Genomic DNA, 138,448 nt, shown 5'->3' on the forward strand with positions numbered 1-138,448 from the left:
TAATCAATTGAATGTGAAGTTTATTAGAAACCTATCAATATCAAAACCTATCAATTACTGTAACGTTAGTTTTCAATTTGAGAAAATCAAGAGAAAACACTTGTAATGGTGATAGATAGAAAGTTAGATGATAATATCTATCGACGATAACTTTTAATTTGAAAAATTTAGGAAGGAAGGTCCAAAATAAATATAAAGAGTGGATGCACATACAATTATTTTAATAATTAAATTAAAAAATTTAAATAGTATGTCACTGGGCCGGGCCGAGTCTACTTTGGGCCTATTTATGATCCATCACTTTAAAAGGGGCGCGAAAAAGTTCAATTTAAATTTAGACTAGGCGTACGTTGGCGTGACGATTGGTAAGAAGAACCCGCAACCGTAAACCAGAGCCGAATGAGATGGACCGTCGTAGCCATCGTTTCTCCGTTCACGCCGTCGAATTCCGAAACGCAGAGAGTTAAGCAATGCTCCCCAATTGCAGGACGGACGTAAGTGACAGTTTTTGGCTCAGTTTCAGTTTCCGTTTATTTTGTTTGAAGGCAAAGGAAGAACTTTAACTCTAAATATAGCAGAAAGGCATTTCGAAGCGGAGAAAGTAGTTGTAGTTTCAGTCTGTTCTCTATGGAGAAGAGGTTGCGTTCTTCTCTTGAATCATCGGCGGAAGAATTCGTCTCCTCTGCCGTAAAACTAAGTCTCAAGTCGTCAAAGCACACGCTCAAAACCCTAATTCATGGCCTAAAAACTTCTTCTGCTCACTCCTTGTCTGTTCCTCTTGCCCTAGAAGTTTCTATTTCTCGCGCAATTGCAACTTTTAGGAATCTTACTGGCTCCGATTGCACTAACCCTAATCCACAATGCAACCCTAGCCCCTCCGAGTCTCCGCAGCCTCCTTCCACTAAACGTCTGCGGCGATCTTCGAGACATTGCAGAAGTCGGGAATTTGAAGGCTTAGAGAGTGATGAATCCAATTTGAACTTACGAAAAGAGAAAGTTTTGAGTGAGCTTGAAATTCTGTCGTACATTGTATTCTTATGCATTTCGCACCCGAAAAGAGTATTTTCTCTGACTGATTTACTGCCGTGTGCTCGGGACTTGCACGATAATTTGATTTTATTCGAGTCGGATTCAGTATTGTCTACGGAGATTGCAAATTTGTGCGAGGAATGGTGGAAGGAGGACTTGCCGGGGCGAGAATCACTGATCTCTCAGTCGCTCCCTTTCCTGCTCTCAAGGTCGTTGACGCTAAAGAAGAAGGTGGATGTGCACAAGGTTTATATGCTTCGGGAGGCATTTTCTTTGTTTGATTATGAAGACGAGAGTATTGAAGATTTGAAACTTTTGTTAGTTCGCTGCGTTATTGCTCCTTTGTATTTGAAAACTGAGGATGGTCGTCGGTTCGTTGCGTATACTTTTGGCTTAAGCCGACAGCTATTGAAGGAAGCACTGGCAGTTATTCGATCCCAAATTCCGTTTGGGAGAAAATCTATGTTGGAGGCGTATGGAGACATTGTGTTTCGTGCTTGGCGAAATTCTGAAGAAAATACACGAGCTGAAATCGAAAATGGATTTTTACAGGGTTTGGTGGAGGGTGCTATACATGCGAGAACAAGCGCGTTCGGTGCTTCAATTAGAAGGGTTTTAGGAGGGTTTATAAACCAGAGAACAGTAGAAGGTGTTGAGAAGCTTCTCTTCCGTCTAACTGAACCTGTTATATTTCGATCGCTGCAGGTATTTCTCTCATTTTTTTGTGTTCTTGTGAGCTGTAACATTCTGAAATTCCTTAGTCGACTCCACATTCATCATCTTGTTCTTAGTAAACAGTTTAGAAGATGAACTAAAATACTGAGTTTTAGAATAGACTGAACACTTGCATTTACTATTAAAAGGTTTTGGTTGTAAATTCGTAATAGTTTTTTAGGCTTTTTAGCAAGGTTTCAGTTGAAGCAGGTTTTAAGTTCATAGTCTGTTGTCCTATTTAATAGCTTAAACTCTTTAATCTATTCATGATTTAATGAAAGTGGGCTTTTCACCCAAAAAATGATTTAATATATTATCTTTCTCACAAGCTGAAATTAAAAATCATGCTGCCTTCTTTGAAATTTAAATGTTAAATTTTCATGGTTCTTGGAGGGACAAAAGATACATAAGCATGTAACCGTGCTTGTGAAACTTTGACGACAAGGAGTTAATATTGTAGTTTACTCGAGGGATTCTGCTTATAATTGGACGTATTTATGCATCAAGCTTTGGTTAATATAATAATACGTGGATCTTATCATACTGTTGAATTTTTGGCCAGGTTGCAAATTCAAATGTTCGTCAAAATTCATTGCATCTACTTTTGGATGTGTTTCCTCTTGAAAATCCTGATGCTACAAAAGAGCTGAAGGACACATTGCTTGATAGACAGTTCTTTTTAATAGAAAAACTTCTCATGGATGAAAGTCCAGATGTGAGAGTTGTAGCAGTTGAAGGTTGTTGTCGCATTCTTTATTTATTTTGGGAAATTATCCCTTCAATAACCATCACAAAGATCATTACCAAAATTTTTGATGAAATGTCACATGATACATCCAATGAAGTCAGGCTTTCAACACTGAATGGCGTAATCTATTTGTTTGGGAACCCCCAATCTCATGAGATTTTAAAAGTGATCTTGCCAAGGTTGGGACACCTGATGTTGGACAATGCTCTTTTGGTAAGAGTAGCTCTAGCAGATCTCCTCCTCCTTATCAGGGATGTTCGTGATTTCCAGTTTAATAAGGTATAGGTATCCTATAACTATTTTTCTAGTAAAAATGCTGCAAAGTTGTGTTTTTTCCTATAATGTATCCCTGAAAGGCTGAAACTCTCTGCAGGTGGTCAGTTTAGATGTATTGTTAACTGTACTTGCACACGATCAACCCATTATTAGTCAGAAAATTACTAGATTGCTGATGCCATCATATTTCCCCACCAAAGTATCAATTGAAGAGGCATGCAGTCGCTGCATAACTCTTATAAGAAGATCTCCCATGGCTGGAGCAAGATTTTGTGAATTTGCTGCATCACAAGGGGCATCTCTTAAGTCCATTGTGCAACTTGTTAGAACACTAATTGATTTAGTTTCGTCCTCTGCTAAGCTAGATGAAAGTTACATCGATGGTTTACTACTTTCTGCCAAATACCTTTGCAGCTGCATCTCGAAGGAGCCATGTTACAAGTTCGATCTCAAAGATCTGTTCACTGCTGAAAAATTGAAGTGCTTGCTCTCTGTAGCACAATCCAGGTGTGCTCGGTCTTCTTTATTCAACATTGTTTCCTCATTCTCTCCCGATGATTTTACGGATCTTCTTGAGGAGTGCATGCAATTAATTACAAACTGTCGTGGATTATCCGAAGACATAGAAAAGCAAGCTGAAGTGAGGTCATGCCACAGGTTTTTCCTGGCTTGTGATGCATTGGACATTATGTTTGAAGCCATGTCATTGATACTACAAAAATTTGCTTATCGTTGCCACATTAGATTTGGAACTGAGAAACCGAAACTCAGTGTTTCCTCTGCAAAGAGAAAGAAATGCAAATTATCAGGAAAAGTACTATCTAGACTGAAGAATTTTGGTGGAAAAAAGTGTGTAGCCTTTGAAGAAGACTACTTTGTTGCAGTAGGAGTGTTGTGGCAAGTTAAAGATTTGCTTTCAGATGAAAAGACAAAGAATGCTTTATTGAGTTGCCAAACTATAGAGACCATATTTCAAAGTTTAAAGGTCATCTGCGAAGTCAGTATTGTGCAATGCGTCAATTATGACTATATGGATGTATCTCCCGTTCTAGCATATGCATCTCTTGCTTTGCACATGTCTTTTCAGAGGGTCAGCCAAAACATTCCGAGTAATAGTGGAACAAAGAATAAAATTTCAAATTCTTGTAGTTCACAGGCAAGTGCTGATTTAGTGTTAGTCAATAAAACCATGTTTAAGTAGCATCTTCTTTTCTCTAGGATAATAGGATGAACTGTGTCTGGCGCCTTCTGATTCCTTAGATATATATTCCAATCCATATCTCTTTCCCTTCCACCTTAAATTGCTTAGCTGTTCAGTTAATCACTCAAAAGTTGTGATAATATAATATTATCAAATAACTCCTGTTTGACGAAAATTGCAAGTATTATGATATCTTATCCTAGATGAGGGAAGAGTTTAGTTTCTTTCTTATTACGTTGTTTCAGTAGTTTCAACTTTTGGAAATTATCGTACATGAATATGCATGAGAAGTTGAATGGGCGGGGGGCATTTCAATTGAACTATTTGATCCACTTTTAGCCTTATGATATAAATCTGTATTAACGGACTCCCAATTCCTATCAATCTTCTGCAGGAAAAGTTGGAGCAGACGCTCGATCACTTGCTTGACTGTGTTAAGAAAATGTACGTGTCAGATGACTCCCCTGATGAAGCTAAGCAAGGTAATGGAAAACGAACTCAACATGCAAATCGAAAGCTGAATGAATCTAGAAAAAATCAATCTCACTCCCTTCAGGGAGGTAAGCAATTCTCTTGTAAATTCTACTCTTGAGAGTGCAAGACTAGCTCAACTAATACTTCAAATCAAAATAATGCCTGAAGTCCGAAGTATTTGTTTTGTTAGCATTGAGTTGGCAGGTTGAGATGCCCTGATACTCCTTAATGTTATTTCACACAGTCCCAGTTATTACGATTCTTGTATTAATCCTAGTAATATCAGTTTGATTTTCAAAGGTTAATTGGTCATTAATTCAACCTGGGTTTTCAACAATCTTGGCTACTTTTAGTAACTTTGGTAATCACAGGTATAAACTCAATATATTAAGATCTTATAGGTTTCCCTATTCTTTAAGTTAGGTCTAATGACAATATCTACTTAGTTGTGGGGACGATGTAAAAGTTCCACGTGTCTAATTGTTTCGGGATTCAACTTTGAAGTAAAATCTTGGATTTTGGGCTATGTTTTTTAGCATATAGATTTTCTATAAACTTGAATGACAAATTGCTTTTGACGTTTGTGGTTATTCATGTAGGATGTGTTGATGCTTCAGAAAAGACACTGAAGCAGGTGAAGAACCTTACAGCAGTCCTCAAGTTCATTGCCGATGCTATTTCCATGGGGTTTCTTTCACAAAAGTATGAATTGTGCTTGAAATTCGTGTCAGAGTATATGCAATCCATCATGTCGATTTTATGTCAACAGATTTATAAAGATATTCAGTTCAATGTGGAAATGAAAGAAATCTTTCTTTGTCTAAAGAGCTCGTTGACCTATGCTGCCAAGTTATTGAATCAAGTACTAAGATGTGTGGAAGGTTCCGCTTTGACACAGACTTCAATTCTTAGCCATAATTTGATTGATATGATTGCCTTAATTGAAGTACACTTGGGGTCTGGTTATGCAGCACGTCTTGTTGCAGTGGCGAAGTCTTGGTTTCCTGATCTGATTTTAGCGTTGGGAGCCAGTTGCATAATGAGACCTGTTGAAGTAGAGGGGGCGCACATCAACCTCTTTGAGCAGACCAAACTCTATTTTCCCTCATGGTTATCAATCGTTGCAAAGATTGAACTTTCTAATACAAGTGAAGATTTTGCTGAGAAGGAGGAGGAGGAGGAGGAGGACGGGGATGGCTCTTTCGACAAACATAATTCTTCCACATTTAAGAAATTTCTGAAGATGATTGTCACATTTTTGAAAAGAGATCACCACATTTTGGATGCAGTTGGAGCAATTTTTATGGTTGGTTCAGAAGTTGGGTTGGAAAGAAAGGATTTTGGGCTGGTGCTTGGACTTCTACAGTTTGTGTGTCGAAGCCTATACAGTGCAGAGGACAGAGAGTGGGGTGATATGATGTTAGCTTCATTACAACATTGCTACCCTCAAATAGAGAGAGAAATAGAACAATGTAATGGAGATCGACGTCATCAATTAGACAAGGCAAAGACTTTGCTTGAACCTATATGGTTGTATCACGTTTTCGAAACTGGCAAGCTGTCAATGATGAATGAGTAGACAACGCTTACGCTACCCTTTAGTGGTGAAGCTGAGATTGGCTAAATCAGTTTGGTTAATTAGATTGAATTGAAGTTGAGGAAATTGGGACCAAAAAGGAAGCATAGCCTGCACAGCCCATGAAGAGACTCGTGCCGTTTGACAGACGACAGACTATTCAAATGGGTGGGGGTTATTCCACAGTTGATAACAAAAGTAGGAAAAGGAAAAGGAAACCGAGAGCCAGTTTTCAACGTGGTGGTGGTGGTGAAGGAGATTATTGGTTTCGGTCCCATGAAGTGAAAACTGAAAAGTAACAATTGGGGGCATATAATGGAAAGAGCAGCTTTAAGACCACGATATGGACCAGCCCACATCAACTTTTTATAGAATGTGTTGGAGGAGAAGATGCGACGTGAAGCGAAGACTTTTAAGTGTCAACGATGAAATAGAAGTTTTGCATGTAGCTTTCTGTGGCTGGCTGCTAATCCTCGCCTCACTCTTCATAACACGGCTAGTTCGAATGACAAAAGACTAGCCAGAGAAAGTGAGGCTCAGCCGCTCAGGTATATTATTATTATTATATATAAACGTAGTTTATCAAATACGCACTCATGATGGGCCAAAAGCACCATCAGCATCACTGGGGAAATAACTTTCTTTTTCTCCTTTAGTGGGGGCCATATTGTAAAACCAAGAAAACTGAGGGATTAAAAGAAAAGAAAAGAAAAGAAAAAAACAGCACAGCAGAAGACCCTCCTCCCTTCCTCTGTCAATTCCCAAATGAAAGATCCTAGACTTTTCGAAAGAGAATAGATATATATTGATAGAGAGGCAATTGAAAGACAGCATGAGGGCCACTACAACCCATTTGTGCCACTAATGGGGTGAACACCTTTGCAAGAGATTCCCCCAGAGACAGCTCAACTTAGCGGCCGTCCTAAGATTCCAAGCCTTCCTCCTCCTAAGCTCAAAGTTACCTATACCCCATACCTTCTTTTTCTTACTTTCCAATTTAATACCATTTAACAACTTGTTTCTTAATGCCATTTTGCTTCATGATATCATCTTTTATCATTTAATCCCTTCCTTGCTTCACCAACTCCACTTGTAACATTGGACCTCTCTTCTCTTCCTATCGTGGGGAAACTTTTCGTTTTAATTATGTTTCTATAAAAGTGGTCCATTTCCAATGCAGTCCAAGTATCTTACACTTTTTTTTATAACATATAAAAAGAAAATGTAACTTAGCCTCCTGGATAAGATATTATTTAAAATGATTTGATTTCTCATCTCCAACTTTTTTTTAATAGTCGAAATCAATTCAAGCACTCTTTTAAAATTGGAATTTCGAAATTCAGTCTCCCATTCCCCCATTTTTTAAAATTACTAAAAATTGATTAGTAATTAGATTTCTTCAAACAATAATTTGACATTTAAAATCATACGAAAATAGAGAATTTTTATTTCAATCTCCTTGAATATATTATTGTTTACATGCACCTGAATTGGAGTTTTGGATGCAATTATAAAGTCAGCTGCTTAAGGTTAGGGGTTAAGTAAGAATGGAAATGGATTGTTATTACCTTTTCATTTATCTTACGGTTTATGGAAGGAAAGAGTCATTCTCTAAAAATACTTGTGAAAAGAAATTAAATTCAAAAGCGATTTCTTTCAATTCTCAGGAAGCATGCAATAAGGATAAAATAACATGATTAAAATCAACACACATATTGGAATGATTAACAATTTCTTGAAGTTAATTTTCTTCGTACCAAAATATTCCTTTAACATTTCGCTCTTACCATTAACTTTACATATATCATTTAAAAAATCACCATCAATTTTTCCTTCTACACGATGCGTTGTACCCATGAAGATGCTTCTATAAGTTTGAAATGGTAATTATGTAAATAAAAAAAAAATCATAAAAGAGGGAAAATAATGACAAATCAAGAAATTAAATGTACCTTAATTCTATTAAAATCACTCAAATTAGATAATTAATTTTTTTATCTTCCCCAACAAACACGGCCAAACCGAGAAACTCCCCCATCCTTCAGACACGTGCAAAAAGTCATTGAAAATGAGCCGAACCGAACCGAACCGACCGAACCAAACCCCGACCATTTCCATTTTCATTTCCATGATCCAATTTCAAGTAGCGAAGGTCAAGGTCTCCATGCACTGGCCCACACCACCGGCTGCTCTTTCCACGTCAAGAATATTCCGGCGACGTCCGAGCTCTGTGTCATTGCCCATCCTTCCTTGTATCTCCTCAACAACGCCCTAACGTCGTCGCACACTTCGTCGCTGAACGTCACTGGACCAAATCCATTTCCATGCAGCCGCTGAGCCCACCGCGACGCCGTTTCCCGCCTCTCAACCGATTCCGCCGCCGAACAAGCCACTAGGTCCACGATTGCCCTACCGGCCGCTCTCTCGAGCATCAACCGCTCATTACTCGTCCTCGAGAAACTCTCGTCCAATGTCTCGAAGTAAACCCTAAACCACCGCAAACATTCTTGAAAACCTCTCATAAATTCAATTCCATCAACCCCAACGTCGAGATCCGCTTCCTCTTCAATCACCGTTATGATCCGCGGCCGTAAACTACGGAAAGACGAAATCAAGAAATCTCGACGGTTGTTAATCGCCGCCACAGAACGTAAAGCTCCGACGCAGTTAATCGCAAGTGCCTCGTCTTCTTTAATATCTAATTTCGCCATGTCCAATTCCGAAAGATCACCAGAATGGTAAAGCGCATTGAATTTAAAAGGTACGCCCATAAGCCTAGCGAACTTTTCCATTCTTGTACCAATTTCTTTCATTACTTTTTGAGAAGCCGCAGTTCCGGTTCCACCGCTCGGCTTGGTGGTAACCACCGTCGTGAGACGGAGGTGTGGCGTATCGTCGGTGCGAGTAGCTAGAGCTTCAAGCAAAGTAGGCCACTGCGTACAATAGGTATTGCTAATATCGATTATATGTAGCTTCGATTCGCCTTCTAAAGCTTCAATTAATGCGCCATTGCAAGAAACATGGCCAAAAGTGGTCCAAGGGCTAACCTCCTGGAACTTGAGCATCACTTTCCTAGTTGATTCGAATGAACACGTTTTCTCAGAAGCAGATGCCAAAGCGCGGTAATTACGGTCGCCGGAATCAGTCATACGGCTAAACAAGGCTTGCAGAAAATAGGCAGCTAGCTTTTGATCCGTATCTCCATAGGGAGAGCTGAGTTCGTTTAGCATCCACATGAGTTGCTGAACGCGAGCGCTGTTCCTGTCAGAAATAGCCCTGGCAGTTTCAAGGAGAATATCAGGGGCCCACCTACCGGAAAATTCGAAGTTGAAATCCGGTGAAGGTGAAAGGAATGAGAATTGATCGAGCGGAGGAGTTGGGGTAGTGGTAGAAGATGGATGAGGAGGATGGTATGGATTATTATTATAATATTGTCTAGAATTACTAGACGATGAGAAATCTTCGTCATCCATGAGAAGATTGTAGCATTCTTCGTCTTCTTGTTGATGGTAATGATGGTATTGGTTTTGTCTAGAAGATCTAGAACTGCTTGAATTAGTACTCCTACTGGAATTGTAAGATTGTTGATCAGATTGAAGATTAACAAGCCGAAACAAGGTATCCATTTAAGACCCACATCAAAAAACTCCGAATCTCTTTAGTTGTTTGGACATATAAAACAAAAAAAAAAAAAGAAAAAAAAAAGAAAAAAAAATCGTATAGAATGGACGGAAAGTAAAGAAGATATGTTTCTTCAAGGCTAGAAATTAAGGTATGGTGTGTGTGTGGATATATTATTAAGATGGGAGGAACGAGGAAGGAAGGAAGGAAGGAAGGAAGGTCTTGGGGTTTCTTTCTTCCTTTTTTTTTTTTTAATTTTGAAAAGCTCCTTTTGGTGTAATCGATGAAAGAAGAAGCTGAAAAATGTTTTTTTTTTTTTCCCAATCTCTCTCTCTCTCTCCCTCTTTCAAAGGTTCAAAGGCTATGGAAGGTGTATATGATATGATATTCTTTTTATGGGCTTAATCTCAAATAATAATGTGATAAATACTCTCAGATATTGACTAAAATTGTTGTTGTTGGGATGATTCTGTATTCTCTCTAGCTTGGGTTAGGCCTGTAGTAAAGTTAGAGAAAAAGGGGATTGGAGTAGTGGTTTTTTAGAAATAGAATTGTTTGGGTCTGACAAAAAGATGAAAAAGTTAACCACGTCTAGATCATTAATGGTGTTAGTGGAATTAGCTTTTGAGAGAGTTAATATTTACACCAAGTTGAGTGGAGGCAGGCGTGCCAATTGGAATTTGGGTATTGAAAGAAGAAAATAAAATTAAAAAAGAAAAGCTGCCGGCGTGCATCACCATCATCAAACCCACCATCATTTTACCAAAGCCACACTCACATTTCTCTGCCTCCTAATCCCTCTCCAAAACTCTGCCATTATTATTCTAACTTCTTCCACTTTTTTCTCTTTTTATCTCTTTTTCTTTTTACTATAATCATATATACATACTACTCTATTACCAATACATATATTCTCATGCCCCATATGCTTTTCCAATAACTTTATTCTTCCTCATCATCTCCATTTTTTAATATTATATTTTACCAATAATCCTTTCTTTGTTTTTTCTTTTTCAAATATCCCAAACTATATTACTAAATCTCTTCCAGTTATTACTCTAGACTCTTTCTCCAAATAGCCCCAACCATTCTTCTTCTTCTTTGTCTTCTTTGGTCCCAATATCCTAACTCCAATTCATTTTCTCCCCCATCTTCAACCCCCACCCCCATTTACCTAGAAATATTGTCTATCTCTCTTTCTCTCTCTCTCTCTCTCTCTCTCTCTCTCTCTCTCTAGGTTATATAGGACTTTTTATTTTATATATATATATATTGGAATCTCCATTTCCGTAGACATGAATTTGTATATTAGAGATTATTATTGTTGTTGTATGTGTTTGCGTGTGTATGTGATGGCTGAAAAAAATCTATGTGAGAATATGTATTGTTATTCTCTGCATGAATGATTAGGTCAACTCCATTTTTGGTATCTGTTGTCCTTCATTTTTAGAAATTTGTTCTTTTTTCCAGGAATTCATCATTGCTAAGCATAACCCATTTTCTATCTTCTTTCATACTCGCACAAAAAACAATCTTTATTCTCAATGCACTCATCTCATTTCTTTTCCTCTTTTCCATTATTATTCCTCTTCTTTTTGTAATTTTCTACTCTTTATATCAATTATATGTTGAATTTTATTTATTCCCACAAAGTTTTTTTGGTTGGATTTTTATCGTTTGAATTAGTACTTTAGTTATGTAATTATTTTGTTTGGGGCTAAAGAAGTGCCTTACTAAATTTTTTAAATTTATATGTTTTACTTGAATATTTTTACTAGAAAGGGCATATTTTTTCAATTAGAATTGCACAAAAGTACTCGAAAACTTTTACATGTTAGAAGCCATGTATGATAAAGACATGATTCCCAACTATATATCTATCAAACTTCTTCATATATAAGAGATGTTATTCACTTTTTAAAACATGGGTAGTTCTTGAAATTTTGACTTGGTTTCTATTTATCTCCCAATACTTCTAATTTTGTTTCTATTTTAGTTTCTAAAGTTTTGAAAACGACAAACTTGATGTTTGAATTTTGCATCTATTTGCTTCTAAAGTAGTGATATAATTAATTATAATAATTTGGTTCTTATCATTTAGGAAAAGAAAATGTGATATTGTAAACTAACATATGCATGTTGATTATTAACCCTTAGTTGCTGGTTGATAGGTCCATGGTTTGTTGTTATTAAATGAGTTGAAGATGGCGTAGAGGAGATAAGAGAAGTGGTTGATGGTGATGGCGTTTTCCTAAGCCATATATAAACACTCTTTCATTTCCTCTCCACTCTCAATTTTTTCTTTAATCACTTTAAATGTATTAAGGGGTAAAGACGTTGTTAAACTAAATATATCATCTTTAATTTCCTAATAGGAAAAAAAAAAAAAAATCAAACTACAACGACTAAAGTTATATAGGTTGGAAAATCAAGATTAATAATAATAAATGAAAAGATGATGGAGAATTAGTTTCTTTAACTTTAGTAATAATTAGTTTTTATATCTTTAAATTTGTAACATTTTAATCCGTTGAGTTCATAAATTTTATAATAATTTAGTTTTTATCTTTAAAACTAGTATTACGATTTAATAAAATTTCTTATTAAATTGATAAAGTGATTAATTAGAGGTTAAATTTGTTCCTAAAACTACTAAAGGTAAGTTATTGTAAAACCAAAAATGATAATTAAGTAAGTTTAATATATAAGACTTTTCATGAATTAAATTATAATATGTTGAAATTGAATAATTACACATCAAAATGTAAGGATTGTTTTGTTTGCAGACGAAAATGATATTTAACAAAATAATAATAATAATAATAATAATAATAATAATAATAATAATAATAATAATAATAATAATAATAATAATAATAATAATAATAATAATAATAATAATAATAATAATAATAATAATAATAATAATAATAATAATAATAATAATAATAATAATAATAATAATAATAATAATAATAATAATAATAATAATAATAATAATAATAATAATAATAATAATAATAATAATAATAATAATAATAATAATAATAATAATAATAATAATAATAATAATAATAATAATAATAATAATAATAATAATAATAATAATAATAATAATAATAATAATAATAATAATAATAATAATAATAATAATAATAATAATAATAATAATAATAATAATAATAATAATAATAATAATAATAATAATAATAATAATAATAATAATAATAATAATAATAATAATAATAATAATAATAATAATAATAATAATAATAATAATAATAATAATAATAATAATAATAATAATAATAATAATAATAATAATAATAATAATAATAATAATAATAATAATAATAATAATAATAATAATAATAATAATAATAATAATAATAATAATAATAATAATAATAATAATAATAATAATAATAATAATAATAATAATAATAATAATAATAATAATAATAATAATAATAATAATAATAATAATAATAATAATAATAATAATAATAATAATAATAATAATAATAATAATAATAATAATAATAATAATAATAATAATAATAATAATAATAATAATAATAATAATAATAATAATAATAATAATAATAATAATAATAATAATAATAATAATAATAATAATAATAATAATAATAATAATAATAATAATAATAATAATAATAATAATAATAATAATAATAATAATAATAATAATAATAATAATAATAATAATAATAATAATAATAATAATAATAATAATAATAATAATAATAATAATAATAATAATAATAATAATAATAATAATAATAATAATAATAATAATAATAATAATAATAATAATAATAGTGATAAGAGTAATTGTTTTAAAAAAATATATATTTGAAATATTTTAAAATATGGCAAATTATAAATGGATAAGAGATTATAGTTTACATCAAGCGGAGCTCAACTCATGCATGTAACCACTCGTGGATATGAGATTCTGATTTTAAACCCTCCGTCCCAAATTATTGCTATATTTGAAAGCAATCATTTGATGTATTATATATATATATATATATGATTTAAAAAAAATAAAGGTGAAGATATTTAAATTTGCGTAAAAAATTTGGGAGTTGAGCAAAAACAATAATTGTTTGTGAGAAAAACATGAAATTGCATTAGTTGAAGGGTAAATGGGCAAATGGGAAGACTCTCATGCTGACGACTGCTCTCTTCAACCAAAACATTATTTAAAAGTAAACCCAACAACTTTTCTTCACAAATTTAATTTGAAATAATGCTTTTGTGACCCAAAACATTTTTCATACTCATTGAAATAAAAAGAATTTATTAAACCACAATGAACAAACAAATCTCACTGCATCGCTCATGACAGAAACTTTGTCTTAATTAAGCATTACAATTTATTATCTTTATCAAAGTGGCGATCAACTCTTACCTCATCAACTTCCATATAATTTTAATTACATGATCATAAGATGTTAATGGTATCCTTATTTAAGTATGAAATTAGATGTTAAATTAAGATGAAATTATTGAATATCAACATGACAACTACAATATCATATGTAGCAGGCCAGTATTCTAGATATATATATATATATATACTTTATAATATTTAAATGAACTAGAGAAAGTCTTAATTACTCGTGTTTGTTAGAATAAACTCAATGTTATATAATATGTAGTATGAAAATGGTTCTATTAGCCAGTAAGATTTGAAGTTACTTTAATGAATTTTAGATGCTTTTTATTAAAAACATATATTTCCAATATATGAAATGGAAGAATCGATCTTTCAACACGTTTTATTCTTGGTATTTGATGGGCCAATAATTCCTTTAGTGGTCTCATTGTACACTTGAAATTATTAACCAAAGTTCATAATTTTCATAAAGAAATAACAATCTTTCAACGTTCTTCTTATAAACTATTGTGAATAAGTTAATAGGAAAAGAAATTAAAGGTTTGCTTGCTCCTCGAGCCATTTCCAAACCTAGCAAAAGCATTTAAAATATTTACAAAATACAATAAATTTTGAAATCCTATCAATGATAGACATCGATAAACTTTTATCGATATCTATCAATTATCATTTTTAGACACCGCTAGAAGTTAGCTTGTGTCTATCATCGATATAATATGAAACTTTGTTATATTTCGTAAATATTTTCAACAATTTTAAAATTTACAATAATTTTGTTATGTCTAAATATATGTATAAATACATTTTTTTCTTAAACGATAAAAATATGCGATTAATTTTAATAAAAAAATTAATATTTGATATTGTACGAGTGGAGATATCGATAAATACACATTTATCTATCTTCTTATCCTTTCTAAAATATGTAATGAGCTTCCACACTACTTTAACAACCTAGGAATGCCAAGTTGAAATAAAATATTAACAACCTAGGAATGCCAAGTTGAAATAAAATATTAACGTTTGTTTTTCACAGTTTTTCATCAAACACTATTTAACTGTAACTGTCTATGAAAACTAATGTCATACGTTAACTAATTATTTACAATTAAAAATGTAACATTAGAATAATTCTCAAAATTCCCAACAAGCATGGCAGAAAATTTTCAAATAAATTAAATAGAACATAATAAACCCATGAAATAAACTAAAAGAAAAAAAAAACCAAAGGAAAGGTTTGGTTGGTTTCATTCAATCATCAAATCCAAATCAGCTGGATTATATTTAATCAACAATTAATTAACATTTTGGTTACTCCATTAGTTGAACCAACTATCTTTTAACACATCATAATTTTGTCAGTTTCCAGTTATCATATTCCTAATTAATTTATAATATATATTGCAATTACGTGCATAAGCTACGTTTAACATTGGAGCTATTAGCTAAGTCAAAAGCTATTTTTATCATTTGCCTTCCTAAGTACAAATGTAATCTATAATACTAACATTATCACAGCGACAAACCCCCAAAAGAAGTCAAAAGTGACAAACATATTTCTCTTTTACTTTAACATTGCCTAAAAAAAACTGTTTTAAGGTTCTTTTTCTTGTTGTTTTTTTCCCTAAAAAAAGCTTTAAATTTGGCTAACCATTCATTTTATTCTATTGCTGCTTAGATTACCCTTACAATTTTACATTTTAAGTTCCTGCTTGGTCTTTTATGTTTAAGGATTTTACGTTTTAATTCTTGAATTTTCCTAATGTTTACTTTTAATCTTTCTCCACTATAAGTAAAATTTATAGTTTATTTATGTACATATAAAAAAGATAGAAGATTATAATTAATATATCAGATAATTTTTACATTGTTAAGGACTCCGATCATTATAACTGTTTGAAGAGGGAAGAATCTAAAATTTATGGGATTTAAAAAAAAAACAAAAAACAAAAAACATAATTTTCCAAAACATATCTCTCTCTACCATTAAATATATATTTTTGTGACTTAGATCGCACCTATTTATGAGATATACTACTTCAACCTAAATAGTCGTAATATGACAAAAAGACGTGGTCTAGATCATAGTAACTTATATAAATTGTGAAATCTTTAAACCTATATAACAAACTGAAACTAAACTCTGTCTGATGTAAAAGGTGTAACATTTTTAACTTAGAAACTAAAATAAACAAAACTTAAATCTTTTTGAAGCTTGGTAACTATATGAAAACTATAAAAATTACCAAAACTCAACAAAGAATTCGTCTCCTACAACCAGACAAGAACAGGGTATGAATTACCAAATGACTTCAAAATACGTCTTTCTGTGTGGACCAAAAAGAGTGGAATTAGGTTGGGACTTGAGAGCAATCAGCAACAGATGATGACCAAAGTAAGATTCCACGGAATCAACAGCAAAGTTGTGAACAAAATAATTTAGCAGTGTTGGGTACGGTGGAAATATAGATCTCTCTAGAAAAGTATTCATTCATCCAAACATGACTAATTGGAGAAGTTTTAAGTGCTCCTCCTTCACTAACTCACAACAGGCAGACTATTTTTTGACAGTTCTCTCTTTACTTCCAGACCCATACGTTGAACAGGAGAAAACAGCTTTGGAAAACAAATAATTTTGGAAGACGAGGAGCATTTCTTGCATCTGGCAGTTGATTTTTACAGCACTGTCGGATAAAGAGGACTCATATCTGAATTCTGCTTTAAATCCCTTTTTCTCTCTCCTTTCTCTTTGGGTTTTGGAGGAGTCCGGGGGTAGGGGGCATAATCTACAACTGAAGAGTTTGTGAAATGAACTTTTGTGGTCGGTAATGTATGGATTCCTCTACTCAAAAGGTCAAAAGGACCCTTTTTTACACTCCCCTTTTCAATAACTTGTATGATTTTAACACCAAAGAGAACAGTGACTCAAGGCCTAGATGAAAAATATACGCCCTTTTCTAAATTGGCAATCATGGGACTCTTACCACGAAGAGAAGTCTTTGAATTCTCCTGCAGCTGTCCTTTTCTTGGTTGAGGTATTTTGTTTTAGAGTAGCTTTCTTGGTTGAGGTATTTTGTTTTAGAGTAGCATCAACAGCAGGGGGCTTGGATTGGGCATTCCTTGCTTTCAAATATTTCCCTACACCGCCACCAGCAGCTCCGTCTTCAGCTACACCGGTGCCAGGGTTACTATACCATGACCCAACCTTATCCTGAAATGAAAACAAACATACTCATCAGAGCTCATCAAAAGAGTTTTTCACACAAAACGTAAATAATATAAGCCCCACTAAAAGTCATCAGGTTGTGACAAACGTTTTCTTCATCATCCACATTCTTTTCGTCTTTCTGCTTTTCTTCCTCTTCATCAGGTTCTGAATATGGATTCACAAAAACTGTGACGTTTGTTATCTTGATCTCTTCCTGCACAAGAAAGATGAGATGTGTTAGGTGGTGGGTTAATCATGGCAGGATATAACTTTGAATCATCTAGGGGATATTAATCCCCACACATTGGAAAGAAACAAACTAACTTTTTGCTATCACGCCATAGAGACATCGATGTATCCCTTAACATGCTCAATTGCTACCACACACACACATAACTGACTCAATTGAACTTTATATTGGAGGATCCTTAACTATTGTCCAGTGAAAATAGGTAAGGGGATATAATCACATCCAAAGACAGAGACAGGTACTGGAAATCTGATTGACACTAAAAAGGAAAAGTCTGGAATTGCAAGAATAATATTGAACTGACCAGGGGCCGATCGTTGTCATCAACGGGAACCTTTTCCATTGCTGCCAAAGCAGTCAACCCACCAACAACACTGCCAAATACAGTATGCTTGAAGTTTAAGTGATTGGCAGATTTGTAAAGAATAAAAAACTGGGAACCATTAGTGTGGGGACCACTATTTGCCATACTGACAACGCCCCGTCCAGAATGAACCAGCTTGGAGTTAAGCTCATCTTTGAAGGGCTTTCCCCATATAGATTCACCGCCTCTCCCAGTACCAGTTGGATCACCACCTTGAATCATAAAATTCCTACACCATCACATCTTCAACGTGTAAATATGCCAAATAATCAGATTATCATTATTAAACTGCAGTGGGCAGTACCATCTTACCTAATATTTCTATGGAAAGCAACTCCATTGTAGTAACCATTTTCACAAAGTGTAATGAAATTCTCACATGCCCTTGGTGCAATATCACAATGTAGTTCAATATTCAAATCTCCATGTGTTGTATGCAACTGTACATATCCTTTCTTCTTTGGATTTTTCTCGACCTTGATATATTCATGTTCATTCTTTGTAACAGGATCATAAGATGTAGATGTGAAGGACCGGGATGCAGCACCAGTAGTGTAACGACTCTTTACCTGTGTTAACATGTTAATAAATCATTTAGATGTGTTAACAACTTATGTTAATAAATCATTTAGATGCCAAAAATTATTATAAAAACTATTAAAAAGTGAGTACTGGCCTTGACTTCAATATTATAACTACAAGTACCTGAATTCTAATTTAATCGTATTTTTGGATAAAAGATCCAATTTGATCGTTGAAAAAGCATATAAAGAGTTACAAATATGAATGAATGGATCTAAAAATAAATTGAAGATAACAACTAACCATCTTAGCATTTACTGGTGCCCTCTCACCCGCCATGTGCATCGCAATTCGAGCAGCAGTTTTTTCACTTGGTGCAGCTTTTGCAGCAGCTGCACTTCTTCCATGCACTGAGGCAGATGCAGCATCCACAATACTAAATCCCTGCTTAGGTTTATCCTCTCCTTTTCCATTCTCTTTGGAATCCTCTTTAATGCGCGACCTAGCTGCTAAAATTGCAGCAAGTGCAGCCGCCCTTTCTTTTTGTGCTTTGCCACCACCTCCCCCATGAAGTGCAGTTTGCCTTCCTTTTTCGGTTCCAAGTTCCTGAAGCATCTGCTTGATGTCCCCCGACACATTTATGTTATATGTTGGATCTGATTTCATTTTCTGAAGTTCTGGAGAAAATGGAAGTTAGTAAAGTGAGTCAAGGAGAATACGCAGGATGGAATTAACACAAAAAACAAAAATGATTTGTGGCTCACCTTCATCATCAACTTTCAGGCTATTTTTCACGTGATCAAAATCCAGGAGAACCTTACTATCAAGCGCAGTAGGGTTCTGAAAATCAGCACTGAGTTTGAGAAAGTGCATAAAAATGAAATTTACTATCAGGTCTAGAAATAGTTGAAAATTTACAAACTCTGGAACCCTTTTACCTGAATGGTTATAATATCTTCCCTACAAAATGGTTCATCGGTGAGAAGTTCCTTCCAGTTTTTCGTTTTGATATTTAATTCTTTAACTGCCTATAAGGTGGAAATATCAGGAAAATCGAGTGTCAGCACCAAGTACTTCAAGAAGAAGAAGGAAAACTTCACTGAGAATGAGAGCACCACATAATATGACATACCTCATAGCAGAAGACATTTCCAGTGGTCTTTATAGCAACTATGTGAGTGAACTCCGTAAAAACTTTGTTTAGTACAGGACATTGAAACTCGCCTAGATCAAAGTGAGAATGCAGTAGGATTATCCACAACAAAAAAACGTGACCTTCCAAAGTATATAATTCCGAATTATAGAAATATTGAACTTTGAAACACATCATTCGACTCTAATCACATTGGTAAAAACCTATAACATAACCAAAACAAAGAATAATTTGAAAACCAGGAATCTTATTCATTCATATGATTTCTCCAGGCAACAAAATGGTTAAGTTTAAAAACTATACCAACCTTCAGAATTCTTATGGAAAGTCAGCGGAATTAGTTCCTCCTGCTTCAGGGCAGCTCCAGTAACAGGATTTTTCCCATACTTCCGTATATAAGGGATGATATTCCTGAATCCGAGTTCCAATATTGAATTCAAGAACAATGAAATTACTTATTTTCACACACACAAAGAAAAGAAAAGAAAAGAAAACCCAACACGGTAGATTACTGCGAATCTTAAAAGACTTACATAATCTCGAACACGCTGCCATCGGCAGTACATACAGGATCCTCAAAGGGTGTAAATGTAAGCCTGCCATTAAACTGCAACTGTTAGTTAATTCAGGAGAGATACATGGAAAACAAGTAAATAACAATTCTGAATAGGAAAAAGAATGATCAGTAAGTGGAAACTTAGAGAAAAATGAGGAATTACGCGCAGCAATAGAAAGGAAGCCGTTTGAAAGGGGTTTGAGAGCCCTTGGATTTGGCGCCACCCCATTCGGTGGCCCATTCAGTTTTCGTAATAAAAAGTCGGTCTTTACTGTGCTGTTTCTTCCCCATCTTCCTTTGGCCCTTTGAGCTTCTAACTCGGAAGCTGGCGAATCTCTGCAATTAGGGCTCCTCCTTCCGCACCAACTCAAAATCCATACGAGGTCACCGAATCTGCCTTTTTGTCGACATGTCGTCTTCTGAACTCTAATGTACGAGACCACGACCGCCGCGCCTGGTCCATATAATTCTACTCGACATGTCGGTTGATCTCTCAAGTATGGTATGTTAATTTTAACTTCTATGTTTATGTTCTTTTAGGCAAAAGGTTAAGTTAATTTGATTTCTAAATTTTTTAAATATGTTAAATAGTTCATGGATTTTTTTTTTTTTTTTTTGTCTAGCTGATATTTTATTTTGCACTTAATAAGTCCATGATATATTAACTTTTATTTTTAAAAAAATTTAGTTGATAATTGATTTATTTATATATAAAATTGACTTATATCTCTAATAAAACCATAAAAATTGAATTTTACGTGAGTGCAAATGTTGAATAATTCATTGACCTTCAAATACAAAACTGTACATTTTAAAGATTTATTATATCTAAAATTTAAAATTTAAAACTTAAATCGAAAAATTCAATCGATATAAAATCAAAAATTTAAGAATCTACTCAAAAATTTAAATACTTATCTAACGTAATATTAAAAGTATACAAAATGTTTGAAAAATGCTTAGGATTATTTATTAATGCTTAGAAATTAAGCTTACAATTTATTTTATATTATTTTAAATGTTGTTAATCAAATCGATATTGTTCTTTTCTTTTTCTAACTTAGAAATTATGCTTATTTATTAATGCTTATTGTATTCTTTCTTAAAGATAACTTTTTATTTGCCATTCTAGTTTGCAAAATTTTATTAAGTATTTTAAAAAATCAACTTTATATTATGTGTGAAAAAATTTAAAATTTAGCAAAAAGCTGCTAAAACACTACTAAAGTTTTCTACAAATATCAAATTTGTATTACTCAAGCATAAAACCTAATTAGCCTAATTCAATAACAACCGATCATAGAGTTTGAGTTAAAAGGTGAAGCTAATTACATATTCTCAATCATTCTTGACTCTAAACTTTCTTAATTCATACATGTGATTCTCAAATTTGATATTAGCATTTCTTTTCTTGAGCGTTAGTGATAAAAGCATATTATGATGTAAGCCAACAATGTGTTTTTCTCAAATAATAAAGTCAACTTTGTTAACAATCGCTACCACAACAGCAAGTTAAGAGTTATCTATCAATGGCTACATAAGTTTCCTCGTATCCTTATTGCTTCCAAAGTTGCAAGTCTGTACTTGAAAGGAACATATGGAACATTACAAGACTTCATGAAGACTACTAAAATAGGTCCACCATACTTTCTTTACCCAATGACTATTCCAAAACTACTGAAAGGGGCATCACTATCCCCAGTTACATTAAATTTAGAAGTTTCTTCAATAACTAATAGATGCAGTTTCGAAGTACTACTATATAGTTTCTCTTGCATGCCTCCAACATTGTAAAACTACCAGCTAACTGTGACAGCCTCCTTCAATGATTTTTCCTTAACAAAAGCATACAACATCTGACAAGGCAGAGTTTCAATAATTGCATGCACAACTCAATGCCTCAAATAAAAACTTTAGGAACAAAGAAAAGCTCCAATGCATCCACAAGGAAAAAGCTTTATCATCCATTTCAATTTGACTTTTCACCTTAGAAAATCAATCTAAGCATAATTTGTATAATAGATTACTGAAAAATAAATCAGTATCGTCAAATTGGACGGAAATACATGATACATGTTTGATTATCAAGACACTAGGAGTTGAATTTAAATAAGCCTAATATGAACTTGACAAAAATATTAAAAGTTACAAAGAACTTACAAGATAATAAGCACACGCATATCCTCTTTCTCATGCTTCTAACTTTATTGGTAAGAATTCTAAATGAACCAAGAATTGGAAAGCAGATACTGAAGGAAACGAGGTGTTTCCTAGCAGTGAGAAATAAGAGGTAGTAACTCATCTCCTCCTGCATTAAACAAACTGAGTTTCTGTTTGTTTCAAATCGATAACAAGAAAGTCCCACATTTCCACCTGTTAGGCTTGCAGGTGCCCTCTCTCTTCTAAATATGATATCACTCTTTCAGCCATGTCGTTAGGGGACGAGCAGATCCCTTCTTTGTATTGCAACACAATCTGCCAAAAAGAGAAGTGTTAATCAAACTTTTTCAGATAGTCTTAAAACACACACACACACAAAAATGAGCAAGGGAAAAATCAAAAAATTGTCTGACCAAACTAAGAAGAAACAGCAAATGAAATAACTAATTAAAATCAAGGGAACGGTTGAGCTTGACGGATTCAAACTGGAAGATAGTGATAGATTTGTTATCCAAACTGACAAGGAGCATTAGACAAAGCTTATGTTACTTTGGGTCAATGATAAATCACTTCACTAGTTTAAGTTGGAAGAACACAAAAGTCGATCCATTTCAGCAGTAGAACCAATGAATTGAAACCTTCAAAATAAGTGCTGGCATTGGAATATATGAAATCCTTTGACCCTATGAAATCAGAAAGGAAAAATGTGTGTCGTTCAAACTTTTAAGCACACACCTCGGAATTTAGTGGTTCTTCATATGGATCATCTATCCCTGTGAATCCTGAAAATAGAATACAAACATCAACTCAAAGTTGAGAAATGATATCAGCTGTGGAAATACACGAATGAAAAAATAGAAGCACAATAAATCTATAAATTGCAGAAACTTAAAGTTATAATACAGCAAAAGGGACAATCTGATCAATTAGATCCGTGAAAAATGGCAACTATAATTATTCCCGTCAAGTAGGTATTGAATCTTGACAAGTGATGATTGCTTTTCAATATCAATCACATTCTTGCAGACAAGTTCAGCAGAAAAATTTCATTAAAGATGGAGAAAAACAATTGGAATGTCAAATCTAAAAGGGTGAATCATGTGAAGCCAAATATTGGGAAAACCGAAGCAGTACCTTGTATCTTTCCTGCTCTAGACAGTTTATACAGACCCTTCGGGTCCCGAGCTTCACATACATTAAGTGGTACATCAAGGAAAACCTGTAAATGAATGACAGAAATATACTGTTAAAAATGAAGATAATGCCGTCCGTATATGTCAAACTCTATTGACCTGTCCTAGTTACGAATTCTGTGAGGAGAAATGAAACTAAGCCCTGATAACATGTACAACAGAAATTATAATAACATACCTCAATAAAATCACCTTCTGCCAGCAAAGCACGACAGGCATCTCTATCCTTCCGAAAAGGAGATATTAAGCTAGCAATACAAATAATCCCAGCATCTGCAAAGAGGCTTGCTACCTCACCTGTAGACCTTCTGGTTTAATCCACGAAATTTGGGTGACACAAAAAGCAACAATGAAAAATTTTCATCTGATAGAAATTGACACCCACCAATCCTCCGTATGTTTTCTGCACGGTCTTCAGGTTCAAAACTAAGATCACTGTTTAGACCATGCCTAATATTGTCACCATCAAGGATGTAGGTCAGTTTTCTTCTTGCATGTAAGCCTTGACTTAATGCACATGCCAGAGTGCTTTTTCCTATAATTAGAGCCCTAGGTGAGAGAGAGAGAGAGAGTAACTACAGTGAAAGGATCATCCTAAACATAAGCATTTTAAACAACAATCCTATTATTATACCAAACTACAGTACAATGTGAAAAACCAATTTCATGAAAGAAAAAAATCTGATTGATGATGAGCAAAAGTTAGTTAGGAACAATAAATTTACTCATACCTTATGGAATATAAACAATAAACATGTTTGATTGCTGACAAGCAGCTCAGCTTTTGTATTTCCTTTTTTCATATCCTAATTCTTTCCCTTTTTTGCTTGAATGATTAAAGTTGAAAAAACAGGAAAGTCAACTGGGTCTAGCCCATGGATCAATAATTTAGTGTCTTAATCAAGTACATGCTCGATGGAACATTATATATGAAACAAACAGCTAAGTCATGTAATTGTAAATAACTTGAAGACAACATGCATGAGGATAATATCAATCCAAAAATTGCCGAAAGCAATAAAAAAAAAAAAAAAACGGGTGATCTGCCCTGCAAATCTGGTCAGTGAAGTAGGTCTCACAGGCTTCTGACTAACAAAGAAAACAAAATAAGGATTGAAACGAAAAAGTTAAATCACTACTGAAAATATAAGTGAGTCGTTTGGGATAAAAAATTCTATAGCAAAATAAAGGTGAAAATATTGTAGAAAGAATACTATCCAATTATAATGGTAATGGTGATGATGGTCCTAAAAATGCAACAGTAAATAACATAAGTTACCTGTTGGGAAAACGAGAACTAACCTGAACCACTCAGACCAGTTATCCATATGACGCAGCCTTTCTGCTGAATCAACTTTTCTCTTTGAGGCTTCCCAACGGGACAATCATGCCATACAATATTTGTTGACTTCCCACCGGTTGAGGTCTCATGGCAACCTTTACCTATTTTTTTTAACGAAAAACAAGCTTTTCATTGATAGATGAAAAGAAGGAAACTCTTACCCCATTATTAGATAGTTGGAATTAACTAGAGATACTCAAGTAGTTTCGAAATTCAGTAAATTGCAAGGCTGGTGAATCATGGGTCATGACCTTACAAGATCAATCTCAGGACTATATTCGAAGCAATATACCAATAAATCTAATTTGGCACATCAGTCTTAGAAGTGTGCACAAAAAAATTGAAGAGAAAAAAACGCTAAGCATAAGCTAGAGCTATTTTCAATGTTTTCGGAACCCTAACCATCCTCGTGATTTTGTGATTTTGTCATTTAGCTTTCTTCTATGGCACATATGTACTACTGAAGACAAATAATTGCCCAACTGACGATCAAGATCGTGAATTAATCGGATATTTTCTAAGAACGGAAGTAATAAATGCGGGAAAATGGTAGGTAAAGCAGCAAAACCTTGAGACACATACACATACAAATTTTTACAACTTATTGAGAACAAAAAGCTCGAGCCAAAATGCATTTAGTTTTAAACCTAAAACTGAAATACATACTAATCAGTAGTTACACAAAAATTCAAATAAACCAGGTCTACATGATATTGATTACAAATATAATTTCCAGAAGTTCAACAACAACAACACCAATTTCTTCAAAGACAAGTTCAAAAAAAATGAATCGGTAAAGGAAATTCTAACATTCTTCGATGCAACAGTCTTCATAAAAAGAAACCAACGCGATTTCAAACATAAGTACCGTGAATCGCAGAGCAAATGCTCGTCGCCGCTTTAAATGGCTGTAAGAAACTAGTTGGAACAGCATCGCAACAGAACCGCCATCCTCCACAACTCCGCTCCAGTCCAATCGCATTGTTCACTGCAATGCTAGCAGGCTTCAAATTCCCAAAAGATGAGGATATCAACGGCCGATATTCAAACATGCGAACCAGCGGTGGCGTCAATTGCAACGCGTCCATCGAACTGAACAATGAAGCAGCATGCCAAAGATAAGCAAAAAAGCAGGAAAATGGAACAGGAAACACAGGATAGTAGTTTCGAATATAGATTTGGACGAACAGACAGGAATACAAAAACAAGAAACCAATGGATACAAGATACATACAAGATTGAAATTGAAAACAGCGTTGAAAGAGGTCCGTGGGAGGTGGTGGCGGAGGAAGTTTCGTAAATAATGGGTGAGCATCCACCTGTAATTGGACTCTGAAATGGCAGTGGCAACTGAAAAAAAGGCTGAGATACGACAGAAAGAGGATGTGGAAAGCAAAAGCATAAGCAGTATGCGTGAGGGAGGCTCAGCTGTCACTTGGAAATGGAATCACCACTACTTTCTTTGCTTTTCTCAAACAAAACGATAACCATTGTGCATAAGCCCTTGCGAGAATTTGATTGATTTGTTTATCCTTTGACACCCTGTGTTCGTCCTTCTTCCCATTAACACATATTTGTATTTTGGATGAAAAGATTAGGAGAGTCTTCCAGATTTTAGAAGTTACTTCACACATTTACTCTCTCTAATTTTGTGATTTGGATCAACTCCAATTTAGTCTTCCAATTTTAAAATACGGAGGGATTTAACCAATACAAAATTATTTGTAGTTGCAAATATGATTATTATATTCGAAATAATTAAATATACAACAATATTTAAAAATTATAAATAGGACAAAATCCGTCAAAACTTAGATAGAGTCTATCCGATGTTGCAAAATTGGTATCGACTTTGTTATATTTTCGATGATTTAAGAAATATTATTATATACTTAATTATTTTATAAGATTGCTACGAATTATAATTCCCTCTCATTTTCATTGTCTTGCTTATAAATTTCTTCCTTTCCTTTTATATATATAATCAAACCTTTAAAAGTAAAATAATAATTTTAAATTTTTGTTTTTATTTTTAGAATTGAAATGATAATTTATATGTAATTACGTACAAAATATGAAACGAAGAAATTGTGTCAAACAAGCCTGTATATCATATATAAAATTTAAATTGGAATTTTTCATGTTTTTATTAAAAACAATTATCTTTTTATAAAACAAATTGAAAGTAGATGGATTTATTAGCTATAAAACAAAAAATGTAAAGATTTGTTATAAAGTTTTGTTGGGTACAACATTTGATCATTGCACAAATGACCAAATATTAGAGATAGTTATATATTTAAACTTATCTAATAAAAGAAAGTAGACATTTCAAATCTCAGATTTACATTATACTAATGGCTAAAAGGGTACCATAACTAGACAAAAGTTCTTTAAAAAAAACTAATATTAAAAGTAGGAAGCCAAAAAAAATATGATTTAAATTTAATTAATAAAAAACCGTTACATTTCAAATCACATAAACTCCATTTCTCCTCTTTATTCTTTCGTGCAGCTGGTCGGAGACACCAAACTGACCAAATCAACCAAGATCAATCCTGTCGAATTGGTCAAATTTACTACCATCGTCAAATATGACAACCCAACAATCATAGGTTTGTGTTCGACTTTGAATTGAGCCTAAAACCAACACTAATTACCCACTTATCGTTTTTATAATCTATCCCAAAAATTAGGGGTGAATCCAAAAAATTTGTTGATGAAATTTTATAATTTAATATTAATAATTTGAAAAGAAGAGGTAAAAATGCCACTTGAACCTGAATCTAGACTCGATAAACGTTTTATCATTAGGCTAGTTAATGGTAGTGACATTACTTTCCTTTTCTAGGAAGCTCGACACTTGGACCTATGCAAAAGAACACAATATTCAAGTTCAATCAATTTTTTTTCAAAGTTAATGAAATTTTTAAAACAACGAACATAAACTATAAATCTACATAAAGCCGCTGATTTACTCATTCAATCCTACATCTACATATACAAGTTGTGTTACCAACAAGAAGAATAAATTCGAAAACATACATACTAAAGAACTAAAAGCTTAACTAAACAAACCAACGACTAGTTAACATAAAGCTGATTTCTTCTCATTACAACAATATCATCATCCCCATCTTCCTCTTCCTCCTTTTCAAACAAATCTTTCCCTTCCTCTTCATCATCTCTGCTCTGAACTTTACTCTCTGTTTCTCCTAAACTCGACACCCGAAACACATTCTTAATCCCATTCATCAATCTCTGCCCAAAACTACTACTTCTTCCAGATTTCCCAGCCCCACCATGATTGGACGACGACCCACGATCCGAAGACGGCTTGCACCCACCACCAAAGTTAAAGTACTCTGCTTTAAAATCAGCACTCATTCGATAAACAGAGGAGGAAATGGACCCACGTTGGCCTCTAGCCACAACCTTACTATTATTATTATTATTACTACAGCTACTCTTCTCGTCGCCGTAATGAAAGCTAGCGGAACGACCACGGCCAGCGTCCTGGGACAAGCTCCTCTGTTTCTCAGAATCTTGGAGCTTCTTCTTCATGGAGGAGAGTTGGGATTCGAGGGTTCGTATGCGAGAGTTTGTGGCGTTCATAGCCGCCTTTAACTTGGCCGACTCGCGAGCGGCGGCGTCGCGCTTGAGAATTGCGCCGAGGGTGAGGGGGTCCTTGGGAACTGGACGCGGTGGTAGGGATTTGGTGGCTGAAGCGGCGGGCGTATTAGTGGTGGAGAAAATGGAGTTACGAGTATTGAGCTGTTCGATTAGCATGGCGCGGACCACAAATCTGAGGGGCATCAGTGGGTTTTGAACTGCGTGTAGAAGTAGGTTGGGGGAGAGTTTGTCGCAGTCTATGAAATTGCATATCAATACCTTTTGGTCTTCCGTGATCTTTCCTCCATGTCCCTGCCATTTTCATTGTAAACCGTTGTATTTACACTTTTTGTAGGGTTGTTTCAAATATATCAAAATAAATTACTACGTATTATGAATAAAATCATCTGTGATATTTTCCTATAATTTCATCATCATTTACAATAACTTTTATTTTTTTATAAAGATATTACTTTTCTTAAGAAAAAATCTTTAAATTTTTATTCAAGATTAAGTAATAAATAAAGTATCGTTTTAAAAAGACGAATGCAAGGGATAGGTTCCATCTAATTATTACTATTTTACAAATTGTGGTGCACGTGATTTACTTTCTAAGAATGTTTTACAAATATTGAAAAAAAAAAAGAGTAATTTTAAAAGCGGTATAGAAATATGAATGTGTTTTAAGCGAAGGTGAAAGTATATTAAAAATAAGAGAGAGTTGAGAAGGAATGAAAAAACCTACTTTGAGATAAAGAAGAGCGATGTTGTAGATTAAATCATGGCATTTAAACCGGCGGTTCAGCGACGAAGCCAAGACCATAAAATTCTCCACCTCCACACATTTGAAATCTTCAAAGCAAGTAATGTCTCCATTATCTCCCTCATCCTCCAAACTCCACGCTTCAAGACATCTACTACCCAAATACGCCATGGTTTCAGCCTCCGGCAGCAACTCCAAACACGACCGGAACACCACCGATGCATAATCCCGGTTCACGGCCACCACTCGCCGGAAGTATTTTTCGGTGACGTCCACCAAGTTTTCCTCCTTGGTATTATTTTCCGTGTCCGACATTTCAAGCAACTCCGCCGCGGTTCTTAGTGCCGCGACGTTAAACGGCGTTATAACGATCGGGGCACCATAGCAAAAATCGGCGAGTAGAGTGAATGTTTTGGAGGTTATTTTGAGGGGTGGAGTGAGGGTTACGTCGGAAGCTTTGGCCAATTGTCGCTTTAAATACGAGGATTTGGATGCCAGAGGATCCTAAGAAGAAATTTGAAAATTAGAGTAACGGTCCCCGTATTTGTAATAAATTGATGATAAAAGCTCCCCCCCCACACATATGTTTCCGTTGGATTACCATTACTCGCGGGAAATTGTAGTAGGTTTGGTTTAGAGAAAGAACACGTTTCCGCATTAAAAAAGCTCTTCCTTTATTTATTATTATTTTCCAAAAAGAAAATTACAATTTTAAAAATACCAACTCTTTTTTTAGTTCAAAAGAAAAATAAAAAACAACTGTGGCTATGAGATAGCACAAAAATAGATCAATGCAATTTAGAATACACTTGAGTTTTTTTTTTTTTTTTTTTCAAAATAAGCATTTAAAATAAAGTTTAAAACTTAAAATATAAATATGAAAATGGGTGCAAGAAAATTATAAAAACACACTTTTTTTTTACACTCATTTCAGGATAAATCTACCTTACTTTCCTGAAATGTTTTTAAATTCAAGTTTTTTTTTTTATTAAAACAAATTATGTTATTGGTATTGTTGTTATTATTTGTAGAAGTCATAACAAAATCACATTACATCCGAAGTTACACTTGTCCCAAATTATTTAAAATAATGATTGTGACAATAAGAAAATGTCCTAATTATGAGGAACACAGAAATTAATGCTCTAAGCAAGACATAAGTTAAATATTTTCCATTAATCTAAAATTCTTTAAACAATTAAATCCGTTAGATAAAATGTTTTAGAAATTAATGCTCATAATATTTATTCCCGTTGGGGTTAACATTTAAATAAATCCATTTAAAATTATTTAATAAAATTTCATTGTAATTTTACAATTTATGCATGTTTTCACTTAATTGGTTTGTTTTTAATTCTTAATTTTTATTTTAATAATATCGTTTTTCTTTTTATAAAGTTGAAATTTTTTATAATATGGTACTATTTTCGTTTTTGTACTTAATAGAAAATAAAACTCAGACGTACTATGTTTATTGCATATTTTTGCAAGTTCTTAAAATTAAATTACTAAAAATGACTCTCACCAATAATTCAATCACAATTTTTTTTTAAAAAAAAAACCCCACCACATTTATTCTTTTTGTAAAAAAAAAAATCGTATCCAACGTTAATTTCTTTTAAAAATGAGGTAAAATTAATAAATTTATACATTACATTATAGAGAAGGAAGGAAAAAAAGAATAATGTAGGCAAAATTATTGGAATTTTGGAGATGAAAATTTACAATATACCTTGTGGAGATGAAAACATTGCCCATTAACTCGAATACAAACATCTGTCTTAAATCCAGTTACATTACACCTAAAAATTACAATTAAAAGTTAAAATTAAGTAAACAAAATCAATCCCTAAATTCAAAAACTAGCGTGAGAGAGAGAGAGAGAGAGAGACATTATTACCATTGACGAACTCTGGAAAAGAGATGGTTAGGAGGCGGTGGTGGCGGTGGAGAGAGAGGCGGAGAGAGAGAAGAAGTGGATGAGGAAAACTCATAATAATCTTCTTCATAAATTGTATCGACGGCGCGAAGATTTTGCCAAACGGTAAAATCCTCTGTTTCCTTCATTTCGTCGTCGAAGGTCGTCTCGTCTCGGGTCTCCGGGGGAGTGTGTGATTTGGAAGCTTTATGAAATTTGGTTGTTCATTCTCATAGGCATTTACCATTAAATATTGGGGGGTGGAAATGGAGATGGAGGTGGAGGAGGGTGTGAGTATTAATGGCGGCCATGTGATTCCTCTTAAATGCTGCATCCTCTCCCCCTTAATTACCGTTCACTCTTTACTCTCTCTTTTTTTTGTAAATTTCAAATTTATTCCAATTACGATACCCGTTTTGAATTTTCCTTAGCTCTGAGAAACAAAGGAAAAAGAAATGGACTACGTGTCTTGTCTACTCATTTTTTGTTGTGTCGAGCGATTTGGAGGAAGATTTGTGGCCCATTTTTTTGTCCACTTCTTACACCCATACATAATAAAATTGGGATTCTAATCGACAAATTGGCACTATGTTTTGTTTTTTCTGGCAAAAAAAAAATTAATTAGTGTAAATAAATTCCAACATATCACCTAATTTAAAAGTACAATTATATGAGGTATTGATTTGAAGTTATAATCTATCTTTTATACATTAAGATATTAGTTGAGTTAAAGCTATTATTAAGATGTTTTAAGTCCAATGTGACAAATCATGTTTTAAAATTAACATGAGTTTAACACTTGACATGATACTTCTTTTTTTCTTTGATTGTGTTTGATTCCTCTTTCTTATAATTGATATACATATTATAAAACATCCACAAAAACTAGGTAGGTAAATGAAAAGGTAAAAATATTCTAAAAAAAAGTCTCAAGAAGTTGAGCTTATTTTTATTCTTAGCTTAGAAGGAGCTAAATGATAGTTTTATCGGTAGCTAATTTGAATTATTGCAATTATACATATATATTATATAATTAAATAGCGAAAAGTTTGGAGTCCTTGATCCTATACTAAATTGAGTCGCAATGTATATCTTGTATGTTAGATAATATCTTATCAAGAGAATATACTTTCAAGCACTCTCGATACAAAAAGAGAGAGTAGTGGTTTTGTCATATTTCAAAATATTTTCAATTTTTATTTTTATTTTCTAAATTCAAACCTTAAATTCTTCCGTTCCATCCAAATTTCATGATTGTTATTCACCAAATTGTTTTCTTTTATTTATTTTTATGTTTTCTTGTATTTATATATAAGTAATCTCAAGAAAACTAAAAACTTTATGACAATATAACGAGTACAACCTAATCTAATGCTTCTCACGTTTTATATATAAAAATAATTTTAAATTTAAAATACTCAAAATATTTTCATTAAGTACAATCTATATCGTCGCACATAAACTCCTCTAAAAAAAAGGTTATAATGCTTTTGTAAGTTGTAATACCATATCTATTATGTTATAAATTGATCTTCATTATATTTACGAACTCCACAATAATTTCAATATGTTTTACTATATTTTTTTAAAAATATGCTAATATGAGACACAAAGATAACAATATAACCTAAAATATATAAAACCAAGTTCAAAGTATTTTATATATTTAGATTTTTTTTCTGTATGATCCATCATTACAAAACCTTAATTAAGGAGGTGATGGATAACAGAACTAAAAAACAGACAAAATCTCAGTAAAGTGGACTTTAGCCATTTTCTTTTCTATACAAATATAGTAGTTATAAAAATAATATGGTATACCGCATACTTAATTATATACTCGACGATTGCGTATGATTAAATAACTCCAAGTTTTAGTAATCCAACATACCTCTTCGATAAGGAAAATAGCCTGAAGATGCAAACTGGTGTGGCATATGCAGTGGAAACGACAATGATAGCGGTTGAGTCACTGGAAAAATATTTGGTTGACTTTGATTGATAACAGTTGTTGACGTCATTACTAAATTGCCTTCTACGGTAGTAATATCATGAATGCTTGATCTTTTTCGATCTTTTTTAGCTGATTCTTGACGGAGAAAATATTTTTGAGCATGACTAGCTACTTGAGTTGGAGTTCTGGTAATCACCGCGTTTCTAGAAATGCTTCTCCAATCTCCCTTTCCAAATTTCCTCAGCCCCAATAAAAATAGCCTGCCAAATTTGGAAATTTTCATTTGAACTTCTTTTCTTCAACATATCAAATATTTCTACTTTCATTTTTGTCCTAACTTTCAATTTTCATATAGTTAATAATAATTAGTCATCCAATTTTAGCAAGTAATTGACAACTAAAATATTAATGGGTTAACATACATTTCTGTGATCATTGTAATCATTATATCAATACTTTTATAAATCTTAAAATTTATTACTTTCTAAGAAGTTAATTTTATATAATAAAATGTTAAATAATATCAATAATTTCAATGCAAAAAATAATATATAAATAAATTTCTACTCTAAAATCTACCATAAAAGTCCTAATAAATAATAGTTACATTCACATTGTTCAAGAAGTTTCAAATCAATCTCTAGAACAATATATATAGTCATTCACATTTTATTGAACATGCTCGATTTTAATATCTACACTTTTAGTAGAATAATTATGAGGTAAGTGAACGAATCTTCAACCTTAAAAAATAAAAATTATGCTAATATGATTACCTAGTCAAAAACTTTAATTTCAACTTTAATGTCATCAAAAAGTTCTTCCAGTATTTTTTAATTCGAGTGTTTATATTGGAAGTTAAATTATTATAAAAGAATAATAGTTAAGGATGATAATAAGAATTCATAAAAGGCTTTTTCAAAATTTGGAGCGAGTAAGTTAAGAAATAATTAAAAAAATTTAAGAAATTAAACTATAAACTAAGAGTGGACTTCACGAGAAATTAAAATTTAAAATGGTATTTTAACAAATTAATAATCATATATAGGAGAAGCTAAATTAAGTTGAAGTAACCTAACGTACTGATGTTCCTTTTTTGTCCAGGGTTTCCCCTTTTTCCTCTCAGACGACGACGCTTTCTCCGATATCGGATGCGGCGGCGACTTCTCCCTTTCCGGCGATCTCGCCGCCGTCAAGTCATCGGCATAATTCGGCAACTCAACTCGTCCGGAGTCTATATTCAGTACGTCAGAAACCAAGACATCATAATGATATCTAACGTCGGCCGCTGATTTACCAGGAACGAGAGCGGCGATTTTGATCCAACGGTCAGGAGAATTATCGGGGACCAGAACGAGAGCGCGCTCAAAAAGGTCATCCTGGTGGCGAGTCCAGGGAGTGGGAGAAGAAAATGAAGTGATAGGGAGAAGGCCGACGGAAGAAGAATGGGCTTCCATTGGCCTCCTTCCCGTCGCCGTAGTGAGAGAAAAAAGAAAGAAAGGGGAGAGGCAGAAGAATTTGAGGGATGGATCGAGGAGAGGTTTTGGAATGAATGGGAAATTTGAAGGAAGAGGTTTAAACATAAAAGTGAGGCACGTGCGAGAATGCAAATATTTACGGGGCTAAAAATGGGAGAGCCAACGGATTCACCCCAGTAAAAAGGTAAATTCAAACACGTTTATGCCTTTTTACCCTTTTCTTTCTTTTTTGAACACCTATAGATGTAAGATATTTCATATTCTTAACTTTCTCTCTCTCTTTTCTTTTTTGTTTTACTATTTCCCTTTCGTTGGCTAATAATAAAAATTGATGGATACAGTATATTTGGTATGTCATCATAAATTTAGAGAAGGTATTAAGATTTTGTGACATAAAAACCCAATTTCTTTTAATGAGATTGTTAGAAATTTTATTGAAGAGAATTATAAACTTTATGTAAATTAGGTAAAGTCTTTCCCTCCTTCTCGATAGAAGTTGATAATAAACATAGCATACCTAGATAAAAGTTTGGGAACATTTTTGTTGTTTGGAGGGTTAAAAAAATTAAGAAATTTCAATTTGGTTAGGATTTGATGTCTTGATTTTTTGAAATATAAACTTTCAATTCCAAATGGTCGGATTTGGAACCTAACAAATAGTGTTTTCAATTTTACCTTGATATTTTAGATGTGCGAGACTCCATTAAGTATTCTCTTCACTCTTTTCTTACTATTTCTCTGTTTTGCTATCGAATGATATTTTTTTTAAAAGATTTATTTTTTAATTGGTGGAATGTTTGTACGAGAGTACATAAGTTAAGGTAAACAAAAAATAATCAATAAGCAAAACAGACCTAACATGCATCAAAGAAACAAAATCAAAACCTTAAAATATCACGGTTGGGCGTTGATTTTTTTTTTTTTCCTTTGAATGTTTGAAAATGTGGGCCTTGGGTGCCGCAGTCATATGGTTGTAGGGATTTCTTTTAAGAAAATTATTTTATATTGTATTCGTTTTGATTTTAAGATATCAATTATACAATAATTGGAATATAAGGAGTAATTTAACTTTGTTCGTGATTGTTTTCTACTTTATTCGATGTGTATTTTGGAATTAAATATGATTTCAAATGATTTTGTTTTATTTCTTTTTATTGATTTTGTTTTGATTTTACTTTGTATCAATTCTGGATATCAATGTAGTGATGTGCTTATATTAAATGTATTGGTTGATAAATTTACTATGCAAATTTTATTTTTTTTTTCAAAATTTATGCAATTCATTGTAGTATTATTAACTATATCAACATATCAGTAAAGTGAATCATTATCAAGTATATTAATTAAGTTACAAGTGTATATATCAATAATGTATCAAGTTTATCAGTAGCACTTTAAGCATATCAAGTGTATTTAATCAATTAACTATATTAGTGAATCTTACTAAATGTATTTGCAGTACATCCAACGTATCATGTGTATCATATGTTCAAATTTGTTGAGTATGTTAGTGAAACTTAACAAGTTTATTAGTAGTGCATCAAGTATATCAAATTTATCAGTGAGACATTCAAGTCTACTAAAAAAAATGAGTGTAATAAAAGTTATTTTTCGGATATATAAAAAAATATTGAGTGTATCAAAGAGTTTTACGGTGCATCAAATATATAAAGATAAAAAGATATCAAGAAATATTAAATGTATATCCATAGTTGTGATATTTTATCTCTATGTATATGCGAGATGGACTTTGTTTTTGCCCGAAACAAACCTAACATGTATTTCGTGATCCAACAACCGGACTGGAAGACAAATTTCGGCCCGGGACTTTCATAGTCCAAATAAAGGCCCATTAAACTTAACCTGGGCCCAGATTAATTTGTAAATTTTAAGTATAAAAGAAGAGAAACCCTAGGGTTTCCTTCATTCACCAGGCCTTCCTATCCCCTTCCCTTCCCCCCCCTCCCCATTCCCATTTTTGCCGGCCGCCATGAAGTACAATCCGAGGGTTTCCAGTTCCCGTCGCAAGAGCCGCAAGGCTCATTTTTCGGCTCCGTCCAGCGTTCGTCGGGTTATCATGAGTGCTCCTCTCTCGACTGACCTCCGGTCAAAGTACAACGTACGATCTATGCCGATTCGGAAGGATGACGAGGTCCAAGTCGTCCGTGGAACTTACAAGGGACGTGAGGGCAAGGTAGTGCAGGTGTATCGTAGGAAGTGGATTATCCACATCGAGCGCATTACAAGGGAAAAGGTTAACGGTTCCACTGTCAACGTCGGCATCAAACCCTCGAAGGTCGTGATTACGAAGCTCAGGTTGGACAAGGACCGTAAGTCACTTCTGGATCGTAAAGGCAAGGGCCGCGCCGCCGCCGACAAGGATAAGGGTACCAAATTCACCGCCGAGGATATCATGCAGAGCGTCGATTAATTTTGAAAATGGTGATGTTTAATTTGATAGAACTGTTATTTTCCTTCATAGCTATCTATTGTGTTTTGTGTTCTTAAGATACTAGGAAAAACTTCCTCGGACATGTGGCTATAATTGTCGACTCTAGAGGCCTTAATTTTTATGGTATTTTTAAATCACATTTTGTTATTCCAATGAGAGCTACTCTTGATGTTTGATTCAAACTGCTGCTTGCTACCCCTCTTTACCCTCTTTACCCTCTTTACATTTGCTTATCTGTAGTATATGATCTATGCAATCTGCTATGGATGACATCATTTAAGTTTTCATGGGGGTAATCTGCGTAAAATTTTGGCATTCAGTTTTCTATGGTTTTCTGATCTGTTTGGAGCAAGAAGTATATAGTGGCAATTGAATGCATTTTCCTATGATTTAATTCATCGGGTTAAACTATTAGTAATGGTTGCTTTGTCTAATCGTTCATGGCCCTAATTTATTTTTCTTGATTTTAAGATATAATGTTGCATTCCTATAAGAAATATAATGCTGGGGTGGGTTATTTCCCATTTGATTCACGCATTCCTATAAGAAATATAATGTCTTACATTTGATAGAATGTTGTCCGAGTCATTTTGACTTTATCTTTCTTTAGTGAAATGACTGACTTTGTATACATGTTAGCACAATTAGCAAGACAGCTGCTTTCATTGCATCAAGGAGACTTGAAAAGTATCGGAAATGTTTTTTATCCTAGAGTAGAATTGTTGACGACCATTTACATGCTTTCAGAAGGAATGAATGTGTTGAGATGATACACAACAATTGTTTGTTAGATGTAGATTAAACAACTTGCGTCTCTTTAGTAATTATTGTTTTGATATAAATTTGAGCTACTTCCCTTCTAACTTGAAGTTACTTTGGTTAGAATTGTATTGGTAGATACTCAGGTCGGATCTCTTCAAAATGATTACGAGACACCGCTCTGATTGTCTCGAGGCGTCGTGTTTTGATATCATTACTCTATTAATGGTACTTTAGATTACTATTGAGATCCATGACATTTCTTCCATTTTGGCTTTGAATGACTCAAAGTTTCGACTATAATGTTCTACACCAGTGCTTGATTCTTATTTTGAGCGAATATATTATTGTTCGATACTACTCTTTTAGCATTAACGCATACAAAGTCTAATACAACCCTTTAGCAAAATTAATAATCATTAACACATGTCAGCTAAAACAACTTTCGAATTAGTAATCTTCAATACCCGAAGTAATCTTAAACTTTCTTAATTGATTTCTCTTTTCGAAATTACTTCAAAGTTTGTGTTTAGCGGTTGTTAAATGTTTATTTTTCAAAATTAAGCCATGAAAGTTAAACCATTGTTTAAATCAGATAAAATTGCACAGACAATACAAATTTGATTATATTAGAGTTGTTTTTCTCATCATCATTCCACCTGAAATAACTTGTCAACAAAACATTTCTTTAAGGCCTGCTTTGTTTTACAGGATTTTGCCTTTTTAACAACATTCATGGGTTCTTTTTTAATAAGTTGCATCAGCGAGATATTTATGCTTAGGAGATGAACATTAAAAATGCACCATAATCAACTAATTGATTGATATCAAATAAAGCATATGACTACTGTTGGTTTTTAAAGGCTAGGATTGAAACCAATAAAATAAAGAAGGGACATAATTTGAGCTAATAATTATAAAATTAATAACCAACTCATTGCTTCATCTTGCTAAATATAAAAGACCAACCGGTCGAAATATGTTGTATCGTTTATATTATTTCAGCAACAAAAATATATTAAACAAAAATATTTTCTGCATAATAGGCAATCTGGTTTTAAGCTATGAAGTAATAAAAGCAGTAAATGAGAGGGTTGTTTTGAGGGTGAAAGAACAAGAGAAAAAGAATGTAAATGATATATGATTTCAATATGTAACATATAAGGTCTTTAGGTCATCTCACGAAAGGTAGTGTAATAAAAGATGATATATTCAATTAGATAAATTTGTTTGCAGAATAAAAAAAGGCAAGAGGCCCGAGACAAATTTTATTATGGGCTTCGCAGTAGAATTAAGATTACATTTTCCTTTTATTTATAACTTCATAAATTATGGTATTGTTATTGTATTTTAGGTTTATTTTGTTAAGTTCTAACAAAGATCAGGTTGACGTTTTAGTTTACTTTAGCAAAGTAATAGATTCGTGGAGTTAATTAATTACTTGTGCTATTTGTTGAAAGTTTTGATTTATTATCTATACAAACACATCTCTATTTGAAGAATATGTGATTTTGGTGTTGAGTGAAGCTGTCAACATTTCAATTGTACATGTAGGAGATGTTTGGATAGCCGAAATGTAACCAAAATTACTAAAATACAGAAGAATGTTGCAATGCATGTCAAATAAATGCGAAACAAAAATGAAATTGTAAAAACTGAAAATGATGAAAATAATATAAAAATACCTGAATAAAATGAGTTTAATATTACAATTTGAACTCAAAATACTCGATCTAAACAAGAATTTTTGATGACATTAAAATACATTCTAAGTCCTATTACTATTATTGTCCAAACACCCTCGAATCAATTGTTTTATCATAAATACTTTCTATTTTTTTTTTATTATTATTATTAATTACTATTAAAGTTTAAGGGCGGTTTTTATTGATTATTACAAACTTTTTAACCTAAAACAATTTCCTAAATTGATCAGTAATAGTTTATATATCCAATCAGTGAGTAACTAAATATATTTTCAAACACATTTTGAAAATTTTGTTTCATATAATTTATGTATTTGCTATCAAATACATATTTATAAATGAAAATCAACAACTTTTTTCGATTGAATCATTTGTTTTCAGAATTCTATTTTTCTAGCAAGCAAGCAAGCAAGCTCTAATAATTTACCAATTTAAAGTTGACTTGACTTGACTGACCCAGCATCAACTTTTGGGTAAATTACAAACCCATTTCATGGCACTTCTCATGTAAACTCCTTTCTTTCTTTCTGCCTTTGCCCCTCAACTTGGGACCCCCCTTTTTCTCATTGGACGCAAAGAGGATTCGTTTAGACCATAACTCTCTAACCTCAAACTATGTGAATGCATTGAGTTCTGGACTTGAAAATTATAAATTTATAACTTAAATTGATTTGACCTCCAAAGTTCCAAAGTTTAGTGATATAAATTGATATTTGTTTTTATCATTGATTATTGAATTACATAGAACTAATTACGTTGGTTCTGATAAGGGGATAATTTTTGGTACATAAGTGAGAACAACTATCTTCATTGGTATAGGGCCTTTTGGGATGATAAGAAAAGCAAAATGATGCCTCTAATTTAACCATGATAGTATGATCATCAAGTGGGGACAACTACTTAGACAAACACTAATTTAAAAATTTACAAAGTCAATCCAGACCTATTTTAAGCTTTAATTGTGGTAATATTTTATTTAATGCTTTTTTTTTTCTAAAAAGGTACTGAACATAGTTTTTAGAGGAGAAAAAAAATGCTTTCGTGGTTCTTAGCTATGATTTTGCTTTTTTTAGAACAATAACTATGAGTTATACATAGTTATATCTCTAATCTCCATGTCAATACCCATTAATGATATGAGTATATTTAAACTTACTTTAAAAGATTTTAAGGTTATTAATAAAACTTTTGAAAATTCAAACGATATTATTCCACCTATGTTCTTTTATCTTCCATTACAAGTGCTTAGAAATATTTTTTGAAAAATGTTGGTAACTTAGTAGGAAAAAGAAAACCCAAAAGTTTATGTAGGAAGATACACCTTTTCCTTTGGTGTAACAAAGTGCAATGCAGGTCTTGCCATCAACATGTTGATGGAAGATTGGTAATAAAGCAAAAGTTTCAAGGCCTACCTCAATTTGTTTCTCAGAATTGATTTTGACAACTAGAGGTAAAAAAATAAACATTGAAAATCACATAGCTAATAGGTTTGACTACTTCGAGGTGAGAATATATAAAAAACACTAATTTTCGATCGAGTCCGTGTTAGGCAAGACATGTAATTTGAACCGATCGACCTATTAATTATATATAATTGTGTCAATTGTACAACAGTAGTGTTCATGCCTGACTTCGATTGTCGATTTTTCGGTGATTGTCGTCACTCAATTTTTGAAGACCACTTCTGCCAACGAACGATCGTTGTCTTCCATTGACCAACGCCATCCACTCCAACTAGCATCTCTAATGTGTTTTTGATAACCGTTAGTTGCCAACTTTCATATAAAAATAATTTTGAAAACAAATAAAAAAATTAAAATAATAAGAGGGAACATTTATTATAATTAATTAGTTAAATAAATTTCAAAATATAAATTATAATTCGTTAATTTTAGAATCAAACACAATAATTTTAAATTAAGTTCTAAAAAATCATAAAACAAAAATTGATGATTTCAAAATCATTTTACAAAATTAATTGGGCATAAATTCCTTATTCTAAAATCAATACTTAAACTATCTTTCAATTCTCATTCCAAAAAATCTTTATTTTAACATGCTTGGTAAAAGCAATAGATTTAATAAAATTTATTATTTTATTAAAAGTCACAACCAATGATAAAATCGTTTTCAGATTCTCATATTAAAAAAGATATTCACAATTATTCATTCATTTATTAAAATATTTATCCTATGAACCTCACGTAATTCTTATTTTTTTTTTTTACCCTAACCAATAAACAAACAAAGAAAATACGAAAATTTTTCGAATCCTACTAAAAGAGTAAATTGCACAACATATTTCTAGATGCAGTAGACATATATCTTAATATTGTTTATTATAAAGTAAGAGTAGCCACACTTCACAAATAAAGAAAATGGATCGATAAGTAGTAAAATGGACAAAATATTTATAAACCATTGGTGTTTACTGCTTTACCTATTTATTCGACTTATTCGACTTATTGACAACAACTCCATGGACACACAATTTCTATTATTAAGATACATATTACAATTGAACTATAGAACTTTAATTTTACAATTTAATATTTATGTTCCACTAAATATCCACCATTAAGGCTTATTAATTATTTTTTAAAATAAAAATGATAGTTAATTGAGTTTCACAATTAAAATTAATTTATACAATTATTTCAAATTAATTAATAAGCTTTTTAACTTCAAGGATAGAAGGTAGGTTTTAAATTTTTGATTGATTAGAGAAAAAATGTTTTTGTTTTTTTAAAAGACCTTATTTTATTTAAACATAAAAAACTGTTTACGATTTTAAAGGCTATTTTGAATATAAATATTCTAAACTTTTTAGGTTGACTTTCCAAACATACCCTAGATTTAATATCGAGTGAAAAATTGAGATTAAAAATGTAAACTTTTGATATTTGATATTTGAGAATAAAATAAAAGTAGTAAAAAAAATTTATAATATAGCAAAACATTACAAGGTAAACTATGATAAACAAAAATAAAGTATGATGGGTAGGTTTGATATTTTAGTTGAGAATAGGTTTTGTGGGTCTTAGTGGGAAAGTTTGGGCCTTGCACGCATAAGCCGAACAAAGTTGGTGCATTGTCCACGTATTGACGCGTTTGAAAGTCAAGCTTTATGGATTGTTCTACAATTCTTCCTGCTTTTAATCTATTATAAACAATAAAGCCAAAACCTTTTTTTCCCATTCCTCTTTTCCACCCATCCCATCCTTTCTCCAAGTTTTTCAAAAACAAAAAATTATATTTATTTCAATTTGAGCCAATTGGTATTCTATATCACCATATCTACATATACAAAAAAGTAAATAGCATTTATATATGAATAATAAAGTATATATTTGAAAATATTTCGGGAATCAACGGAGAGACAAAAACGACCATACCATACCATACCTTTTCATTTAACAATTTATAATGTTGATTACACCTAAACATTTTACTTTAATCTATCTTTTAATGATGTTTGTAATAAAGTAAGAATCTGCGTATAAAAGAAACTCTTTTTAATGGATATTGTCAAGAAAAGAAAAAAAAAAAAAAAAAAGAAAAGAAAAGAAGCAGATAAAAAGGAGAAAAATAAAACAACTTTTTTTTTTTTTTATGAAAAGAAAAAAAATATTTTGATTGGCTAATTTTTGGAATTAAGAACGAGTCCGAGAAACAGGGGAGGACTAGACTGACGGTTATAAACTAAAGTAATGCAAAAAATTTCGGATCAACACTCAAATTGATTGATTAGCTCATACTAATTTCTTCACCATCCCTTCTTCTTCTTCTTCCTACTCCTCTGTAATTCATTGTGTTTTTGGATTTTGATTTCTCAATCCAAAATGGCGACGTAGAGATAGAGATAGATAGATAGATAGATAGATAGATAGATAGATAGATAGATAGATAGATAGATAGATAGATAGATAGAGAGAGAGAGAGAGAGAGAGAGAGAGAGAGAGAGAGAGAGAGAGAGAGAGAGAGAGAGAGAGAGAGAGAGAGAGAGAGAGAGAGAGAGAGAGAGAGAGAGAGAGAGAGAGAGAGAGAGAGAGAGAGAGAGAGAGAGAGAGAGAGAGAGAGAGAGAGAGAGAGAGAGAGAGAGAGAGAGAGAGGAAGACAGAAAGCTGCTACTACTGCTGTTTATTATTATAATTATTTTTCTGGTAATTGTCGTAGTTTGTTAATTTTGCACGAAGCATCGTTGCAACTCCGACCCAAATTCCGTAGAAAGTGACTTTGAAATTTGCATCAACAATTCCTTCGTTTCCTTTCCTTCCGTTTCTATATATATATAAACTGTGATTATAATCTAAGAAATTTGTTTTCAGAAAAATGGAAAGGTTTTTGGAGGAGAATTTTGGTGGCGTCAAACCCAAAAACTCGTCTGAAGAGGTGCTGCAGAGGTGGAGGGAGCTTTGTGGAGTTGTCAAGAATCCCAAAAGAAGGTTTCGATTCACTGCTAATCTCTCTAAGCGTGGGGAAGCTGCTGCTATGCGCCAGAATAATCAGGTTCTTCTATTTTCTTTCTCCATACTTTCTCTCTTTTTTTTATTTTACTTTTTTTGTTTTTTTTTTTCTCTTTATGGAGCATTGTTCTTTACAATGATTTGGGTTTGGTATGTTTTATTGCTGGCCATAATAATTGAATCCTCGAATGAAACAGTTGAGTTAAAAGTATAGTGTATAGATATATCAAACTTCAAAGCTGGAGGTTCTCTGTTTGAATCCCTTTAATGTTATTAGTTTTCAAATAGTATTGGTAGTTGCTCATTGGGTTCAATTCACAAAAAGAAGGGGAGTTTTGTTTTGAGCTAATTTCCAAGTTCAAAAGTCAGAAGTATTAAAAGAAGATTATAATGATTCTGTTTGTTTAAATGAACATGATAACAGTAAAGCTTTTAGGTTGACAGATTTTTCCTCTGCTATGAGCTGACGTATCCAGTTTTGTTACTGTAGGAAAAGTTGAGGATCGCAGTTTTAGTCTCAAAAGCTGCATTTCAATTTATCCAAGGTGAGCAGTTCTGGAATTTTGATAAAGAAATGTGGTTGTTTGTGGTGGTTTTCTCATATTTGATGGAATTTGTCATGGTATGTTTAGGTGTGCAACCAAGTGACTATACGGTTCCGGAGGAGGTCAAAGCTGCAGGTTTTCATATCTGTGCTGATGAACTTGGGTCTGTTGTTGAAGGCCATGATACAAAGAAGTTTAAATATCATGGTGGTTGAAGGGATTGCTCAGAAGCTCTGTACATCAACAACAAATGGGCTTAATGGTGATGCCGACGCACTCAATCATAGGCAAGGGATTTATGGAGTAAATAAATTTGCTGAGAGTGAACAGAGGAGTTTCTTTGTGTTTGTTTGGGAAGCCCTTCAAGACATGACTCTCATGATTCTTGGACTCTGTGCTTTTGTCTCTTTGGTAGTTGGCATAATAACGGAAGGATGGCCACATGGAGCTCACGATGGCCTTGGAATTGTTGCTAGTATCTTATTAGTTGTGTTTGTCACAGCAACTAGTGATTATAGACAATCCCTGCAGTTCAAGGACTTGGATAAGGAGAAAAAGAAGATATCAATTCAGGTTACAAGGAACGGTTACAGACAGAAAATGTCAATCTATGATTTACTTCCTGGGGATATTGTACACCTGTCTATTGGGGATCAAGTCCCTGCTGATGGACTATTTGTTTCAGGGTTTTCTGTGTTGATTGACGAGTCAAGCTTGACAGGAGAAAGTGAGCCAGTGATGGTGACTGCAGAAAACCCCTATCTTCTTTCTGGAACTAAAGTTCAAGATGGATCCTGCAAGATGATGGTCACTACTGTGGGGATGAGAACCCAATGGGGTAAGTTGATGGCCACTCTTAGTGAAGGTGGAGACGATGAAACTCCATTGCAGGTGAAATTAAATGGGGTGGCAACAATTATTGGGAAAATAGGTCTTTTCTTTGCCGTCATCACTTTCGCTGTGTTGGTTCAAGGAATGCTTAGCCGTAAAATCCGAGAAGGGACTCACTGGAGCTGGACAGGAGATGATGCATTAGAGATATTGGAATTCTTTGCTGTTGCAGTTACAATTGTTGTTGTTGCTGTGCCAGAGGGCCTTCCTTTGGCTGTGACGTTAAGTCTAGCCTTTGCCATGAAGAAAATGATGAATGATAAGGCACTCGTCCGTCACTTGGCAGCTTGTGAAACTATGGGTTCTGCCACAAGTATTTGCAGTGACAAAACTGGAACAATCACCACAAATCACATGACAGTAGTCAAGTCATGCATTTGCATGACTGTCAAGGAATCATGTAATATTACATCAGACTTCTCTTCTGACCTTCCATCATCTGTTGTCAAACTTCTGCTGCAATCCATATTCAACAACACTGGAGGAGAAGTTGTAATCAACCAAAATGGCAAACGTGAGTTGTTGGGCACTCCCACTGAGACTGCATTGTTAGAGTTTGGTCTCTCACTTGGTGGAGATTTTCAGGCTGAAAGACAGGCAAGTAAACTTGTTAAAGTTGAGCCGTTCAACTCTTTGAAAAAGCGGATGGGTGTTGTCCTACAATTTCCTGAAGGTGGCTACCGTGCGCACACCAAAGGGGCTTCAGAAATAGTATTAGCTGCTTGTGACAAGGTGATCAACTCGAGTGGTGAGGTTGTTCCTTTAGATGAATCTTCTATCAAGCATCTCAATGTTATTATCAATCAATTTGCTGGTGAAGCTCTCCGAACACTTTGCCTTGCCTATATGGAACTGGAAAATGGATTCGCTGTCAATGACCCTATTCCAGTTTCTGGTTATACCTGTATAGGTATTGTGGGTATTAAAGATCCTGTTCGTCCTGGCGTGAAGGAGTCTGTTGCAGTTTGTCGTTCAGCTGGTATAACTGTACGAATGGTTACCGGCGACAATATCAATACTGCAAAAGCTATTGCTAGGGAATGTGGAATTCTCACAGATGATGGTATAGCCATTGAGGGTCCAGATTTCAGAGAGAAGAGTCAAGAGGAACTGCTTCAAATTATTCCGAAAATTCAGGTGCATAGTTATTTTCCTAATATCTGTGCATAATCCAATTTCCCACAATTAATCTATGTTCACACAGTTATGAAAACTTCTGATTTTTATGTAGGTGATGGCTCGATCTTCACCTCTAGATAAGCACACTCTGGTCAAGCATTTGCGGACCACCTTTGATGAAGTAGTTGCAGTTACTGGTGATGGCACAAACGATGCTCCCGCACTTCACGAAGCAGATATTGGACTGGCAATGGGCATCGCTGGAACTGAGGCAAGTTTAACATTGAGCTTTTCAAACTCCAAGAAAACATATCTGCCTTAGTTAACTGTTAAGACTGTTTAATTGACATCAAATTCTTGCTTTCAGGTTGCCAAAGAGAGTGCCGACGTGATCATTCTTGATGACAATTTCTCTACAATAGTGACTGTGGGAAAATGGGGTCGTTCCGTTTACATAAACATTCAAAAATTTGTGCAATTCCAGCTGACTGTTAACATAGTGGCGTTGATTGTAAACTTTTCTTCGGCTTGTTTGACAGGTTGAAACACCTCATATTGTTTCGTTCACATATATTATTAGGCCCAAAACTTCTTGTTTTCCTTCTTCTGCTAACCTTTTGGTGTGAAAATGTTGCTTCAGGTAGTGCTCCTCTTACTGCAGTCCAACTCTTGTGGGTGAACATGATTATGGATACACTTGGAGCATTGGCTCTCGCTACTGAGCCTCCAACTGATGACTTGATGAAGCGGTTACCCGTTGGGAGAAGAGGAAGTTTTATCAGCAATGTCATGTGGAGAAATATCTTGGGCCAGTCCTTTTATCAGTTCTCAGTCATATGGTTTTTACAGGCCAAAGGGAAATCAGTTTTCGGTCTCGACGGTCCTGATTCTGATCTGATACTGAATACTCTCATCTTCAATTCATTCGTGTTCTGTCAGGTACACACACTTACTGTTTCTAACCTTTTGCATTTATGCTATTATGGGATGGGGAGATGGTTGATGATATGATCAAATCCAACCACTTTCTGAATCTATTTACTTCATTATAGAAACCCATCTACTCGATTAATTCCGGATTTCCTTCTTGCAGATTTTCAACGAAATAAGTTCAAGGGAGATGGACAAAATCGACGTGTTCAAAGGCATACTTGATAACTATGTGTTTGTTGCTGTCCTTGGTTCCACCGTCATGTTCCAAATAATCATCATCGAATTCCTGGGAACATTTGCAAGCACAACTCCTCTGAGTATGTCGCAGTGGGCGTTCAGCTTGGTGATTGGATTTCTAGGGATGCCAATTGCTGCTTTCTTGAAGACGATTGCAGTATAATAAACAAAACCCAGATTCAAAAGCAGAGAGGAAGAACATGTTTTCTTCAATCACATAGATTTTAGTGAGGCCGTTGTTTGTTTATGGAACTGTAGTATAGCTCTGTGATTTTTCTATGTATTATATATTAGTAGTGGCCTACGATTCGTTAAATCGAATATCTATTGTTCTATATACACCATTCTTTTATTCTTTCATTCTTCATCCCACGCCAGTGGCACTGGTGGGGCGGATGACAAACATACTTGGTACTTCCAATACCAAGATTATATTTTATTTTCTTCCTTCGTGTTCAGATTTTGTGGTTTCTCAAGCGTACGAGTCTTTATTGTCATTATTCGGATATTTATACTCGTTTCTATAGGTTGAAGCATTCCGTCCGTTCCATATTTTGGTTGACAAAGTGATTTAGTTGATGTATGAAGATCCTCTTGTGATTTAGGTGATGTAAGAATTTGAAAACACTTTCAAATATATATATATATATATATATATATATATATATATAAATTTAACTAAAAATTTAAATCATTATAACGTAAAAAGAGTAAATAAGCTCAATTTTTTTTTAAAAAACAGAATGATTACTGAACAAAGCCGTTGTAATTTAGTTTTTAGTAATGCTATACACTTTAAACGAAATAAGGAAAACGTGTTTGGATTGATTTAGGAAAAAAAAAAAGATATTTTTTCAAAAAATCATTTATTTTATAATCTCTCTCTCAATAAAAATGAGCTCAAAATATTTATCATCAAAATTCGTAGTTTCACCAATTTAGATTTTTGGTGCTGGCGTGTGCGCGGGGTTTTAGTCGAAGGCATATATATAAACCAATAGCTCCTTTCTATCCAAAACAATTTCTGAGTAATTTTTGCTTCCGGAAATGGAAGCTTTGAACTCAAATGCACCAATTCCTTCACCAAAATTTGAACCAGATACCGATAAAATTAAGCGAATGCTTCTCCAGAAGGGTGTTTATCCCACTCCCAGAATCGTCCGCTCACTCCGCAAGAAAGAAATCCAGAAGTACAATCGCAAACTCAAGCGACTGGCCGAACGACAATCCGATCAGTCGCCACCTCTTTCTGAGTCCCAAAAGCAACTTATCGCCGAGGAAACTCATTTTCTGACGTTGAGAAGCGAGTACAAGGAGTTCTCGAAGGCCATCGAGGCAAAACCAGCCGGTGGTTTGATGGTTGGCAGGCCTTGGGAGAGACTGGAAAGAGTTAACTTTAATGAACTTACGGGTGTTAGAACGGGATACAATCGGGATAGTCTGAAGAAGGAGAGTTTGAGAGAATTGAGGAAGCTGTTTGAGACTCGTAAGCTCGAGGAATTGGAGTGGGCTTTGGATGACGATGTGGAACTGAAAGAAGAGTGGTTGCAGAGCGAAAATGGTCAATATGACGCCGTGAAACGGAGGCGTGGAGACGGAGAGGTTATTCGCTTCCTTGTTGACAGGTTTGTATAGGTCGAATTCGGTTGGACGACTGAAATTTTCGCTAACTCAAGACAGCCATGTTACTATTTTCAGGCTCAGTTCGGGACCAATTTCAATGAGAGATTGGAAATTCTCAAGGATGATGATACGGTCAGGATTGCAGTTCAATGAAGGTCAACTACTTAAAATTCTGGACGCCCTTGGTGCTAAAGGATGTTGGAAACAGGCCTTATCAGTGGTTGAGTGGGTGTACAATCTTAAAAGTCACAGTCATTCTAAAAGCAGGTAAGATATTTAATCCATACTGAATACATATGTTAACAATTATAATGGTGAATGTTGTCTGTTACCTTCTTTGTTGGAAATTTCCTCAAGTTTGATTTATTACTATTCATGCATGTGTTTGATCAATGCATTAGTTTTACTTTTTAGTTCGCTCATGAAGTACGTGTTTTTCTGTAGTTAAATAAGTTGTGCCTTTTGCAGGTTTGTCTATACAAAGCTTTTAGCTGTTCTTGGGATGGCGAGGAAACCACAGGAAGCCCTTCAGATATTTAATTTGATGAGGGTAATGTTGTAGTGCCTTTGTTCTTCCATATTCAAAAAGTATTCTTCAATATGTGTATGATGTTGTTAGATATGTTATAGTTACCTTATTCAGGGAGACGGCCAGATATATCCTGATATGGCTGCATATCACAGTATAGCTGTTACGCTGGGTCAAGCAGGCCTCTTGAAACAATTGCTGAAAGTTATTGAATGCATGAGGCAGCAACCATCTAAAAAAGTTAGAAACAAGTGCCGCAAATCTTGGGATCCTGCAGTTGAACCCGACCTTGTTATATATAATGCTGTAAGAGATCATATTTATGTAGCATCTTGACACGTTTTTATACTTTTCAGTAGTATGTTTTCAGTGCGGCATAAGTACTTGATCTCCATACTATGTCCTACAATATTGTAGACGTTGCTAATCCCCTCCAAAATTATTGCTAGATTTTGAACGCATGCATTCCCACCCTTGAGTGGAAAGGTGTCTACTGGGTGTTCACACAATTGAGAAAGAGTGGTTTGAGACCTAATGGAGCGACGTATGGACTTTCTATGGAGGTACCAGCTAAATCCTATTTTTGAATAGTTGAACTGAAATTCCTGTTTTTTTTTTTTTTTTTTTTTTTGTTTAAATGGAGTGTGCTCATGGTGGTGCCTCACTGTATTATGAATGAAGACCGTGAGGTTAATACCAGAAAAGAGCTCTTTCTCTCTCTCTCTCTCTCTGTATATCATACTTACTCTCAAACTTTGATTCAAAGTTATTGTTTTGCGATGGATGGTATCGTGTTTTGTACCTGCACTCTGCTGTGCTTATTTATGTTCCTGAACTGAACGGCTACTTTAGAGCTCTGGCATGTATAAAATTTGACCTTTCTCTCTGATTGAAGGTGAACTAGGATGAAATACCAATTTTAATAGGAATATTTGGGGTGAATCCTTCACTCTATCTTTTTTTAAAACTGCCGCAAGACTGTTCAGTATGTTGTCCCATGCATTAGTGGTTATTCTCCAACCATTTCAGAAATCATATCCAAGCATTAAAAGTATAATTAACCACCTCTAATGCTCAGTATTAACAAACCACTACAATGATTATTTGAACTTTTGCTCTTGGACATATATTATAGCATATTATTTATTATAGTTTCGACCTTTGCTATTCTGTTGGATTTGTATTTTAGTTTTTTTAATAAGAGAAAACTCATCTGATGTGTTGAGTGGGAGAAAGCATGTCACTTGATATTCTGTCATTGAGATATTTTTGTTTAAGCCTTATTGTACATGATTGTTGAAAGGTTATGCTGAAATCTGGAAAGTATGAGCAACTTCACAATCTTTTTACAAAAATGAAAAAGAGTGGAGAAACTCTAAAGGCAAACACTTACAGAGGTATTTTCATCTGTATGTCTTCTGCAAATGGTTGTTTCTGGACCCTTGACTTAATAGATCTCTGACTCTGGCATGGGACTGTAGTTCTTGTCAAAGCTTTTTGGGAGGAAGGAAATGCCGATGGAGCTATTGAGGCAGTCAGGGATATGGAACAAAGAGGAGTAGTTGGATCTGCCAGTGTCTATTACGAACTAGCTTGTTGTTTATGCTACAATGGGAAGTGGCAAGATGCATTAGTAGAGGTAGGTTCACCGTCAATATATATATCTTTTTTAATTAGCATATGACTTTTCAGGACCTTTGTCTCGGGTCATTTCTTTATTTAATTTTATAATCTCTACATTCTGACTTCAGCAAATTTGTGTTCAACGTTCAATGACGATTTCTTTTCTTTTTTCTTCCTCTTCATGGTTCTGGCAATAAATCTTTCCAGAAGGGTTTCGGCAATGTTTATGATAAATTCAAAATTTAGGTGTTATAATGCATTCAAATCTTGTGAAAAAATATCGTCACATTCATGATCGTTTAGCAATACAATCTTGATTGTAACAGTTGCAGGTAGGAAAGTTCTGTTCTCATTATAAAAACGTGCCTGCAGGTGGAGAAAATGAAAACACTATCACACATGAAACCGTTGGTGGTGACCTTCACTGGCATGATCTTATCTTCCTTCAATGGTGGACATATTGATGACTGTATATCCATTTTCGAGTACATGAAGCAAATATGTGCCCCGAATATAGGAACCATAAATACCATGCTCAAAGTTTATGGCCGAAATGATATGTTTTCTAAAGCAAAAGATTTATTTGAAGAAATAAAGAAAAAAGCTGATAGTTCCTCCCACAATAGCGCCATTCCTTCTTTGCTTCCAGATGAATATACGTATGCCTCAATGCTTCAGGCAGCTGCTAGTTCACTCCAATGGGAATATTTTGAGAATGTATACAGAGAAATGGCTCTATCGGGATACCGGCTTGATCAGAGTAAACACGCGTTGCTACTGGTGGAAGCATCCAAAGCTGGGAAGGTGGAAACTCTTCTTCTTTCCTTTATCTAGATTTTAGAACCTTTAGTCAGTTCTTGAAAACTGCATATTAGTTGAATCCTTCCAGTGTTTGGTTATTTCTTGACATCGATCTTTTAATTTTATATTCCCCTTTATTTGTAGTGAAGTTAGTCTTAAATAGATGGGCACCGGAACTAATATGCTGAAGTCTATCTATTTCAGTGGTATCTGTTGGATCATGCATTTGACACAATCTTGGAAGCTGGACAGATTCCCCATCCATTGTTATTCACAGAAATGATATTGCAACTCACAACTCAAGAAAACTATGAGCAGGCTGTCACCTTAGTTAGAACCATGGGTTATGCTCCATTTCAAGTGAGTGAAAGGCAATGGACAGAACTTTTTGAAGGGAACACGGACAGAATTTGTCGGAATAACTTGAAACAACTGTTGGATGCTCTTGGCGACTGTGATGCTTCAGAAGCCACGGTCTCAAACTTGTCAAGGTCACTGCAGTCTCTTTGCAAATTTGGCATACTAGAGAGCACCTCCCAATCTATAGCTTGTGACCTTAATGCAACAGATGGACTAAAACTTCCTGATTCTAAAAATATGGAGAATATGAAGCTTCACCCAGATCAAGACGAGTCATTGGATATCATTCCTGTTGACCATGCAAGTTTGAACATGAAGGTCAATAGTGAGTCAAATATGTCCCCTTGGTCACCGAGTATTTCTGATGGTGTTTTAGGGACTGGCCAATTTTCAGATAGTTCCAACAATGAGCACTCGACTTTTGATTCGTGGGATGAAAGCGAGGTCGATGAGGTAGAACTTAACATGTTGCTTGATGGATTTGATGATTCTTATGATTCAAACTTACCTGCTGCCAATGAAATATTGGAAACCTGGAAAGAGGAGAGAAAAGCCGATGGGTTATTTCTCCACCCTTTGAATTAGTACTTTAGTACTGTCTTGTCACGTGTATGTATATAGTAAAACATTCCTACATAGTTTGCATATCCATAGCTTTAAATCGTTATTGCATTTCACTATAATAGTGATGCGGCCTTTTTCCATAATGCTAGAATGTATGCTTTACTGACAAATAACCTCCCAGGACGATGAGGTAGAACTTAACATGTTGCTTGAATTCTTACCATTTGTCTCTTTCATGGTTCAACTTCAATGTCCTGAAATAATTTTGGAAATAATCTTTACATGAAAACGTGAATTGTTTTGCTTTTATCTATAATAGATGTGGTTAGTAGAGGTGTACATGAAAGCTCTCGAAAGTTCATTTAGTTGGTGGTCGATTTTCATTTTTAAAAAATTGCCAACCAAACAGACTGAGCAACTCAACTTCAAGCTTATTGTCTTGGTGGTTGATTTTTTTTTCTTTTCTAAGTTTCTTAATTTAAGATCACTGTTATGATTGATTTTAATTTTTTTCAAAAAAAATTATTAATAGTTTTTAAGTTTAGAAAAGATATAAATTATGGTAATCTAATTCAATTTTTGTTCATTCAATTTTGATTTCAAACGTGTGTATGTATATCTAACAAAAAGTTAAAACAAAATAAACCAACCTAGTTTAAAATTTTAACATTTTCATGGTCGGTTTTTTGGGTTGGATTTCTTTTCGAAAATAGACACATCAATAGATATACACTTTATATATATATATATATATATGATATAATATTAATTTCTTTTAGTGATAAGTTTAAATATTATTATTTTTAGTTAAGAGAAATTGAGTTTAAATTTAGACTTATGAGAGTATGAGAAGTAAATTGAGAAATACTAAAATAAAATAGATTTAAAAAACTACAATAACCAAAATTGAATGTAAATCAAAATGATGTGTGAAATCCTTCTGTTAAAGGGTAACGTGGACTTTTTGCCTATTTTTGGACTATTATTCAAACTCTTGACATTGTAAGACATATTTCAAAATTTCAAGTAGTTTTGAGGGTCACTAATCGAGAGGTGAAACCCTAATGAATTCAGACAACCGTAGAACCTCGGAGTCGGCGCTTCAATGAAACACGATTCTCTGTGACTTACCAATATCGTCGTCGGTCTCCGCCAGAAACCCTAATATCTCGAAATGCCATCAATTGCCTCCAAACTTCCGGCCAAATCTTTAGTGAGACTTCTCACTATCGCTCCAAGACCATTGCTAGTTCGGTCCCTCAGCACCGTCGCCGAGGAACGAACCCAGAAACTCGAGAGGATCGCCGATGAGCTCCTCGACCTCAATAAAATCGAACGACACGACTATGCCATCCTCTTCGGGTATAAAATGGGTTTAAACAAATACGGGCCTGCAGTTTCTGGGCTAAGTGCACCAGGCTCAGCCGCCGCCGGATCTGCCGCCGCCGAAACAAAAGAAGCTGAGAAAACTGTTTTTGATATAAAGCTCGAGAAATTTGATGCGGCAGCGAAGATCAAGATCATAAAGGAGGTAAGAACGTTCACTGATTTGGGTCTGAAAGAGGCTAAGGATTTGGTGGAGAAGGTGCCCGTGGTGCTCAAGAAGGGAGTAACAAAAGATCAAGGGAACCCAATTATTGAGAAGCTTAAGGAGTTGGGAGCTACAGCGGTATTGGAATGACTTTTTTTTTCTTCTCTGTCATTTCATACGTTCTTTTTGGAGTAAAATAATGCTGCCCTTGTTAGAGGACTATCGAAATTTTTTCAAAGTGCCAAGATTTATGAAGGTTACAATTCAAAGTCATATTGTTGCTTGATTCGATATTCAAAGTACATTTGGTTTTTTCCCCTTTGGCATTTCTCCGCCGGATTTGCATGAGAATCAGTTTCATTCTGACGTTCTTAGCCGGACCTGAAGAATTTAGCCAATCTATAATCCCCATGTGAACGGAGAGGATGAATCTGTCCTAAAAGCTCTCTCTCGTGATAGAAGAAAAATCTCTACTTCTTGTTTAGTTCAATTCCCCGAGGGAAAGCTATATGTATTTTGTTCTTTCCATGAGATTGTTGAAGAAGAATTAAACAATCTTAATTATGTTGCTTCTCTTCTCATGTGGGCTTAAATTCTTGGCAAAAAGTTGTGAAAAATTGTTCTTTGTTCTTTGTTTGACGATCGATTTATTTCTTCCTTTTTTTTCATGGGTTTAAGGGATTTTTGTAATCTGACTTATATCTAATTAATCAAGTTCAATGATAAATTCTCCCTTTTTTTCCTTCACATGTATATATTGAAGTTAAAGTCATGGTTTTATTAGTCTTGTAATGCATGGCCGAGTGCAGATAGAACAAAATTATGGCAATAGTATTTTCTCTTCAGAATCACGAACCAGAAACTAGCAAAAGTTCTATTGGTTATGTTATGTCGAAACGTGTTTATCTCTAATAAGTGAAAACGTTCATTTCCTTCACTTCTGAAAAGTTCTTGCTTGCAGAAACGCTTCAATCAGCTATTCAGTTTTTTTTTTCTCCGGAAGTTGCAGTCCGATTCAATCTCAACAATCAAATTGTTAAAAATGTTTGCTCTTCTGTCTGCTTTGTTTCGACCTATTTATGCTGAAACAATCGCAAAAACAGACTACCGACGAAGCATAATTAGGGTGAGAAACTTCCAAGATGTACAGAGTGAAGAAAAATCTTTGGTTCGTTTAGGAATTATTTCGTTTTTAAAAATGAAATTTGTTTTCTCTCATTTATCTTACTTTTAAAAGTATAAGAGATGAAAAACATAGGAGTTATTTTTAAAGAAATATTCAAAATTTGACTTGAGTTTAGAAAAATAATTACAAGACAAGAAATTTAAATTAAATGTGGAATGAGTGTTGGCTTATAACCAAAAAAAGGAAAGGAGACCTTAATTTACAAATTTGATTTCTCTTAGAATCATATAAAGGCAGTCTGCCGAGAAAACACCATTTTCGGGTATAGTTCACATTGCTCTCACCAAAATCCTTTACTCTTAGATTCTAAATCACATAACCGACATACACTTCTGATCATAAGATCCCCAGATGGTCTTTCTCATAGTCAATCAAATTCTGCAGATTTACAATGCTAACTATATCTACAGTTTAGTTACAATCACTTGCACATGGAAATCCAGCAGCAGCACCACCTTCATCTCAGAACACATTGCCTACAGTTGTTATTGCAAAGTTTTATTATCTGCCAAAATAATAAAATAACATAAAATAAAATAAAAGAGAACAAAAAGAAAAAGTAGACAAAAAGAAAAATCACTAGGCTTGAATTTTCCTTCTCATGGTTGTTTCGTAACAAGTCCAATAATGCTGGACATCAATGCAAGAAAAACGAGAATAAAATGGTACATTGTGAGCCCAGTTAATAACAAAAAATCAAATGTGGAATCATTGATATAAGAACTCAAACTAACTTGGTCAATAGCCATGGATTTGATCATGAGGGGTAGTGAAGTGGAAGGTGAATCATAAACAGACCAACGTGTAATTTATATTAAGCTTTTCGTTGTCTTTTTCAAGTTGATATTAGTTTATGAAAAATCTAGATAACACGTAGATATGTAAGTTTACAGTGTGCTAACTAAACAAGACATGCTTGTGTGTTAACTAATTACCTTGGAGGAGAACTTTCTGAATAGGACTTCTATTAGGGAATGTTCTGCACTCCAATGCCTTCATTGCTGCTTCAGCAAAAACTTGTGCTGTTTCAGCTTCAGCCTCTGCTTGTTCTGCTTCTCTTGCTGCCCTTTCAGCCTCTGCAATGGCAGCCTCTGCCTCAGCTACTGCACGTGCAGCAGCTATAGCTGCCTCCTCCGCAGTCATTACCTTCATCTTTGAAAGTTCCAAGTCAACCTGGGATTTAGTGATAATTTTGACTTCACTCTTCTCGGTTTTTGAAGACTCCGTCTGCTTGTCCTCAAGGAGTAACAATGGAGCATTTCTTCTTCCAGGTAAGGGAGAATTTGGTGCAATTCTGTACTTATGCTTTACCTACCCAAACAAAATCCATTTAAATTATCTTAATAGCAAATTCCAGCATTACCATTCATTTACCAGCGTCAAGTGCCATTTTCTTTGTGATTTTTTTAAATACAAATCCAGCATTACTTGCATTACACTTTACAACGGTGCCTTGACTTATCAATATATCAAACTTTGAACTAGATAAAACGAAATGGAAAATAACACTCTAATTTAAGCATGGATTTGTTATACATGCCTGTATGGCATGATAGACCATACTTCAAAAGTATTTTCTGAAATTGCACCTTTAATAAAACACGTAATGCTTCAAAGTGCCCTTAAGAAAATTTTTAGCCACATAACCTGGCACTTTTGAAGTGTTTGATGTGCCATGTTATTATGACTCTAGCATCATGGTCAGTTAAGCTCCTCCTTGAGAAAAGGGCTGCAGAAAGTGGGCGCAAGTTTATCATTTGATCACTGGACAAAAGAATGTGAACCATAGGGAGTAGCTTCAGAAAAAGGAAAACCAAGACACCTACCACAAAACTCAAATCCTTCCTCTTCTTGTTGACCAATGTCTTCACAAAATATCCAAGCCTGGAATATAACATGTCAGGCTTGGAACGTAGGGTGCATTGTAGGCAAGGATGGATTGTTGTAGAGACTATAAAGTTTTAGTATCTAATAAGTCTTCATGGACTATGATTTTGATTCAGGAAATGATGTCCTCTGAAACTCATGCTCAATGAAAAAGGGAAGGGTGGCAACCTGGCGGCTTATGTGTGACATGTGGCCCTTTGCGACTCCATTAGTGACTTGGCTTTGGTGCCTTAAAGTGAATGAATTTAAAAGATCGGGCTTGCAGAGCTTCTTGCATAGAAGATGGAAACGGCTCAGCAGAGGAGAGGCAAGACTCTTTCACTAACTCAAAGTTCAAGTCCTCCGATTCAAATCCTCCTCAACAGATAAACTGTGATTAGGCTTTGACGAGAGTGCCTTAAAAGGAGTTGTTTTAAGGTATGAATTGTAAGAACAATTTTGGCCCAAATGCATCCAGCACATCTACTGGTTTGGTCAATCTGTGCGGCATCAAGGATCTGCTTCTAAGCGGTCTGTTTACAATTGGACTGATTATCAATTTGCAGGTGAAAGCTGTTGCCGAAGAAAACTAGGAAATTCTTCTCTTTGTTGGATATGATTGAAAAAATATACGAGCCATATGCCTCTTTCAAAAACAAGGTCGCTTACTACTCATTAGCTTCTATGAAAAGTTAGGATCATTCAGCCCAGTTAAAACCCCGAGAAAATCATACATTGCTTCTTGTTAGAAACATAATTAGAATGAACTTTCGAAATATTTTTAAGATTATCAAGGGAATAGTGATCATTAGATAAAGAGTTGGTTAATGAATGGTGGTTATATACAGTGTTGGTTAGGGGTGTAAGGAGTAAGTAGTGAACCCGTGTTAAGGGAACTGTAATCTTCCTTCAGTTTGAAGCTAGTTTCTGTTATTCTCTATTTCAAATTCTAGTTTCTAACAGTCTCTAGTTTGGACTTGGTGTTAGAAAAAAACATGTCTTCTCTGATGCTCCATTGAGTACCTTCGGATCAAAGATATTCTCCATATGACTGAGGTACTCCAGTTCCATTTAGGCAAATACATATTACTGAAAGTAAGCATATAGCCTTTGATCATGCGGTGATGCATCTCAATGCTGCACACATGTATCCTGACTAGGGCCACAAACCAAAATGCCATTAAAAAAGACAAACAAATCACCTCATCATCAAGCATGGCCTGTCTACTCAACCATGGGTTTGTGTCCTATTGATAAAATCTCACTTCAGTGAATTTGTTTCCCAAACCAATCAATTACAAGAATTGGCTACCAAGTGTATTGATCAAACAGCAGGGGTCACACAATTGAGTGATTTGGTCTCTCCTACTAGCTATCACAACACTATTGAATGACACATTCTCATGCATAAAAGTTCAAAAACATCCTTGCAAATTTTCTTCCTATTCTGTGATCTCCTAAGCCACTGCTCCTTCAGACCTTCCTCCTACCGAAGACCTTAGCACAAGCTTACCAATAACATTCAGTTAGCTTTGCAGCTCAACTGTCTCAAGACTCTCGAGCAGTTGTAAACTCATAATAATCATTGTTCCATATAATTCCTGTATTTCATTCTTTTTAAAACAAGGAGTTAGATCTTTGCCCCTATACTTGGGTGCATGGGAGCCCCAAACCTGATCAAGGAAGTGCTCAGAGCAAGGAGTGGAGTTGCGAATTCTGGAGAGTGGCACAGTCGTGGAACCCACATATTAAGGGATTAATAAAGTATTTATAGTCATGGGACCCACAAACTCCTTTGACCAAACAAGGAGTAGAGTTCCCAACTCCAACTCCATAGGCCAATCTCCTCGCAAGGGTTTCTTACATTAAGCTCGCTACTCACCAAAGATTTGAACTTAGGACCTCTAAGCTAGTATGACCAAAAGACCCCAAGCCCGGGCCAATGGGGCCCCCCCTGGATATTATAATTTCTCAATTGTAGTAGGAGAATTACCTTTATCAACTTTCCATTTGCAGTCATATGCTTTAATTTTGTTGAAAGAAGTTTTTTAAGGTTTGGCGGGGCCCAGTAATGCTCCTACATAGAAAATGAAAACTTCAGATTGTATAGAACCACTCTGTCAACAAAAAACAATCATGTAGAGGCATCAAGGTAGAAGAAGGAACTGAGAATTGCATAAAGCTAGTGTCATAAAATTTTCTGCATTCATCTATACTTTTTTTTAATATGTGAGGTTTTACTATAATCTAAACCTTCAAATGGCCAGAGTACACAATTCGATAGAGATCTAAATTATGAATGAGAAAAACCCAGAAACTGAAAGTTATATAACCAAGTACCCAAATCTTCGAGATGATAAAACTGCATGAAATAAGTGAATTTGATAAACAGGAGAACATTTTTATAATTTCCTTGGTTTTGTTTGTTAGATGTCTTATCACTTTTTTTGTTTCTTTCCTCCTCTTTTAATGGAAAGTTATTTCCTACTTCCCACTCACACACAGAGATTACCGTGTAATGTTATAAACAAATAAAGAAATCACATTTGGCAGACGTTTGATTGATTGCCATCCCTTCAACAGAAAGAAAGACAAAATACAGCAGCTCATAACAATAACAACACTAAGGTCTCGCTAACTATGCATTCTATTCATAAGAAATAATTAAAGACGCCGGGAGGAAAGATCTTTACTGCAAATATAAAATTGTCAAACATTCAGATTCAGCCATTTTATGCATTAGCACCTCTATGTACATAGCAATTGCAGCTCGGTCAGAACCCCTTGGCTCCTTTAGGTTGTTAATTGCCTCTGATATAAGTTTGTCCAATCTACAACATGTAAAAGAGGTCTTATAAATCAATCCAAAATCAGGAAAGGAAGGATGAAGCACCTACAGTTTCCAATGAAAGACTAATTCTAAGCGTGGTGTTTAAAACCATGTCTAATGGATATAAACCAATGTGGTAACTATATTTTCTCATTCTGAATGGAGCTAAGAAACCACTAAGATCACTAATGTGTCATTTCATAGTACAAGATAATCGCCCTAGAGGCAAAGGGTAATGGTGTAGAGCCAGAAAAGGCCTCTTGTTTCTCCAAAATAATATGAAAAAATAGAAAATAAATAGAGTGTCACTAAATGCAATAAGGTCAAGGGCTTTGCTGTGCACTATGTTATTTGATATTTTAAACGAAACAATGTGAACCCAAATAACAATTGGTTATGCAATAATCATAACAAATATCTGACTATTTCACCCTGGAACAAAAAAAGATTCACATGATTAGCTGCCATAAGACCTTGCTAGTGGCTCTTTTGGACCATTAGAGCGACTTGTTCCATTTGAAATTGCAAGCGGCTTAGCGTCGACAATCTCCTCATTCGGAAGCACAGTGCTTACAGGCACAGGACTATCATGATGTTTTATGGCCATAGAATTCTTCTTAAGTGCGAGCTTAGCCTTTTGCCTAGACCCCCATATTGCAGTAACATTTATATTTCTCCACTTATCCTGTTCAGAGCCAAAATTACATTGAAAAATCATTAAGTGTTTCGGTAAACCAAGCAATGTGTTTCCAAGTAGAATACTGAAAGAAAACTCAACAAGATGTTTGGTCAATTTCTATATTCTGCGACTTAATTACTGTTGTGAGTGAACGAGAAGTATGTGGGCAGGGGGAAGGCACCTTGAGATCCACATTTGAGCGTTGATGCAAAATTGAGCTGAATTCAGGATCTGTGAGTATTGTGCGCCATTTTCCTGCTCCATGCTTGATCACTCCTGCCTTAAGGGCAGCTTCTTCTTCAGCTGTCCATTTCTGCTTAGGGGCACCCATTTGCAAAATCCAGCCCGACACTGCAACAAATTTTGAACTGTACTCCGGTTAAGTAATCAAATCAACTCAAGGAACACAAATCAGTGGCCAGTAAGTAATTAGTAATTCCATCGTTTCCAAGAAATAGAGTGTTTTAAAAATACATGAAATTGCTCACAAGAAGCTTTCCACACAAATTCGATCGATTTTAGAACAAAATGGTAAACGATCAAATGGACCAATCAATGCTTCCATGTAAAACGATTTCACCCTCAATGAGATTGTTGACAACTCTATGTCACATTGAACACCGAAGTTGTAAAGTTGGTGATCGAATAAAGATAAATGTAAGATTATTTCAACCCAGTAATTCAAATTGTAAGACATATATAACAAATTTTCTCTCCGAAACGGTCCAAGCTTATAGTGCCTCAAGAATACTTCTATTTCCACCGAACGATTCATCGAAACTGAAAAACGCAAAAAACAAGAACTAAACAAACAGAAGGGAAACAAAATTCTGTGTCTTCTTACCTTACAAGAAATAGGGAACAACAATAGAATCCGGCAGTTGGGTTGAACTTCCAAGAGAAAAAAAAAAGGCCAGGGCTTAAACCATTTTTCTGTGGCTCAGATTGTCGTCGGCAATTTACGAGTGGGCGCGGTGCTGATCGAAGGGAAGATCGGATAAATTATTTGGAAGAGGAGAAATTGAGGGGTCACGTCGTCATCGAAAGTAGACGAATCTTGGGAGGAACAAAGAAATGATAGAGAAGAAGAATGAAGAGGAAATGGGTTTAGAAAAAAGTGGGAAATTGAGAATGGGAGGGACACTATGAATTTATCATCTGTCATAATAATTCAACCACACCCCTCGTTTGAACCAAATTACACAAATCACTGCCAATCGGACTATGGCGGATAAAATAGAAGCTAAAAAAACTCCATGCCTCCAAATATCAATGTAATCAAATATCCATAACTACACAACCATTTACAAATCAGTGTTTAAATTCTCCATTTGTATTATAAATTTTGGGGCTTCGGTTTCAGTCTCCCCGCGCTCGCGTAGTTGTGAAAAGAAAAAATAAAAGATAAATCTTTGGACTTAGCTCACCTATCTACATCATACGTAGAAATTATGTCAATACCAAGCAGTTATGTTTAAGAGTCTTTGTATAAATAAATAACAATAAACTTTCCATAGTTAATGGATTAACTTCAAATATCGAAATGAAGAAATGTCAGATGGATATGGAGTTGGTTTGTAGCGTTCAAAAAGTTAAACAGAAATAGATGGCTTGAGAGAATAACTTCCGATTATTTCAAAAATAACTTTTTCTTTAAAACAAAATCTCAACATTTATATAATATAGTGTTCCTAGTCAAGACACATCTAGCTCTACCATAAACTTTTTGTAATATCACAATGTTAAGTCATTTTCTTTAAATATATTGCTTTTTGTTATGATTATTCTATAAGATGAAAATTTCAAACGCTTCACGAGTATGTTTTCTAAGATTTTATCTTATGGTTTTTTTCTCCAACATATGTTGTTCGATATTAAATGATCATCGTCATGGTATTTTAAATTTAAAGTTAACACTAATGGTGTCTTTGTTAGGATGATTTGTAGTGTGGAGGGAAACTCATTACTAACTTCCACGTTATAGTAAAAGCCAAGCTACAAGTTGGAGGAGATATTGAATTTTATAGACTAAGTATATAAAGATATTTGTAATTGTTGTCTTGATTTATATATTTACGACATGAAGAATGGTGGAATGGAGACTCTAATGTTAAGATGCAAAATAATATTTTAGGGTAAATGAGGTGGTTATGACAGTGTTAAATAATCTTTCCATAATCATACTTAGAGATAATATTAGAATGAGTAAGCCAAATGAGTTAATGAGTTACGTTCGGCCTCTCTCTTATTTTATGTTTTTTGGTATTATTTTAAAGGCGAGCCTTCATTTTCGATAAGTTTTAAAGAAAACAACAGCGTAAAATTAATCTTATTCTCCGTCGTTCCAAGTTCGATCGAGTTGGAAGTGTGTTTGTAACGGGGGGACGAGGCTGACGGAAAACTAGTTTTCGCGTCGAATTTTCTTCATCGACCGATGGCTAACTCCTTGCAGCGAATCTGGAGCCACGGACGTGCTCTTCGGAGCACAGTGGCTCCTCTTTCCAGGTCATTCTCCACCGATTCTTTGGTTCAAGTCAAGCCCGGCGAGATCGGTATGGTTTCTGGAATTCCAGAGGAACATCTTACCAGAAGGGTATAGCTCAGATATTCTTTTTTTTTTTTTTACTTTTTAACAACGAGTTTCCGATTGCTTACATTTTAGTTTAATTTCGAGGGATCGGGTTATTGGATGTTATTGATGTTTTTTGGGATTAGGTTTTTTTTTTATACCCGTCTGATTGGGTGTTCTTTCTTGTTTATAACTTGGTCTTATTAGAATGTTTTGCAGTGGCTAAACCCCTTAGGTGTTACTTTGTTACTAGTATGTTGAAATGTAGTCGGTTCCCATGAGGAGATGGAAATGTCCGGCTGTTGATAACCGAAAATTGATTAAAATGAGGTTAAAGTATGTCGAGGAGCCCGAGGTTTCTCCTTATGTGCTACTATCTATATATTGCTATTGGTTGCAGTCTCAAGATCCTAATCAGTTGATAGGCAGAAACTCGTTTTATTTTAAGTTGATTTAATATAGGGATTGATCAATGACTATCTCACAGTTTCTGTAAGTCATTAGGGCCAATTGTCAATCATCTATTGTTTAGGTATGATAGGCAAATGTTGAGATTTTCTTTAAAAAGATTATTTTGAAATTCAACTATTTCAGAATTGATCTCTACATGTACTGAGGTTTAATCTTGTAATTCTAATACACTAATCATTGGTGCGGATTTTCCTGTCATGTTATTTGTTTTCTATACTGACAATCTAGATTCATTTGTCTTCCTTTTATGTAATTATGTCAGGTTGTAATTTACTCTCCTGCTAGAACTGCATCCCAACAAGGATCAGGCAAGGTTGGCAAGTGGAAAATCAATTTTGTGTCAACACAAAAGTATGAATTCTTATCTGCCTGTTTTCTTTATTTTTTTCTGAGTTTGATTTTAAAGGAAAAAAATTCAGAAATTGTTGCTTTCGTTGTTTAACAGCAATTTTAACTCAGGTCTAGCTAATTTCTAGGTGCTAGATTGAAATATTGTGCAGAACATGTTATACTGGGCAAACTTCAAGTGCCCAAAAGTTACTGGTCCTTGTTCTTTTACTCTCTACAATTACAGTTTTTTTACCCTTATAATTTTTTTTTTCTCTTTGAAATCCTGTTTCTCTGATCAGGCACCTTTTCTGGTGGATTGATTCCATTTTCTATTGCCTGTGTGTAATATATATATATATTTTTTTTTCCATAAATGTGTGGTTTGTCGTTTAGAGAAGGAAAATATCATATCGAAGGGCAAATGTTTTTTTTTTATGCTTATCTGTCATGTTTGTAGGTGGGAGAACCCATTGATGGGGTGGACTTCTACTGGGGATCCCTATGCCAATGTAGGGGATTCTGCACTGTCTTTTGATAGTGAAGAAGCTGCAAAGGCATTCGCTGAGAAACATGGATGGGAATATGTGGTAATGCTTGCTTTAACCATTTAGAAAGATTTTTCTTCTTGTAATACCTTTATGTAGTTTGAGTTATCATATCCTAGGTTGGTTATTAATTATGTTGTTTTTCCACTGTCAGTTTCCTTCAAATAAGTAATACTTATAGTCGGTAGTGTTGATCAATTGTGCACATATTCTAATATATTCTTGTCTATGATCTTTGCTTTTGCACAAGGTTGAAAGTGGAACAATGCATTCTGATTCTAAGTAAATAACTCGAAAGAGCCAAAAAGACAGCCTTAAGGGCCAGGGATTGAGGAAATCCCCTCCCATAAAACTAATATGGAATAAATAAATAATATTAAAATGAATTGACATTGGATATGGTTGTTTAATATGTTTATTTAGAATAGCAAATATGATTCATGATTTCTGCTTTGGGGGATATTACATGGTGTTTTTGACTCTAAAAGTAAGATCTTATTTTTGTAGTGGAAATTTATTCAGTTATATAATATCCCAGTATTAGTTTGAAGCTAGTCTTCATAAGCTTCGAGAGGAGAAATATGAGGGGGGAGAAGTTAGTTTTTCTTTCATTAGATAAATAAAATTTATATTTATTATTTTAGCATCCTGTTAACATTGCATTACCAGTCTGTCTTTGTCCGGAGAGATTAAAAAGTTTCTTTAATGTTCAGATTGAGGGAATACTTTTCTGGCCTGCATATAATTATGAGACTACATTCATGCCATCTCCAAAATTTGGGTTAACTTCTAATCATCCTGTTGATTGTGTTTCTTGATTTTCTGTTTTTTCCCCTTCTTTTTGTAGGTTAAGAAGCGCCACACACCACTTTTGAAGGTTTGAGATTCTTTCCCATTATTTCGATTTCACTGAGCTTGTTAACTGTCTTTTTTAGTTGGATGCCCTCCATAGTGCCACACTGAAGTAGAGTGATTCGTCCATTGAGCTTTCTGTCTTATTTACAAGCGTCAACTATTTCCAAGGAATTAGCCCTTTTGTTGAAGTTACACATTTGATCAATGCAACTTCTTTCATCATCTTTTAGAATTTTGCTGGCGTTTTTTGGTAATTATAGATCCTTTTGCAATATAGTTTGTGGTTAGTTTAGGGGAGATCAGCTTCAGTTTCCTCTTGCTACCTGTAGTTGTTTCTGTTTCCTAAATGACTTAAAGTTCGATTTGTTATTATTAGAGTAGTTTAAACTCCTACTCCTAACTACAGGTTAGAGTTCCTTTTAAGATAGATGGAGGAGAAGGATGAAGTAATTTTGATGCTGCTTGTAATCTTTATGTCATCTGTAAAATAATGCGAGCATCCAAAATAAAGAAACAGAAAAAACTTACTACTCCCTGCTTTGACTGTAGGCGAAGGCGTACGCAGACAATTTCAAATGGAAGGGCCCTCCTGCTGAAGCCAAGGAGGCTTAGACCTTGTTTGACACTCCTTTCTTATCTAATTGGAGGCTAAACAGACTGGAGGGTTTGCGTAGTCAATTTCGTTGCTTATTTTTGAGGAAGTTGGTTGTAATAAGTGAGAACCGTGGTGTATACTCACTTGACCTTGTAACTTTTGTTCTCTCTTTACGTTACCATCGAATGAAAAGTCTCAAGAAACAGACGAGCATAGGAATTGATAAGTTAACTGTTTTGTGCAATGAATGAAATTTTTTAGTAAATAGTATAGCGTGATTCCATCAACATTGTTTAAATCAGTGCTGATTAAGTTTTAGTAATATCACAGTCCACAAAGTATGGTCCGTGTGCAAAATGTTATCACGAGCACGGCCGTAACTTGGTAGTACCGACAAATTTCTCCTTCAGATAACACTCCGACTGCCTTTCGCATTTTCTCCTTCATGGGTCAGCAGTTTGAGTTTTTGTTAATTCGGGAGAATGTGATAATATAATATGTAAATGTAATTAAAGTTTATATTGATAAGTTTAATATTGCATTCTTCAAGGACGTAGAGAATAAAAGAACAGTATGTGAACCCTTCTCGACTCTTTCACCCGTTTTTTATTAATAAAAAGGCACTTATATATATAATTCTTTTGCCAAAATATAAATATGATGTAGACAATCAAAACTTTATAAGGAGACCTATAATCAAATATTTTTCAGCAGAATATATACATGTCTTGGTAAACAAATACATATGACCACCCATGCGGGTAAGACAAGGTGACGACTGACAATTGATAAGGATAAAACAAGGACCGTGAGAATCAAGAGGAAATTTTGCTTTCTTATGGTCGAGGTATATTTTATTCCTCCCTGACCAACATATAGAATGAAATACTGCTTCTTCAAGGCTCCGTCAATCCTCAAGCAAACGCTCTATCGACGCTACCAATCCTGTTCCTATCTGGCAACAGCTTCTTCATGTAGTACTTCGATTTTCGAGATAGATTTATCTTACTTCTCCTCTTTTCAGGTATTGATTCAAATGAACATTCTGAGAAACCACGCCTCACAAACCTGTTAAACAACTGGGGCATCATTTCCTTCCATCAACAAAATCAACTAAATTATTAATGAAAACCTATAACCAAACATGTTGACATTTTCCTATTTTACATTGCCATTCGAGATAGATAAAGTTTTGCATTCAAAAGCTAACGAGAACCATCTAAGAATTCAGATTTGATATTAGTTAAAAACTGTTGCAGGAAGAGATACAACAGAATTAAGAAAGATTGCAATCGAACCAGTCTGCCGTTCGTGTTGTCAGCAGAAAGAGCCTATCCAGTCCAAGTGAGGCGGCCTTCTTTTCCATGTAATCTGCAGTTCAGTACGCAAAATTACGCATACGTTAACGAACAGTTTAGAAAACATGCACATTAACTATTTTATCTCACACAGAGACCTAGCATGACTATTTGTTGGCTTTGATCTACGATTATGTACACTTACTTGCCACATTACAGAACGCAGCACTTAAAACGTGAAAAGTGAAAATTCGTTTTGAATGGTTCAAACAAAAATCCCAAAGATGCCATCATGAGAGCTAACCAATATCCCAGCTGTTTGGCTGTTTTGAAGTGTGAAAAAAGTTTTCTTTTAGTACTTAAAAGGTCAATCCAAACGATTTGTTATCATAACAGTCCATCGATATCACCATGCACAGGCATTGTAAACCATGACCTAAATGAGTTGAACAGAATTCGCTCCTTCCATTGAGTACGTGATAAAGCAACAATTCATTATCATACCAAGCAATTTGTCGCCTTGCCCTTGTCCTCGGCACTCTGCAGAAACTGCAATGGCAGCAATCTCTCCACATCTCTCTTCAAAGAAGGGGAAGAGAGCCGCACATGCAATGATTTGACCTTCTCTCTCAACAACAACAAACGAGTCCAATGATTTAAGTAGCTGCATAACAAAACAGGATCCACACATTCTAGTCAATCTATCACAAAACTCCATTTAAGCTCCATAGGAAAATAAAAATCACTACCCAAAAACTTGGAGCAACTTATTGGACAGTGGTTCACGCAAAAAACTGGAAAGGATAGAAGTTGAAATACAAACCTCTTCATCAGTTCTACGAACTAAGGTACCAGCCATTTCTAAAGGTTGTATAATTTGTCTAATTCCACGAAGATCAGACACTCTGGCCATTCGTGTTCCCTCATAAAGATCACTGGAAACAGAAAGTTCATCGTGCGTTTCAGTAAATAGATAAAAAATAGCCCATTGAATGCTTTTAATCTTCTTTAAGATGAATTTTTTAGGTCCTATTTGATAACTATTTAGTTTTTTATAATTAAGCATATAAACATTAAACACTACTTCTACCTATGAGTCTCTTTCTATATAATCTCTATTTCACGAGTGTTTTCAGAAACCAAGAAAAAATTGGAGAACTAAAAAAAAGTGAACTTTAAAAACTTGAATTTGTGTTTTGGAATTTAGCTAAGAGTTCACTTGTTTCTTTTAAGAGAGATAAATAGGAATACTATTATAGAGAAAGGGTGTGAAAACAAGCACATTTCTTAGAAATAAAAAGCCAAAAGGTTAACAGTATTTACAAACGAATTATCTCATAAATAAAATTCCCGGGCATTACTAGTTTACTGCTTATACTTCTCCAAAATGATTTTAACAGTCTAGTCACCAACAATACATTCATCAACAATATATGGATCACTAAAATTGCTTCCAACACATAATTATAACGTGTGCTAGTTGACCTCAAAAAATCTAACACAAAATTTGGAATAAGAACAGAAATTTTCACCAACGGGTAAAAAACCCAAATAATAGTACTACGTGAAACTTATTGTCAAGTATATCCATTGTTTGAGATGAAGATATAAGAGAAGAGACTTGCCTGGCTACCATAGTGCCCATTCCATCTCTCTTAAACAATTCAAGCAATAAAACTCCTCCAATAGTGCCATCTAGCAAATGTACTCTTTGAACACCACCCTAAAAGAATGACAGCAAACTCAATAAAGCTCAATTCAGAACAGTCATCAACATGAACTGAAAAATAATTCATTCCACAACGATCTGGATAATTCAGGTAATTTTCCAACCGCTGAACGCCTATTGAGCCACAAACCAAGGAACATTGTCAAGAATGGACTAAGAAAACATGAGCTACATACCAAGGAATATATTTTAAATTACAATGAACCATTTGGAGGGCAATTGCCCCCTTCTTTTTTTCGTTCTTTTTCACTTTGCCACTGTGATAACTTAAAACAGAAAACTTCAATTTGAAATAGTTAAAAACTTAAATATGATAAATAACTAAGCAACAGGCTGATCAGAGATCAGGAGCTTCAGAAGGAATAAGCAAGCCCCAATTCAATGAAACACATGATTAGGCATTTTTCTTGTTCCTGAAATATGCCCGTGTGTGAGAGAGAGAAGGATGAAGAAAGTTCATGTGAAGTATAAATTTAAGACAAAAAACCAAGAAAAGAACAAAAAGACACTCTGTAGTTACATATTCAGACTTTGTGAATGGTAGAATATAAAAATTTTACCCGGCAAACAAAAGCTGCAGCAGCCAATTCTGAGAGGTAACCATTCATATGGCTATTCCGCTCACCTCCAATGGGAAACCCCTGTTCAGAGGACCAAAGCCCGGTTCCATGACCAAAACCAACTCCGTTTTGAAATACTGGCATATGATTAGGGCCAAAACCTACCCCATTCTGGAATGGAGTATAATCTTCCAAAGAAGCCTTTCCATTCTGCAGATGAATACTCCCATTTGAATCATTATACCGAGTGAAATCTTCCTTACTAACAACTTTCACATAATTTGCAGCAATCTCACATTGCTTAGCCCTTTCACGAATTAACATGTCTGCTTCTTGAAGAGTTAGAAAACTAATATGGCGTCCAGCTTCATCTAGAATGGGACCATCAATAATGCATATAAGTTTGTCAGCTCCAATAGCCAAGGCACAAGCTGTCGCAACCTCATATGTACTGAAATCCAAAAGACAAAAACATCAGTAATGGCTCTTCCTCCTAGTGATCTCAACAAAATATCCACCCTTTTAATTTAAGCACTACATTTTGTAGGGACCGAAAACATATTTGAACTATCCCTTTCCCTTCGGTAAATTACTTCTCGGACATACAAGGGAAACAACTACACAAGCTCAGAAATAATGAAACGCTCGTGAGAGAGAGATTAAGAAATCAAACACCCACAAAAAGAATCATAATTATAAAGGAAGAAACTATAAACAAGATTTAACAACAAATAACTACAGGCTTCATTGCATACTTGCAATTCAGAACTTCGCCAGAACTAGAATAACCAAGGTTGCTCAATATAACTATACAACCACCATCAAGCCTCTCACGCATGCGAGCTACGTCTACTTTCTTAACTTCACCCGTTGCCCCATAATCAACACCATCAACAACTCCCCTTCTCTGCAAAAGGAGAGTAACCACTCATTCTACAAGTTTACAATCAAATAATATCCCAAATCCACAGATATATCAGAGGCGTTTCAAGGAAAATACCATATTAACAAACTAAAAAGATTTCTACCTTAGCAGCAAGAAAGTTGCCACTAACAACGCTTACACCAACTTCATGCCAACGTCTGCTGTCTCCATGTCTACGGATATTGCAGATAGAAGGTCCGGGTGAAAGCTTTGCCTCAATCATCACCCGGATACCTCCAGCCGCTTCCATTGCAGCTGCTAGAGATTGGTTATCAGTAACTCTGTATTGACCAACAAAATTCGGCTTGCTTCCTGTAACGAGTACAGACATTTAAAGTTACGAATCATATCAAGGTCAGCATGGGAATGAAAGAGAACTGAAAAAAGAACAAATTCTTGTTTAAGTATCCTAATAGAATAATAATAAAGTGGCCCAAGTCCTTGGCTTCAACAATATTGCATATGATAAACAAAAGACATAAAATCACAAACCTCTCTCCGCCAAAAGTTTGTCAATTAAAACGTGGGTCCCTGGAACGAGAATGAATCTGATTCCAAGATGGTGAAGAAAAGCAATGTCCTGTACGTATAAATAGCTTCAACAGGATAAATTGAAACCAACACCAAAACTAAAGAAGTACATCATAAAACGTGGGTCCCTGATCAATATAAACACGAAAAAAGACATATTACAGAGATATAATAAAACCTGCCTTTAGAATAAGATCTAAGTAAGAGCTAGAAACAATTTCCCCAGAAATCATCACAACGAAAGTGCCTCCTCTATGTGCCCATAAGTAAGGCCAAGCCTCCCTAAACCAACGCACAAACTGCTTATCCTCCACAGAATTGTAATCCTCTTCCTCTTCCTCCACGTCCCCATTTCCGTAGTTGAATACATTGAACCTTCTCGAGTTTTCCCCAACTTTCTTCAATCCCTTGTTCCACAATTCTACCTTATTGAACTTAAACATTGCCCTCCCATTTTGGAAACTACGGCTATAAGGGACATTTTTAGAAGGAAATCCTCGGCTTGTCTGTAAATAAAGCTGAGAGCTTGAAAGGGAGGCAGACATGGCAGACGAAGCGAGACGAGAGAGTGACAAAATAGAATTTTGGAGGTTACAAACTTCCAACTTATAAAAGTCATAGCCGCCGACCACGGAGAAAAGGGTGGTTAGAATCTTGGGCCTTTTGGGCCACGAAACACCTAATGGGCTGAGCCCAATTCTTTAGAGATAGTGGCTATCGCTATCAGATTTGTTTGGAGTCAGGGAAATAGAAGAAAACAAAGTGCAATAGAAAAGAAGACGCGACTAAACGAAACTGCGGGGATGAGACTGAAAGCTAAGTTCAACACTTGGCCTTTGTCATTCGCTGTTTTTTCTAACATTTATCATAAAGCCCCTCAAGCAACGAAGAGCCGATGAGACACGCAAGAATCAAGCCAAGACAGATCGACAAAACAAAACCCTGTCTCAATCCTAGACTCAACTTGTAAAACCACTTCTGATTTGGGCCTTCAAAACACTCCCACCTCAAAACGCTTCCAAAATCCCAAAGTTTTCTACTTTTCATCAAAAGATAAAAACTTGGGAGTGGGTTTGGTCCCAAACTCCAATGTTTTTGACTTTTTAAATAATAATGTGTGACGTAAAGATATTTGAGTTTAAAATAATTAGACACTGACGAAGACATTAATTTGATGTTTTTTTTTTACCCTTTTTTCGTGATGATCTAAAAAAGGGTCCCACTTGATAATTTCTCTCTATGTCTCTTGGCTTTGGTTAAGTTCCCACTTAACTAAAACAAAACTAAAAGTAGAGTACATAAATTATCCGCCTCTAATAGAAAGAATTGAAAAGAAGCATTTTTATTACAGAGACGAGAGAAAGAGAGACCTTAAGCAAGGCATGGAGGCGAGGACTGGCTACAATTTCGGCCGATATAACGACGACAAAAGTACGGCCTATATGAGAGAAAATATAGGGATAAGCTTCTCTGAATTCTTCAATAAATCTCCTGTCTTCTTCAGTAACTTTATTATAATATGCATCATTTTTAGTCTCAATTTCCGGCCCCTCGGCGGTTGTTTTGACCTCCTCCCGGTTGCAGACTTTCCCCGCCGCCAATCCCGTATTCAATTTCCTTCTCCCACTCTCACAGCGCATCGGGCCTTTGATCGTCCACCGCCGCAGATTCTTTCTGCACCCACGTCCCACACCCACCGACATAAAATCAAACCAAGTATCTTCACGGTGATTACTCTTAGGAAAAACCCAAGTCCTTGTTGTCGGAGTAGCCATCACCGCCAGTTTAATGGAAGTGAAACAGAACCCAGGAAAAAAAAAGATGGTTTTTCAAGGAGTGTATTGTGAAACTGAAACAGAGAAAGGCAGAAAGAAGAGAGGAAGAAGAATGGCGAACGCGGCGAAACGGTGGGGAGGGAAGAAATGAAGTGATAAAGAGTAAAAAAATGTTCAAAGAAATTTTGGAGTGACGATTAAATAGAAGAATATATGGAATCGGTTGGTGAGGTTCGATTTTGAACTCATTCGTTAATATTTATAAAATAATTGAGCAATGGCAATTGAGAAGCTGATGACCTCAGCATTCATGAACGAAATTATTTTTTAATAAAAAAAGAAAAAGAAAAAAAGTAGTCTTAATACATACATGCCAATTATTTTTAGAGAAAGACAAGAGAAATGAGTCATTGATATTATTCGAATTTTCTTTTTCTTATTCTTATTCCTAATTCGACTTTTCAATTGAACTTTTTTTGTAATAAGAAATTGAGAAGAAATGAGGGTGAGGCGGGGGTTTCCATGGCACGTGACTTGCAATCTTGGAATATTCATTTGGGTTTAGAAAGGGGCACGTGGAGGAATTTAGAATGTCGTGGGTAATTTAGTAAATTCATTGGAATGAGTTAAATTGATTAAGTAGAGAGAACAATGACAAAGGGAATTAAGAAAAAGAACCACGTAATATTATTATTATTATTATTATTATTATTATATTATTGTTATTCTCGTAATTACTGAGATGGAAGTTGTATGATTTTGTGTTAAAAAGTTACCAAATTACACAACCTGTTCGAACTTTTTCCTTTTTTTTTTTTTTTTTTTTTTTGTGAAATAGTGTTCGGATAAGTTAAGGAAGAATAGTGTTAAAAATTTGAGGTATTTCTCGAGGGTATTATTTTGGTAGAGTTTGTGAGAAAGGAGGAAGCATTTTATTTATTCAAGAAAAGAAAAGGAAAATAATAATGTTAATAATAACATAGTATATTATTATTATTATTAATTTGTTTAAAAGAGAATTGAAACGCGTGCCCCATCACCTTCCCCCAATCTTCTTCGTTCCGCAGCCAACTCCTCCGCCGTCTGCGTTTTTTCCTTCTTTCTTTTCGATTAACTCCTCCGTCTCATGCCACCTCAGCCAATCGACCAGCTCCACGTCGCCGTCGCGTCTCCGGTAGTTTCGGTTTCATCCGCGGCGTTTCTTTGTTTTGCTCCTTCGATTTCGTTGTCATCGCTCCATTTCCGGCCGCCGCATTGTGGGTTTTGTTCCAGCCGTGACGCGAGCCGATCCTCTCCACTCCAAGCCACGCCCAGATCTGAGCCGTCGCCTCTGCCTTGTTGTGAATCGTTTAAGTTTTTTGTCGGTTTTGACTTGGGTTTAGATGGGTTCTGTACAGCAGGTGTCAAAGTTAATTAGTTTTAGAACCTATTTAGAGTTTTCTTAAAGGGTCTGATTGGAGACTTTTTACAGTAGATTACGTAAGCTAAATTAGAAAATTTAGGCAAAATTATTAACTCCTGATCTTTTATATTCATTTAGAAATTTTATTTTTTAATAAAAGCTTTAGCGAGGGATTTCTACTATCGGATTGACCGACTGATTATGCATAAATGTTTTTGATGTATTGATGACTCGCTATACTGATGGTTGGGTATTTACTAGTACAATTAAACTGTTTATGTGTTGAATTGAACTATTGTTATAGGTTGTAATGTATTTTTAATTTGGCTGTCTAGACTGAATTAAAATTTGACTGTATTGAGCTATTTAGATTGGATTAAGATTAAGGGATTATTGGGCATTCTTCGAGATCACTGCATTGATATATGTATAATAATTTATCTATTTTTTGACCCCCCCCCCCCCCCCCCCCCACCCTCCAATTTTGGAGAACAAACAATTTTAAACCTCCCAACTGTCTATTGTGTCAATCAATACGTTATGGATACTGCATGAGTACCAAGTGTTCAATCCAACGGGGAAAATGCATTATTATTTGCGAAATATGAGGAAAGCCCAATGGGCCATTTGAGAAAAGAGAAATTGAAGCCCAACTATCGCTATATTGTAGATTGGGCTTGCAAACGTCATCACTTTGTGGTATTTGCATTCACCCAAGTCCCAAATTATGCCTATGCATTACCAAAAATTACGTATAATAGCAAATATAATAATTATATTTAAATTAATTCATGTATATAGCAATAAATATAGTAAAATTTATTCACGATATAAGTCTATTTTGGATAGATTTTAACCGATTTTTGATATATTTACAAATTTTAAAAAGTATTGTTGTATACTTGAATATTATTCTTAAAATTATTACCCATTCTAATTACCTCGAAAAGATATTATAAACTGTTTTTCAATTACGACTTGTGTGTATATAGAGATTTGAATTTCCAACCAAATAAATGATAATATAATATACTAGTGATAAAATAAAATTAGTTGATCCTACATTAATATTCATGGCTTGGCTAGTGGGAAAGTGGAGATGACAAATTGAATTTCTAACCATATTAGTTGATTATATTTATCATAATTAGTTAAGTTACGTTGTTTTTGATAACAATGTTCAAAAATCAACACCATTATGTTAGATTTTTCTCTTTTATTTATGATGTTACATTGTAGAAACTCAAGTAAGCTAATGAGGGGGTTCTAGTCTAAGAAAATTGGAAGGGCTATATGGGAGAAAGTGCATCCCAAAAGTGAAAAAACTTTCAAATTTGTGATAATCAATGGAACAAAAACAAGTATCTTATCCAAATAATAATTGAGTTGAATTAAGTTTGACACTCTGCAACCTTTTTAACATTGTCGACGTAATATACGTGAGCATCAAATGAAAGGAAAATTAAAATATAGGTCCACTAGTTAGATAATGTGTTATGGCATTTTTAGGTGTTATATTTAGTTTTGGTTTAATTAATATGTAAAAGCACGTGATCCAATTTATTATTCAAAGTGTTTCAAGTTTTAACTTATTAATTGTCGTTCGAAACCTTAATATGAAACCTCCACTATTTCTCCATCCCTCCCCCTATTTCTCTTAATTATTCGGCAACCTACGCCTAAAAGAAGGAAGTAAGTAAACTTCAAACAAGAACTTTAACTTTATTTTCTATACTTAATTGGTTGAACTATATCAGTTTTTGTACTGTTTCAGGTATGTTCAATTAATTAAACACCATTCTAGTGTGAGTAACTCTCATGCGAGTAAACTCAAACTACAAAACGAGATCTGAAAGGTGGGAATCAAATAGACAATAATTCAAGAAAAACCTGCAGCAAATAACAGCACACGTGCGAAATTTTCCAATTCAACATACACCCTAAAATAGAATTGTTTGTTGAATTTCTTGTCCATATATTTGTTAAATAATATATAATTAACTTTATATTCACTCATTAACTCAAGCTATTGAGTCACTCAACGATTTAACATGATATCATAACAAGTTGATTTAGTGAGGTCATGTGTTCAAACTGTTATAATATTATTTTCTATACAGTTAATATTCATATTCGCATATTTGACATGAAATCTAAAAGAGCGAAGTGAGGAGTATATATCAACCATTTAACTGTTTTCAAACCTATAAACTTAAAAGCTTTCACACGACGACGACAAAAGGGAATGGATGTGGACCCAAAAATAAAAAGAGACGGCAAAATGCTTTAAATGAAGACAAAATCAAATACCCAACATGGTATAGAAATATAGAGGGAATGTGTTCATTTCTTTTTTGACACGTAAAAGCGAATTGGTCACTTTCCTATAGAAGTTAAGATGGATGAACATGAAACTACCGAAACCCACTCCAAAACAATATGCCCCTACCTCCAAACAAATGGATTAATTTTGCTAAACATATATAATGTAATGTGTGTAGTTTTTTAAAGAGCCGTAGGAATCCAACATATGTTCAAACAAAATATTTGAAACCACAAAAAGGTGAAAATGGTACCTTTTTTTTTATTTATTTTATTTATTAAAAAGAAGAAGTGGAACAACAACGAATATCCATTATCCATTATTATCATTTCACTAATTGGGTGCTCTTCCATTCATAACCACAAATCAAAGTTTTATTCCTTTACATTATTCTTTTTCAATTCACATTGAAGCCTATCCAAAAGGATTAAGAACATAAAGGGAAAAACCTTTATTTATTAATATTTAAAAGCACAAACTAAGCTTATGCTACGAAAGTAATTATGGATGAAATAGAAATTAATTAAAAGTTTTGGTTAAATTTACATTTTGTATTTTGAGAGAAAAAAAATCTCTGTGAGAATATTTTTATACATTATTGTTTTAAATGAGATCACCCTTGAAAACATTTACAAATATATATTCAAAGGATTAAAAAATAAAGAAAAAAAAACTTTTATTTAACCACACAAATAAGCCTAAGCTACTGAAATTTATATGGATGAAATAAAAATTAGTTAAAGTTTTGGTATACAAAGATAACAAAAGAATTCTTCTTACATTATTGTTTCAAATGATACTTCTGTCGATTATATTTACAAATACAAAAAATTTTACTTTCTATCACTCAAATAGACATCTATCATTCATTTAATTAGTGATAGACACCAATAAATATCTATTTCAATCTAAAATCTTTCTTTGTTATTTCTTTAAACATTTTCAATAGTTTTATTATATTTGAAAACAATCTTTATTAAATATATTTAAATACGATTATTTTCTTGGCAAGAAAATGACAATTCTTATTCAAGCATTTTTTAAACATAAATTATTTAATATTTATGGAAAACATATAAACTAAAAATTGACAATTAAAATCACATGTTGTTTAAATATACAGATTGGGTGGTTTTCAGATACTTGAAATAGCACATTTTTAAGCAAGAAATCATATATAATAAAGAAGACAATATTGGCGTAGCCAAATTGAAGAATAATTGATGTGAGATAATTTGAGAAATGTATATACCTCTGAAAAGTTATATTTCATAGACCAAGACAGATAAGGTTTTGAAAAATGGCAATGGAAGCCATGGGAATTAGATTGAAGCCTTTGTACATATAGCTTTTCAATATATATATATATATATAAAAACAGTGAGTGATTAAAGAATAATTAGAATCTTTGGAGATGATTCAAGTGAATCCATAAATATATAATATAATGGAGTATATCCTTTTTGTTTTATGGGATGCAACATGCGTATGAATGATTGGCTCAATTATTATAATCATATTCGGATCTGAAAACCATATGCTTTTAGACTACATTATGTATAAATCTGGATATGAACAGTCGTTGGAAAGAATAATAATTGATTATATCTTTCGAGATTAAACAAATCTCTAATTGGCTTTTCTATTTTAGATTACATATTTTTTGGGAAATATTGTGTATTGACAAACTCAAGCTCATAGAAATGGTTAAAATATATATAATTCTAACTAGAATATAATATCATAAGTATCAACCTCTACTTCCAAATATACAAGTCCAAAACACTCCCCAATCCAAAGTTTCAAGTGTTGATATAATTGAAAGCTAACATTTCGCATTAACAACTATTTTCAATAGTAGAGAAGACCTTTTGAATGAAAAAAAGAAAATAAAAAAAAATTCATTTTAAACCAAAGAATTCGGTTTGATTTATGCAATTAATACACCAAACATTTAATCAATATTAATACACCAAACATCTGTCATTCTTGGTAATAAAATTTAGTATGATATATCGTCACACTTCGTTATCAGCTTGAACACATTATCAAACATGGCATATGATGCAATTAATTGAAAATGAAATGAAAGGAAGTTAATTAACGCAGACAATCATTAAAGTAATTGCCGATAATTTACATTGAAAAGAGAGGGAAGGAAAAAACTAAAGCATCTCAACTAATGAAGTGTTCCGTACACTAATTTAAATTTAGATAGAAAGAAGTGATAAAGTACTACTGCAAATACACAAAGAGACGTATCTAAATGATAAAGAGAAAAATATAAGAAACGTATATATAAAAGATAAAGATTGGGCTTTTGACGTTAACTTCTTCTACCAATTATTCATTGAAGATCATGAAAGCGAAAGGCCTTTTTTTTTTTTTTTCTTTTTTTTTTTTTGTTCATATTGCCTTTCCCTTTCCCCTTTCCCTTTTTTTCCTTTTCAATTAATTCCAATTTCTGCAATGCTCTGTAAGGCTGGCCTCCATTGACTTCCACCACCATAATGCCTTCCCATACCTCTCTGTCCTCTTCCACCGCCGCTGCTTCCGGCGTCACTGTTTTCGAGGCGGTGTTCGGCATTCTGCTCCGGCTGAGACTATAATATTATTGATGAAAATATAATTATTTTAGCATAATGTTTCGATTTGACTCCAATGATGAAAAAGTAGAATTGTTCACGTTCATTTGAAGATATTGGCTGTCGACTTTGTAAAGAGGAAGCAAATAAATATCTTTTAACTTTATGATTATGATCAAAGAAAAGGCCATGTTATTAAGATTTTCTTTTTTTTTTTTTCCTGATATACATATCAGCAAAAGAGAGAAAGGGGAAAGGAGAAAGTGTTGTTTTGAAAAGAAAAAGTATTAGAGTGTTGGTTGGTTGTGTTGCATTTATCTTTTACACACTCCAGTTTTTCAAAATAACAAGAAATTTTGACTTTTTTTGACGAAACAAATTGTATTCAATCATTGTCGTTTTTCTTTTTTTAAAGAGGATCACTTGTAAATGTTTTCAGAAGTTAAAACCTCTAAATTTAAGTCAGTGGGAAATGGAACTCAAATTGAAAGTGAGTTAGTTTCAATATACAGGCAAAGCCCCATTATGATTTGGTCCCCTGAATAATTAATTCAACTTTTAAGTTAAGCAAACTTTTTTTTTCCTTCCTTTCTAAATCCATAAGACAGCATGCAGAGAATGCTTGCAAAAGCTGATAAAAGAAATTTCCCCTTTTATTTATTATTGTTTTTTTAATCCTTAATTTATAATGAAATTGAATTGTCTTTCATTTTTGAAAAAGAAAAAGAACAAGAACAAGAAAACTGGGTTGAGTGAATATATTTGAGTTGAAGATGATATAAAAATTGAATACCGCTGGTGTGTACAGCTCTACTTCAATTCCTGACAAGATTCATGAGGTGACCCATAAAAAGCCTTTTCCCTCGATATTTGTGGCCTTAAATTGCAAACCAATTTCAGATGCTTCTTTATTCAGAAAAAACAACTTTTTGTTTTTTCTTTTATTTCTTGGCTTTAATCAGAGTGTAATCATGAAGAACGAAATTCAATAAATCGCGATATTTTCCCCAACCAATGTATTTTTAAAGAAAATTAAAAAAGAAAAAAAAATCCACTTTTGGGATTTGGAGCATGATTAAGGGTTATGGGGTATTTGATTACCTTCATGTAATTTTGGGATTTAGAATTAGCGTTCGGATTTGAACCAGAATCTGAACCCTTTATCTTCATCCCAACCGAAAGCGCTCCTCCCTCTTTCAGCAACTTTCCTAATTTCACACATTTCTTTGCAGCAAACTCCTTCAGTACATCTGAAAGATGAAAGAAAATTCCCAATTTAGCACACAATACACATCAACGAGTATATTAATAATCATCATAAACGCACATTAAATGTAGTTAGCAACCCACTCCAGTTTCTCTAATAACCGTTTTCTTTGTTTAAATAAGTCGAACTCAACCATAACAGAAAACACTTTTAACTTTGAAGCTGGGAAGTTTGATCTCACCATCTCCTTATATCATATTACTTGGGAAGTTCGACCTCACCATCTCCTTCTATTATATTAAGGAGAGGACCATTTTATAATAAGTTTAAAATAAAACCATTCATTTATATTTCAAACTCTAACAAAATAGCTTGTTTTTAAGTATAATTCAACTGCGTGGTCGGAATAAAAGATAAAGATATGTAAGAGTGGTGAAAAAGTAAAGATAGGGGAATTATATGAGATTTTCCATAATATTTAGTAATGAATGTCCCTTTAAATTTAAGAGTAATAGTTAGGCGCAGCATAGTTTTTTTCCTTATGGTTGCATCTTTTTTTACACATGATAAAAGAAATCTTTAGAAAAAACCTACTGTACAGTACTGTATGACATATTTTTATCCGATAATGTCTAGATTGCATAAAAGATGGGTAAAGCTTGTGACATGCACTAAAGTTTTTGTTTCCTTCTAACTTTAACAATATTTACTAAAAAAACCATTCAACCAATGTACTTGTTTTATTGTTTCATTGCGAGAAGTAAGTGTGTGTGTATATAAATATGATTTTAAAAAATAAAGAAATAGAAAAATACCTTCGAAAGTGATAAGGCGATAGACGTGTCCGATGAGAAGCGTGTCGTCAGGGCGGAGGAGCTTGAGCTGTTTGATGGGAGTTCCATTTTCGGACTTCAAAGTAGAGGAAGTGATAAGGAGAGCAACGTAATGACCAGGGTTAGAGTTCATGATCTCGTGTGCACTTACAGACCAATAAATCCTCTCGATCTTTTGATTACCGGGGTGTTGAATCACCACCGTCGCCGCCTCCGCCGCCTGACAGTTCCCCATTAGCCCCCCCTATCGCTAAACCAAATCTCTCAACTCAAGAATTCTAAGTGCGCGTGTGGGTCGCGTGCGTTGGCGAAGTGTGGCTTTAATTGTTTTTGAAGTAGAGGCTAATTTTAAGCTATATATATATATATATATAAATAAACTAATCAGAGACTATACACACGAGTAAATAAGTCTGACGCCTTTCTTTGATTGCTCTCTACACGATGCACGTCAAGAATCTCAATTCTGAACAAAAGGACGTGACGTTTTCCAGATCACACACTTAAACGATTAAAGAACACCAACAAAACAATAAGAAGAAGAAATATAATACGAAACAGAATCAGAGACAGAGGAAGAGGAAGAAGGAAAAAGAATTTCAGATTTTATTTTATATTTTTCTGAACTTTTGAGAGAGAGAGAGAGAGAGAGAAGGTAAAGAAGGAGGGAATGAAGTTGGTGAGTTGGGTAATGGGTACTTATAAAATGGTTCAGAAGGAACGTAAGAACTGAAAGCTCCCATCTGCTCGAAACGTGTAAGATCTGCAAAACCCAACTGGGTCCTTTTTAACCTAGGGCTGGGTCCCACCCTCTATTATATAATTAATTTTTCTAATCTCCTATCTCACATCCCTTAACATATCTATCGTTCATCGTTTCAGAAGGGAGGATTTGAAAATATTGGAATATCAACAACACAAATTTAAAAAACGAAACGGTTTCTTTTTTAATTATAAACATTTAAGCTACCCATTTGAACCATAACAACATTGTAAGTTCATCCAAATTAGAACTTATATTGCTAATTTGAGTAAGTGAGCATGATTAAGGGTTAAAATTTAGAACTTATTATTAAAAGCAATATAACTGTCCGATGACGAGAGAAAAGTTATTTAATTTTTCTTTATATTGTTGATCATGAAAAACTGAAAAGGAGGTTGGAAACTTGAATTTCCATCACCCACTGTATGTCTTTAATTCTGAGTTTTTCTGACCTCAGGTTTCAGGGACGGTCAGAGTTGGCCCCAAGGACCGGTTTGGGCCGAGCTCTTTTTGCAAACATTTATTTATTTATTTCAATTTTTTTTTTTAAAAAAAAAAAAAACTAAGTATGGGATGCTGACGTGGACAATTAATTTTGGGATGTGACTCTAATTTGACGGGAGATTCCAACCTATTCTGCCTACGCAAAAACATATTCCCCCCTCTCTTTTACTTTTTACTATATCGTCAAAAAATATATATACATACGAACCAGCTTTAACCCACTCACTTTTAAACATTATCGGTATAAATTAGATCAACAAATTTGTTGGTGTGTCCCACCATGGAAGACTTTGAATACCAATAGTACATTTCTTTTCGTTTGTTGGGAAAATTCTAAACTAATTAATTTTGAAGGGATATAGAAAAAGAGATAAAATTTTGAGGAGAGGAGCTGAATCGATCACAGTTCACATTAAAATGAATGGGATCCATTTCTCATCATTTATGCATTTGGATTTAATACAACCATAGATCTTATTGACTTTTCAACCCTTGTAATCATATGCCAAGCAAGTGTTATCGGATGGGCATGGTATGGCCCAAACTGTTCGCCCTGTATATATAAATCTCTATATAAAATATCTTAATTATTTCAAGAGCTACTGTGTTTGTAACTACATGAAAGAAAAAACACAGCTAATATTTGGCAGGTTGGGGATCAAATATATTTATATAATTACAAATTATTTTGAAGTCCTATAGATGCAACGAATGAAATAAATTAGATAGAGAGACACTTGAGGCAAGTTAATGGATATGATAAGAAGTAGAATGAATAAAAATTATTGTAGGGACGTATAGAATATGTAAGGGAGAATGATAGGCGTGCAACACAAAGTCAACAATTTAACCATTGTCAGTACATACCCAAATCAACAATTCAACCATTCACACGTCAGAGACCTGGACCAAAGAAGAACAAGTATTGAAAAATCTAGTTTGTTACAATTTGTTCACCACATTTTTATTTCTTTGTTCCAATATATACGATATTATATCGTAGATTTCCTTTTTTCTTCTATTCTTTCGACAAAGAATAGGATGATTTCCTTTTCTCTTCTATTATATTGCTTGAAACCCTAAAAGAGATTTCGTCCTAAACCCAATTTTCTCCCCATTTCTCAAGTATCCCCTAAAACATGATTTTGTATTGGAACTTACAAATTTCGAATTGACAAACTGAATTAAAAGAGATCCTCGGCTCACCCTACAAATACAGATTAGAAAATGAGAGGAAATAATGTAGAAGCATCGGTTGGCTAACATTCTATTTTAGGGAATATATTTTGCCTCCTATTAGCATCAACCAAGTGTAAGATCAATTGTTGATATTGTTTCTTCTTTTGTATTTTAATTGTGTTCCCTAATTGCAGTGTACAAAAAGGGCAGGTTGCCTTTTAAACGATACATATAGAGAAACACAAAGAATTTCTCTCAAACAAAGCTTTCCTTCCTTCTTCTCGTACATGTTGTATGAACGAGAGCGTTTTTTCGTTGAAAAGTTTTTGACATTGACAAATAAAACAAAAATCATAATTACATATTAACTAAAGATACTATATCTTAAAATTAAAATAATCCACTTTTTATAATCAAGTAAGTCATAAAATGTATGAAATGACGATCTTAAATAAAAGTATCGATATTAAGAAAATCATAAATTCGGCACTAGAAAAATAAAAGTATAAATTCAAAATGTGAAACCCCAATAGGAAGAGGTAGTTTTAAACGAGAGTAAGATTGTAAGAAAAGCCTCTTGTTTTCGAAATCATACGTTAGTTGAACTGAGTTCCTTGTGAAATAACTTTAGCAAAAAGATAAGTGTAAACACAGTAATTAGATTTAATATGACAACGTTTTTAAAATATACTAGGTAGCAAATAAATCAGATAGCAAAATTTATCACTAGTAAACTAGATAGTAAATATTGGTCTATTACTTATAAACTTATTATATTTACGATTGGTTAAAAATATTAGTATATGCTTGATAATTTTTCATAAAATTAGTAATCATAGTAAATATATGTTAACCTACGATTGGGCTTTTAGAATGCATGTTATTGGGCCGTAGAACTAAATACGGGCCGCATGTATTGAATTGAGCTCTATCAATCAAAATTTCCATGTACGGTTCAGTTGGCCCAACCAACCATCATCTCGTCGTTGTTAAGAGTCCGAGATGTTTAGCCGCCAACTAATTCAATATCGGCCGGAATTTCTTGTTTAGTTTTTACTTTCATTTGATTCCAATTTTTGTAAACTTTTTTAGTTTGTTTATTTATATATTTTTTTAAAAAATTATTTCACATTCAACGATCTCTTGAATGTTAAATTTAGATACATAGACATAAATCTAAACTTTAGAAAATACACGATAAATTAATAATAACCAAGTTGTTTTAGTATAATGGAGATAGAAGATAAACTTAATTAATCTGAACTTACTCTCTCATGAATAATATATCATACAAACATTTTGGGTATTTCAAACAAATTATTAATAGTTAATTTGAAGAAAAAAAAAAAAAACAAGTCCATTACATTACAAAACAATACAATAATAGAATTATTATTTATTATAGACGAAACCGCCCTCTCTTAGTCATATAATGGAAGCCCCAAACCTTATCCATTCAAATAAAAATTTTATAATTTATACTATCCTTTTTCAATTAAAATTAATTGAGCATAACATATACCACCACATCTTTCTGATTTGAATTTGTCGATAAGCTTAAGAATAATGAAATCAAATAATATACAAAAATAATAATAATGATGATAATATCAATTTTAAATAAAGTAGAAACATATGGTCAGAGTAATTAATTAGTGACAATTAATAATTAATAAGTGTGGATGTCGAACACTTTACCCAACTCATATAGCTATATAGTCTCAACCAATAAATAAATATTTGAGTGATTTTACTTTAAGCTCCGTATATATAATATATAGGATCAAACGAGTTGTCTTATAAAACTAATTAAAATACGTGTAAGTTGTATTTTTTTTTAGTTAAACAAAGTAAAACCTAAAATTTATATAACAAATCTAAAAGGATATACCATAAATGCCTATGAAATATTTAAGAAGTAGGGAAAGGAAAAATGAAAATCTATTATCAAATCCACTTTTTTAATATGGATGTGGATTGATGTAATCCAACTTATTGAGTAATAATTTGTTTAATAATTAATTATGGAAGCATTGAGGGTTATTAAAGTTAATAAATTAAAACAAGACTTGGAAAATTTAAAAGTTGGAAAATATCAAAGTTTAACCATAAAGTTGTCATTTTGTAAACTTTAAATTTCATTAATAATGTGCCTAATTTCCTTGTGTGTTTGTTTTGGTTTATAGAAAACCAAATGCAACATGAAGTTAAATAACTGATGTGAATAACATCAATACCACATGTCATATCCGAGATTTTTATAGGTCCACTTTATGGGGATGTGGATATCTAATTCACATAATTTAATCTCACACGTTACTTCTCAAATAAATAAATCAAGTAAGTAAAGAAATCTAAAATAGATAAATTGATATAATTATGAGATATAACTATATACATACAATATTTAAAAGCTTAGAAATACAAAATGATGTTTTTAATTAAAAACCATAAAAATTAATTTTCAGCATTAAATTTTAGAGTTTAATTTTAAGAAAAAATTAATTTTAGATTTGATTTTTATTTCAACTTACTTCATAGATTCAAAATCTATACGCAATATTTCATAAAATATTTATATGTGTATCATTTAAGTTTAAATAACTATAAAATGAAACTTTATGGTAAAAAGACAAAAAAAGAGGATGGATTATAGTTAGTTTATACTAATTTGTAAATATTTTATTATAAAGAAAAAAAAGTGAATATTGAATAAAAAAATTAAATTGAAACAAAATTCAAAATAAAGAGCAATAAAAGAAAGATTTAAGAATAGGAATAAAGGTTGCAAAAAGAGAGAGAGAAAGAGAGTGACAAATGAGTAGAAAAATGAAAATAAAGGGTCACCAAATATGGCGGTTTGAAGGATTTTATGTTAACGCACCAACTCAATCAATTAATTAATTACGTAAAAGGCAGCAATTAAGTAAGCCAAATAAAAAAAAAAAAAAAAAAAAAAAAAAAAAAGGAAGAGAAAGAAATGTACACATCAAAATCAAAATCTGCGGTTATATTGAGGAGGAACCTGAAGTTGCGCCACCAGCCAATTTCGTACATTGCCAAATCGCATCTTCGCATCTCGCCAACGAATCTCTCTCTCTCTCTCTCTCTCTCTTTCATCGCTGCCAATATCATATAAACCTTCCTTTTCGTTAACATCTAAGCCTCTTCTCCTCCTGGGACTCTCCGACGTCGGAATTGATCAATCTCCTTCGCAATTTTGGTGGTCAGATTTCTTTTTTTGTTTTTCCCCTACTTTAATGCATTTTCCTTCGCTTCCCTTCTTAATATCCTTCTTGCAGGATTCTGTCCGGAAATTTTCATTTTTTTCCCCTTCTTGCTGCTGGAGGGACGAGGGTTTGCTTCTATCCCTCTATATTTTTCTGGGTTTCTTCCAATTCTAGGGATTTTTTTTTTTCTCTTTTGTTTTCTTCTTCTGGGGATTTCTTTTCTTCTTTTATTCACCGAGTTGTGGACATGTATTTCGCCTCTAATTTTACATCTGAGTGTGTTTTTGGAAAAACAGGACGTGAGAATAGTTTTGCTGTTGTTGTTGTTTTTTTTTTTTTTTTTTGGGTTTGATCTTTTGGAATATTGCATTTTCTATTATTCGATTTCAAGACTTATGTTCTGTTAGTCAATCGTGGCGGGAAAATAGGAGGTTCATGATGCTTGAGACAATTTTGAATTTTTTCTTATTTTGAATCGATTGAATTGGAGAAGAATATTGGTTGGTTATTGTTCATTGCGTATTGTTTGTTTGGTTGAGCAGGAGATGGATATGGATACATATGAGGAAGTGACTGAGAAATTTAAAATTTCTGCTGAAACAAATGAGGGTCATCATAAGTATTCTTCGAAGGAGGGAAAGGGGAAAAGACTTTGGAAGAAGGTGAAGTATCAGCTGGTTGAGTACCACGCTCTACCAGCCTACTTGAGGGATAATGAATTCATTCTGGGCCATTACCGTGCTGATTGGCCTATGAAGCAGACACTGCTCAGCATCTTTTCCATTCACAATGAGACTCTTAATGTTTGGACGTAAGGCTTTACACTTCATTTTGCTAGCTACTGTTGTTTGAGGGTTTTATAAAATAGCAAAATTTTCATTTTAATGAGATTGACAGGAGGATATGCTGGTACTTTTTTTTGCTTCGATGTTGTAAAATTTCGATAAAGTACAAGCTTAGACTAAAAAACATGAAGATTGCGAATCAGCATTGTTCTTATATTTAATTACTAATTGGATTGTCAAACTTTATATTAGACATACCCAGTAATGTGTTAGATCATTATGTTCTGTAATTTGTGGAGCGTTGTGCACAATATGGAAATTTTGTTTCTAGAAGGCCATGGTGCCTACTACATCATTTTTTGATGTAATTCTTTTAAGATCGGTAGCTGGAGAGACAGGAACAGTTAATTAATAATATTTTCTGATAAAGCAATGGGACTTGTAATAGAATAAATCTCCAAGGAGTATAAATCAAAGCTTGATTAAATCTGTAAGCTTCCGCTGTAGAGATCAGGTTCATGACACTGTTAAAGAAGTTGCTTTATACATATGTCTTGAAGACTTTAGTTGAATAATTTCTAACAATTTAAAACTCTCAGTCCTATAGTGGGTTCGGTAATTTTGCCCCTCTTTTTCCACCCTTTCCTTTGGAAACTTTTGGAACTTATTTTAAATTATACTACGGGCCATAATCCTCTTTATCCATCAAGGAATTTTGTGCTTTGCCCTTATGTTCAGCATCAGTTTGTGCAATGAATTTCGCCTATTCTTTGCTATGCAGTAGACTGATCTTTTCTTCTTTTCATGTCGCCTCCTGCTTCATTTGAATACTGTATGTTTCAGGCATTTAATTGGATTTTTCCTCTTTCTCTCCTTGACCATATACACTGCAACAAAGATTCCCGACGTTGTCGACATTCATCCTCTTCAACATTGGCCTGACGTATTGAAAAAAGCTGATTTGCACAAATTGCAAGAAGAACTCTTGACGTGCCTTCCTTCCTTGCCTCACTTCCCTGATCTGCAGAAGCTCAGGGAGGAGTTGAAGACTGCATTGCCTTCATTGGACATGCTTTCATCACTATCTCGTTGGCATGTTGTGGAACTCCTATACAATTGTTTACCTCAGCGATTCTCCCATGGAAATCAAACTGATGACTGTGTTCTGGTAAGCTGTATGCTCAATTCTAATCTTGGGATTCCCAGGTTATTTTATTGGATTCTGTGGAATTAGTCATTAGTTTCTTTCCTTTTTCCAGAGAAGAACCTGATTTTATATTCCTACTAATTGTTTTCTCTGTTCTTATCTTCTTGATTTAATCCAGAGAAGTATGAAGGAGGAGGTTGCCAACATGATTGCACCCTTAGCTATGAGACCAATCACCCGGTGGCCTTTCTTCGCATTCTTGGGTGGAGCCATGTTTTGCCTGCTTGCCAGCAGCACTTGCCACCTTCTTTCCTGCCACTCCGAGCGTGTCTCGTACATAATGCTCAGACTAGACTATGCCGGAATTGCGGCCCTTATATCTACCTCCTTCTACCCCCCAGTTTACTACTCCTTCATGTGCTACCCCTTCTTTTGCAGTCTCTATATGGGGTTCATTACTCTCCTGGGAATTGCAACTATCTTGGTGTCTCTGCTGCCAATGTTTCAAAGTCCCGAATATCGCACTTTTCGAGCATCCCTCTTTCTTGGCATGGGCTTGTGTGGGATTGCCCCTATACTACACAAGCTTATCCTGTTCTGGGGCTCACCTGAAGCACTCCACACAACAGGGTATGAGATACTGATGGGGATACTTTATGGTCTTGGAGCCCTTGTTTATGCAGCAAGAATTCCGGAGCGATGGATGCCTGGAAAATTTGACATTGCTGGCCACAGCCACCAACTATTCCACATTTTAGTAGTTGCTGGGGCGTATACTCATTATCGCGCAGGACTGCTTTATCTCAAGTGGCGTGACCTCCAAGGTTGTTAGATTAGAATTTCTACAAGAATTTAGTTTGATGGAATGTAGTTGAATATATTCTATATGTATGTAATATTTAGCCGGACTTGGAAAGAAAGCTCACTCCCAGTCCCAACACTTCACCGGCCAGGCCGTAAGATCAGAACCTGCTTCATCGTTTAATACAATATGGTTCAATGATCAGTCTGAGTGTTCGTTCGTTATCAATGCTCAACTCCCAGCATGTTGAATCGTTAATTCTACACATGCTCAGTACAGGCTTTTTCTATAACCTTCAAAAGAAACACACTTTTTACCACATTCATGGCAGGTAATATTTGGTATGAACTCGATCAACGAAAATAATTATATCTCAAACTGAATCATTTGGATTTATAATCATTGAGGTCTTATAGTTGTTTCGGTTTGATCTATCCATTTAAATTTAATTGGGGATGTGAAAAGCATGCGGAAAAAAAAATTGCATAATCATTTGACCATTTATGGATGTTTTTATCTTTTTTATATTATATTTAAATATTAAACATACCACTGTCAGATACGGATGAGCCCGCCATACCCAAGTACAGTTGAAAGCTTCGAAAGCTTCTAAGGAATGTATAGTTTTCTTTCAAATCTTTATTCCCAAATTGCCGTCTATATTAATAATAAAAATATTGGACAAAAAATTCCATCTCCAAACATTTCCGTATTTAAGAGTGAATCTTTCGCCGGAAATGAGTTATCCGACGAAATCGACCCGCCGGATCCGACTTTCTACGACCACCCTAGTCAGCTCGGTTACTCAATAGAGAGACGAATGGAGGGTTGGGACCAGAAATGGAAGACATGGCTGGATCGGAGCAAGCAAGCGAATACTTCTGGTCACCGGATCACAGCCGTAGGCGTGCAATCACAGTTGGCGATCACCTTCTACCGAGACTTTTCAAGAACAAGGTACAAGATATTCTTATTACAACCTGAAATGGGCTCTTATTGGGCCAAACTTCCAATAATCCTGGCCGCAATGTTGGCCCATTCATAAGTGGAATGGATCTGGTGGATGGACTCTGACGCTGCGTTCACAGACATGGACTTCAAGGTCCCATTAGACTGATACAAAGAGCACAACCTCGTGGTCCAAGGTTGGCTCAATATGGTTTATTAGGACCGGCCTCAATGCTAGAGTATTCCTGATAAGAAACTGTCGATGGGCCATGGACTTAATGGATTCATGGGCCAATATGGGCCCCCGATAATCTGAGTACGAAAAATGGGGCCCAATATTGATATCGACGTTTAAGGACAAGCAATTTCCACTTCCGGACGATCAGTCGGCTCTCATTTATTTGATGAAGAAATGGGGCGACAAGGTTTATTTAGAATGGGAGTATTATTTGGAGTCGCATTGGATTGGGGTGGTGGGGAGTTAATGATGATAACATTACACGTGGGTACTTGGAGATGGAGAATCGAGAGGTAGGGTTGAAGAGAGGACATACGGGGGTTTGAGAGAACCGGAGATCGAGAAAGCGGGGATTATTAGAAGTGGAGCCGGTCGGAGGTTTATACTTTTGAGACAACAAGCATGAAAATCTAAGAGGCTTGAGCAGTGGAGTTATACTAATGTTTAACAACACGGGAGTTTTGAATAGAACGACACTACTAATCCAAATCGTGGAGAGAATTATCAAAAAATTGAATGACTGTTTTAGATAATCAAAGACTCACTTTCAGCTTAGAGTGTGTTTGAAGAGGCTTTATATAGTGTTTATACATGACAGTAGTTTTTTCAGACATAACGAAAAAATATTGAGATTTATACAGTGTTCATCGAAGATGGTAGATAATTGAATTGCAAAATGTCACTTCTATGCCTTTTTTTATTAGGAGTTAGAAAACGTAAGCTCTAAGGAAGACAAATATGAAATTTTATTTTATGCCTAAATATGATTAAAGGAATTTAACCTAAAACCTTCTACTGTCCACTTAATCTTAAAATGTATAGATCTAATTGAACACAAAATACAAAACTTAAAGGTTCTAATTAAATTTAACAAATGATTAATTTTAAAAATTCTTTTGATAAACAAGAAATGGAAAGTTTGGGGTTTTATAAAGTTAAGTTTATGTTTATTAAATAAAAAATGTATAAGAAGTTACGCAAAAATTGAAATAATTGAACTTATTTCTTTGGTTTTGTAGAGATAATACTCCAATTAATTATTTTGTTTTTTTTCCCAACTTCTTCTACTTATGCTTTTACTGCTACAAATGTGTCGGCGTTGTGTCTTTTGACGTTTGCACAAAGATGGTGTAGTGCTTTTTATGGAGACACAAACATTATCATTTAAACACATGATATGGTATGGTGCGTATTTAATTTTCTCGTAGGGTACCCTTCAAAATGATACATCCTTTACCTCAATCAACCAATTTTCCTTTTACACATCTTTATATTATTATCCACTCAAATTTTATAAAAATACAAAGCAAAACATGGTGTTGATGCTTTTCATGAAATTCTACTCTTTTATCTTACAACGTCGTATATAGTTCAAATCCTAGATTTGAGAATCTCTAAATCTTTCGAGAATTTTTTGTGGAGAAATTAAAGTTGAAATTGCGTGGTTAGTAGAAATGATGGAAATAAATTTCAGTAAAAGATGGTTGTTACCTAAGTGTCATGATTTATGTGTCATTGTAAGCAAGGTAATCGTGGAGAAGGATTTTTTTTTACTAAGTGTTGGTGATAGGTGGCTAATTAAACCGAGACTAAGCAAGGTGGAATTAGGCTTAAGTGTTTTAGCTAGGAGTTTTGAGCCAAAGCTAGGGGGCCAAGTTGTAAAAATAACCTTTAAGGACAAAACATGCTAGGCATTTAGGTTGGCAAGCTTGGCTAGGCGAAAAGGGTATACGAGGTGAGCAGCACCATGCGGCCAAGGCAAGGCACACGGGCAATGGCCACGCGAGAAGGTGTGTGGCAAGTAGCATGCGGCCAAGGGACATGCCATGTGTTAAAGATTTGGTGGTGTGGTACGTGTGTTAAGGGTTAGGCTTTATGATTTAGGTGAGGGTTTTTGCGAGAAAGTTTAGATTCCAAGTGTCTAGGCATGTCAGAGTTTAAAAGAACGGTAAGCAGGAGGTGTCTTAAGACTAACATGCAAAAGCTTGTATTTAGGCCAGGTAGGTTAGTTGATTGGTAAGTGTTGTCAAATTATGACGATACTTGTCAACCCTCGCACCCGTTTTTGGGGTTAGGTTAGGAGTTAGAGACGGGGCTTTAGGAGGGAGTGTGATAGATAGCATCATAGAGCAACAAGACATAAACTTATTTGACTTGATATTTTATTTTTCATAATTTGCTCCGGTTGATGCCTTATGACTTCGTTTTCACTCATCTTAACACCAAAATGATATCAATAGCGAATTTTACTGTTGAATTACTAAAAACCTATAAAATAACCTAGAAACATACAATTATGAAATGATTCCGAAGTAAGCGAGATTACATAGCACATTGTCAGTGCTATCACTATTAATTTTAAAAGAAGGGTAGTTAACAACATGGTACATAATTAAGTCGGAAAAATTGTATACTCTATCAATGGGTATGTTAATGAATGGAGTATGTAGTACAAGTAGCATGTCTACTATTTAGACAAGTTACATGACCTTAACATACATAAGTTACATGATTTTGAACAATACATGACCTTAACACATATGTACATCTAAAAAAACAAAATTGAAAAGAAATAGTGGGGAGATGTGGTCAATGGCAACAACGGTAGACTGGCCGTTGCGTTTGGTGATGGTGAATGTCTATCATTGATGTGACTCTGTGCAATGGAAAGATTGGTTAGGGTGCGGTTGGTTATCAGAATTATTGATTTTTCTATAGTAAAATTGAACAATAATATGTTTTCAGAAAATTCAATTAAATAAGAAAGGGACACACACATATATACTTTATTGGTAGGTAATAAAATTAATAAAATTAGTGGTTTCTTTTGGAAAACTACCCATATATACTTTTTAACTAAGCCCGAGAAGGAACCAAAGCAATATTAATCCATAATATATTGGTAGGTAACATTGTTACTTAAGGTAAAATATATATATATATATATATATATATATATATATATATATAGTTGTTTATTTAAAAAAGGATATATAATGGAGAAAGAGAAAAGATTGAAAAAGGAAAATGAGAGGGGATGGGACGAAGATAGTAAAAAGTTTGGTCACACTCACACACAACACGTTGCACCCTTCTATGGGTTGTTGTTTTTTAACGGAGTTTGTCCTAACATTTTCCCAATCTTCCCAAATTCCAAGCGGGAAATCCGCTCCACTTCTCTACTTTTCTTTCGTTTCTTCAAAAAGGGAGCTTAAGAGTGTTACATAATTTTGCTACTTCCTAAATTTTAAAAATGATGAATCTAATTGTATAGTTAAAAGAGAAGAAAAAGGAGACACTAGCGGTTGAAAGCATATTTTTAAAAAAGATTATTTTGGGGAAAAAGAAAAAAAAAAAAAAGAAACCCCGTTGATGGTTATGACATAAAAGAAAGAGAGAATAGAATGGTAGTAGAAAGAGGGAAGGGGGCGCCACTTCTGACGCTCTTCACGCATTCCATTTCCCTTTCCTCTCCGTTCTTTTCTGTTCTGTTCTGTTCTTCTAAACTTACCATCTTTACTTACACAAACCACCGCTAACCTACTTTCATACTTTTCCCCCTAACCATTACTCATCACATGATTTTCTTTCCCTAAACCCACTTTTAAACCCACAATGCTTTCTCCTCACTCTTCCTCACCTTCCATGGCTAAACCCACTCTCCGCCACAGGGCTTCTGCCTGTCTCGCCGACGTTTTCCGTTTCCTCGTCGGTTCATTCCTCGCTCTTCTTCTCCTCTGGACCTTTTCCTCTTTCTTTACTCCTTCCCCTTCTAATTTCGATACCCTTCACCCTCCTTCTGATTTTGCCTCTTCTTCCCATAATTCCCAAAATCAGTATCCTTCTCTGGCGTATGACCCACCGGACATTACCTTCTACGATGACCCCAAACTCAGCTACTCCATTCAGAAACCCATCAAGAATTGGGATGAGAAGCGCCGCCATTGGCTCAAACACCACCCTTCTTTCTCTGCCGGAGCCTCCGAGAGGGTGCTTCTGATAACGGCTTCGCAGCCCAAGCCGTGCCGGAACCCCATCGGCGACCACTTGCTACTGAGATTCTTCAAGAACAAAGTGGACTACTGCCGTATCCACGGCTACGATATTTTCTACAACAACGCGCTACTCCAGCCGGAAATGTTCTCGTACTGGGCGAAACTACCGGTGGTTCGAGCAGCCATGATAGCCCACCCAGAAGCCGAGTGGATCTGGTGGGTCGACTCAGACGCGTTGTTCACCGACATGGAATTCAAGCTTCCATTAGACCGTTACAAAAACCACAACCTCATCGTCCACGGCTGGTCCCACTTAATTTACGAACGGAAAAGCTGGACAGGACTGAACGCCGGCGTGTTTCTCATGAGAAACTGCCAATGGTCCATGGACTTCATGGACGTATGGGCCAGCATGGGCCCACAAACCCCAAATTACGAGAAGTGGGGACAAGTATTGAAGTCGACGATTCCGGACAAGCTGTTCCCGGAATCAGACGATCAAACGGGGCTGGTTTATCTTCTTTACAAGGAGAAAGAGAAATGGGGGAACAAGATTTACTTAGAAGGGGAATATTACTTCGAAGGGTATTGGGAAGAGATCGTTACAACATTCGACAACATCACCGATAAGTACAGGGAAATGGAGAGAGGGGGACAGGAGCTGCGGAGGCGGCATGCGGAGAAGGTGAGCGAGCAATACGGTGTGTTTAGGGAGAAGTATTTGAAAGAAGCTGGAAATGGTAAAGGGAGTTGGAGAAGGCCTTTTATCACACACTTCACTGGGTGTCAGCCTTGTAGTGGAGATCACAATCAGATGTATTCTGGTGGATCTTGTTGGGATGGGATGCGTAAAGCTTTGAATTTTGCTGATAACCAAGTGCTTAGAAAGTATGGTTTCGTGCACCCAGATGCGATGGATCCTTCCGTCTCTGAAGTTCCTTATGATTATCCTGCCTGAGAGGTATGTAATTCTTGGTTTAGTCAAATTTGGAGTCATATTTATCTGCCAAATTTAAGAGAGAGGTGAAGGGGGAGTACGTATGTGTAAGAATTAGAGAAAAGAGAAGTAAGTGTAATCTATCTTCTTCTTGGAAAACAGTGAATTACTGAGTGGCTTTTGGGAAATGATGTTATTTTCTTTTTTGTGTTTGGTTGAAGTGCTTTTTTGGAATCTTTGATTCGCACATCTATATGAAGTTGTATAGAAAAATGGATTAAAGAAAGAGTTTTTCTTTCTTTCTTTCTTTCTTTCTTTTTCTTTTTTGGAAGTGCTTGCAAAATCCATCCATATGAAAAGGGTAAAAACGGATTTCAGAATAGGATAAAGGAAATGCTGCTAACTTGGGTAATGCAAATTGAGATGTTATTGAAAATGGTTAAACTTGTCTGTTTCTTTCAAAGATAAGACAAAAAGGGTAATGTGTATTATTATTGTTGCTGTTTATCTTTGTTAAGGCAGAAGGAACTACAATCCAATTATCTTTTGACCTAACCTCAAATTGAATTAAGTGATTAACTTGTATCTCAGTTTGTTTTATTTGTTACATACAAATTTAATTTGGTAAATCGTCAAATACAGAACATTTAACAAAATATTTACAAATCAAAGTCCAATAAATTTTATTAATATTTTTTATTTTTGAAAAAACTCTTTTATGAAATTTCATATTTTATATTTCAACTTTTATTATTACAAATTTAGTACTAGTGCTTTTAAATTTTTAAAGTTTCATTTCTTTCGTAGCAATTTAAATTTCAATTCTTTTTCTATATTCAAAACGTCTATTTGATTTCTCACATTTTTCTAAATATAACTCTTATTGATTAATTATTTTATTTTAGGTTTTTTTTTTAATTTATAAACTTAAATGGTAAAACAACTTGTTATCAAATTAGTTATTAAGATTTCATTAAATAAAAATTAAATTTATACCTAATAAATCAATTAATTTTTAAAATTTTCAAATTTGTTAGAAATAATAGCAATAAATACTTTTCTAAAGTTAGAAATTAAATAAAGACAAAATTATAAAATAGGGAATTAAACTTGTAATTCAATCAAAATTAAAGTCATGAAGAAAGTGCAAAGAGCAGGAGATGATTTCCTAATTTGCTTCTCAGCAAATTATGGCGATGACTTATCTTATGGTATTAATTGTCCGCATAAAGTCATGGCATGATTGAAGGATTATTTTCTCTTCTTTTTTTCCCTCATCTTTCTATTTTAGAAAAAAAAGAAATATATGATTCATTGATAATATTCTTTTCTTACTTTACCCAACTTTTGTATGATGGAAGCATCATATTGCCGGGTGGTGCATGCGAGATTGTCTTCCTTTCAATTAGTCCCGATTGACTCTCTTTTTTTTCTTTTTTTTCCTTTAACTTTTGTTTGGAATACTTTTTTCTTTAATTTGGGAAATTAAAATTATCACACATCTGAATTATAACGAGACCATTGGATCATTTTAATTTGGAGTACTGACATGGTCCATAACATGTCACTATTTCTAGTGACCTTGGAAGCAGGAAATACCTATGACAACACATCCAAAAGGACTTGATGTAAAAGTGGTGAAAATAAATAAGTAGTATCTTGATTTATTTTGTTATATTAAAAGATATTACAAGGAGTCATTAAAAAAAATGAATAAATTCCAAGATTTAAATAGGGTATTATTGACATTTGTCTTAAACTTACATTGCACATCTTTGTAGGTTGTGTTGGATTGTACATTGACTTTCTGATTCTCTAACTTCTATTCAATTTCTGACATATTGTATTTTTCTAAGGATTTGATTGGATAGAAAGTTCATATTTTCTTAGAAAATAAAAATATATGATATTGATTTTGATTGGATTATTGAGATCTTTTACTACTAGATCAGATGTATGATTGAAATGGACTTAATCTTAGCTTTTCTCTTGTGAGCCCCATTCTACTATTGTTGAATTGGGAATTTATTCGTTTACGTTCTAATTAATGATTTGAAATTAAGTATTAAGGTAGTTGGATAACTTATGCACTTTTTTTTTTCAGTTCAAGGACGTGGGGTAGGAATCAAACATAGGATCTCTATAATTATTTAAGATCAAGACTAATGTACAACCATTAACATCATTGCACATATAATTATGACACAATCTTCATATTGTTTAGAATATAGCAGGTGAAGAATAATACACACACATATATAATATTAAAAGAAAATTATAATGTATAATAGTTAAACAAAAGCTATATTATAACACTTCATTTCGTGTCACTTAGAAAAGGGAGTTAGTCATATTACAACTAAGAAAATAATTCCACCAACAGTAGGATCGGAACTTCAACAATCCAACAAGCTAAGCCATTAACTATCATATTTTGTGATCTCTAAATTATGCCTAAAATGAATTCTTATTGCACTTCCATGGTCAAAATATCATGCCACCCATTTAACTTGAGTTAATACTTCTCACTTTATCTGCTATTGTCCTAATCTCTAAAAACAACACGTCGTATGCCCAAGCCTATCACTAGTAGCAATAGGCACACCCCTGTGATCCGAACGCCCATCCAACACCATCCATGTAAGCAAAATTGTCTCAAGCGCAGTGTCAAAAGACAACACACCACCCCACATTTATTAATTTGAACATGTAACAATTTAGTTATAATATTTTGAAATTTCCACCAATTTAACTTGGGTTTGGAGAAAATTTAAATCACCACGTTGACAATGACAATACTTGTGTCTAAGTATTCAAGAGAGAAGAAAAGGGGGGAGGATATCGTACCGTAATGCAATAATTCAATTTCAGTTTTTAGACTGTCGGTTACTGTTATGCTTCCACGAGCTAATGTATTATTGTACTTTTTTAAAAAAATAAGAAAAAAATATGGAGCTAAATACATAATTGTAAATGCATGGGATGACATAAATGCTCTGGCCCTTTTTAAACAAAGACAACTGTCGACTAAAGTCATCATAAATGTAAGCATCGGGTAACATTTATTTTCATTTGTTATTGGGCTATTTTGAAATTCATTCCCAGTATTTGATGTTTTTGAACAAAGTACAACCACAAGCCATGGATTCTATTTATAAGTCATCAAAGGAGAAACAGAGAATGAGACCAACAAGATGATAGAACGATGTATATATCTCAGTGATGGCTTAGAGAGATTGAAGGATCAAATAGACAAAGAATTTGCGTATGATATCATAATTCACCAGAACAACAAAAACATATTTATGAATGATTGCAAAACCGTTTACACCCTTTTTGTTAGATTCAAAATCATTATATATGTCCTTGTTCAAAATGAATTTTAGTGGTATGAAAATTACTCCATGATCCATTTACGACAACGTGTGTGTGAAAGAGAGGAATTTGCACGCAAATGCATTAGCCATGAAGGAAAATGTAAGACAGAATCTAAAGCCTCTATATTAGGCATTGAATTTAAAACAAAAAAGCTTTTTTATTTGAAACAAGACCAGGTAATTTCGTTTGACGAATGAATAAAAAGGAAAAACAACCTAAACCAAGAGGGGACAAGGTTTAAACAAAAGGATACCCCCTATCTGAAGAGAGGAGAAATTACACAAAAGAAATGGTGAAAACAATCCAATTTCAGAGTTCTGGCAGGGTTTACACTACATAATAAAACTTTTAAGAAGACTTTAAAATAGAGTATAGTTCAATTGACATACCCTATGTGTATGCCTCCTCTTCAAGAGCAGCCACAGAAAATTTCTCGTATCCCTACCTTTCTCATCTATAAGCCCGCCACACAGCAGCTCTATCAGCTCATCAACTCTACAAAGTCGAAGCTAAGCAAAGGACAATTAAGAAATTTAACAAGAATTTCTAATAGTAACAATAACCGAAGGACAGCCGTTCCCAATATAACAGGATTACCAGTAATTTTAACAGACTTAAATTTGTAATATCAAACCCCTCTTCTGAGAAATCATATATAACACGGGTTAAACAAAAATAAATATCTAAGCAGTCTAACAGAACCAAGAGCAATAAGCATCACATATGAAGACTAGACATAGATCTTACACACTGGTGAAGAATCAGGAAAGCCATTAAATAATCAACCACGTAATATATAGACTGCATGAAATTCAAATTCCTAGTAACTACAGCACAATTCAGTTTAGCCTCCAAAATTATTCTACAAAAGATATCAAGGGTTCATAGCATTAGAATCATCTTCTTCACCATCTCCCAATTCGCTGAACATGTATTGATTTTGGTACTCCATCAAGTACTGAGTTGATCTCTTCACATCTAAGAATAGATGATATACACGATTTATGTCTTCCATCTCCACAATCTTCCCCTTTCGCTTTTGACATGCCAAAGCAGCGGCTGTGATTAAATGGATGGCATATCTAAGAGATGTTTCTACACCAATTGTGGTCAAAAGTCTCTTTGCCTCTTCAGACATTTCTACTTCTTCCTCTTGAGATCTGATATCTAAAATCTTTCGGATTTCATCCTCCGTATAAGGTTGAGTAGAAATTATAAGTAAGCGATCAAGAAGATCAATAGGAATACCATGAGGGGATTTGTAGTTTGTTCCCCGGATTGTGGTAATCCCCCTGTTCGTAGCAACAACTAGTATCGGAGCCATCTCATTCTCCAAAGCACGATTAAGGAAAGAGAAGCACTCAATATCAAGCATATGAACCTCATCAATAAAGAGAACACCTGGAACTATCTCGGCCTTGCCTTCTTCCCTCCACTCGGCCACTTTGGTATCGATTTGTTCCCTTACTTCAGCTCGAATTTCTCCAGTGTCGCCAGTGAATAGAGCTAAGAAACCTTGCGTTCTGAAGATAAAGGACAATTAAATGAGAACATAACTCTCAGAGAAATCCAGAGTAAAAAAATGAACAAGAGTTAGATGGGACAGAGGCCACGAGACATGAGTATAACCAATGAGACGTAAAACTGAAGAATATATTATTAACTTACATCTTCATTGCATACAAAGTATTGGGTTGAGTTATTTTCTTTAGAGAACACCGACAATATATATTATGCTTTAGTAGAGGTAAGAGGTCATGTGCAATATTGCACAATGCTACGTATTACAAAACTGGGGTAATTAATTCAATTACTCCCATACTTGGAAGCAAAAAGAAAAAAACAGAGAGAGAGAGAGAGAAATCAAAAGGGAAAACCAAAGATCAATGGTGTGAACATAGAATATGTATGTAATTGAGGAATGAGACCATTTCGTGTAATATGATATATTGAGAAACAGAGATCGAATCCTCCAAATCTCCTTATATTAACAAAAGTTGAGGAAGTGCAAAATAACAGAACAAACTACATTATCTAGTGACAGTAACCGTCAAAGTCATACGGATAGTTCAAAGCCATGTAAGCTCACTAAGCTACATGTACATGCACTTATGGAAGTTCAAGAAGGGAAGGTGCATTCTTGGGAAATACAAATAGAGCACCCGGGGAAACTCCACATACTGGAGTATAACATCCATTGCATGGTAAGCTAGTTACATAGAAACAGAGACCAATACATCAAACATTCTAAAAAGACAGTATTACGTCAACTTAGCAAGTACAAAGCAGAATCAAAACAAAAAAGAATGTGACAGACACGAGCCAAAGCACCTGAAATGGAACCTAACGTCCTCCTCACAAAGAAGAAGCAAAGTAAATACAATAAAGTTAAAACCTTTATGAAAAACCATACGACTGAGGCATATTAGTATGGCTTTGATCATATAGTTGAAGATAAAAACAATGTTGGTTAACATCCGGTCACATTGGAAGTTAAATTGCCAGCTCTCAGTAACAAATAGCAAACAGAAGTTTCATGACCATCATCAAAAGGGCATTTGATACCACAATCCCGACTCTCAATTACTTCTGACTGTAAACAAACAGAACCTTGAAACATATTTCAATCGAACCACTATACACGTGCATAGAATTTGGAGACACCAATTATTATAAAAGACATTGTTTCCCATGTCAGTCTCAGCAGAACAAAATCCACGAAACTCGACTAAAATGAATTTGAAAAGTTTAAGGAAAATCAAATAACCTGCTATTGATGACATCAATCTCATGGAGTGTGACACAATGTACAACCTCCTTCCGCTTCTGCAACTCACCATCGGGGCATTGCACAAACTTTGTTTGGGGACCCATTGCATCATAATCCCTAGACCTAGAGAAAGACCTCCCTAACTTAGTAATTTTCCCGGAGGCCTTATCAATCGCAATTACATCCCCGCTCTGCACCTTTTCCTTTCCCAAAGCTTCAATCATCTTCGCCCCCAAATCATATACCGTTTCCATATCCGTTGTTTTCAAAGTAAGTTTCCCAGTCTTCGACGCTGCCCCGGCAACCGCTGGCCTGTCTATTTGAACCTCAACGACCTCTCCTTCAATAATCTCGGTTTCTTCCTTTATTCGGACGCCAATAGATTTACGGAAGGCCTGCATCAACGCTTCGGTTTTGGACATTTCCAGAGAAAAGAGCTCACTGCCAGCAATCATTGCGAAAGGAGTTTCAAGACCAAGGGACTTAGCCATGCCCATGGCAATAGCAGTCTTGCCAGTACCAGGCTGACCAGCGAGGAGAACAGCCCGACCGGCAATTTTTCCTTCTTTGATCATCTGAAGAATGACACCAGCGGCCTTACGAGCGGCGGTTTGGCCAACCATTCCCTCGGAGACGGCCCGTGGTTCAAGGGAGGAATCAAGGCCGAGGCCGCGGATGTGGGAGTGAGCCCCAATGCGCTCAATTCGCGTTAGGTCGCGGCTCTCCGACAGCTTCAGCTCCGCCATCGTAAGAGCCGATGCTGGTAATTTTGGTTGATTGGAGAAAGACGCAAAAACAGAGGTTTAGGAATTAGGGTTAGGGTTCAGGGTTTTGCAAACTCGAAGAAACACTTTCTGATTGTTGGCGTTTGGAGGGTAATTGTGTTAAATGCCATTTGCTCCAAATCCCTCCAAAAATTAAATTAAATTAACTTTTAAGGAACATTTTAATTTTGTGTGTTTTTACAAAAATAAAAATAATAATAATGATAATAAAAATAATTGTAGTTCTATCCTGTACTTGGTTTTCTAATTCCTATTTGACCTTCGAATCTCATAGAGGTTGAGATGGGAAACCTAAAAACTTTCCTTTGGTTTAATGTTATGTGTTTTGTGCCTAAAAAAAAAAAAGTATAAGTACTCATATTTAAAAGGTATCAAGTTAGAATATAAAATTTTTATCTACTTTATAATTTAAGATGTTTGTATAGCTAATAATCCAATCAACCTATCAACTAAGTATAATGATAGACTTCGAGTCTCAAAATATATGACGTGATGGGTGGACAAGAAGCACGCTTAAGGACTGACTTGAGATTAGCCAAGACATTTGTCCAAGGACTTACATGTGGAATTTTGTGAACACATGAAGGGAACACACACAATACACAACAACAGCAAGCCCTCAAGTATAGGGTGTGTGACGGTAGTGTACTCAAAATCGAATACAATGGTGCGCACAAAAGCTAAATGTTTATGCACCCTTGATTTTGGGTTTTTACTGTGACTAACTAAATTATTTGCTTTGCATGTCTATTTAGTAAAATCAATTTGTTAAAAGAAAAAAAAAAAATCTAAGTTGATACATGTCTGGTATTCTACTATTCAATTATATTAATTAATTTATTGATTCTATCGTTAATTTAATTCTCAAAATAAAATTGGATGATTATTATTCATATTACTGAGAACTAGAAAATCAATACCTCATTTGCGTTTTCATCCTCATATTATTAATACATTATTTTAAAACTATCTTCGAAAAACAAAATAATCTTGTAATGATTGGACTTTGTTCTACAAAATAACCCAAAAGGAAATTATAGTTAGAATATGATTTATGGACGGTCAACTTCAAATAAGTTTTAATTCAAAAAGTTGGTTAATCCATTAAATTTTTTTAAAAAAAATCTTGGCACCAAAAATTGATATAATGCAACTTAATAAGTACAGAAGTTTATAATATTCTTCAGAAAGTTAGAAACTTTAACTGCGAAACTCGTTGAATAATTTAGGATTGCGTATTTTCAAATCCATACGAAATTCTAAACAATTGATAAAAATAATTTGTTAGATGAAAGAACAAGTCAAACACTCTTCTATAATTAATTCAATCCTTTATACTCAAAAGAACCAAAATAGTGATAGTGATAGATACATATTAATAATAACAATAATAGCATCTCAATCCTCAATAAAATGCTCCAATCCCACCCATTGTCAAAAAAATCCCTAAACAAACAGGGCAACAACACGTTTGAATTTACTTAAGAAAAAAATACTTCCAAACAAATTTTTTAAATAATTTTTTTAAAATTAAACACTTAAAAATGTAATTCGAACATCCTATAAATTTACTTTGTATAATTTCAATAACTTTAGATTTCGTATATAGCCTAAAACAACTTGACTTTAGAATACATCTTTTTAAAATCGAATGACATATGAGATAATTTTTTAAAGTAAAACTACCATAGATGGATGAGCATCCCCTAGATTCAAAGTTTATGATGAAGATTTCCAAATTAAGAATTTTGCCACTAATAATCTGGCATTCTTAAATTTTGAAAGTTTTAAAAAGAAAAACCACTTGCTTCTTTTCTTATCTCAATATATTGTTTGTTTTTTTAAATCATTCTTTATCTTATCTTATGATCTTCTATATCTGAATAAACATGAATAAATGGGTGGATGCTTTTAAAAGAAACCTTTAATTAATGATTTTATTATTTCAAAAATTAAATTCATTGACTTATACTTTAAATTTGAGAAGTACTTCGTATTTTTTAATTAAAAGAATGCGTTTAATCTTTTTTCCGAAAAAAAAATAACTACCACAATAAATTAAGTTAAAAACGTATAGTTTTAATAAATTTTAGGCAAATAACTCTATCAAATTTAATCTTTCCAAAATTGACGAACTGATTATAATAAATTTCAGGCAAATAGATAATGATGTTTTTAAAATTTAGGGTGAAATGTTAATAGATAATAATTTTAAAAAAATCATTAAGAAACAAAATTAAATTTACAATTTATTAAAAAGTAGGTAGATTAATATTAACCATTTTTTTTTTTTAATTTTAATTTGAATGAGTTTGCAATTGCTATTTCAATGGGGATGGAGCGTATTACAATGGAGATAAAAATAAGCAATAATCGGCCGGCCAAGTCCAAATTTCAACCCCCTCTGCCTCTCCAATACATAGATCGATTTTGAACATTTTATTATAAAACGAGATGAAGCTAGAAGAATAATATATACTAATTAATTTCTTTAATTCAATGTAAATATATATTTAATAACGACACCATGGAATGAATTGGATTAATTCCAAGAACATGAAAAACACCAAAATTAATCACACTATAGAATCAATTAAGTTTGAATTTCAATACACTGCCCGTCTTGATGATCTTCTATGAGTAGGAACAGCGTAGCTTTTGCTTCTAGGATATAAATTATTAAGATTACTCGCCTTGAATTCATCCTCAAATTCATAAGTTTTGTCTTCGTCAATTCTCCCAATTCCCACGCTCTGGCTCCTCGGCACGTTCTTCGGCGATTTCCTCCCCTCCAAATCGGGTTCCACTTTCTTGCTCAAGCTTCGGACTGACGCCGCCCTCAGAAGCTCACTGTAGTCGTCGCCACCGTGGCTGGAGGCGGCGCTGGACCCCACGCTGTAACTCCTGGGCAGATTGGTGGGCACCTGACCGCCCGGCCCGCTCAGCGCCATCCCGTAATCCAGGTGGTTGGAGCAGTCCGTCAGGCTTCTTACGTAGAAATCTCGGACTTTGGACAACAGCCGGCTCGAGGCTCTTGCTAGTTGGCTCAATTTGCTTCCTTTGTTCATCTTCTTCTTTTCATCGACGACGTTCTTTATATTCTCCATTTGATTGCTTACCTTTTTTTTTTTTTGTTAGCCACGTACGCGCCCCCGTGGATGTCGGAAATCTGAAAATCGGCGGGGAGTGGGAATTCGGAGGAAGTTTGAATTTGGGAGTGGTTGAATGTTTATGTATATATAGAGAGAGATGAAGTTTGAGGGATGGGGAATTTGTCAAATACCATATTGGAGTTCTGAGAGAGATAATGTAAACAAAAGATACTCCCTCGTATTTTCTACACAAAATGATTGATCTTTTCTTTTTTTTTAATTGATATTTGTGTTTAGTTTTGAATACGGAGTTTATCGTTACTCTTGAGGGGGCTTGGGTTATATAGGCCATGAGGTAAATAAGTAGAGATGTATTTTTTTCTTTTTCCTTTTTTTGCCAAAATCATCTGCTTTTAATGGGATGAGTATTATTCAATTAAGCCAAGATAGGAGAAGGAGATAGGACAGAAAAGTTTTTCATAGGCTTAACAGGTCGGAGATGAAAAATGTTTCTTGTCATGTTATCTCGTTGTCATTGTTGTTATTATTTAAGTCTAACGGTTTATTGGACACAAGTAGTTTTGTAACCAATATAGTTCATAGCAGTTGCTTTTAAAATGTCGTATAAGAAACAAAGGTGATGCTTAAATAGATATAGAATTACGAAAAGCTAAATTATGTGAATGTTTAAATTTTGTAGACCCATTTTACTCAAAATTGAAAAATATATATTTTTTATTTCTTTTTTCAAATTATTTTGTTGTTAAAAATCGTTTGTGTCATCTTTACCCAAATCTAAACTAGTACAAAATCTAAACAATCCTAAAAAAATAGTTTATATTTATATTTTGACTAGTCAAATTTATATTATCAAATCTAAACAATCATTTTTGCAGTCAAAATCTAAACAATCAAATCAAATATATTAGGTTTTGAGTGCTAGACATTTCTGCAAATATATTAGGTGTTGTATTTTTTATCACGTGCCTATAGACTTTTTCTGTTTTTGAATGTTATATATAAATATTTTGCCGTTTTATTATATTTTTTAAAAAATCCCTAATATAAAATTATATCCTATTGGTGAACCACAATTTTGTAATTTAATATTCTGGTTAATAAAATTGTAGTTAATTAATTCAGAGATAATTATATGATTCATAATGAATCTATTCACTTATGACTACAAGGAAATATTATATGGAAATAGGATTAAGTGAGCGTGTGCCATTGTAAAAACCAATAATATAATAACATAATAAACAGATGTTATAATTAAATTGGTTACTTTTGATTAACTAACTTCATCATTAATCTTAATTCGACATTAATTATTATTATTGTTAGCCTAGATGATCCCTAACGATCTTCTATCATTTTGCAAGCCACTGAAGTTTGACCTTAATAATTACATGCCTGCATTTAATTACAAAATACAAAACTATAAACTAATAAAATCATAATCAAAAGTATCCAAAGACATTAGGTTTAAGATATGTATATAAATTATTGAGTCCAAACTCCAAAAGCCTAATTCTTACAAGAGAAAAATTCCAAAAGAGGCTTTTGTGATTTTTGTGTACGGTGGAGACTTGAAAGGAAGACTTGGTCAAAACTCAAAACGGACAAATGACAAATGATATCTCTTTTTAGTTTGAAATTTGAAGAGAGTGAAATTAAATACGATTAGAAGATATTTTAAACCATTATATTTTATTATATAATCATAATATATGGGGATATATTTTGGAAGGTAACTTGGAAATAGATATAATTAATAAAATCAGCCACTCCCTTCCGTTACTGTGCTGAAATTTTCCTCAAACTCTCTTTCATTTGTCAACTTCAAACTTCCAAAAGCCAACTTAAACTATATGTTTAATTTAATCAATTGGTCAATTCCTTATATGATTGAATTTGAAGGGAGTTTTGTCAAATAAATAAGTAAATTGCATTTCGACCACTACAAAGTGCCTAAGGAATGGCAAAAACAAAAGTACAATAATAATAATAATAATAAAATTTCTCTCTTTGTTTTATGTTGCAGAAATACTATTGAAGGACTCAAATATGTGAAGTAAATTTAATTTAAATAACATAAAGTGATTTTTATATACTAACAAGGAAGAAATATGTAGAAATATGTAGTTATAATCCTCTCATTTCATATTAACTTTTCATGCATTTTACATAGATTTTTCTTCAAACATATGAATGAATTCAAGAACAATAATTTAACATGCGAAATCTATTAACATGATTTTAAAGAAAATTGATTATGAAATCCACTCTAGAGATTTGAATATATTGATGAAAAAGTTTGCATACAAATTTAATACGTTTATGAATTACGAAACCAATTACATTCATGCCAATATTGAAAAGAAAAGATCGTGAATAATTACGAGAGAATATTTTTTTTATGAAAGAAAAATTGTATATGTAGTTATTTTTCAATTCAACGATGGATGTAATTTTAAATTATGCTAAAAGCGATTCAAAGTGCAGGCCCTTGAATATAATTAAGAAAAGGGTTGCCTTCTAAAGACTGCAATTGAATTTGGTCAAAACTAAGGGTTTGAAAATTATTTAAAATTATGATGGATTGGATTTAATTTGTGAGGTGAGGTGAGGTGAGGGTGAGGCATGCATGAAGTGAATGGCTTTGAGATTAAAATTAAAACAATACAAGAACTACTAATTAACTAGTTTAAGAATGTTAGGGACAATAATTAAAATTTAATCTGGAGAGTTAGTTTAGTAGCAAGACTTTGCAAAATAAATTAATTAGTTAAGCGATTCATATTAATAAGTGGTGCGGTGCTAACTGAATTTATTAAAATTTTCTTTGGTCAAATAATTCCAACTCCATTTTAATAATTACAAGTTTTCAGCACCTCATATAGAAAAAATTAGTATAATTGGATTTTAAGTTTGCCTAAATATATGAATAGTTCAACGTGAATTTGGTCAAAATGCATCATTAATATAATTCATATCGTTTTGATGTGTGATAAGCATGATTTAATTTAATTTATTTAACAACTATTCATTTCCTCAACTAACGATAATAGAAGTGATAACTGGTGTATAAATATATATATATATATATATATATTATTGTATATTAAGGTTTAGAATATAATTTTATCGAAGTGAAATAATTGTTATTGTGCATCTCATATGAATACATGTCCTTTTTAACTTAATGTAAAAATTTGTACTAATTCAATTCATTCAATAGCTGATTTATTTTATAAAAATTATTTGGAAGAAGCTCACTTAATTAGGTTTAAAATTTTACTTGGAAACTAACATTTTTCATATTTAACTACACCACAATAGGTTTTTTATTTAAAAAAAAAACACTTAAAAAGGGAAAAAAAATTGAAGCACCTATTATTGAAAAAGAAAAATGAAATATCAAATTTAGTTTAAATAATTTTAAAATTAGAAGAGGGACACCTCTATATTTTTTGTTGCATTTGATCTTAGGTTAACTCATGTCCTTAAAAGAAACAGTCTATTTAATATTAGTTTTATGAAACACATAGTAATGTGTTGCATATTCAAGTTGACAGTGGATTTAATTTTAAAAATAAAAAATAAAAGAGGAAGTTGTTATGAGAATCGTTAGCTATCATCCAAATTAGATATAGTCAAATGGATTGAACCACAAGCTTTTGAAGCAAAAACAGTTGGACAGTTTCTCCAAACTTTGGCATTTTCCTCGGTATCCTATTTTTAAATGGAAAATTACTATAAAATTGATTGTGGAAATAGATTGTTGTAAATTGGATTATTTTATATATAATTATAATTACTTACACAAAAGCAATGTGTGAAAAAAAATTTTAAAAAAAAACTTACATAGTTCAATGAAGTTGTGATGGAACCAAGATGTTTTTTTTCTCTTTATTTTATCTTTTGGAAGGAAAAAAAAAGTTAAAAAATGTATTAGTTATTTTTCCTTTAAAAAAAATATAAATACACACTTAACTGTCAAAAGATAAAATTTTATATCTAGTTTCTCAATGAAACGTAAATATTTTATCAATTTTTTTTATTTTTGATAATTTTTCTAGTGAGAGTTAATAAGAGAGGTTAATAATAAGTTATTTAAATAAAAATATGCAATAGGTCATTTTTAGTTTTTTAAAAATATAATTTTCTTCTTTTATTTATTTATATTAATATTGTTGAGATATGAGAAGTACGTATGATACATGTAGATTACATCTAATCATTATCGTTGGTTAAGAGTGTGATTTGATATATTGGGGTGGGGTTGAAAGAATAGCCGAAGAGGATTTCTTAAAAGTTGTACATTTCAAATGGATTGTTTTTTTTAATTTCACACGACCACCAAAAATAAAATTGTAAAATATTACTTAAATTGTCTCACGAGTATATATCTTGTTGTGTGTAAAATTGTGTACGTGGATCGCCTAAGAAGAGACGGTCAAATACACCTCATATGGTTTGGCCAATCCTTCAATTGCAACATATCCAACAAGTTACGTACATTTAGTATTGTCATAGCTGTAAGTATAGATTTTTTTAAGTTTATAGGGATAATGATAATATACCAAAAAGGAAAAAAGAAAGAAAAAGGACAAACTTAAACAAATACAAAATTCGGCTATAATCACGAATCCATGGTTGAAGCCCAAACGAATATTGGGTCTTACGTGGCGAGTTACACGGCCCAATTACGGTCTCTAATGGGCCTTTTTCTGCTAATGAACTTGTGGTTGATCGTCTTCAACAAACAAACAGTTAAAATACCATTAAAAATAAAAAAAAATAAAAAAAAATGGTTCAATTTTAGTTTCAATTTGAGTCTATGTACTTTCCATAAGAGTTCTCAATTCTTCTTTTACCAAAGTGATTGAATAACAACAACAACAATAACTTTTAGGTAAGAAATTGGTCTATGTTAATGTGTTTTTAATTTTTTTTTAAAAAAAAACAAGCATAAAAGACTTAATTTGTAATACGTTGAAATTACAAATACTAAAATTGGAAAATTAAGAATGACTAAAACTAAACAAATAGTATTTTAATCCTTATAAATTTAGTTATGAACTTTGACGGTTGTATTTACCTAATTTACCACATTTAAAATTAAATATTATTTTTGACTCTCATAGACAAGACAATTTAATTATATTTCTAATAGATTAGTTACAGCATTGTTGGAGAAGGATTAAAGATGAAGTGCTAACTGACCTTTAAAAGTTTAAATACTTATTAAATATTTTTTTAAAGAAATAGATAAATTCCAAAATTCAAGAGAAATAATATTATATTAGTTATTTTATTTGTTAGTTATGTTATTAAAAACATTCTGCTTTAACGATGTTTGCAGATTTGATTTAATTTGATTTGATTTGATTTAGAAGAAAAAATTAGTTACTATTAGTTATTATATTAAATAGCGGCCTCATCTTATCTAACCTCTATCTTCGGTTGCATCTCAACTGGGCAAAGATATCTTCACCACAGATTGTGCCACCACATTATATTCATCGTCAGTCATATATATACATATTGAACTTTGAACAATATTTTTATATAATTTCTCAAGGATTGGAAAAAAAAAAAAGTTTCAAGTATCTTAGTGAGATTGAACACTAACTATCACTATTATATTAGATATTATAATTATCACTATTATAAAATCAATTTAAATTCAAAATTTGTTTCGACAAACTAAGTTTCTAGATGAAAATATAAATCTCATCCAACAATAACTATCAAATTATAAACAAATAAAAGAAAGGTAGGCCTAAACACAAATTAGAACCAAGTTAAAACTGTATGTTGGAATTTTTTAGAATAAAAGTTTGAAATTTATTCCACATAATTAAGCTATAAAGATCAAAATAAAATGTTGATATAATTTTTATATTGAGATATTTACGATCTCATGACGCATGTAGTATAAAATTATTGGATTATTCAAAGGCTTCAATCATACAAGATATTGATTTATTTTTAATTAAAACTGGATTATTCAAATGAAGTTGGAATGTTGAAACAAATTTAATTAGTCTCTACACTCAAAACCAAACCAATAAATAACAACAATAATAAAAAAAGGTGTATTTATGAAGGAAAAGAAGACAAAAAGAGAAGAAAAGAACTAAATGTCCAAAATCGGAATAACCTTTACTAAAAGAAAGGCCCCATCAACTTTCTCTTATTATTTCATCAAACCTCTTCACTTCCTCTATTTTGTCGACTCAAAAACAATTTAATGTGAAAGGAATTCTAGTTTTTTGCTTCTTCTTAAGGCTTGATTTTTATTAATTATTGTTATTATCTTTGGACACTTATTAATTATGGCAGGTTTGAATTTGAATTAAAGTATGTTTCCAACAACCAGATTCTCTCATTCTAACAATTTTCTTACGTTTCAATTTGAAAAATATTGTGATTACGTTCAACAACTATATTAATGTCTAAAAAATTATTATAAACGATAAAATTATCAAAAATATTTATAAAATATATTAAAATTTATATTTGATCACCGATGGATATTGATATTGGTAAACTTTAATGATAGACATTAATAATATATATTTTGTAAATATTTTGGTTTATTTTATTATATTTAAAATGTGTCGTTGGATTTAATTATACGATAGAAACACAATTATTTACTCACTATCATATTGTTCCAAAGCTTTTAATATTTGGTTGGACATGTTTTTTTCTTTTACGTGAAAGCTTAAAAGTATGAAATTTTGTAATACTTTGTCGGTAACAGAAGAGAGACTCAGCTCCCTAGGTCCATATTTTCAACTCTATAGGTTTATACTCTCGGCTCCCTAAATCCATACTAATTTTATCGGTGTTATCCAACTATTATACAAAATGTGTTAACGATTGACGACTTATAGGGTTGTCATTAAAATCCTCCTACCGCTATTGTATTAAAAAAGAATAGTTTAGATATATATATTCCTTTAATTATATTTTCTTATTCATTGCTTCCACCATTGAAAAACCGTCACATTCAACATCCTGTTTTTCTCTCTTTTTCTATTCACACTCATCAATGGATTTTGTTTGGGTACAAGACATTGCTTTTACTCTGAAAATTTATCAAGTACTTAATGAATAGTGTAATCTCAATAGGCCAAGAATAAAATACATATCCTTGATGATTACAAATACAATCCTAATCTAAAGTTAAGTATTTAACAGTTAATTAGCCTACCATCCTAAATTAAAAAACTACATCCTTACAGAACATTCCAAAAAGTCGGGAGTTGAGTAAATATAAGAAGAAGAAAAATCTCAACTTGCAACATTCTTAATTAGACTAAATTAATAATAAATAATAACATTTTAAGAGTAAAATATTTAGAGGTGAGAAAGAAAGGCAACAGTCCAAATTCAATGTCCACTATTAAAGATAAGTTATTTATAAGTAAAATTGCATCACATAATCTTTACGAGATCATTCTCCATAAATCTCAACCAAAAGTTATTGCAATCATAGTCAAACCTCTAAATCCAATTCTATTTTATTATTTTACCCATTTGTTCTTTTTATAATTAAGGAAGTTATGGATATATTAATATTATTATTATAATTTTTATGGAAGAAAAAAACAAAAGAGAGGCGGCTGAGTTGGTCCCCTAATTTTGTTAATAAAGCCTTCTCCAGCTACACCCTTCACCTTCTCTCTCACATACCCTAATCTAAAATTATCTTAATTTTAATAAAAATTATTGATTAATAATCGGTATTTAATATTAATATAATCTAAACATTTTTGTTATATTTTGATTTATTATGTTGTTTTGTTCAATTTTACTTAAACTCACTTCATTAGTACATTATGAGAGGGCCCACAACTCCCAATTGTTCAATAATTTGAAGTCAAACCAATGGCTTAGACTTTTTTTTTTTCTGTCTTAGTGCCTATTTCCCCGCCTACGTTAGATGACAAATTGACAAAAAGGCAGATATTTGAATATTTGACTTTTATATTTTTTGGGCAGTTTCAAATTCTTTATATAAATGCTACTTTTTTTTGTTTTTTTGGGTTATAATTTCACTTGGATTTTAATTTTAGAATATGGATGCATTTTGTGCTTATGCTTCTTCATCCTCTTCCTCTTCTTCCAGCTTCTTGGCTAAAAAAAATGACCAATCTGAGCATCAAATTGTGAAGAGGGAATTTTCGACTTATTCTAATAATAATAACAACAACATTCATTGTGTTCGGAAGCCGATGGCGAAGCCGTGGAAGAAGCCGGCGATTGCACCACTGCCACCCACTCGGCCCAGGGTTTACAAAGTCGACCCAATTAACTTCCGGGGTTTGGTTCAGAAGCTTACCGGCTTGGCCGAGCTCCGATCTCCACGGCTCCAAAAAATGGCGCCACCACCGCTTGATATTTCCCGGCGCCAAGACGCTTGCTCTGCCGCCGTGGAAGACACGGTGTTTAAGGCTTCGCCGCTTTTGAAGGTGGAGAATGAGGCGGTGGACGGTGGCGGCTTTCTTGAGCTCAATTTGTCGCCCTTCAACAAGAATTGGTGCTCTTTCCCTGCTTTGAGCCCGGAGACTCTGGCCATTTTGGATGCAATTTAGATTATATTTTATTATATATCTATTTTTTTTGTTGGATGATGAGGGAAAAATTAAATTTTCAAAGTTGGTAATAATGTAATCAAAATAACCAAACAAATACATGGAGAGATCATGGGCATAAGGTTCTCCAAATTTGGTTCTATATTTATATTTGTGAAAGAATATTTATGATTTATATGATTTTTTTTCTTCCTTCCTTTCTTATTCAGTACAAACTTATTATAATTTTATCAAATGTCCCTTGTAAAATGTAGTAAAAGATAAAACACTTAAGATTATAGCTATAGTATAGTATAACCTTTTATTAATAGTAACTTAAGAAAAAAAAAGCCTAATAGGAAGTTGGTTTGGATATATAATTGGTTAGATTTGCCCTCTTTTTTTAGGTATATGGGTTATGTTAGTGATAATTACCCCCAAATCTCTCTATGAATCTATGATGATAGGTTGTGATCTATTTGGGAATAAAAATCTCACAATTTTATTTTTGGTTTGATTCAAAAGCACTTGATTTCAATGATGATATTTTTTTTAACCACTTATATGCTCACAATCATCTCCTTTTATTTGATCATATTAGCAATAAATTATTAGGTGATTCGATGGTGTATTTAATATTTTTCCCAACTTAAATTACATTATTGTGTAATAATTACCGTACTTACACTTAATATATATTAATATTAATTTAAAAGTAAAAAATAGTGCACGATTTGCTTTATTAAGATTGATACGTACTCTTATTTAGCATCAAACTTCCAGAACACCGTTGTGGAAAAAAGAAGTTGAACTTAATCTGTAAAAAGTGTATCAAATCTTGTTTTTAATTAAAGTAGAATATGGTTCTCTTAAAGTTATTTATATCTTATCAATGATATAGACCTAGACATTTCATAAGAAAAAAAATGAGTAGATGAATATTTAGAAGAAGATAACGAGAAGTATGATTAAATTGCATTAAGATGAAGAAGACAATTGAAGATGATGAAAGGTAGATAACCGTAATTAATATGTTTGGCCTTAAGGTCTAGAAACAAAAAGATAAGAGTGGCTCTTAAACAAACATATATGATTGCCTTTGATTTGTTATGAAAAATCATTTTAGCACAAGCAGATTTAGTGCAGCTCAAGGGGTTTGAATCCCTTAATTAACTTCATGTTCATGTATATATTAGTTAAGAAACACATGCAATGCATATGGAATCTTCTACTTTCGATTAGTTTTTTTTAATAATAATTTTTAAATACAATAAATAAAATTAGATGTTCGATAATGTAATATTTTTTATTTTAATGTTATCATATTATCCTCTTTTCAAAAAAAGATAATATCTCATTTCTAGTGATAAAAATGTCGTAGTAATTAAATTATTGAATTAACATGTTAATATCCAACTATTGTAAGATATGATGCAATGCTTTTTATTGTAATGTTTTTAAACTCAAAAGCATAAATTGTTTCATTGTGTTAATTATTATTTTCGTTTAATTGAATCTATTGTTTTTTTTTTGAAATGTTTTTCTCTAAAATTTTGACCTCATTAATTAAATTGTTTTTTAAGAATTTAAATACATGTATATATATATTTTTTCTTTTACACATTTATCTCATGTATATATTGAAAAAATGGATCTCCACCTTGAAAAAATGCATCATATCTTGAAGAGTTACATCTTGTTAACTTCAAATGCACTGAAATTACCTAAGATTTTACTCAAGAATTACAACCATTCGATGAAAGGTAATATAAGAATTTGTAAAAAGTATTGGGATAAAAGAGGCATGTAAAGATTTTCTCTACATAGTCCACATATATATAAAATCAACGCTAGCTATATCATTCGCACTAGTTGACTTAGTAGTAAATATGTATTTCTAGCTTACACCAAATCTATATTTAAGCCTTAGCTCATATTTTCTATATTTGTTTTAACGTTTGTTTGGATTGATTTTTTTTGAAGTATGTATAAACATTTTTTATTTATAAAAATTTATTTAAATACTTAAAAAACTCACGTGTTTGATAATTTAAACCAATAACTAATTTGAATCAAAATTGATTTTAAATTATTGAATATCAATACTCAAATTAAAATGTAAAAAAAAAAGGATTTTCAACAATTCCAAATTAACCCCCAAAACATTTCTTAATAAATAAGCCGAGTATCATTTTGATCTAAAGCAACCATGCACTCAGTACAATAAAATTGTATGTAAAATTAAATACTATTTTCAAAATTTAAATCAAAACTTCAACGTGAAAGAATATTAGAGACTAGAGAGTTATATTCAAAGCAACTTCTCATTAATACGAGTATCTATTTTTCCCTAAATGTGGCAAGTTTTCCAAATAATTTTAGGCTAGGCTGCTGCAAATTAGTTCAATTGATTTGATTGAACTAACCAAAATTCATTTATAGAAAACAGGGAAACAACAAACGCCGAAGAATACCAATTTGTGGAAATATCCATTGCAAGACAGCATCACAATTCGAAACAGAAAACAAATTATTAAACATCTTATCAAACCGACATAAGGAGAGGGAAATTATTGATCGGCGTTACAATTGGTTTGGGCTGGGTTGATAAGAGAGGCCCACAAATTGTAAAGCCCAACTTGGCCCACGTGCGTCGTTTAATTTCATTAGTTGTTTGTCTAAGTAAATGATGAATGATAGACCAAATGGCTGGCTGCCTGGCTGCCTGGCTGCCTGGCTTTGGATGAAACAAAGAAACTGAAGAACACCATCGAGTAATATCTCTGATTGAGGAAGCTCCTTTCCTTCACTTCCCACTCTCCAAGCTACGATCTTCTTTACTCCACGACTCTTTAACCTTCTCTGCATACAACATTACACCATGGCCTGGTTGGCCAGATCCATTGCAAATTCATTGAAGCTTGACGATGACGATGAAGACGAACCAAATGCCGTTCCCAACCCCAAATCACCGCTCAAATCCGATTCCTTATCTAATCAATACCATCGGACGGAGTCTCCCTCATCGCCGTCGTCTTCGTCTTCGACTCCCACTGCCAGAGGTGTCAAAGAGGATTTGTCTGAGCTCAAGAATACCCTAACCCGCCAATTCTGGGGCGTTGCCTCTTTCCTCGCCCCTCCGCCTGAGCATTCTGCTTCGCATTCTCAACTCTCTGATCTAAAACCTAATGAACCGATTGATAAGTCAACAACCGACAATCCATCTGATTCTAAATTGTCTGAAGAAGATCTAATTGCTGGAATTCGCAGTGATTTCGCGGAAATTAGCGGGAAGTTTAAGACCGGGATCTCGAAGCTTTCCAACACCAAGACCGTTTCTGATATCACCAAGATTGCTTCCAATTTTCTTCAGTTTGGATCAGAGGATTCTTTGGAGAATTATGATGTGGGGAACGCGGTTGGTGTGACAGAGGAGGTTTTGATATTTGTGAGGAATATTGTGCAGCATCCTGAGACCTGGCTGGACTTTCCTCTTCCTTATGACGACGATTCCGACGGTACCTCTCGTTTTTTCTATCTGATACTTCCTCCATTGCTCAAATTGAATGTTTCTTTTTTTCCTGGATATAAATATTTGACGCGCAGTATGGTATTATGTCAATTTATTTTGTAAGTTTAGATTTTGAGTGATCACGGATGTGCTTCTGACAGAATATCTTGAGCTTCTCTTGTTCTTTTACAGCAATTAACTTGTTAATCTTGTTAGTTATCTCTCTTAGATGCATGTATCAGCAGATCCACATATATTTTAAACCAACTAATTTTCTCATCTGATTACTCGTGTATAGATCTTGAGTTATCTGATGCCCAGCAAGAACATGCTCTAGCAGTTGAGCATCTTGTTCCAAGATTGGCTGCTTTGAGGATTGAACTTTGTCCTCAATACATGAGTGAAGATTGCTTTTGGAAGATCTATTTTGTGCTCTTGCATCCTAGACTTAGCAAGCATGATGCTGAAATTTTATCAACATCTCAAGTAAGTTGGTCGCATTCTTATTAAATACCATTATCTTTTGGTGGCGTTGGACCTTGCACTATTCCCGTGTGTGACAGTCATCAGTCAATGGGGTCAATGGGGTGAAAGTGGTCCTCGTATTTCATTATCTATTCTAAGAATTCAAAATTTTGGATGCTTATTACTTATTCCGCAGAGAAACAGTTGTAGTTTTAGTACAAGAAATCCGTAAATTATTTGTGTGTCTATATTCAAAACTAGTTTTCATTGAAAAAAATGAAAAATATGAGAGGGAGAAACAATAAAGGGAAAGCCTAAGACAAGAAGAGTCAGAAAACAAAAATCATCTTAACCTAACCATAAAGCCTTGTTAAGTGTAATAGTTAAGTACATGATGGGCAGGGGAGGGAATATTTTGTGTCTGTGATCGGTGGGACCCTCTTGGTAATTCGGTGATTACCTTACTATTATAGTATGTGAGGTAGAGGAGAAAGACTGTGTTTTGTAGTTCCTTTTGGGAGAGACTCAAGCCTAGGGAATAGCATGGGATGTTCCTCTTCTGTTTTATTTAATGTTCTTCTGGATTTTTAAACTTGATCCACGGATGGAGACGTTGATCCTTGGCTAGGAAATGGAAATATTCCCATCAAATATTCTATAACATCCTTGGTTTTTTATCCACAAAGGGAGATGTTGATCCTTGTGGCTAGGAAGTATTGCTTGTTGTTCATTATTTTTTGAACATGTAGGTGTGAGATGAATTTCAGTTTAATATGGTAGATAGGGATTCTTATTAAGAAAAAAGTTAGATAGGGATGATATTGGAAAATTTGACTTAGAGTATATACTATATTTCAATGATGCAATGACAGTGAAGTATATGTATTCTTCTGTCCGGAGATCACCAGGGAATTATAAAGTGGAAATTGTTTTTTGAATGCATATACCCCTAAGTCAAATGCAAAACCCAAAGTGAAACCCAAAATGTGTCCAACCTACCATTTTTCTACCCCCCCCCCCCCCCCCCCCCCCCGCGGGAAAATTTATTTAGCTTGGATTGAGAGAACAAGTTCTACTTAATGCATGACGGCCAGATATAAGGTGATGGGCCAACAATTTAACAGAGCATGTGGATGATTCCTCTTTCCTGTAATTGCATGATTGATTCCCTGTTCCAAATACTTTTCAAAGCATGCAACAACAAAATCCTCAGACTCAAACAAGGATTATTCCGAAGCTGATATGTGGCTGGCCCATGTATGCCTGATAAGCTGGCAACTAGGCCCATTGATAGTCTGACAGAGAGGTTAGGGAGAAGGAACTAGGCACTACCTTTGAAACAGTTAGAGAAACTCCTTTCCGCAACATATGGATGCCCTCCCCTCGGCTCCAAATGATATCCCCAGAGGACTAAACAGTATGATCCAGGCTTTAAATGGATTTACTCAACCCTTTATTTTCAACTTGAAGCTTAGGTTCCCATCCTAGAGAAATCTAAATCTGGTTTATTTTTAAAATATAGTCCCGTACTGCATTGATCTTCCTTCTGATTTCCAGATTTCTAAGATTTCAATCAGGACCGTCATTATATAAATGACCCAATCTAGAGGGCTTCTCACTGTTAATTAAACAAGGTTAAGTGTCAGATCTGCACATTTGGAACGAAAGGAATCATTGCACTTTCGACGTTAAAGAAATGGACTTTGCCTATTTTTTTACCATCTTTTGTACATTTCTCTGTCTTGGTGTAAATGCTTCATATTTTTGTGATCGCAACCTGACTACTCGTATAGCTCAATGGAATAGCAATATATAATCTCTCATGGCTCTTTTTTTTCTTTTTTAATTTCATCATATCAATGAAATAATGATTAAATGTCTCTCATAAAAAAAGGGTTAAGCTTTCAGATCTTATCTTTCAAAGCTCCGTTTTGTTGTTCTTCCTTTTTTGTCATCTGACTAGGGATGACGTCAAGCATAATTTCATCTCCACACTCCCTTAGCCAAGAGGCTAGCTGGTCCACTAGATATATGTCACCCTTGCCACTTCCATGTAAATAATCGAAGAGTCCAAAACTTTTTAGCATCTTCAGCAGACATGGTATGGTCCTCTTGATGAGGGGACTGTGTTACCTGAAATGGAGATGAAACCCTGATGACAACAACTGATGCTGTACCTTAATCATCTCCCTCAACTTGTCCTTGAGTTGAAAGATGGCAGTTTTTGAGTAGGAGCTTTGCCCATCTTCCTCATAAGTTCACAGCCTCTAATTTAAGAAAGTTTGTTATGGGTCTCTTTAGTAGCTGTTACCTGTCAGGGGAAACAAGTTGCTTTGAACTTTCTCGAGGGTCTCAGATAGCGTTGATAATTTTGTCTGTTGAATGGTCAAATGATTGTTATTGCAAGAATAGTTTGATCATCATCAGCCACTATCCCAACGTGGATATTTTTATATTATACGTGTTTTTCTCATCATCAAGTTGCTGGCCTCGAAATTGGCTGAAGTTTTCTCAGTTGAAAGAAGAAAGCAATGGCCATGATGCTGAAATGTTTGCTTTATTTGTAGTTTATTTTCCTTATTTGTAGAAGTAAATTTTTACTGACTTGGAAAATTTGCTTTCTTACCCTTGCGAGTATTTTGTCATTGTTGGAAGCAATCGGTGTTGGTTTGGGCACTATTTAAGTAATTTTTTTTTCCCAAATATGCATCGGAGGTTTCTGGAATAATCAAAGTTGCAGTTCCTTATTCCGCATAACTAATCAGTAATTCTTTAAACTTATTTGACCGTATTTATAGGTCCTAGAAGCCAGAGCACAATTTCATGAATTACAACAACGAACCAAGGAACATATTGAGCCTCATATATCTAGAAATATCTCTACTAGTTCAAAAGGATCTTCTGATTCATCAAATGAGGAGCTTCTCTCTGTTCCATATAGAGATCAATCTGAACCACCAATTGTTCAGAAATCCCCTGACAGTACAGCTCCTCCCTCAATAGTGACTGATGTTGAGACCGATAAGCATCCAATTAAGAACGTGGAAATCCAAGTTGTAGACAATCCTATCATTGAGGAAATGCCCCTGCAAACCGGTGTTGAACATTCCCATTCTGGTCCTTCCAAAGTTTTTGATGACATAGACGTGGACGATGCAGATGATTGGTTGAAAGAGGAGACTCTTGAGATTGATGGCGACAGTGGAACTAACATCCCTATTGGGAACGACGAGGATGTATCCTTTAGCGATCTTGAGGACGATGATCAGGAGATGCCGGCATATCATAAGAAGGGTACATCGGGCTCTGACTCCTCAACTAAAGATTCCCGAGATTGGGTTCAGCTTAGCCGAACTTCTGGCGATTCAGACAAGGACATGAACACCGTAGAGACTAAGCATGCTGGATCCAGCCAGGTAGGCACCCGCAAGGAATCAAGTGACTGGCTTAATGTCGATGACATTGATTCAATGTGACAATAACTCCATTAATCTCTTCAATCCGTCTATCTTCAAAGAATTTTATCTCATTCTCTCCAATGTATATCATCAATGTGTTTTCTCTATATGAATTGAGCGTTTTGCGTTTGGAAACTACGTCATGATATCTCTGTATATAGAAAAACTTGTAAAACACAACATTCATTTACATGCAAATAACGGATGGCTTTGTAGTAATTACCATTGCGTCATTCTGTATTTGTAATTTGTTGAGCCCATTTATAAGACCGTTCTACTATTATTGTCCGATTTTTTCCTTCCTTTTACTTGTTTGCATACAACCCATTTGCTTGCCAATTTTCAAGGTATTTGAAATTATAGTGACTACCTCAATTTCATTTTTGCTTATATCATTCAGATAAGATAGACTTATGCTATCGGCTAAAACAGATATAGTTCACAACTAATCTTTCTAGCGATTAACCTTACAACACTTTCTGTACAACCTTATTTTACGAGACATACATCCAAAAAAAGAATCCCTTCCCTCCTTACGATTTAATAGAGCCAAAGTTAGTTGAAAGGCGTTCAAGTTGAGACCACAACAAGTTGCCTAATGAAAATCTTGGCTTATCTTCAACTTCAGTTACTTTTGTCCCATGATTTGCTCTTGAAGAGGAGGCTCGATCATCCCAATTTGGAGGTCCTTGAACTACAGCAATTGATCCTCCAATCTCTTTAAGCACCAAGTCCAGTATATGTGGGTCCACATCTTTATCATGCCCCGATGCATCTGTGATGAAAATGGACCCAATAGCTGTCTTGCCATTGGTTCCAACATCGATGGTCGAAATCGAAAAACCGTTCTCACGAAATACCCGTGTGATATCTGATAACAATCCCACTCGGTCTAAAGCGCAGAGTTCCAACCTCAATCCCTGTAATGTAGTCCATTTTGTTGATGTTAAACTAACATATAAGATGGTGATAGCAAGAGTTTTGAAGGAGGCATACATGTGAAACCCTTCTTTCTATGGCTGCAACAAGGGCTTGTAAAAGCCTTTTCCTTTCACTATCTGAATCTAAGATACAACCGCCTTTATGCCTAATAAAATACTCCTGCCATTTTGAACACAAAGACAAAGTTGCATCAGCCACACCACGCACACAACTTGACAATTTTTGGACCAAAACAAAAGCCAACTTGGATTGGAAATGGCATATGAACTTAGGGAAGCACAAAGTAATCTCAATATGCACAACTAGTTGCAACATTCACATATTCTAGAGCATTACAAACAGAAAGACAAAAATCGCACCTGATCAGCCACAGTTCCATTTGAACTCACTGCAGCATGAAACACCACGTACTGTAAGTCGGTGAGAGCACAGATCGTGTCGAACAACAGCTTCGGACGATCACGACTTTTGATATTGATAATCGAATATCCTTTCTCCTTACAACTCTCTATCCTTACATGTGTATGAGTGCAACTCATTTTACACGGTTTGCTATCTTCGTGACACCGACACTGCTCGTAGTCGCCATTGGCATACATCAGCTGGTGGAGCCGCCGCTCGGGATGGGTCTGTCCAGCCGATGGAGCTGTCAACTTCACGCTACTTGTTTCCCCCTGCCCATTATGGGCGTCAACCACGTTCTCAAGTTGCTCTTGCACATGGGCCAGCCGTTTTGGATCCTTTATCATTCCACCATTCCAACCTTCTTCCATGTAGATAATGGAGGCTGCCTTTTTATGGTGGGTCCATGCCACGGCCGCTGTGACGTTACAGCCCAATTCAACCAGTACGGCGAATATCTCCGACAAGAGACCTGGCCTATCAATTCCGGTGATCTCCGCTGCCGTGTGCTCTGATGACAACAATTCTTTTCCTGTATTGCACATTCTCACTTTTCTTGATGACCCTTCTTTCCTACTTGCACATAATGCCTGTAAGTGCATAGTGTTTGAGTATACATTATAATTTCTCTATTAATTAAGCATAGTTTAGGAAGTTCAAAAGAAACACTAAAAAGAGACCTGCTTGATGTAATGGATAAGACTTTCATCCGTGAGTTTATTTCCAAACTGATCTGTCACGTGGAAAACTGCAGCACCATACATATGTATAACCACAACCCATTACAAATCAGCTTCCATTATAATAAAATCACATTAATAATCATTTCATCTTTTTGGGAAATTTCGAGTCTCCTTCCTCTAAATAGTACTATAGAAGTTGTTATCTGATAAGTCAGATTCCATTCATCTTAGTGCAGGAATTATTATATATTTGCTTTTGGTTAATAATAGTTTTAATCAACCAATTAGAACATAAAACAAGTATAATTAAGTGGGATAAGATTGTATTAATGTGAATAGGTACTGACCGTCCATTAACCACCCTCCATCTGAAGAAATGTAAGATTTGGAGATAACAAGGTCAAGATCCGTCAAAACCTGAACCATCTCAAGTAGAATTCCATGTTTGTTTGCACTATCAACCTGTCAAATAAAAATAAAACAAACAAAACCCCTAAAATTCTTAACTTAAAGATTAAAACTTTTCAAAGTCTTAGCTAAAAGACAATGAATGAATGAATGAATTCAAAAGGGTGATCCTAAAATTCTATCTCTGTTATAGATGAGATATATATTAAATAGCAGCAATGGAAAGGGAAGAATATGATCAACATAAATTAAAAGAAGAAATTGAGAAGAAAAGGACTGAACCTTCACAAGGGTACAATCTTGAAAGGTATCATTATCAATGCAAACTCTGCAAAAAGGCAAAAAAAAGAAAGAAAAAAGAAAAACCCCAATTGAGAGAAAATTTAGAAGCAAAGACGGGTGGGTAAAGAAATGAAAAAAGATGAAAGATTGACGTGTGTGTGTTTTTATTTAAACCTGGGAGGGTAAATTCTTTCAATGAGTAATTCCAACTGGGGATCCACATAATAAGGCTGATAATACATAGTTTCCATATCCTCTGTTTTTTCACTTTAAAAAACAGAGAGATGTTTTATAGATGGAGATGGAAGGCATTTATGGAATGGCGATGGACGAACGAAAGTAAAACGAAATGAACAGAAGAAAGAGAGAAGACGAGAAGGGTATTTTTTTTGGTTACTATGAATAGAAAGAAGAAAGGGAAAATAGTTTTGGCGGCAACAGAATTGAGGGCAGTTGTATAATGTAAGATAGATGGAGCAGCTGCTTTTGAGTTTGATAAGGTTTAAAAAAAGAAAAGAAGAAGAAGAAGAAGAAGTAGAAGAAAATTGAAAACGTGAAGAAGTAGTTTCATTGGCGGGTTGCCACGTCGGCAAAGGCGTGGCGGAAGAGGGTGGGTGGTTTCCATGCTGTCCAATGGCGGCGGCTGCCTGGAGGAAAAGGTTGCCACGTGTCCGTCATAACAAAATGGAAAAGCAAGAAAGGAAGGAAGGAAGGAAGGAAGGAAGGATGTGTGTTTGGAATTTGGTATTTTCCTTCGTACCTAAGCTATCGGACGGCTTCAAATTAAATCGTTTCATTTTCTATGGATCTAAAAATACGATTCATACAAATAGTTTTTAGATTCATTCTCTCTTCCACCGTTCTCTTCTCCACCTCCAATTTAATGAAATTTGTAATATTGAGTTAACTTAGGGGAAAAAATTAATTAATTTTGCCTTCCTAAACTAATCTAATCCAGGTGTATCAATATTAATCCTTAATTTTCAATTCATCAAATTGTATTTAGAATGAAGATAAATTTTATAATTTTAATACTTTAATAATTTGTTGCTCCATATATCGTTGAAAAAGTCTTTTCTTTTTCTTTCTAATTGTACAATACGAAATCCACAACAACAATCTTAGAAAATGACATAAAAAAAGTTGTATAATATAAATTTTTGCATTTCTTATAAATCAAATAGATGCCATAGAAATTGATACAAATTGATGATTGATACCAAAATCAAATGCTTGAATTTAGAAATAGATGGAAGGAAATTGAAATAGTTGGTGTATGGTTGAAAGGATTGAGTGTAGGATAGATATAATGTTTCTGTGGGGGTCCTAAGTAATGGTTTATCCAATAATTAGAAGTTGTTGTTGGGTTGGCGTGGTCTTAATCATATATTGTTGCACGCTTCGCCGCCTCTTACAGCAATCGGAAGTCAAACTCAAGATGGAAACTTCTTTGGCATATCTATTTGATTCAATGCTGAGTTGGCCTTTCTTAACAAACAAAAATGTTTATGAATATCCATATCCTCTTTTTCTTCTTTACATTCATTTTCAATCAAATGACTTCTATCTTTCCACTTCTATTCTTTCTATCTATTCTTCATTTCATACATCATTCTGAAAACGTGAGATTCAAACAAAAACAGAATTGTGTAAGTAATATTTGTAACAGTGGCTCTATGTTATGTAATAAGTAAATTGAAAAAATGTTTTAAAAAAATATTAATAACTTCCGAGAATAATTAATTTAATATGTATTACAATTGTTCTATACGAGCTTTCATGTTTTGAAATCCATTCATAATAAATTTACTATCTTTTGGATTGATTTCTTAATAAGATCTATAAGAATCAAGTATATATTTCTCTATATTGATATGTTTACTTTACAAAATTAGTGTTAAACAATATAAGTATTATGATTTATCACATATACTGAAAAATATAAAAACTAAAAAAATTGAAAAGAATTCATTGATATGATACGTATATTCTAACGATGAACAAATTGTCCTATAGTCTTTAATTTTGAAATTAAATAAAATAAATATATACATAAGTAATGTAAATGTGAATTTAAAAATTGTATTAGAAAAAATTAAAGAAAAAATGAATAATAATAAAGAAGCCACGACCAAAGGGTTGTAAGAGTGGAACACAAGCATAGCACTACAAACATACTATGTTTAAAATAAAACATTATTTAATATATATTGTAATATGACACTTCAGAATTAATATTAAAATAAAATAACCGATAATGTGATGGGACACGTGCCCCGCTGACCCCTAAGTAAATTCGTCGGTGTTTTGTAATATATCCGAACAAGATTGGATTTCAATTTCTTTTTTCTTTCTCTTTTTAGTTTAAGATATAGATTTGAACCTACAATTTCTTGGATTTCGACATAAATTCATGTCAGTTGAATTAAATTATTGTCTAATATATTATTTTTAAAAAAATTAAATAAAAAATAATATTATTATTCACGAATCATTGAAAACAGTAAAGTTTTGAGTTTTGGAGGTTGAAGTTGGGTGGGTAAAATTAGCAACTCTTGGATATCTATTTTATCAAACACTTGCCTATATTTAAGGCATAATCATAATATTTCATAGGTTCTTATATGCACTTTGAAACACCCACATTTACTGACCTCAGTATCATCTAAACTTTAATTCATTGATTACAATTTTTTAAAATAAAACTTGTGATCCGATTTGCTTTTTAATAATTTAATTTTAATTGTTTAATATATAAACAATCATCAACGGTTAATACAAATATTAAAAGTTAGTCCAATGGTACCATTTGTATTTCAAAAAACTAGATTCAACATATGCTATTTTTTTTTTTCAAGTTATTCTTATCAAATTAAAAAACTCCCCTTAACAAAGTTTCTAAACCCACCACTGCAGGTAAGTCATAAGTTATATATATATATATATGCAAACCTTCTTTTATCAAATATTATTGCAAGTTTTATGCATATTTACACTTTTATATTTATTTTAAATTTATAAATTAGGTTTAATTAACTTTAAATAAACGAAAATAAACATGATATTATTTATTGTTTGAAGTCATTTATGTTGAAGAAAAAAAACCCATACGATACACACAGATACATACATACTGTTTCTAAACCCTTAAAAAATAAAAAAATAAAAAATCTTCACCACGAAAAGAAGAAAACAAATGATAAAAATAGTAAGAAAAGATTATTTTTCACCTGGCTATCTTTTTTATAAGTGCAAACAAATTTTAATGAAATAAAATACACAATGTAACAATGGGTTAACTCATCTTAGATCAAAGTGTGACCCAATTCCATCCATCCCCTTTCCCATTAGATTGAATACGAAAGAACCTTTTGATAGTTGGAATGGCCCTTGAGCTTCCTCATTTGCGTCACATTTGGATTGTTCATCGGGCCAGACTATTTTGCTTATCTATTGGACCAATAGGATAACTTTCATATATAAAATGAAACAATTCTTTTTAAAAAACTTCCTTTCAAAATGTATTTAGATTTACCATAGTCTAAATTTCATATGAAGAATAGAAGTCCATAAGTTAGTCCATGGATTGAGCTATTAAAGGTTGGATCACCCCCTAACGAAGTCAACATCCTAGAGCTAGCTGGAGTTTAGATCTTCACATCTCAAGATATATCTATCCCAAAATGAATGGGAGATGTGTACATTCAATTGAATGAAAAACTAAATTATCTCTTCGTTATAAAAAAAGAAAAAAAAAGTAATAAATAGATTCACTCTGATCCATCACACATTGAATTTTGGACCGACTTTAGAATTATATTTATATAGAGAGTATCCAGGAAGATTGAAAATTGAATCTTCATCACTCCTCATGCATTCATATCATCATAAAAAGAAGAAAACAAATATAAAATAACGCGTAAATAACAAAAACGGTAATATTATATTAATAAAAAAAAAAGGAAAAAAAGAAGTTAATAATATTGTCATCATAAATGAAAAATAATAAAAGAAATGTCAGAAGAGAAGAATCGAGTAAATAGTAGTAGTAGAAGATAAGTCGCAATCAAAGGCCCACTAAACTTGGCCCATCGTGAAACCAAGCCCATACTTCCACGTGGCACCATACTGCCATAATTAATAATAATATCTAACTCAATCACACTTTTTTGTTTCCCCCTCTTCTTAGGGCGGTGCTTCTCCACTTCCCTCCCCACTTTAATTACTTCACTAATAACTAACTTTAACTTTAACTTTCTCTTTTTCTCTTACTACTAACATTAAATGAGTAATTAGTTTATTATCCATTTACCCGGTCAACTTGTCACGTGTCATGTCCACCTCTACACTTATGGATATAGTTTACATTTCATTTCTTCTTATTCATCTTAAACCTTAACAACGCCTTCCCTTCATCGACTCAACTCCCATCAAATGGATTGAATTTCTTCCGATGAGGGATATGGATAAGGATTTTAAAGTTTCCCGTCGGAGGACTAATTGGATTCTTCTAATGGCAGCTCTTGGATTTACCGGCTACTCTGCTTACACGGTTTATCACCTACCTTCAATCGCTCGAAAGAGAGCTAAGATTTCCAAATTTTTCGCGGCTTTATCTTCTGCTGCCACAGCATTTTCCGATTCCGCTGACTGTGTCGCTACTGTTTCTAAAGATTTAAAGGAGTTTCTTCATTCCGATTCCGACGAAATCCCTCAGAGTTTAAAGCAAATCTCTAAACTCGCCCGATCTGACGAGATCTCCGATTCTTTAACTCGTCTCTCCAAGGCCATAACTGTGGGAGTTTTGCGAGGTTACGACCAGTACTCCCGAGGCGGCGAGAAGGAGAAGGAGAAGGAGAAGGAGAAGGAGAAGGAGAATGAGAATGAGAAATCGAGTGATTTTACGGATAGAATTGTGGAGAAGCTTTGCAGTGAACCTGGGTGTGGGTTTGTTTCTGTTGTAGTTGGGAGTTTCGCTAGAAATTTAGTGATGGCGTTAATGGAGGGGAGTAAATCTGGGAGTAGTTTAGTGGAGAGATGGATGATGGGAGTGGTATTCGATGAAAAAGGCCGGGAATTAATCGGGGAGTTAATTAGAATGTTCGTGAGCTCGGCGATATCGGTTTATCTTGAGAAGACAATGGAAATCAACACGTTCGATCAAATATTCTCGGGGCTAACAAATCCGAAGCACGAAAAAGAAATGAGAGAGATGTTGGTTTCTATTTCCAACGGTGCAGTGAAGACATTGATTAGAACATCCCATCAAGTGCTATTGGGCCAAGGCCCAGGTAAAAAAGTAGAGGAGTTTGAGGATATGGAAATGGGCCATAAGCCCAAAATGGAAATTGGAAAACGGCCCAGAAATGGAGGGTCCGGGTGGGGGAAGAACGAGAAAGTGATAGTGAATTTGACGGGGAGGATGACATTTGAAATGGTGAGATCGTTTATAGAAGTATTGTTGGAGAAGATATATGAAGGAATGAAACGAAGTGTGGATATAGTGAATGAGGAAGTGATTGAGAGAGGGCTGGAAATTGTAAGGTATGTAGCTTCAAAAACCTCTGTAATTGCTACTATTTGTCTCTCCTTATGCTTCCATGTTCTTGACACAACAAGTTCATGGTTCTTGCTGGCATATTAGATTCTTTCTTTCTTTCTTTCTTTTCTTTTCTTTTGGCCTGAAATTGCTGTTTGGATTTCAGGTTTTTTATTTTTGGAAAATGGGTTTTATCCATTTGTTGAATTATCTGTACATAGTGTGGATTTTTTTTCTTCTTTTGGGCGTGGTTCTTTTTAATGTATGGGAACTATATGTCTGACTGTTGAGTCAGAGTCAAAGTAAGCAAATTGAAGTTTTTATATGGTCTTCAACCCTTTTCACTTTTACCTCTGCCTTGTTGTGTTGTATGTCAATTTTTTTGTTTTTTGTTTGCTTGGATTTTATTATGTGGCTTATACTGTTTATTACGTTATAATTGCATATTAATGCCGTTGAAATTTCAATAAGAAAATAATCATGCATATTGAAAATTAAATCCCACAAATGAAAAATGTAGCTAATTAGAACACTAAAATTTGACAAGTGGATAAGTAGCAACGTAAATAACAATGGAATTGTTTGGTAAGTAGCAACATAGTTACCTATAATAAGTTTATGTAAGCCACAAAACTAAGCCTTTAAATAATACATGAATTGAAAGAGAATTCATAAATGGCAGTTTTGAATTTTTTGAACAGAGTAATCATTATTTCATTTACTTCAGCGTCCAATTTGAATGCAAAATAATGCTTTCCTTTTTTTCTTTTTCTTTTTTTAACTTAAAAAAGAACAAGGAGGAACAAACAAACAGACAAAAAAGGTTATATCATTTTGTTTGGAATACAATTAAATATCATTAACTAATTTGATTTTTCAAGGGATACTTTCAAATAAGCAATGAACAAATTTATTTATAAATATAGTATAAATTTACGGAATAGATCGTCATTAAAATTTTGTTATATTCATAAAATATTTTTAAAATTTTAATATTCAAAACAGTTTTTTATATAGTCATTTTTTTTATTATTTTAAAAATAATCAACATGTTATTTGTGACGTATTTAATTTTTACTCATGCATAAATTGTATATATGTTAATCATATATAATATAAAAGGAGAATTATTGAAAACGGTAAAATGAATAAACTATTTATGTTTTATGGAAGAACCAAATTTAATGAGTTTGTGTTCTTTAGTGATTTTTCTTTTTTTTGTTAAAGCGTAAATAATTTGTATTTTTTTTATTCTTGAAAAAAAAAACCGTATATAAAATTTAAATATAATTGAAATGATTTTAGATGTATAAATTTTAAAATTTGAGCTAGTATTTAATTTTGATTATTTGGCCAACTAACAGTAACAATAAGTAATGCAAAAACAAGCAACAATTTGGCCAAAAAAAACTCTAGGGACAAATGCATGATTGGTTACGTGGGTAGCAAAATTTCCTTCTCACGTCAAATTCTTTGCTATTCTTTACCTATCAAATTTAGCCCTTACGAAGTTATAAATTTGTCTTTTCTTAAAAAAATTAAAAAAAAATTAAGTTTTGATTGATGTACAAATTGTGCGTTGAAAATTTGTCAAATTTCACTAATTTGAACAAAAGTTTAATTCAATCTATGGTTTTTGTTTGAGTTAAGTTGGGACATTTGATTGTTAAGATTTCTATTTCAAATCGGTACATGTATATGTATACACCAATAATATGCTATCGTTATTTCAAAATGGTAAATAAAAATTGAGTTCCTGGGTGTTTGAAGTATAGAGAGAGGAATGATATTTGCTTGTATTATTTTGAGTCAAATTTAAATCATATTAATGATATTTTCGAGTTTTTGTATTATTATTATTTTTTTCATTTGGTGGAAGAGTATTTTGGACGATGAGGTGAACTAGTGAAAGGTGAATTTCTTTCATTTTTTTCAATTCCTTACCTAACATAGATCTCTCACTATTACTAGTCCATCACGCGTATAGAAAAGGATGGGAAGTTCGTCGAATACTCAAAATGGATGTTTCTTTTGTCGATGTCCAACTTTTTCTTTCAATCTTTGCAAAGTTACTTTTTGATGCTAGAATTTGAAGGGATCATAAAATTGAAATTTTAAAATGGAAACTCATGAAAAAAAATTTGAAGAAAAATTTAATTATTTATTTCTTTCAACTAATTGTATTTTTTGTCTTTTCTTTTTGTGTTAACTTTTGTATGTGTTTGTTGTGCAGTGGAAGTAGTCAACCACTAACTACCCATTAATCTCGGTAACACCTACTTAAATCATCAAAATTATGAGAGAAAAAAACTCAAAAGATAATACAACTTAATTAAAACGAAGTTTTAGGTGGATTTTAAATGCCCCCACCCCCTAACCTTTTTATTTTCCATTCCAAAAGAAGTCCGAATTGATATACGAATTCCAATATTATTATTATTCCCGAAGTAAACAGTATAATCTGTAATTTACCACAATGAGAACACACAATCAACTCCATTAAATTGGATTTAATGCTTTATAAAAGAGCTCCTCCTTCCTTCACCATATGTACTTTAATTTGTACGCCAACCGACATGAAAAATTAGATTTTAGGTCAAGGTGATGATGATCACAAAAAACCATGCGATATGACCAATTCCCAAGTAACAAAACAAAACTATTGGGTGCCAAATTTTGTGGTTGGCGACATGTCGTTAAGGGTCCGACGTTCTATATTTAATTTTTTTTAATTTTCTTCTACACACATTAAAATTCTTATTCAAAGAGCTGCATTGAATGAAGCTTTTATTGTTAAAATTATGTCATGCAGAAATCCATGACGATGTTAACTACTATTTTTCAAGAAGATAAACATAATCAAAATCACCACATTAATTTTTCCGGCGGAAAAGTCAACATTTCAACGTTGTACGGCTTCTTTCCAACTTGATTTCCTTTTTTTTTTTTAAAAAAAAGAAAATTTCTAATTCTAATCAAAATTTCAAAGTTAAAGTACGTAGTTCCCTAATCAAAAAATTTTTTAAGAAAAAAGAAATTAGACAGCAAAATTAAATAAATAAAGAATATTTTGTAATGTTTTTAATTAATTTAAACTTTAAAAAATTGTTTTCTAAAACGTTTGTAATATTCAATGTGTTCTTGGATTAACCTAAAAATTTAATTTGATAAGCACAAGTAAATTTAATGTCATATTCTAACTAACACCATAAGGCAGAAAGAGCCTTAAAACACGTATATATATATATATGTTAATTAATTGTCCAAATCTCAAACATAGGGTAGGAAAGAGTGGTCTAAGATATGTTGATATTTTAAATTAATTAATTAAGAAAACAAACTTTGAATTAATTAATTAATGTGCTCCAAATATATTAAAATATTGAGCAACTTAGGAAACTGGGTTGACTTGTGTATGGAATGTGGAGACACCTTTTTGTTGCACTTGGGATTGTGGCTTTGGTTAGGTACAAGGGCATTACATGAAATTTATATTAAATATATAAGGTTTTGGGATTAATTGCTTAATCATCCAATTTCCATATGTTTTTCCACATAAAAAAAACCCCCCAAATTCCATAAAGGCAACCAAATTTTCAATCAACATGTCCATATACCATATAGTTAATTTATAGAAAATTGGAACTAAATTGTGTTCCAACCATGAAAAACTAAACTATATCAATTATAATGTTATATTGGGATTAGTCGGCCAAGAGTTCTTGATTAGCACGATGGATATTCGTTGGATTTTGCTGTGTTCCAATTTATTTATTTAAAGAGATCTTGAATTTTTTTTTTCTAGTTTATAGTTTTGCACCTTGTCAAATGCATACACACATGACAGACACATTGGACGGCCATAATCCATTGGATAACAATTTAAGTTTGGATTGATAACATTTAGATTTTATTTCATTGTTTTAATATACTTAATTTTTGAATTTTTGAAAACTAGAATTAACTAATACATAATATTCTTTTTTATTTAGTTTAAGAATTCAAATGTAACAAATGGTTTAAGAAAATTTCTAATACTTGAGTTGTATAAATTTTTGTTCATACCATATCTATTTATTTTAATTGTCATATTAACAAGCTGTAAATATGGTGTGGGTCCTTGCGTAGTTAAGAGTACTTATGAAGAATTTTTTTTTAGTTTGAACATATTTTCGTAGTATTATAAATTACAAAACAGCTTGGATTAAAATTTGAGTAGTGTAGTGTAATTTTGAATTTGAAAATAGGAATTTAGGAAAGTAGTTATGGATAAAGGTTGGCGCACCGAGAGACATAGGTCATGGGTGGGAGTTACGTTGAATGATGGTCAAAGCAGGCCCCCTCCCATATTTGCCTTTATTCATACTCTCATGTTTTAATTGCTTTTTATATATATGATCCCTTTTTTAATATCACATCAACTTTGGATTTTAATTTCTATAAGAAAGATTTGCGGCCCCAAGGGACCATCTTTACTTTAATTTCTTCTCCTCTACGGCCCTTCTCCCTATTAATTCTCCCTTTCCAAACCCTAACTTTATAATAATTGCCTGCATGGTCCTAGCTAGCTTCCCCTAAATGATTAAATTCCCTTTTCACACACATTTCATATATACAACTTTAATTTGAGAAAGAAATAAAAAATCAAAGCTAACTCATTCGTCCAATATCTTTAAAAATAAAACAAAGAGAATATATGATTGATTAATCGATTAACTTCAAAATTATGGCTTATGCTTTTGTGTATACACATAATCTAAGTGAGCAGCTAGAGTTCTTCTCATCAAACACTCTTCTTCGCCAACTCCATCGCAATTCTCGTCCGTCATCTCACCATCACTTTGTTTTGATTCCCCGGCCAACCCCTAAAAACCAAAATAAACAACACCGTATTCAATTTTGTTTGAAAACACCACCCTACAATAGGTAAGTTGTATATGATCAGACTAAATTATTATCGAAAACCTGATAGATTAGGATAAGTTTAATTACCTGACTCGGGATTGCTGTGGGGGCTGCGGGAGCCGGGCGAGCAGCATAAGCGAGCGGGCGGTAGAGGTGGAGGAGGAGGAGGAGGATGAAGAGAAAGGAGAAGAATTTAGAAGGCATGAGTATATAGTGGATTTGATTAGTTGGATAAAATGAAACGGTAAAGAGAGGGTAATGAAAGAAGTTGGTATAAATAAGAGAGGAAAAAGGAGAAGATTGGGTGTGAACTTGAGAAGGTGCTGCCTTAGACTTTGGTAGAAGTAGTAGCAGCAGATCGTGGACCAAAATTTATATAAATGGAATTTATATCAAACATCACAACGAGCACAATAAAAAGAAGAATGAAGGGTGGACGTGAAAGTTGACATTTCCATAAAAATATTATTTGTCTATTACTAATTAATTAATAATTATATATCAGACTAAATTTCATAAAATTAAAAAAAGGAAAAAGCTAGCACCGAAATTAAATATATATTCTAATTTTGGTTTTGTTAGATTTGGCTATTTGATTAATTTTAATAACAGTTATAGTTTATCCCTAAATTGTGGTTTCTTTTTCAGATTTTTTCCTTTTTTTGGGTCGAGTGCTGGAACAACTCATAAATCTAAACATTAGAATCAATTAATTGGTGCGTTTGAAATACTTTAATTTCAGTGATTATCCTAAAAATAAATTATTTAAATTTTTTTTGAAATATTCGACGAACCTCGATACATCTTAAACCATTTTACTGAAATAAAATGCGAGTTTTTTTTTTTTTTTTTTTTTTAAATATATTTTTTTAGTTCAATCAAAACGAGTCCTAAGTTGAACCAAATATGCCTAATTGAATCAAATATGCCTAATCGAATCGATTTGGTCTAATCACTTTTAATTAACCATTCTTCTTCTTCCTCGTATGAGGCTCCCAGTGAAGGGATATCAGAGGTTTGATATCGAAAAACTACCCTTTTCTTTAACATATATTTTGATTTTGGGATATTCTTTTAATCTACGGTTTAGGGAGTGAGTTTAAGCCCACTAGGATTGGAAAAAAACATATAGAGATTTATTGATTATTGGTGGTCAAGATTTTGGAGATAAAGCATAACCGAAAGGTCAAAATCCTGATCATCTTAAACAGAATTATTATAGACGTAATCTCTACACATAATTGAAGACAGATACTCTTATATGGTGGTAATTAATTTTAAGTTACAATTTTTCATCTTTAATTACTTAAAACTTTTATTATTGATCCGTGCAGTTGGAAGTTTATTATTGAAATGTCTAGAATTTATAATTGGTCAAATATGAAGTCACGTCCTCAACATATAATTATCATAGTTATATTATTTATATGTCTGAGTTTAGAGTTTTGAGAAATGTATTATATAAACTCTCTAATTTTACATGATCAATTGATCATTGCTTATCTTTTTATTTGTGGATGTATTTAATACAACGGTCAGTAAACTTTGAATCTTTATGTTATATTTTTCTTTATTGTTTATATTTTTCTATTTATTTTTATTTATCAATTTCGTAATAAAGTCATGATATTTATATTTGGGGTAATGCACAAATATAAGCGAGAGGCTCTTTAGATGGTAAAGGAATATTTTGTGATTATTATTATTCATTATTCATAAAAATACACATAACAATTTATTTATAGTAAATTGTGTATATGGTCCCTATACTATACGAAGCTAACTGTATCTTCACTTGGACAAATCTAATGAATTTTCAAATTTATCAAAGGTGGAAAATAAAATTCTAATTCTTATTTTCTAGATTTTATTGGCTCTATATATCTACATGCTGAGGCTTGTTTTAAGTCATGATGACATATACAAATTAAGTATTGAAAAATATAATTGATTTTGGTCTATTTGAATTTGAGGAATAAGGTGACATGCCCATCATTAAAATTATGAAGAAGAAGAAGAAGAAAATCAACCCTTCAATTTTCAAGGCAGTGTGATGGAATTTTTAACATTCTATTAAGGAGAGAGGTCCTTTAATTTCATTGACTACTCACACCAAGTAAAATAGCAAAACTTCTTTTATTTGACCAATCAAATATGAACATTAATCTTAGCAACTTTTGTTTTTAGAAAAATATATGATTGGAATCAATAGGTACACCGAACATTCTTAAAGTTGCATCCATTTTTTGGTCTATCTTAGTGGCTCAACCATATGTTATAATTGTGGCAAACTTTTCATTTTTCAACATCTTTTTGGCATTTTATTCGATTTGTGGCTGAATTGGTGTTGCAAAAATTGATCCACTCACATAGGAGACAAGTATTGCTAATTGAAAAATGATGTTGCATTTTCCAATTTATTATTTTTCGATATTTTTGTCCCTATTACTAAAATTATAGTATAGATTCTTTATCAACTTGTTGACATTTTTATTGATATTAATACACATAATTTATCTTTTTTGGGCCAGTACATGATATATCGACATCGGAGGTTAAAACATAATAAATATCTTTAAGTAGTTTAACCAACCATAAAAATAGTTGTATATTAATATAAATATACTTTAAAACTTTTTATCGATACTCTATCCATTACTTTCATCAACTCCTATTTTAGGTGTGCAGAGTAGGGTTCCAAGCTCCAAGAAACCATATATATGGAAATGAATTTCACATCATGCATTCTTGAAGATGAGGGGAGAAAAATAGATCTCCTAACTATATAATAATGATCTTTCTGAAATCTATTCATTTAGTCAAAAGAGAAAGGAGTTAAAAAAAAAAAAATAGAAAAAGGGATATGTTGAAAATTTTAGTGGATTTATTTGGTTGAATAGATTGTGTATGAAATAGCTAGTGGGGCTTGTCATGA

At 33.4% G+C, this 138,448-nt stretch overlaps 22 protein-coding genes across 37 annotated transcripts; 12 read left to right on the forward strand and 10 right to left on the reverse strand.

The window, feature by feature from the left end:
• Positions 1-350: 350 nt before the first annotated feature.
• Positions 351-7,067, forward strand: LOC103484848 (uncharacterized). 2 transcript variants are annotated; one of them, XM_008442163.3, is made up of 5 exons: positions 351-1,734; positions 2,306-2,770; positions 2,865-3,923; positions 4,363-4,528; positions 5,042-7,067. In XM_008442163.3, the coding sequence occupies exons 1-5, from the start codon at positions 628-630 to the stop codon at positions 6,019-6,021; spliced, it is 3,777 nt and encodes a 1,258-aa protein (XP_008440385.2). In that variant the 5' UTR covers positions 351-627; the 3' UTR covers positions 6,022-7,067. The 2 variants fall into 2 exon arrangements, with proteins under 2 accessions (XP_008440385.2, XP_050944743.1); XM_051088786.1 differs by having other exon boundaries at positions 4,363-4,450.
• Positions 7,068-7,865: 798 nt separating this feature from the next.
• On the reverse strand, positions 7,866-10,141 carry LOC103484850 (protein SHORT-ROOT). Its single transcript, XM_008442165.3, has one exon. It carries the CDS (start codon positions 9,642-9,644, stop codon positions 8,172-8,174), a length of 1,473 nt encoding a protein of 490 aa, XP_008440387.1. The 5' UTR covers positions 9,645-10,141; the 3' UTR covers positions 7,866-8,171.
• A 6,311-nt stretch (positions 10,142-16,452) lies between these two features.
• LOC103484851 (peptidyl-prolyl cis-trans isomerase CYP65) lies at positions 16,453-20,611 on the reverse strand. Of its 2 annotated transcripts, XM_051088787.1 has the most exons (12): positions 20,282-20,611; positions 20,096-20,158; positions 19,870-19,973; positions 19,542-19,633; positions 19,348-19,437; positions 19,174-19,249; positions 18,713-19,086; positions 18,200-18,456; positions 17,828-18,116; positions 17,380-17,487; positions 17,134-17,276; positions 16,453-17,100 (listed from the first exon to the last, which is right to left on the reverse strand). In XM_051088787.1, the coding sequence occupies exons 1-12, from the start codon at positions 20,407-20,409 to the stop codon at positions 17,046-17,048; spliced, it is 1,779 nt and encodes a 592-aa protein (XP_050944744.1). In that variant the 5' UTR covers positions 20,410-20,611; the 3' UTR covers positions 16,453-17,045. The 2 variants fall into 2 exon arrangements, with proteins under 2 accessions (XP_050944744.1, XP_008440388.2); XM_008442166.3 differs by having other exon boundaries at positions 16,453-17,276.
• Positions 20,612-22,105: 1,494 nt separating this feature from the next.
• LOC103484852 (adenylyl-sulfate kinase 3) lies at positions 22,106-26,392 on the reverse strand. Its single transcript, XM_008442168.3, has 8 exons — positions 26,048-26,392; positions 25,682-25,905; positions 24,774-24,914; positions 23,857-24,006; positions 23,650-23,768; positions 23,413-23,497; positions 23,014-23,060; positions 22,106-22,593 (listed from the first exon to the last, which is right to left on the reverse strand). The coding sequence occupies exons 2-8, from the start codon at positions 25,899-25,901 to the stop codon at positions 22,495-22,497; spliced, it is 861 nt and encodes a 286-aa protein (XP_008440390.1). The 5' UTR covers positions 25,902-25,905; positions 26,048-26,392; the 3' UTR covers positions 22,106-22,494.
• A 1,208-nt stretch (positions 26,393-27,600) lies between these two features.
• Positions 27,601-31,400, reverse strand: LOC103484853 (BTB/POZ domain-containing protein At3g49900). Of its 2 annotated transcripts, XM_008442169.3 has the most exons (4): positions 31,089-31,400; positions 30,921-30,990; positions 29,171-29,692; positions 27,601-28,737 (listed from the first exon to the last, which is right to left on the reverse strand). In XM_008442169.3, exons 1-4 carry the CDS (start codon positions 31,253-31,255, stop codon positions 27,898-27,900), a joined length of 1,599 nt encoding a protein of 532 aa, XP_008440391.2. In that variant the 5' UTR covers positions 31,256-31,400; the 3' UTR covers positions 27,601-27,897. The 2 variants fall into 2 exon arrangements, with proteins under 2 accessions (XP_008440391.2, XP_050944745.1); XM_051088788.1 differs by lacking the exon at positions 30,921-30,990 and having other exon boundaries at positions 27,771-28,737; positions 31,089-31,232.
• A 42-nt stretch (positions 31,401-31,442) lies between these two features.
• LOC103484855 (transcription factor SRM1-like) lies at positions 31,443-34,619 on the reverse strand. Of its 2 annotated transcripts, none has more exons than XM_051088789.1 (3): positions 34,135-34,619; positions 32,998-33,320; positions 31,443-31,708 (listed from the first exon to the last, which is right to left on the reverse strand). In XM_051088789.1, exons 1-3 carry the CDS (start codon positions 34,515-34,517, stop codon positions 31,584-31,586), a joined length of 831 nt encoding a protein of 276 aa, XP_050944746.1. In that variant the 5' UTR covers positions 34,518-34,619; the 3' UTR covers positions 31,443-31,583. The 2 variants fall into 2 exon arrangements, with proteins under 2 accessions (XP_050944746.1, XP_008440393.2); XM_008442171.3 differs by having other exon boundaries at positions 34,144-34,618.
• A 1,837-nt stretch (positions 34,620-36,456) lies between these two features.
• On the forward strand, positions 36,457-37,172 carry LOC103484854 (60S ribosomal protein L26-1). Its single transcript, XM_008442170.3, has one exon. The coding sequence runs from the start codon at positions 36,529-36,531 to the stop codon at positions 36,967-36,969; it is 441 nt and encodes a 146-aa protein (XP_008440392.1). The 5' UTR covers positions 36,457-36,528; the 3' UTR covers positions 36,970-37,172.
• Positions 37,173-43,167: 5,995 nt separating this feature from the next.
• Positions 43,168-48,104, forward strand: LOC103484856 (calcium-transporting ATPase 2, plasma membrane-type). The gene is given in 9 exon segments (XM_051088790.1): positions 43,168-43,618; positions 43,784-43,964; positions 44,412-44,466; positions 44,554-44,677; positions 44,679-46,494; positions 46,589-46,747; positions 46,844-47,015; positions 47,117-47,415; positions 47,570-48,104. Coding segments are annotated over 8 exon segments (3,042 nt in total). The 5' UTR covers positions 43,168-43,618; positions 43,784-43,787; the 3' UTR covers positions 47,810-48,104.
• A 498-nt stretch (positions 48,105-48,602) lies between these two features.
• Positions 48,603-53,435, forward strand: LOC103484858 (pentatricopeptide repeat-containing protein At5g67570, chloroplastic). 2 transcript variants are annotated; one of them, XM_051088791.1, is made up of 10 exons: positions 48,603-49,271; positions 49,345-49,536; positions 49,738-49,819; positions 49,913-50,104; positions 50,248-50,361; positions 51,102-51,195; positions 51,280-51,437; positions 51,794-52,225; positions 52,427-53,026; positions 53,328-53,435. In XM_051088791.1, the coding sequence occupies exons 1-10, from the start codon at positions 48,694-48,696 to the stop codon at positions 53,430-53,432; spliced, it is 2,547 nt and encodes an 848-aa protein (XP_050944748.1). In that variant the 5' UTR covers positions 48,603-48,693; the 3' UTR covers positions 53,433-53,435. The 2 variants fall into 2 exon arrangements, with proteins under 2 accessions (XP_050944748.1, XP_008440398.2); XM_008442176.3 differs by lacking the exon at positions 53,328-53,435 and having other exon boundaries at positions 48,604-49,271; positions 52,427-53,289.
• Positions 53,436-54,165: 730 nt separating this feature from the next.
• Positions 54,166-55,424, forward strand: LOC103484859 (uncharacterized). Its single transcript, XM_008442177.3, has one exon. The coding sequence runs from the start codon at positions 54,321-54,323 to the stop codon at positions 54,825-54,827; it is 507 nt and encodes a 168-aa protein (XP_008440399.1). The 5' UTR covers positions 54,166-54,320; the 3' UTR covers positions 54,828-55,424.
• A 637-nt stretch (positions 55,425-56,061) lies between these two features.
• LOC103484860 (telomere repeat-binding factor 2) lies at positions 56,062-62,650 on the reverse strand. Of its 7 annotated transcripts, none has more exons than XM_051088793.1 (7): positions 62,083-62,650; positions 61,420-61,589; positions 61,033-61,244; positions 60,476-60,560; positions 59,723-59,806; positions 56,799-57,174; positions 56,062-56,339 (listed from the first exon to the last, which is right to left on the reverse strand). In XM_051088793.1, the coding sequence occupies exons 2-7, from the start codon at positions 61,567-61,569 to the stop codon at positions 56,326-56,328; spliced, it is 921 nt and encodes a 306-aa protein (XP_050944750.1). In that variant the 5' UTR covers positions 61,570-61,589; positions 62,083-62,650; the 3' UTR covers positions 56,062-56,325. The 7 variants fall into 7 exon arrangements, with proteins under 7 accessions (XP_050944750.1, XP_008440402.2, XP_008440403.2 ...); XM_008442180.3 differs by having other exon boundaries at positions 56,062-56,368; positions 62,083-62,603; XM_008442181.3 differs by having other exon boundaries at positions 61,420-61,606; positions 62,083-62,601.
• A 746-nt stretch (positions 62,651-63,396) lies between these two features.
• On the forward strand, positions 63,397-66,868 carry LOC103484861 (NADH dehydrogenase [ubiquinone] iron-sulfur protein 4, mitochondrial). 2 transcript variants are annotated; one of them, XM_008442184.3, is made up of 5 exons: positions 63,397-63,831; positions 64,541-64,629; positions 65,066-65,195; positions 66,001-66,030; positions 66,558-66,868. In XM_008442184.3, the coding sequence occupies exons 1-5, from the start codon at positions 63,673-63,675 to the stop codon at positions 66,618-66,620; spliced, it is 471 nt and encodes a 156-aa protein (XP_008440406.1). In that variant the 5' UTR covers positions 63,397-63,672; the 3' UTR covers positions 66,621-66,868. The 2 variants fall into 2 exon arrangements, with proteins under 2 accessions (XP_008440406.1, XP_050944754.1); XM_051088797.1 differs by lacking the exon at positions 66,001-66,030 and having other exon boundaries at positions 63,417-63,831; positions 66,526-66,868.
• Positions 66,869-67,266: 398 nt separating this feature from the next.
• Positions 67,267-73,660, reverse strand: LOC103484863 (probable amino-acid acetyltransferase NAGS2, chloroplastic). Of its 2 annotated transcripts, none has more exons than XM_008442185.3 (10): positions 73,017-73,660; positions 71,608-71,695; positions 71,219-71,427; positions 70,946-71,097; positions 70,191-70,641; positions 69,527-69,624; positions 68,725-68,836; positions 68,406-68,565; positions 67,902-67,974; positions 67,267-67,671 (listed from the first exon to the last, which is right to left on the reverse strand). In XM_008442185.3, the coding sequence occupies exons 1-10, from the start codon at positions 73,419-73,421 to the stop codon at positions 67,518-67,520; spliced, it is 1,902 nt and encodes a 633-aa protein (XP_008440407.1). In that variant the 5' UTR covers positions 73,422-73,660; the 3' UTR covers positions 67,267-67,517. The 2 variants fall into 2 exon arrangements, with proteins under 2 accessions (XP_008440407.1, XP_050944753.1); XM_051088796.1 differs by lacking the exon at positions 73,017-73,660 and adding an exon at positions 71,835-72,191 and having other exon boundaries at positions 71,608-71,701.
• A 5,640-nt stretch (positions 73,661-79,300) lies between these two features.
• LOC103484864 (uncharacterized) lies at positions 79,301-82,513 on the reverse strand. The gene is made up of 3 exons (XM_017043747.2): positions 81,754-82,513; positions 80,833-80,981; positions 79,301-79,749 (listed from the first exon to the last, which is right to left on the reverse strand). Exons 1-3 carry the CDS (start codon positions 82,004-82,006, stop codon positions 79,594-79,596), a joined length of 558 nt encoding a protein of 185 aa, XP_016899236.1. The 5' UTR covers positions 82,007-82,513; the 3' UTR covers positions 79,301-79,593.
• A 4,715-nt stretch (positions 82,514-87,228) lies between these two features.
• LOC103484866 (heptahelical transmembrane protein 4-like) lies at positions 87,229-90,385 on the forward strand. 3 transcript variants are annotated; one of them, XM_008442189.3, is made up of 5 exons: positions 87,229-87,443; positions 87,520-87,574; positions 87,990-88,258; positions 89,076-89,400; positions 89,558-90,385. In XM_008442189.3, the coding sequence occupies exons 3-5, from the start codon at positions 87,993-87,995 to the stop codon at positions 90,209-90,211; spliced, it is 1,245 nt and encodes a 414-aa protein (XP_008440411.2). In that variant the 5' UTR covers positions 87,229-87,443; positions 87,520-87,574; positions 87,990-87,992; the 3' UTR covers positions 90,212-90,385. The 3 variants fall into 3 exon arrangements, with proteins under 3 accessions (XP_008440411.2, XP_008440413.2, XP_050944755.1); XM_008442191.3 differs by lacking the exon at positions 87,520-87,574; XM_051088798.1 differs by lacking the exons at positions 87,229-87,443; positions 87,520-87,574 and having other exon boundaries at positions 88,109-88,258; positions 89,131-89,400.
• Positions 90,386-90,797: 412 nt separating this feature from the next.
• LOC103485337 (putative glycosyltransferase 7) lies at positions 90,798-91,957 on the forward strand. Its single transcript, XM_051088398.1, is given in 4 exon segments — positions 90,798-91,022; positions 91,024-91,097; positions 91,099-91,143; positions 91,145-91,957. Coding segments are annotated over 4 exon segments (426 nt in total). The 3' UTR covers positions 91,227-91,957.
• A 2,640-nt stretch (positions 91,958-94,597) lies between these two features.
• Positions 94,598-96,597, forward strand: LOC103484867 (galactomannan galactosyltransferase 1-like). The gene has a single exon (XM_008442195.3). It carries the CDS (start codon positions 94,983-94,985, stop codon positions 96,318-96,320), a length of 1,338 nt encoding a protein of 445 aa, XP_008440417.1. The 5' UTR covers positions 94,598-94,982; the 3' UTR covers positions 96,321-96,597.
• A 3,853-nt stretch (positions 96,598-100,450) lies between these two features.
• On the reverse strand, positions 100,451-103,319 carry LOC103484868 (uncharacterized). The gene is made up of 2 exons (XM_008442196.3): positions 102,445-103,319; positions 100,451-101,200 (listed from the first exon to the last, which is right to left on the reverse strand). The coding sequence occupies exons 1-2, from the start codon at positions 103,191-103,193 to the stop codon at positions 100,552-100,554; spliced, it is 1,398 nt and encodes a 465-aa protein (XP_008440418.1). The 5' UTR covers positions 103,194-103,319; the 3' UTR covers positions 100,451-100,551.
• Positions 103,320-114,396: 11,077 nt separating this feature from the next.
• LOC103484869 (uncharacterized) lies at positions 114,397-115,125 on the forward strand. The gene has a single exon (XM_008442197.3). It carries the CDS (start codon positions 114,424-114,426, stop codon positions 114,937-114,939), a length of 516 nt encoding a protein of 171 aa, XP_008440419.2. The 5' UTR covers positions 114,397-114,423; the 3' UTR covers positions 114,940-115,125.
• Positions 115,126-117,603: 2,478 nt separating this feature from the next.
• Positions 117,604-122,643, forward strand: LOC103484870 (uncharacterized). The gene is made up of 3 exons (XM_008442198.3): positions 117,604-118,436; positions 118,728-118,915; positions 121,693-122,643. Exons 1-3 carry the CDS (start codon positions 117,800-117,802, stop codon positions 122,368-122,370), a joined length of 1,503 nt encoding a protein of 500 aa, XP_008440420.2. The 5' UTR covers positions 117,604-117,799; the 3' UTR covers positions 122,371-122,643.
• Positions 122,644-122,700: 57 nt separating this feature from the next.
• On the reverse strand, positions 122,701-125,786 carry LOC103484871 (ACT domain-containing protein ACR1). The gene is made up of 7 exons (XM_008442199.3): positions 125,244-125,786; positions 125,070-125,115; positions 124,727-124,841; positions 124,377-124,444; positions 123,654-124,286; positions 123,349-123,453; positions 122,701-123,272 (listed from the first exon to the last, which is right to left on the reverse strand). The coding sequence occupies exons 1-7, from the start codon at positions 125,318-125,320 to the stop codon at positions 122,886-122,888; spliced, it is 1,431 nt and encodes a 476-aa protein (XP_008440421.2). The 5' UTR covers positions 125,321-125,786; the 3' UTR covers positions 122,701-122,885.
• A 3,745-nt stretch (positions 125,787-129,531) lies between these two features.
• LOC103484872 (protein PHLOEM PROTEIN 2-LIKE A10-like) lies at positions 129,532-130,713 on the forward strand. Its single transcript, XM_008442200.3, has one exon. The coding sequence runs from the start codon at positions 129,532-129,534 to the stop codon at positions 130,711-130,713; it is 1,182 nt and encodes a 393-aa protein (XP_008440422.3).
• The last annotated feature ends 7,735 nt before the right edge of the window (positions 130,714-138,448 follow it).

Source organism: Cucumis melo, chromosome 8 (assembly GCF_025177605.1).
Source record: "Cucumis melo cultivar AY chromosome 8, USDA_Cmelo_AY_1.0, whole genome shotgun sequence".
Classification (NCBI taxonomy): domain Eukaryota; kingdom Viridiplantae; phylum Streptophyta; class Magnoliopsida; order Cucurbitales; family Cucurbitaceae; genus Cucumis; species Cucumis melo.

Excerpts from the sequence above, each read along its gene's own strand:
- LOC103484850 (XM_008442165.3), bottom strand. The coding sequence starts at position 9,644 with ATGGATACCTTGTTTCGGCTTGTTAATCTTCAATCTGATCAACAATCT.
- LOC103484851 (XM_008442166.3), bottom strand. The coding sequence starts at position 20,409 with ATGGGGAAGAAACAGCACAGTAAAGACCGACTTTTTATTACGAAAACT. Across the intron at positions 19,974-20,095 it reads GGCAGCGTGTTCGAGATTAT|GAATATCATCCCTTATATAC; the intron begins GTAAGTCTTTTA and ends ACTCGGATTCAG. Across the intron at positions 19,087-19,173 it reads CCTGAAAGTTGATGATGAAG|AACTTCAGAAAATGAAATCA; the intron begins GTGAGCCACAAA and ends CATTTTCTCCAG.
- LOC103484871 (XM_008442199.3), bottom strand. The coding sequence starts at position 125,320 with ATGGAAACTATGTATTATCAGCCTTATTATGTGGATCCCCAGTTGGAA. Across the intron at positions 125,116-125,243 it reads GAAAGAATTTACCCTCCCAG|AGTTTGCATTGATAATGATA; the intron begins GTTTAAATAAAA and ends GCCTTTTTGCAG. Across the intron at positions 123,273-123,348 it reads TAGAAAGAAGGGTTTCACAT|GGATTGAGGTTGGAACTCTG; the intron begins GTATGCCTCCTT and ends ACTACATTACAG.
- LOC103484858 (XM_008442176.3), top strand. The coding sequence starts at position 48,694 with ATGGAAGCTTTGAACTCAAATGCACCAATTCCTTCACCAAAATTTGAA. Across the intron at positions 49,820-49,912 it reads AGATATTTAATTTGATGAGG|GGAGACGGCCAGATATATCC; the intron begins GTAATGTTGTAG and ends TACCTTATTCAG. Across the intron at positions 51,196-51,279 it reads AAAGGCAAACACTTACAGAG|TTCTTGTCAAAGCTTTTTGG; the intron begins GTATTTTCATCT and ends ATGGGACTGTAG.
- LOC103484848 (XM_008442163.3), top strand. The coding sequence starts at position 628 with ATGGAGAAGAGGTTGCGTTCTTCTCTTGAATCATCGGCGGAAGAATTC. Across the intron at positions 3,924-4,362 it reads CAAATTCTTGTAGTTCACAG|GAAAAGTTGGAGCAGACGCT; the intron begins GCAAGTGCTGAT and ends AATCTTCTGCAG. Across the intron at positions 4,529-5,041 it reads ATCTCACTCCCTTCAGGGAG|GATGTGTTGATGCTTCAGAA; the intron begins GTAAGCAATTCT and ends TTATTCATGTAG.
- LOC103484869 (XM_008442197.3), top strand. The coding sequence starts at position 114,424 with ATGGATGCATTTTGTGCTTATGCTTCTTCATCCTCTTCCTCTTCTTCC.
- LOC103484864 (XM_017043747.2), bottom strand. The coding sequence starts at position 82,006 with ATGGGGAACTGTCAGGCGGCGGAGGCGGCGACGGTGGTGATTCAACAC. Across the intron at positions 80,982-81,753 it reads TCGCCTTATCACTTTCGAAG|ATGTACTGAAGGAGTTTGCT; the intron begins GTATTTTTCTAT and ends TTCATCTTTCAG. Across the intron at positions 79,750-80,832 it reads AATCCCAAAATTACATGAAG|TCTCAGCCGGAGCAGAATGC; the intron begins GTAATCAAATAC and ends ATAATATTATAG.
- LOC103484863 (XM_008442185.3), bottom strand. The coding sequence starts at position 73,421 with ATGGCTACTCCGACAACAAGGACTTGGGTTTTTCCTAAGAGTAATCAC. Across the intron at positions 71,098-71,218 it reads GCAACTTTCTTGCTGCTAAG|AGAAGGGGAGTTGTTGATGG; the intron begins GTAGAAATCTTT and ends CTCCTTTTGCAG. Across the intron at positions 69,625-70,190 it reads CTGCAGCTTTTGTTTGCCGG|GGTGGTGTTCAAAGAGTACA; the intron begins GTAAAATTTTTA and ends TCATTCTTTTAG.
- LOC103484867 (XM_008442195.3), top strand. The coding sequence starts at position 94,983 with ATGCTTTCTCCTCACTCTTCCTCACCTTCCATGGCTAAACCCACTCTC.
- LOC103484853 (XM_008442169.3), bottom strand. The coding sequence starts at position 31,255 with ATGAAGGAAACAGAGGATTTTACCGTTTGGCAAAATCTTCGCGCCGTC. Across the intron at positions 30,991-31,088 it reads TTTTCCAGAGTTCGTCAATG|GTGTAATGTAACTGGATTTA; the intron begins GTAATAATGTCT and ends TGTAATTTTTAG. Across the intron at positions 29,693-30,920 it reads AATGTTTTCATCTCCACAAG|GATCCTCTGGCATCCAAATC; the intron begins GTATATTGTAAA and ends ATTTCTTCTTAG.
- LOC103484870 (XM_008442198.3), top strand. The coding sequence starts at position 117,800 with ATGGCCTGGTTGGCCAGATCCATTGCAAATTCATTGAAGCTTGACGAT. Across the intron at positions 118,437-118,727 it reads TTATGACGACGATTCCGACG|ATCTTGAGTTATCTGATGCC; the intron begins GTACCTCTCGTT and ends ACTCGTGTATAG. Across the intron at positions 118,916-121,692 it reads AAATTTTATCAACATCTCAA|GTCCTAGAAGCCAGAGCACA; the intron begins GTAAGTTGGTCG and ends CCGTATTTATAG.
- LOC103484868 (XM_008442196.3), bottom strand. The coding sequence starts at position 103,193 with ATGGCGGAGCTGAAGCTGTCGGAGAGCCGCGACCTAACGCGAATTGAG. Across the intron at positions 101,201-102,444 it reads ATTGATGTCATCAATAGCAG|AACGCAAGGTTTCTTAGCTC; the intron begins GTTATTTGATTT and ends CTTTATCTTCAG.
- LOC103484860 (XM_008442180.3), bottom strand. The coding sequence starts at position 61,569 with ATGGGTGCCCCTAAGCAGAAATGGACAGCTGAAGAAGAAGCTGCCCTT. Across the intron at positions 60,561-61,032 it reads CCAAAAGAGCCACTAGCAAG|ATTGGACAAACTTATATCAG; the intron begins GTCTTATGGCAG and ends TACATGTTGTAG. Across the intron at positions 57,175-59,722 it reads CAAATGGAAAGTTGATAAAG|GTAAAGCATAAGTACAGAAT; the intron begins GTAATTCTCCTA and ends TTGTTTGGGTAG.
- LOC103484861 (XM_051088797.1), top strand. The coding sequence starts at position 63,673 with ATGGCTAACTCCTTGCAGCGAATCTGGAGCCACGGACGTGCTCTTCGG. Across the intron at positions 64,630-65,065 it reads AATTTTGTGTCAACACAAAA|GTGGGAGAACCCATTGATGG; the intron begins GTATGAATTCTT and ends TCATGTTTGTAG. Across the intron at positions 65,196-66,525 it reads AACATGGATGGGAATATGTG|AAAAAACTTACTACTCCCTG; the intron begins GTAATGCTTGCT and ends ATAAAGAAACAG.
- LOC103484872 (XM_008442200.3), top strand. The coding sequence starts at position 129,532 with ATGGATAAGGATTTTAAAGTTTCCCGTCGGAGGACTAATTGGATTCTT.
- LOC103484854 (XM_008442170.3), top strand. The coding sequence starts at position 36,529 with ATGAAGTACAATCCGAGGGTTTCCAGTTCCCGTCGCAAGAGCCGCAAG.
- LOC103484859 (XM_008442177.3), top strand. The coding sequence starts at position 54,321 with ATGCCATCAATTGCCTCCAAACTTCCGGCCAAATCTTTAGTGAGACTT.
- LOC103484866 (XM_008442189.3), top strand. The coding sequence starts at position 87,993 with ATGGATATGGATACATATGAGGAAGTGACTGAGAAATTTAAAATTTCT. Across the intron at positions 88,259-89,075 it reads GAGACTCTTAATGTTTGGAC|GCATTTAATTGGATTTTTCC; the intron begins GTAAGGCTTTAC and ends TGTATGTTTCAG. Across the intron at positions 89,401-89,557 it reads AAACTGATGACTGTGTTCTG|AGAAGTATGAAGGAGGAGGT; the intron begins GTAAGCTGTATG and ends GATTTAATCCAG.
- LOC103484852 (XM_008442168.3), bottom strand. The coding sequence starts at position 25,901 with ATGGACGCGTTGCAATTGACGCCACCGCTGGTTCGCATGTTTGAATAT. Across the intron at positions 24,007-24,773 it reads AACTGGTCTGAGTGGTTCAG|GAAAAAGCACTCTGGCATGT; the intron begins GTTAGTTCTCGT and ends CTCTAATTATAG. Across the intron at positions 22,594-23,013 it reads AAGAACCACTAAATTCCGAG|ATTGTGTTGCAATACAAAGA; the intron begins GTGTGTGCTTAA and ends TCTTTTTGGCAG.
- LOC103484855 (XM_051088789.1), bottom strand. The coding sequence starts at position 34,517 with ATGGAAGCCCATTCTTCTTCCGTCGGCCTTCTCCCTATCACTTCATTT. Across the intron at positions 33,321-34,134 it reads AAGGAACATCAGTACGTTAG|GCTATTTTTATTGGGGCTGA; the intron begins GTTACTTCAACT and ends CAAATTTGGCAG. Across the intron at positions 31,709-32,997 it reads CTATTTTCCTTATCGAAGAG|AAAAAACAAAACATAGTGCC; the intron begins GTATGTTGGATT and ends TTTTTTTGCCAG.